Source organism: Bufo bufo, chromosome 3 (assembly GCF_905171765.1).
Source record: "Bufo bufo chromosome 3, aBufBuf1.1, whole genome shotgun sequence".
In the NCBI taxonomy this organism is placed as follows: Eukaryota; Metazoa; Chordata; class Amphibia; order Anura; family Bufonidae; genus Bufo; species Bufo bufo.
Window position 1 is genome coordinate 3,130,055 of NC_053391.1, and position 144,179 is coordinate 3,274,233.

At 47.2% G+C, this 144,179-nt stretch overlaps 2 protein-coding genes across 2 annotated transcripts in view; both read left to right on the top strand.

Annotated features, from left to right (window-relative positions):
* Positions 1–47,907: 47,907 nt before the first annotated feature.
* Positions 47,908–95,757, top strand: LOC120994308. The gene is made up of 6 exons (XM_040422773.1): positions 47,908–48,716; positions 63,140–63,205; positions 64,977–65,075; positions 68,792–68,941; positions 80,430–80,540; positions 94,633–95,757. Exons 1-6 carry the CDS (start codon positions 48,662–48,664, stop codon positions 94,758–94,760), a joined length of 609 nt encoding a protein of 202 aa, XP_040278707.1. The 5' UTR covers positions 47,908–48,661; the 3' UTR covers positions 94,761–95,757.
* A 39,889-nt stretch (positions 95,758–135,646) lies between these two features.
* The window catches only part of LOC120994309 (T-cell surface antigen CD2-like), a 165,447-nt gene continuing 156,914 nt past the window's right edge, over positions 135,647–144,179 (top strand). Inside the window, exon 1 of the mRNA XM_040422774.1 lies at positions 135,647–135,726. The gene's annotated coding sequence lies outside the window, so the exon portion shown is untranslated. The remainder of the gene's footprint in view (positions 135,727–144,179) is intronic.

Genomic DNA, 144,179 nt, shown 5'->3' on the forward strand with positions numbered 1-144,179 from the left:
GACTCCCACAGATCTAAGTTATACCCTATCCTGTGGATAGGGAATAACTTAATCTAACCAGAATATCCTTTTAAGGGTATCCAAAGAGAACATTTCAGGTGACCCACTATGCAGCATCTCCAGGGGCACGGGTCCATCCTCCAGCCCACTGTCTTTCCCACAATGAACAAGTCGTTCCAGCTTCCAGACCAGCAACATTCCCATGGTAAACAAGCCTCCCTGGTCTTACGTAGCCAATTGCAGGTCTTCTAAGCCTCACACACAGGATACCCATGCTCCACCCTTCTCCAGAAGCTTTCAGCTGCATTACTTGAGCCTGGTCACCAGGGCCTATAACCTAAAGGCTGAGCTGTACAGGCTCCTCTCCACCACATGTGGCTTCAGCCACGCACTGATGGAACCTCCTGATAACAGCTCTGCGTATAACTGTTCTCTGCTACAACAGCGACATCTAGTGTCCACAGCTATACTGCAGTCTAACCTCTTATATATAAAGGGAGTGCAGAATTATTAGGCAAGTTGTATTTTTGAGGATTAATTTTATTATTGAACAACAACCATGTTCTCAATGAACCCAAAAAACTCATTAATATCAAAGCTGAATATTTTTGGAAGTAGTTTTTAGTTTTAGCTATTTTAGGGGGATATCTGTGTGTGCAGGTGACTATTACTGTGCATAATTATTAGGCAACTTAACAAAAAACAAATATATACCCATTTCAATTATTTATTTTTACCAGTGAAACCAATATAACATCTCAACATTCACAAATATACATTTCTGACATTCAAAAACAAAACAAAAACAAATCAGTGACCAATATAGCCACCTTTCTTTGCAAGGACACTCAAAAGCCTGCCATCCATGGATTCTGTCAGTGTTTTGATCTGTTCACCATCAACATTGCGTGCAGCAGCAACCACAGCCTCCCAGACACTGTTCAGAGAGGTGTACTGTTTTCCCTCCTTGTAAATCTCACATTTGATGATGGACCACAGGTTCTCAATGGGGTTCAGATCAGGTGAACAAGGAGGCCATGTCATTAGATTTTCTTCTTTTATACCCTTTCTTGCCAGCCACGCTGTGGAGTACTTGGACGCGTGTGATGGAGCATTGTCCTGCATGAAAATCATGTTTTTCTTGAAGGATGCAGACTTCTTCCTGTACCACTGCTTGAAGAAGGTGTCTTCCAGAAACTGGCAGTAGGACTGGGAGTTGAGCTTGACTCCATCCTCAACCCGAAAAGGCCCCACAAGCTCATCTTTAATGATACCAGCCCAAACCAGTACTCCATCTCCACCTTGCTGGCGTCTGAGTCGGACTGGAGCTCTCTGCCCTTTACCAATCCAGCCACGGGCCCATCCATCTGGCCCATCAAGACTCACTCTCATTTCATCAGTCCATAAAACCTTAGAAAAATCAGTCTTGAGATATTTCTTGGCCCAGTCTTGACGTTTCAGCTTGTGTGTCTTGTTCAGTGGTGGTCGTCTTTCAGCCTTTCTTACCTTGGCCATGTCTCTGAGTATTGCACACCTTGTGCTTTTGGGCACTCCAGTGATGTTGCAGCTCTGAAATATGGCCAAACTGGTGGCAAGTGGCATCTTGGCAGCTGCACGCTTGACTTTTCTCAGTTCATGGGCAGTTATTTTGCGCCTTGGTTTTTCCACACGCTTCTTGCGACCCTGTTGACTATTTTGAATGAAACGCTTGATTGTTCGATGATCACGCTTCAGAAGCTTTGCAATTTTAAGAGTGCTGCATCCCTCTGCAAGATATCTCACTATTTTTGACTTTTCTGAGCCTGTCAAGTCCTTCTTTTGACCCATTTTGCCAAAGGAAAGGAAGTTGCCTAATAATTATGCACACCTGATATAGGGTGTTGATGTCATTAGACCACACCCCTTCTCATTACAGAGATGCACATCACCTAATATGCTTAATTGGTAGTAGGCTTTCGAGCCTATACAGCTTGGAGTAAGACAACATGCATAAAGAGGATGATGTGGTCAAAATACTCATTTGCCTAATAATTCTGCACGCAGTGTACATAGACACACATAGTAACAAGTTACTAAGGACCTGCCACCAGGGGGAGGGCGTAGAACATTTACCCCACGTCTACTGTGCTGGGTCTTCACTGAGCACAGACACAAGTACTGTCATCATCATACCCATCACAGCCATCATCATCATCCGCCATTTACACACCACCAAAAAATGCAATAAATAAGATGATTTGTGGTTTATTTCTTCATCATTTTTGATATCTCTGCTTGCTGTCAGTGAGTGAGAACACTCCTGTTTGCATTAAGAGGCAGTAAACCTGTACATAGCTTATCCTGCTCACAGCTGAGGGTTTGTTACAATTTTATCCAGTCTAAACAATGCTCTAGGTCAGGAGCTGAATAGCCTGGACTCCAGACTGATACATTGTAACAAACTAGAAGAGAGATATGTGTGGCGGCTGCTGTGCTCGGCTCACATGGACGCACTTGTAGCAGACCCTCAGCTGAGAGCAGGATTAGCTGCTAGGACTTTTCGGCTTCAGTCCCAGGAATCTCTGCTGCATTAACTCTGCTTTGTCTTCCAGCAGACGCTCACTCTTGGACTCTGGCGTTTTTCTGTAAGGGTCTGCTGTTTCTCCAGTACAACGTTCTGCTGATATCTCTGATCTACGACGTAATCAGGAGCAACAGCATCGGTGACCTGGAGAAGCCCTGAAGACGAGGACCCCTCTGAGGAGGAAGAAGAGGACAACTTGCACCACGATGGACACTTCTTCACCTTGGACCTGGTGTCATCTTCCCACCGTGTACAGATATGTTCAGGAAATCAGAGACGGTGAACGCTGGGACGCGATGCCATAGTTATACCAGGAAGGCGGCCATATTGGTTGTCACTTTACAATCTGCTGATGGTGATAATTTAAAGGGGACAATCACTATGGCCGCGCTTCCTGCAGTGACACACGATGACCGGGCTGCAGACTACAGTGCCTCCTCCATGGATGTGCTGTACGAGGACTTCATTCTTACAGCTACAGATAGGGGGCAGTATGGCCTCTCCACATCTACAAATTCTGGTGTCTAGGACCTGATCCATAATGCAGCAGCCCCTATATTAGTCTATGTGCCCCTCCAGGTGACTCCAATTCAGTTCAGCAACTGCAGTGTCCTACTCCGTATTCGTAGTGGGGCCTTGTAAGTTTAAGGGTATTTGCCGCATGTCATTCTATGCTGTCTATGTATATTGCTGTAATTCCTTATAACAGGCTGGTAACCACCACTTCACATCAGTCACCACTAGATGGTGCTGGTACGACCCCTATAAAAGGGACAGGCACAGGAAGGGAGGAAGTGTGTAGTGAAAGTGAGAAGTCAGTTCAGAGTGAGGAGAGTCAGAGGTAAGTCCACCATGTAGCTACCTCTTTAGCCCCATTGGCAGTGACCAGGCTGAGGAAGGCGGGAGGAGGAATCATCAGAAGCTACCCAGCACAGACCAGTGTATAGATGGGTATAGAGTGAGTCTAGTGGAGATAGCCGCATTTTCTAACTCATGGACTCCTCAGCACCTAGTGACCAGGAGAAGCCTCAAGTACCTGGACACACCACTACAACTAAGCTCAAAGTTGTGTTTTACCACATTCCTCTATGGACCGTGTGAAAAGATTTCTATTAGCAAGCAGTACAAAGAATGGAGCAGAAGTCGCATGCCTGCTGCTAGGGAGAATCGACCTGTAGGGTGCAAAAAGGAAGAAAGAGAGAGAAAGACATAGAGAAGAAGATGATATTATATCCAGTACCTGGCTGTTAGCAAGTGGACCAGTTAGGCCTTGTTCACACTTCAGTTATTTCATCAGTTATTTCCATCAGTTATTGTGAGCCAAAACCAGGTGTGGGTCAAAAACACAGAACAGGTGAAGATCTTTTCATTACGCCTGATCTCTGTGTAGCCTCCACTCCTGGTTTTGGCTCACAAAAACTGATGGAAATAACTGATCAAATAACTGAAGTGTGAACAAGGCCTTACCTGATAAGCACAGATAAAGGACTCTGATACCAGCAGAAGGAAGTATATGAGTATAATCAGCACATTGAAGCCTGTTAGTACCACATCTGAGCCTGTAGTGCCTCACCTGAGCCTGTTGGTACCAAATCTGAGCCTGTTAGTACCTCACCTGAGCCTGTTAGTACCACATCTGAGTCTGTAGTGCCTCACCTGAGCCTGTAGTACCTCACCTGAGCCTGTTAGTACCACATCTGAGCCTGTTAGTACCACATCTGAGCCTGTAGTGCCTCATCTGAACCTGTAGTACCTCACCTAAACCTGTTAGTACCACATCTGAGCTTGTTAGTACCACATCTGAGCCTGTAGTGCCTCACCTGAACCTGTTAGTACCACATCTGAGCCTGTTAGTACCACATCTGAGCCTGTAGTGCCTCACCTGAACCTGTTGGTACCACATCTGAGCCTGTTAGTACCACATCTGAGCCTGTAGTGCCTCACCTGAACCTGTTAGTACCACATCTGAGCCTGTTAGTACCACATCTGAGCTTGTAGTGCCTCACCTGAACCTGTTGGTACCACATCTGAGCCTGTTAGTACCTCACCTGAGCCTGTTGGTACCACATCTGAGTGATAGAGATGTGGATATCATTCATGATATTAACGTGAAGCCATTACAATACGGCGATGTCACCTAGATGTTTACATAGTTTACATACCAAAGTTTGTAAAATAATGCACAATGTGCAGATGCCAAGTGTTATCTCTTTTCTTGTTTTTGTATCTTAGCCAATGAAACATGAGCCTCAGTAGAGGAACGCCCTCTCTGATGATATAAAAACTGCTTAACTGACTGTAATAAATGAGAACTGCTTTGACCCTGCCTGGTGTCAGAATGGTTTCTTCCATGAATGTAAAATCATAGGATTAAGACAATTTGGAGCAGTAGAGAAAATAAATTTGGCTCTGATTGAGACCAGCTTTAACAGTTTGGCACCCAACGTGGGGCTCGAGAGGAAGTAACATCGGTAGCCGAAGGTCTGGGTTCCCGGAGCACGGTGGATGACACTTGAGGACAGGGACTGCAGCCCCGGAGACAAGGTAAGAAAACTAGTTTTCTTGCCTGCCTCTTGGTGTACCCCGCCGCGCTGTGGTAATCTTTCTGCTGGTCCATGTTACAGCATGTAGCGATGTAGCAGCCCTTGGCTGATGCTGAAATCTCGAGTCCCTAGAACCTTAATCTGAGAAGGAAGATTTGCTCTACTGTGGGTACTTTTTTTCTGTGTTTTCGTGTCAGGCACCTTCACGGTTAACAATTAAGCAGAGCAAGAGAATTCCCCTGGCGGGGGGGAGCTCAAGGACATGGGCTACAATAAATTTCTGCCTGCGGTGGCAGATGGATTAGTCCTGGGGAGTTCTGGGGGGTTGGGGGGGGGAAGGCTACAATAAATTTCTGCCTGAATTGGGGAATCTCTAGAGACCCTCCAGAGGTGGTGGCAGATGGATTAGTCCCGGCTGGCAGACCAGATGTGGGAGCCAAGGAAAATATTCTGCCAGGGATGAGCACTGCTTGTTGGTAAGAAACGGGAGGTGCCTGTTTTTTTCTTGTTTGTGTTCAAGTGAGTAAACTCATGGAACAGTCCCTGTCCCTGCCTGAGGGCGAGTATACTGCCCCTCAGTTGTTGATTGTGTGTCTCCCCTGGGAGGAAGGGCTGTCAAGAGTCGAGTCCGGTTGTGACTTGTCTGTCTGTCTGTGTACCATGGGAGGTACCGTGTCTATGTTTTCCGGTGAATATATTGCCCCGCAGATGGTGGCTGAGGTGTATGAAGAGAGACAGCGGGGGCAACAGCTGTGAGTGGAGTGACATCATGATATTGGAATGTTTGATGGTGAGTACAATGTCTGCAATGCTAAGAGATAATAACAAGGCAATGTGAGTGATGAACTGAGTATGTGTGTATGGCGCTCCAGAAAATGTTATTTGTTAATAAGTTCAAAGACTTGTGTGTGTTAATGTATGGGAAATGTTTCTTTATGTCTGTCTGTTTCTATGTCTGTTTCTATGTCTGTTACTTGTTATGTCTGTGTGGACCAGGAACCCGACCTTGTGTGTTGCCAAATAGAAAACTGACTAGTAAAGGAAAGTCACGCAGCCAAGTTTACTGTGAGCGAAATCACTCTACTGATGTGATGATGAGGCCAATTTAAGAGTTAAGTCGAGAATGAAAGACACAGGGAGGTGTGTGCTCTGGCTTTAGGCCAAAAAGGAGTTAAATTATTACAAAGTTTCTCACAGGAGTGAACACAGGACATTCAGCCTTGAATTTAGAACATTCTATTCTAGATATTATGAAAAACAATGCAAGCATCAGCATGAAAATAATTAAGTCTAAGAAATTAGGCTGGACAGAAATGTGTGATGAACAGACAAGTAATTATTTTTACATGCCACTGATACTACCCTCCAAGATGGCGCCGAGAGACCCCCAGCAGCCATCTTAACTGAGGTAACTTCCTCACCAGCGGACATCCTAACTAATCCAACTTCCGGGCTGGCGGCCATCTTAACTCCTGCAACTTCCGGCTGGCCAAGCAGCCATCTTAGTTACTGGTATTTTTCCTGATACTGCTACAAGCACGGAAAAAAATACACATAGATCTAAGTAGCACTACATAGAGTACTGAACTCAGTAAGTAAAGAATACACATATACCTATAATAACTTATTACTTGTAGTATTGTTTAATTAGATGAAATGCCTTAACTTCTATATTTTTTTTCCTTTACTAGGATTAAGTCGGCACTTAGAGGCAACTTCATTTTGATTCATAATAGTTTGTTGTGGTTGGTGCAGATGTCCAGGACTCCAGGTCAAGTGACGCGGCCCTGGGGGTCCTGCCCATCTGCTAGAATCACAAAAAGTGATGGAAATGGTCAACTGTGGTAAACTGAATCCAGAGTAGTGAGAAAAAGCTGGTAGGGAAATAAAGGGAACAGGCAGAAGTCTGGCTGTGAGTAGTGAGGAAAGTGGATAGAGGAGGTTGAGAGAGACAGTAGGGTTATCAATGTTATCATGATAATGTTAGACCACCTCTCCAACAGAGAAAGGAAAAAGTAAGTCTGCCACCCTATAATGGTCCTTGGGGATGGACCTGTAGAGTCTGCAGGACCCAGATGGGAGAGAGTGTTGTGCTGTGTGTGGTACTCCTCGTCCACACCACATGAGAGGATTGTATTCTTTGTTGACCATGCCTGGATCACTGTCCCCACAGACACCCATGTTTTTAGGGATGGTTGGGGAGGCAGTGAGGATGACACAAAGACAGGTGAAGGGGAAAAGTTAGACCAACGTTAGGAAACAGGCAATCCAGTATGGGCTGTGCCCTTAAACATTTTAGCAGATTCAAGTCCGGCCCCAATGATATCCCTCACTCTGGGTTATAAAGAAGTAGTCCCATTTTTGATTGATAATAGAGCAGCCAAGACAGTTGTGCACAGCAAACATGTCCTCCTCTGACTTAATCTCCATGGACAACGGTTCTTATGTAGGAGTGGATGGAAAAGTAGTACACTCCCCTTATAACAGAACACATGCATGTTAGATTTGGTTGCTGGTCAGTGATAACACCCCCTGTTGCTTCCTGGGTATAGACTTGCTTGCAAAAGTAAAGCTTCTCATACCAGGAGGATGGTACTGTGAAACTCACAGGTGCCCTCAATGACCAGGAACTTTGTTTGTTGGCCGTTAGTGATAAAACTCAATGGTCCATGTTTGTGTCAATACTTCCAGAAGATGAGAAGGAAGCCCCGCTTGCGGGAAGGTCGGGCCATCTGTGGGTTACTGGACCCACGGAGGTTGGCAAGCTCCCAGTTCCTCCTGTGGAAGTGGAGATGAAACCTGGCGCCCCAATTCCGAGGAAGATGCAGTATCTTTTGAGTATGGAACAGTCAGAGGCAATATCTCAAACAGTCCAAGACCTTTTTGAAAAGGGGGAGGGGGAGTTATCAAGAAGATTGTATCCCCTACTAACACTCTTTTGTACCCTGTGAAAAAGAAAAGTGAGAAGGGCAAACCCACCCAGTACCAGATGGTACGTGACCTACGTGCTGTCAATGATGACCTACGTGCTGGTACGTGACCTACATACTGTCAAGGATGACCAATGACGACCTACGTACGTGCTGTCAATGAAGCCACAGTTTGTAACAGCCTCATTGTGCCCAATATACACACGTGGTTGGCTCAGGTTCCCGCTACCTCTACCCACTTCACTGTGATTGATTTGCCAAATGTTTTCTTTTCAGCACCACTACATTCAGACAGTTGTTAGTTGTTTGCCTTCACACATGAGCGTAAACAGGATACCTGGGTGGTGCTGCCGCAGGGGGCCCAGAACTCGTCTGGTATTTATACTGCAGCCATGTCACAAGTTTTACCAGATTGGAACTTACTACATCCAGAGGTTGTGCTCCTGCAATATGTTGATGACTTATTGCTCTGCTGTCCCTCCAGGGACTTCTGTGTACAGGCTTTCCTGTCACTCTTGTCCTTTTTGGCTGATCATGGCTGCAAGGTGTCAAAAACAAAACTTCAGTTTTGCTGCATTACTGTTACCTTCCTGGGGTGAAACATCTCACCTCTGAATGTAAGAAGGTTGTGGAGGACACCCCTTTGCCCAGAAACATGAATGCACTGAGGACATTCTTGGGCCTTGTTTCTTATTGCACACCTTGGATACGCACGTTTGATGCAGCCTCTTTATGATTGTTTGTCCTTTAGTCCCTTCCACCTTACAGATGAGGTGGTAGATGCCTTTTATGCCCAAAGTCGGCAATTTTGTGCTCCCCCTGAACTGGGCCTATCAGATTATTACATTTAGATTGTATTGTACAGAAGTAAATGGCCATGCCTCAGCTGTCCTCATCCAACTGCATGGCCAGCGACAACGCCCTGTGGCATATTATTCAGCCAGACTTGACCCCGTGGCCAGAAGTGCCCCTTCTTGCATCAGAGCTGTAGCAGTTGTACAAGCCGTGTGTGATAAAAGCTTTGAAATAGTCCTGAACCACAAAGTGACAGTGCTTGCTCCTCATGATATGATATCTATCCTCATGAAAGTACACCCCAAAAATCTTTTTGTTGCCGCCATTTGAAGATGCAGTGCTCCATTTTGTTGCCTGACGATGTTACTGTCCAAAGGTGTAATATTTTGAATCCGGCCACCCTGTTGCGTCTGGAGCAAGGGGGGGAGGGAAGAGTTAAGGCACTTAAAAAACTTTTCAAGATCCAGAGGAAGAGGCTCATGACTGTTTGCAGATGATGTCAAAAGAGACAGTGGGATTTGACCATATGATAAATCAGCCATTAGATAATCCAGATCATGTGCTCAGGGCCGATCCTACACGGGGTGCAGTGGGTGCCCCGCACCCCAGCGCTGCGGCCCTGGTGACAAGTGGGGGCGGCCGCGGCCGGCGGCAGGGCAGAGCAGGAGATGAGCGCCTCCATTGCGGAAGCGCTCATCTCCATAGTCATCTGTATTGCCGTCCTCAGGACGGCAATACAGATGCCTGTGCTGCGGCAGAGGAGGGAGAGGTGTGTCCCCTCCTGTTCCTCTGATAGGCTGCCGGCTTAGTGCTGGCAGCCTATCAGAGGCCGGTGATGGCGCGATGACGTCATCGCGTCGCCTGAGCCGTATAGCGAGGGACACAGACGGAAGAGGCGGCCTGCATCGCATCGCATTGCTGGAGGTAAGTATAAGTGTATTATTTTTTTTTATTTTTTTATATAGGTACAATACTGGGCTGGCACATGATAAGGGGGGCTACTGGGCTGGCACATAAGGGGGGCTACTGGGCTGGCACATAAGGGGGGACTACTGGGCTGGGCTGGCACATGATAAGGGGGGCTACTGGGCTGGCACATAAGGGGGGACTACTGGGCTGGGCTGGCACATGATAAGGGGGGCTACTGGGCTGGCACATAAGGGGGGCTACTGGGCTGGCACATAAGGGGGGACTACTGGGCTGGGCTGGCACATGATAAGGGGGGCTACTGGGCTGGCACATGATAAGGGGGGACTACTGGGCTGGCACATGATAAGGGGGGACTACTGGGCTGGCACATGATAAGGGGGGCTACTGGCACATGATATGGGGGGCTACTGGCACATGATATGGGGGCACTCTGGCTACTGGCACATGATATGGGGGCACTCTGGCTACTGGCACATGATAATGGGGGGGATCTGGCTACTGGCACATGATATGGGGGGGGGCTCTGGCTACTGGCACATGATATGGGGGGCTACTGGCACATGATAAGGGGGGCTACTGGCACATGATAAGGGGGCTACTGGCACATGATAAGGAGGGCTACTGGCACATGATAAGGAGGGCTACTGGCACATAGGGGGGCTACTGGCACATAAGGGGGGCTACTGGCACATAAGGGGGGCTACTGGCACATGATATGGGGGGGCTCTGGCTACTGGCATATGATATGGGGGGCTCTGGCTACTGGCACATGATGGTGGGGGGGCTCTTATTTCTGGCACATGATTGGGGGCACTCTGGCTACTGGCACATGATATGGGGGGCTCTGGCTACTGACACATGATATGGGGGGGCTCTGGCTACTGACATGATATGGGGGGGCTCTGGCTACTGGCACATGATGGTGGGGGGGCTCTTATTACTGGCACATGATTGGGGGCATCTATGGGGCACATCTTACTGCAGATTATTGGGGGGCACTATAGGGGCATCTACTGAGGCTAAAAAAGAAGATATTTTATATGGGGGCTCTGTATAGGGGCATTTTATACTGGGACACATTATGGTGGGTACTATGGGGAAGGGGGGGGCACTATGGGGGTCATCTACGGGGGCACTGAGAAGGGGTATTTTATATTGGCACATTATGGGAACATTAGCTCAACTGGGGGCATTACAAATGTTTTGCATATTATAAGGAGAATTATTACTACTGGGGGGGCATTATGGTGGGCTTTATTACTCCCCATGGTATGACCCCCTAGTAGCAGCACCAGCCTCTCCCTGCTCTGCTATCCCTCTGCCCTTTCTCCAAATCCTTATTATGAAATCTTTCTCATTAGGTTAAAGCACAACATCAGCTCCGCCGAGCCCCCGGCCAAAGTGTTGAAGTGGCGTCCGAGATCCCCAAGGGCCAAGTCAAGTAACTGTAAGTTTTTATGGGGGTTCTACAAAAGAGCTATCATGGGGCAAAGTTCATATTCGTGTTTACACACGTGTTTTAAAATGAATGCTTTCTCCTATTATAAACAAGTAAATAATGACGCAATGCTGTGGGGCTGGTGTGCAACTTTTTCCAGGGCTGGTTTTTATCCCCAGTCCGGCCCTGGCCGAGCGAGCCGCCGGGACTTTTTTTTTTTTGACTTTTTTTTTTTTTAAACCGAGCAGCCGAGCCGCCGATTCGTGGGGCTGAAGTTGGGGGCTGAAGTTGTAAAGGGGAGGAGTTAGTAAGATAACCACGCCCATGTGGGGGCGCCAGAAATATTTCTGCACCCAGGCGCCTGTGACCCTAGGATCGGCCCTGCATGTGCTCTTTGTGGATGGATCGAGGTATGGCCAGGATGGCAGGTACTACACAGGTTGGGCAGTAGTGACTAAACATGACATTAAAAAGCATAGTCCTTACCACCACACATGTCTTCCCAAGAAGCAGAGCTAAGGGCTCTGGAGATAATTTGCAGATATGCAGAGGGAAAAACAGCCAACATTTACGCTGATTCCAGGTATAGTCTATGAATATGGGCCCATTTGGAAGTCAGAGACTTCCTGACTGCTTCAGGTAAACCCATCGGAAATGGGGAAGCAGTGAGATCTCTGATGGAAGCCGTCATGTCACTAACTTGAGTGGGGGTGATAAAAACAATGGTCACTGTAACACAGACTCAGAGGAGGCAAAGGGAAAAGCCAAGGCAGATCAGGCAGAAACAATGGCTGCCAAACTGCCTTAGTGGCCACGGCTCAGGTCCCTGAAATAACTCCTATCTCCCTGGAAGTTCTTAAGACCTTACAGAATAAGGCGGGGAAGGAGGAAAGGGACTGGTGGATGGAAAAAGGGGGACTTCAAATGAGGAAGGCCTAATACAGTTCCAAGGGGAACTCTGCCTTCCGAGGTCCCTCTACCCCACGATGGCACAGGCAAACCATGGGGTGACCCACCAGACAAAAACTGCTATGTGTGATTTAGTACATGGTATGCCCCAGGGTTCAGCACTGTAGGAGCCAGATATACTCAAGGATGTATGATTTGTGCCCAGAACAACGTGGGAAAGGTGGTTAAGGTACCCCAGAAACACACGTCTTGCCCTTTGTATCAACGCTTGCAGACTATATTCAACTACCCAAGTTGGGCATGTATGAGTATGTATTGGTGTGTGATGACTTGCTTTCAGGATGGCCAAAAGCATACCCGGTAGCTAAGACCACAGCAAAGAAGATTATGGCCGAAGTTGTATGCAGGTATGGGGTGTCACGGATGATGTTGCAGATAGCTGGAAGTTATGGATAAACATCCGACTGGCTTGATCCCAAACTAAGGAGCATAAAGGTGACCCCTATAAAACCCTAAGAGCTCACCCTGACTGCTAAGCACATACAAGGGTCTCAGAGGTAGATGATTGCATGCCCTCGTACCTAGACTGTGTGACACCTGAAAACCCTATAATAGTGAGGGGACACGACCACCGGCTCCCTGCACTTAATACGGAGGGAGTACGGGGGCACCTAGAATCAAGCCAGCAAGGAAACACAATACATGAAAGGACTTATCTGAACAAGCAGCAACAGAAGTCTCCAGCAGTGAACTCTTCAAATCCAGGAAGTAGTATAAACCGCAAAGTGAGGCAGTATGGGAGGGAATATAAAGGAAAGAGGATTAGTCTAAATAGGTGACACCTGGGAGAAGGAAATGAGATGACAAAGTGAAACCAAAACAAAGAACATCATGCAAGAGGTAGAAAAGGACGTCTGTCAGACCTTCTCACAGAAGTGGCGGTGATAGTACCCCTCCCTCTACGGGTGGACTCCGGACACTCAGAGCCCACCTTCTCAGGATGAGACCTATGGAAAGCCTTGATGAGACGAGTGGCCTTAATGTCCGCCACTGGGACCCACATCCTCTCAACCGGACCATAACCCTCCCAATGAACAAGGTATTGGAGAGAACCGCGGATAATGCGAGAATCCACAATCCTAGAGACCTGGAATTCAAGATTACCATCAACAAAAATCGGAGGGGGAGGCAAAGAGGAGGGTACAGTGGGTTGGACATAAGGTTTTAATAGGGACCTATGAAAAACATTATGGATCTTCCAAGTCTGAGGAAGATCAAGATGGAAGGCAACGGGATTGATGACGGACAAGATCTTGTAAGGCCCAATAAACTTAGGACCCAACTTCCAGTAGAGAACCTTCAGTTTGAAATTCTTTGTAGACAACCACACCAGATCACCCACATTCAGGTCCGGACCAGGCACACGTCTCTTATCCGCCACGCGCTTATATCTCTCACTCATCCTCTTCAGATTACCCTGAATCTTTTGCCAAATAAATGACAAAGACGAGGAAAAGCTCTCCTCATCAGGTAAACCAGAAGACCCCTCTCCAGAGAATTCCCCAAACTGCGGATGAAACCCATATGCACCAAAAAATGGTGACTTATCAGAGGACTCCTGGCGACGGTTATTTAAAGCAAACTCAGCAAGGGACAAAAAAGAATACCAATCCTCCTGATTCTCCCTCACAAAACAGCGCAGATATGTATCCAGATTCTGATTGACGAGTTCGGTCTGACCATTCGACTGCGGGTGAAAAGCAGAAGAAAATGACAACTGAATCCCCAAGCGAGAACAGAAGGCCTTCCAGAATCTGGAAGCAAATTACGTGCCCCTATCAGAAACGATGTCTGAAGGAATGCCATGCAATTTAACAATGTGATCAACAAACGCTTGCGCCAACGTCTTATCATTGGTAACCCAGGAAAGGGAATGAAATGCGCCATTTTGCTAAAACGGTCCACTACCACCAGAATCACAGTCTTCCCTGAGGAACGAGGTAGGTCCGTAATGAAGTCCATGGACAGATGCGTCCAAGGACGGGAAGGAATGGGTAACGGGAGGAGAGAACCCGATGGCCGTGAATGAGGGACCTTGGCACGAGCGCAGGTCTCGCAGGCTGCCACAAAACCCTCAACCGTCTTACGAAGAGCCGGCCACCAGAATCTCCGAGCAATGAGATCCACTGTGGCTCTACTCCCCGGGTGCCCAGCAAGGACAGTATCGTGGTGTTCCTTAAAAACCTTGTGTCGTAAAGCGAGAGGCACAAACAACCTCCCAGGAGGACAAAGATCAGGAGCCTCTGCCTGGGCTGCCTGAACCTCTGCCTCCAAATAGTGATGAATAGTTCCCGGCGAACATAGCTTGTTCGTGTTCGCCGCGGCGGGCGAACATATGTGATGTTCAATCTGCCCCCTATACATCATCATTGAGTAACCTTTGACCCTGTACCTCACAGTCAGCAGACACATTCCAGCCAATCAGCAGCAGACCCTCCCTCCCAGACCCTCCCACCTCTCGGACAGCATCCATTTTAGATTCATTCGGAATCTGCATTCTCAGTGAGAGGACGGACAGTGCTGCTGCTGCTGATTCAATAGGGAAAGCGTTAGCTAGGGCAGTGTTCTGTGTCCACAGACTCATCTGCTGTAAGGACAGCGTCCTGACAGCACCCCAAAAAGACCTTGTCAGGGCTGGTACATCAGTCTGCTTTATTTTTTATTTTTATATACATATATTGCAGTTGCCTGCACGTGTGAGAGAGGCTGCAGGCTCAGTCACAGACAGTACTGTGTGCACACCATTCATACAGGGGGTGACAGAAAATACCTCGCAGATAAAAAAAATTATATTTAATCTTTTTCTGTGATCTAATCAGGGCTGCCATCAGAAATTTTGGGGCCCCTTACACAGCTCAAGGCCTGGGCCCCCCCCTCCTACCCCGCCCCTTTAGAATCCGTCCTGACTCCGCCTACTGGCCCCCTCCACCCCCAATTTCATTATTTTTTTACAACTACAAAGACAGCAAAAAGTGATAATCAGTGATTTAAGTAAGGAATTATTTTTTGACCAAATAATATGAAGCCTGCTACCACGACAAGGTAGACCCTTTTAAGCAGGACCCTACACTAACACTAACTACACTACCTGTTCTAAGCTGCCCTAGCAATCTTCCCCTGGCACATTTAAGAAAAAACACCTTAAAAGCACAAGGTTTACTGTTACAGTGTTATGGTGGGGATCTGTGGACGACACACTGTTATGGGGGGAATCTGTGGACGACACACTGTTATGGGGGGAATCTGTGGACGACACACTGTTATGGGGGGAATCTGTGGACGACACACTGTTATGGGGGGAATCTGTGGACGACACACTGTTATGGGGGGAATCTGTGGACGACACACTGTTATGGGGGGAATCTGTGGACGACACACTGTTATGGGGGGAATCTGTGGACGACACACTGTTATGGGGGGAATCTGTGGACGACACACTGTTATGGGGGGAATCTGTGGACGACACACTGTTATGGGGGGAATCTGTGGACGACACACTGTTATGGGGGGAATCTGTGGACGACACACTGTTATGGGGGGAATCTGTGGACGACACACTGTTATGGGGGGAATCTGTGGACGACACACTGTTATGGGGGGAATCTGTGGACGACACACTGTTATGGGGGGAATCTGTGGACGACACTCAACCACTCTCAAACCCAACTGGTCAAACTTGTTAAATAGATCCCAAACACAATATGCACAATAACACCCCCCACCCCCTCCAACACTTAATTAACCCCTTCATGGCCTAAACATTTTTTTCAAAGCAGAACACACAGCTAAATGGGGCTGGGTGGCTGGCAAGGGAGGGGTTAATAACAATAAGTGATGGAGGATCATGGCCCTGTGGGATAATATAGAAAACAGCTTTGCATTTTACCCCCGAGCAAAGACTACACAACATAGAGCTGCCTAGCCAAGTAGACAACATAAGGATCAATATGAAAATAAATAATTTGGAGCCTTTGAAATAGCTCAGCTCAGTATGCCACATTTCTGGATTATCCCACAGGGCCATGATCCTCCATCACTTATTGTTATTAACCCCTCCCTTGCCAGCCCACCCAGCCCCAGCCATTTAGCTGTGTGTTCTGCTTTGAAAAAATACTGTATGCCACCATTAACAGTAAAATGATAACATTATTTATGGAAACAAGTAACTTAATGGACCTTAATGAATCATTGGGGTCCGTCCAACATGTGATGGAGTGGAGGCTGGAGCATGGAGCTGGCACTGACTCCTTCCTGGGCTGGCTAAGAGGGGCGAGGGCACTAGGGCAGGCTTCCACAAAAGTTCTTTCCAAGTTTCCAGTCCCAGAAGTTCCCGCCGCCGCTCCTGGCTGCAAGTCTGCAAGCCAGAATTGACTGTCTGGCAGTGGCTGGCAGGCAGGCGGCGTTAGGCAGCGGCCAGCGTCTGACGTCACCTGCGCAGCTGCGTTCCTCTGTGCAGCGGCTCAGAGAGTCAGAGCCTTTTAAAGGGGACTGCAGTCTGAAGGTATACGAGAATCAGCGGGGGGGAGAACGGGCAAGGAATAATCAATTGCCCCCTTCTAGCGACGCAATGAAGTCACTGACAAATGGCAAAAAAAAAAAATTTTTTTATTAAAATTGGAACTGGCCGGGCCCCCCTGGGGTCCGGGCCCCTTACTGGGGTATCGGCTGTACCCCCCTGATGGCGGCCCTGGATCTAATCCTATTTGCAAGCCCGTGTGTGTCAGGCCCACACAGACTGTACTGTGGCCACTGGCTAGTGGCTAGGCCTCCACTTATACCGTTACAGGGTGTCAGTCACAAATACCTGGCAGATAAAAAAAAATTATATTTAATATTTTTCTGTGATATAATCCCAGTTGCCTGCCAGTGTGTGTCAGGCCCACAGACTGCACTGTGCCCACTGCCCACCACTTATATAGGGTGGCACAGTAGCTTGCACGCATAGTAACACTTATCTAATAAAAAATGACAGGCAGAGGCAGGCCATGCCGCAGGGGCCGTCGTGGTCGTGGTGCTGTGATTTCCACTGGCCCTGGAATAATGCCCAGTGTTCAGAGGCCACGTACCCTTAACCCAAAAAATTTGGAGAAAATAGTTGACTGGCTAACACAGGACACCCAATCTTCTACAGCTTCCGCTAAGAACCTTGACGCACCATCCTCCTCCAGCTCAGCTTCGGGCACCTCTCAAGTTACCACTCGCCCGTCTGCCGCCACCACCAACACTAGCACCACAGCCGCTTCACTTGATCCCTCAGAGGAGTTATTTACACATCAGTTGGAAGAAATGAGTGATGCACAACCATTATTGCCAGAGGATGTAGATAACAGGGATATGGATATGTAGAGAGAATCTCTAAATCGCACATCCTCATACCTATGCTTCTGATATACAACTGTTTTCAATTATCAGCATTTCTTATGATAAAACATGGCTATACAGCGATGCTATCAATCATTTGCTGTGCACTATAAAGAGGCAATTAGTATACAGTTTGATCAAAGCGCATAGGCCCACTTACCGCGACAAGGATGCCTCTTGTTTAAGTGGGAACCTACTCTAACCATGGCGCAGAGCCGTGCGGCGACCGACACGCCTCCACACCGCTCCAGCAGGCAATGGGATCCAGCAGCCGCACAGCGTCCCCACTGTACAGTGAGGCCACATGGGCCCCGGGTCCCTTCACTCCACCAGCACGGCACAGAAGCAGAGACGGCCGCCGTCCAGCGCCGCATGTGAACTGGTGCAAATGGCTCACCTGTTCACAGCCTCTCAGGAACTCCAACTGAGATGTGGTAGGAATATATAAACCCTTTGCAGACTTCTGCTAATTAAAAAGCACCTGAGCCACATGGGGAGGAGTGCTGATTCAGGGGAGGGGGGAAAAAGAAGTTTATAGCATAAATTGTATGGATATGTGGAGAGAATCTCTAAATCGCACATCCTCATACCTATGCTTCTGATATACAACTGTTTTCAATTATCAGCATTTCTTATGATAAAACATGGCTATACAGCGATGCTATCAATCATTTGCTGTGCACTATAAAGAGGCAATTAGTATACAGTTTGATCAAAGCGCATAGGCCCACTTACCGTGACAAGGATGCCTCTTGTTTAAGTGGGAACCTACTCTAACCATGGCGCAGAGCCGTGCGGCGACCGACACGCCTCCACACCGCTCCAGCAGGCAATGGGATCCAGCAGCCGCACAGCGTCCCCACTGTACAGTGAGGCCACATGGGCCCCGGGTCCCATCACTCCACCAGCACGGCACAGAAGCAGAGACGGCCGCCGTCCAGCGCCGCATGTGAACTGGTGCAAATGGCTCACCTGTTCACAGCCTCTCAGGAACTCCAACTGAGATGTGGTAGGAATATATAAACCCTTTGCAGACTTCTGTGGAGGCGTGTCGGTCGCCGCACGGCTCTGCGCCATGGTTAGAGTAGGTTCCCACTTAAACAAGAGGCATCCTTGTCGCGGTAAGTGGGCCTATGCGCTTTGATCAAACTGTATACTAATTGCCTCTTTATAGTGCACAGCAAATGATTGATAGCATCGCTGTATAGCCATGTTTTATCATAAGAAATGCTGATAATTGAAAACAGTTGTATATCAGAAGCATAGGTATGAGGATGTGCGATTTAGAGATTCTCTCCACATATCCATACAATTTATGCTATAAACTTCTTTTTCCCCCCTCCCCTGAATCAGCACTCCTCCCCATGTGGCTCAGGTGCTTTTTAATTAGCAGAAGTCTGCAAAGGGTTTATATATTCCTACCACATCTCAGTTGGAGTTCCTGAGAGGCTGTGAACAGGTGAGCCATTTGCACCAGTTCACATGCGGCGCTGGACGGCGGCCGTCTCTGCTTCTGTGCCGTGCTGGTGGAGTGAAGGGACCCGGGGCCCATGTGGCCTCACTGTACAGTGGGGCCGCTGTGCGGCTGCTGGATCCCATTGCCTGCTGGAGCGGTGTGGAGGCGTGTCGGTCGCCGCACGGCTCTGCGCCATGGTTAGAGTAGGTTCCCACTTAAACAAGAGGCATCCTTGTCGCGGTAAGTGGGCCTATGCGCTTTGATCAAACTGTATACTAATTGCCTCTTTATAGTGCACAGCAAATGATTGATAGCATCGCTGTATAGCCATGTTTTATCATAAGAAATGCTGATAATTGAAAACAGTTGTATATCAGAAGCATAGGTATGAGGATGTGCGATTTAGAGATTCTCTCCACATATCGATAACAGGGATATGTCTCAGTCAGGCAGCATTACACACATGGACGTACGGTGTGATGATGATGATGATGTTGTACCCGCAGCTGCTTCCTTTGCTGAGTTGTCAGATACAAGTGAAGCTGTTGATGATGACGATGTGTCCGTGGATGTCACGTGGGTGCCCGCTCGAAGAGAAGAAGAACAGGGGGAAAGTTCAGATGGGGAGACAGAGAGGAGGAGGAGACGAGTTGGAAGCAGGGGGAGGTCGTCACAAGGAGCTAGTGGCACAGTCAGACAGCATGTATCGGCACCCGGGGTCAGCCAGACAGCACGCCAATCAACGCATGCTGCTGCCACCACCAGAATGCCGTCATTGCAGAGCTCAGCAGTGTGGCATTTTTTTTGTGTGTCTGCCTCTGACAACAGCGATGCCATTTGCAACCTGTGCCAAAAGAAACTGAGTCGTGGGAAATCCAACACCCACCTAGGTACAACTGCTTTGTGAAGGCACATGATCGCACATCACAAACGCCTATGGGATCAACACATGAGTACAAGCAGCACAGAAACTCAAAGCCACCATCCTCCTCCTGGTCCAGCATCTTCAGCCACGTCAACCACTGCTGTCCTCCTTGCCCCCTCTCAACCACCCGCCACTCCGCCTCTCACCTTCAGCAGTTCCATCTCATCTGCCCACAGTCAGGTGTCTGTAAAGGAAATGTTTGAGCGTAGGAAACCAATGTCCCAGAGTCACCCCCTTGCCTCGCGTCTGACAGCTGGCTTGTCGGAACTCTTAGCCCGCCAGCTTTTACCATACAAGCTGGTGGAGTCTGAGGCCTTCAAAAAATTTGTCGCTATTGGTGCAGCGTACTCAAGTTGTGTGTAGTAGGTGTTTCTGGGTGATGTAGTGCAATATACACTAACCTGGTACAGCTGACTCTCTGCAAGGGCAGGTATAGGTAGGAAAATGTTCGTGACGCCAGTGCCAAGTAAACGGTGGCACGCCGTTTGCGGATGCAGGAATAAATTGAGGAAACGTAGGATTAAAACAGAACTCCAACTTTAGTAGTTTTTCCAAGCAGAGACAATAAAGGAAATGCAGTTCCTTAGCATACAGTCGATTTTGCAATTCGGTCGATGCAGGCAATTCAGTTATAGCAGGGTAATTACAGAGTGTTAACCACAGGACTTGCAGCACAGGAGCTTGCACTCTAATTCTGTCTGATCCTGGAATGTAGCAATTCTTCACCAAGGCCCATTAACCTAGTTCTGGCTTTATATCCTTGATTATGGCTTAAATAAGTACCTCCTCTGTCTTTCTTAGTACCTCTGGCTCTTCTGATCTTTGCCTCTGTCTCTCTCAGCTTCTGGATGGTTCCTCAGGCTCTTAGTCTAAGGTATTCCTGCTTCTGCATATGGGAATTCAGGAGGGAATCTTCTCCTGAACAGCAGGCTTCAGGCCTGGACTTGTCTCAGACATTGTCTAATCTCCAACTGTAGATTACAGACACTAGACTCCGTCTGCCTTGCACTTCCCTGACTGGGCCTTATATAAACTAGGGCTCCCTAGCTCCCTCTATGGACTAGAAGTAGGAATGACACCCCTGCAGGCCTGTACTTGCAAGTGTCATTAACAGGGAAATACATGCATTACATTACATGACATTTTATAAAACTGACATATAACAACTTCCCATAATTAGGAGGGACGACAGCACACCAAGTGACACTTTGGTAGTAACGGGTATTACAACTCCCGTATACTACATACCCCACTGCTTTAAGCTGAGTACGACCTCGTACTCCATCATGGGTCGCCCAACTGGAATCTCTACCTGAAATAGAAAAAGAGACATGCAGGCATACATACATGTAATTCATCTGCATTTACATTTACATCAGGTCCAATTGGCAAAGGTGAAGGGTAGTGACAAGGGGCGTCGTTCTCTTCTCTCAGGATAGTGAATGGAACGGGGGCGCTGACCTGGCACAGCGTAACATTAGAACCAGGATAGTCCATGACAATGAATAAGTCCATGATAGAACAGTAGAAACGGTATAAAAGTTCTTGGAGGCTCAAATAACAAACATGAGTCCGTACCCAGGTTATTTCTTATTAAATCACAGAGGCTCTCATGCGGTGGAGTCCATCTCTGGGCACAATACTTTTAAAAGAGTAAGAATCTCAGAGGCTCAGGTTCTTTTGAGTCTGTCTCCGGGCACGGTTCCTTAGTATGAAGTTGCACAATAAAATGGACAGCAAAGACAAGTGCTGTAATACCCCTGATCAACCTGAAAAGGGGGTGAAGGGTAAAAGGTGCAACAAAGGAACAGGCACAACTTGGCGTGGGTAGCAAAAGCAGGCAGGAGGTCCTGGAAACAAGCCTGGCCTTGATAGCTTTGTTATTTCAGTGGTCAACACCTACCACTGAGCCGTGGACAAACTGGCAGCCGCAACAAAGGACCAGAAACATAGGACTCCTGTCCTGGAAGGGTTAACATATATTTCTTCAGTGAAATAAATCAAAGGCCTAGCAGGCTGACTACAGTGGCATATCATATCCACTTGGCTCCGCTGGCAGGTATCGTCTGTAGTATTCCTCTACAGGAGGATGTGCCCACATAACAGTATCAGGGGGCAGCTGTAGGGTAAAGGGGCCCCTAATAGGTATTGGCCCCATAGGCCTAGGGGTGAACCCTCTGATGGACCGTGCCGGCCCTGGCATGATCACTGCAGGGTGTGACGTGCTTGGCACCGCCGCAGCAAGCGGTCCGGTGCTCTGGGTGCAGCAGTTTACGGCAATCGCGGGTCCGGTCTGGGGCACTGACGGAGCGGTGGCAACAGAAGGTGGTCTACGGGTGGTGACAGGCACCCTTACCTCATCCTTCCTTGGCGGTGTCTGGATCCTGGCGGTGTATGTCTTGCGCAACTCCCGCAACTTCTCCTCCAGCCGGACGATCTGCTCACCGATACTTTCTGTGTCGGAGTCGCTGTCCTCTGCTGGCGCCGCCGGCGCAGGTACAGTCACCGATGACGCGGACTCGGCCTCTGCAGGTTCTGGCGATGCGTCTGGTCTCCGTCCCATCCGGATGTTCTGAAAGGTAGCACTAAGTCCTTTTAACTGCTCCAGCTCCGATATGGTCTTCTCCCGACGAGGTAGCTCGGGGGAAGGATAGGGGCTCACCCATTTCTCCAACACGGTTGGCTGCCAGAAGACGTTTGGCCCAATGAAGGAGCTCCGCTCCTGAAAGGCGTGATGGGCCGGCTCTGGAGAGCGTTCCGGTTCCCGCTCGCAGCCAGAGTAGTCTTCTCCTTCTTCTGCTTCCCAGTCCTCAGGAGCTCGCTTAGGACGGGTCACGGCAGTTGCATAGGGGCCTCGTAGGCTCTCGGCAGGGGTGTACTCCACTTCCTCTCCCTCGCGGAGGCTGTGCTGGTACGAAGGGAGGTAGTCTCTTTTGACAGACCTTCGGTTAACATAGAGGTCTCTGCCAATTAGATAGTCCTGAATAAACCCGTAGCCACGGGGTTCGTCAAACGATAGCACCACTCCCTTTCTCCTTTCCAGGCGGGGTTGGGTGTGCGTATGCTTCTCATGTATGGTCTTGGTTAGTTCCTCATAGATGATTTTGGTCTTTGTGTTCCGCTTGATAGCGGCCTCTCGGATCTCCGCCATCAGGGAGGACCATTTGAAAGATGGCTGGAAAAAGTCCCTCCACGAGCCATAGCAGGGCTCGGGTTCTTTCTCCCTTGGGCGGCAGGCGGGTTGCTCCGGTCCCGGAGCGTAGGCCGGTGGAGCCTCCTCTGGCTCTACACCGATGTCTGTCATCTTTTCAATTACAAGTGCGGACGCTGCAGCAACACTCTGCTCACAATCCAACATGCTCGATCCTTCTGAGGAGAGCGATAGGGTCGCATCAATTAGAGTAGCCAGCTCCTCCCATTGCACTGGGGAGCCCCCCCCCCAGGTATTCCAGTATATGGAAGGCGGTGTCCATGCTGGCAGACATGCAAATGTCCAGATAAGCCGTGGCGCCTGCCCTTGACCTTCTTCCCGCTTTTTCCTCAGAAAGGCGCCAATTTTTCCCGCCTTTTCGGGATGAAGGTGACGCAGCAGTAAATTCAGCAAGCTCAGCGGCCATCTTTAGGTACAAACACTGTCTATTCACTGACAGCAAGCAGGATTGTAAAAAGTCCACAAAACCACACTCCAATGCGGCGACTTTCTTACTCTGTATAGAGCAATATTGCACAGCGCTTTTTAGAGGTTTTTGGTACACTTTGGGTACGATTTTCAGTCCACAAAGTCCACTTGAATAAAACAGGAAAATTGTCACTTTGGTCACAGGGCAACGGTATAAGGCACAAAGTTCACGCTTCTTGCACTAGAAAGCGTGCGTATCCTGTTCGTGACGCCAAAAGAGAGGTGCAGCGTACTCAAGTTGTGTGTAGTAGGTGTTTCTGAGTGATGTAGTGCAATATACACTAACCTGGTACAGCTGACTCTCTGCAAGGGCAGGTATAGGTAGGAAAATGTTTGTGACGCCAGTGCCAAGTAAACGGTGGCACGCCGTTTGCGGATGCAGGAATAAATTGAGGAAACGTAGGATTAAAACAGAACTCCAACTTTAGTAGTTTTTCCAAGCAGAGACAATAAAGGAAATGCAGTTCCTCAGCATACAGTCGATTTTGCAATTCGGTCGATGCAGGCAATTCAGTACAGCAGGGTAATTACAGAGTGTTAACCACAGGACTTGCAGCACAGGAGCTTGCACTCTAATTCTGTCTGATCCTGGAATGTAGCAATTTTTCACCAAGGCCCATTAACCTAAGTCTGGCTTTATATCCTTGATTATGGCTTAAATAAGTACCTCCTCTGTCTTTCTCAGTACCTCTGGCTCTTCTGATCTTTGCCTCTGTCTCTCTCAGCTTCTGAATGGTTCCTCAGGCTCTTAGTCTAAGATATTCCTGCTTCTGCATATGGGAATTCAGGAGGGAATCTTCTCCTGGACAGCAGGCTTCAGGCCTGGACTTGTCTCAGACATTGTCTAATCTCCAACTGTAGATTACAGATACTAGACTCCGTCTCCTTTGCACTTCCCTGACTGGGCCTTATATAAACTAGGGCTCCCTAGCGCCCTCTAATGCCTAGAAGCTGGAATGACACCCCTGGCAAGCCTGTACATGCAAGTGTCATTAACAGGGAAATACATGCATTACATTACATTTTATAAAACTGACATATAACAACTTCCCATAATTAAGGAGGGACGACAGCACACCAAATGACACTTTGGTAGTGACGGGTGGAAGGTACCCGGACGATTTTTTTTTTCAAAAAAGGCAATCCCAAACCTCTACTCAGTGATTGAAAAGGAAATCATGAAAGCAGAGAGCCACACCGGACCAGCACTCCTGTCTGCCCTGAATGCACAGGTGGATCAGTGGCTGACCCCGCACCAACTGGAGATCGGCAAAGTGGTGTGTGACAATGGAAGCAATTTGTTGGCGGCATTGAATTTGGGCAAGTTGTCACATGTGCCGTGCATGGCACATGTGTTGAATCTCATCGTACAACGCTTTGTATCTAAGTACCCAGGCTTACAGGACGTCCTCAAGCAGGCCAGGATGGTGTGTGGCCATTTCCGGAGTTCCTACAGGGCCATGGCGCAATTTTCAGACATTCAGCGCCGAAACAAGATGTCCTTTTGAGGAGGTGACAAACCTAGTCAGTCGCACCGAAGACACCATCAGCAACCTCATCCCATTTGTTTTCTTCCTGGAGCGTGCCCTGCGAAGAGTGCTGGATCAGGCTGTAGATGAGCGTGAAGAGGAAGAGGAAGAGTTGTGGTCACCATCACCACCAGAAACAGCCTTGTCATCATCGCTTGCCGGACCTGCGGCAACGCTGCAAGAGGATTATGAGGAAGAGGAGTCAGAGGAGGAATGTGGCTTTGAGGAGGAGGAAGACCAACCACAGCAGGCATCCCAGGGTGCTCGTTGTTGTCACCTATCTGGGACCCGTGGTGTTGTACGTGGCTGGGGTGAAGAACAGACCATCAATGACATCAGTGAGGACGAGGAACAGGAAATGAGTAGCTCGGCATCCAACCTTGTGCAAATGGGGTCTTTCATGCTGTCATGTCTGTTGAGGGACCCTCGTATAAAAAGGCTGAAGGAGAACGACCTGTACTGGGTGGCCACGCTACTAGACCCCCGGTATAAGCAGAAAGTGGCGGAAATGTTACCAACTTACCGGAAGTCGGAAAGGATGCAGCAGTTCAAAACAAAACTAAAAAGTATGCTTTACACAGCGTATAAGGGGGATGTCACAGCACAACGGGAATCTAACAGGGGAAGAGGTGAAAGCAATCCTCCTCCTACCACGGCGGCAAGGACAGGACGCTTTACAGACGTGTTGTGGATGGAGGACATGCAGAGCTTTTTAAGTCCTATGCATCGCCACAGCCCTTCGGGGTCCACCCTCAGAGAACGACTCGACCGACAGGTAGCAGACTACCTCGCCTTAACTGCAGATATCGACACTCTGAGGAGCGATGAACCCCTTGACTACTGGGTGCAGGGCCGCTGATAGGCCAGTACAGCTGGCCCAGTTGTACCGGGCCCGGCTGGCAGGGGGGCCCGGGCAGCCTCGACATAACTAATTAACCACCTCCGGACCGCTGTACGCAGATTCGCGTTCCGGAGGTGGCAGCCCTGCGCTCAGCGACGCATATACGCGTCATCTCGCGTGAGCCGGGATTTCCTGTGAACGCGCGCACACAGGCGCGCGCGCTCACAGGAACGGAAGGTAAGAGAGTGGATCTCCAGCCTGCCAGCGGCGATCGTTCGCTGGCAGGCTGGAGATGTGTTTTTTTTAACCCCTAACAGGTATATTAGACGCTGTTTTGATAACAGCGTCTAATATACCTGTTACCTGGTCCTCTGGTGGTCCCCTTTGTTTGGATCGACCACCAGAGGACACAGGTAGCTCAGTAAAGTCCCACCAAGCACCACTACACTACACTACACCCCCCCCCCCCCCCGTCACTTATTAACCCCTTATTAGCCCCTGATCACCCCTGATCACCCCATATAGACTCCCTGATCACCCCCCCTGTCATTGATTACCCCCCTGTCATTGATCACCCCCCTGTAAAGCTCCATTCAGATGTCCGCATGATTTTTACGGATCCACTGATAGATGGATCGGATCCGCAAAACGCATCCGGACGTCTGAATGAAGCCTTACAGGGGCGTGATCAATGACTGTGGTGATCACCCCATATAGACTCCCTGATCACCCCCCTGTCATTGATCACCCCCCTGTCATTGATCAACCCCCTGTAAAGCTCCATTCAGACGTCCGCATGATTTTTACGGATCCACTGATAGATGGATCGGATCCGCAAAACGCATCCGGACGTCTGAATGAAGCCTTACAGGGCTTACAGAAGGCGGCGTCTGGGGAGGGGCCAAGGGCGGGGCCAGGGGTGTGGCTGAAGGAGGGATCAGGGGGTGGAGCTGAAGGGGGCCCCGTCATGTATGCTGTACGGGGCCCCATGATTTCTATCAGCGGCCCTGACTGGGTGTGCAGGCTTGACCTGTGGCCTGAGCTATCCCAATTTGCGATAGAACTTCTGGCTTGCCCCGCTTCAAGTGTCCTATCAGGAAGGACCTTCAGCGCAGCAGGAGGCATTGTCACTGACAAAAGAAGTCGCCTCGGTCAAAAAAGTGTTGATTACCTCACCTTTATTAAGATGAATGAGGCATGGATCCCGAAGGGACTGACAGTGGGGGATACGTTTGACTAACAAAAGGCCTGATGACCTCAAAATGGTCCCCACGCTGCTGTATTTAATGTCTGCATACCGGATGACTTTCGTGAATTCTCCGCCACCAACTAGAGTTCAAGCCGCAATGTTTTAGTCACCTTTCTGCCTGGAAAACATACATTTTTCCGGCCGCTGCTACAACAGCGGCTGCAACAATACCATTATTTTTCAGGCATGTGTACATGCCTAATTTTTCTGGCCTCTGGTCCTGCACTGTGGCTGCAAAAACAAAACAAAAAAAAAGGCACATACAAGTGTCAATTCCCCTTCGTGATCGTTACCTTGCTGTGGTGAAGGGGCTTGCGTATCACAATGAAGCGATCATCACCTCTGAGTGTGTTGGCAATGTTGCCACACCCAGAGGCGTACATAGAAATCACTGGGCCCCATAGCAAAAATCTGAATTGGGCCCCTTAACCCCGCCCACTACCCACCATGGCCCCTCCCACTTCCTGACCTGGCTCCTCCCGTGCCACACCCCCATTAAATAAATTTATACAGTACATGACCTACAGAAACTGGTAGGGTCCATTCACACGTCCGCAAAATGGATCCGCATCCGTTCCGCAATTTTGCGGAACGGGTGCAGACCCATTCATTTTCAATGGGGCCGGAATGTGCTGTCCGCATCCACATTTGCGGATCCGCACTTCCGCATCCGTGCTTCCGTTTCCGCAAAAAAATAGAACATGTCCTATTCTTGTCCGCAATTGCGGACAAGAACAGGCATATTCTATTAGTGCCGGCAATGTATGGTCCGCAAAATGCGGAACGCACATTGTCGCTTTCCGTGTTTTGCGGATCCGTGGCTCCGTGGATCCGCAAAACACATTGCGGACGTGTGAATGGAGCCTTAGGGGTTTCCTGGGGGTGACCTGTCACATGGGATATCTGCTGCAGCCTGCAGGTCTCCTTATTTGGGGTGCCCTGTTAAAGGGAATCTGTCACTAGCAATTTACCCCAATTTTTTTTTTCATGAATCCATGTTTAACAGAGTACCTTTTTTCCATCTGTCTTGTTCTTTTGATTGTCCGTCTTGTCATTTCTTCAAAAAAACGATTTTTATGATATGTAAATGACGCTGTAAGGAGCCCAGAGGGGCGTTCTTCTTTCTCCACGGTGCCCAGGAACGCCCCTCTGAAGTGCCGTGCCCAGCTAAATTTGAAAACTAATAACGCCTCCAAGACAAGTTCATCTAAATCGCCTCCCAGAGGCGCGGCTAAATGCTCAACACCCCCCCTCCTCAGCGCCGCGCTCTGCTGCAAACACCCCGATCCTCCTCTCGCCGGTATCCCAAATCCCGTGCAAAACGTCTTGGAGGCGTTATTAGTTTTCAAATTTAGCCGGGCACGGCACTTCAGAGGGGCGTTCCTGGGCACCGTGGAGAAAGAAGAACGCCCCTCTGGGCTCCTTACAGCGTCATTTACATATCATAAAAATCGTTTTTTTGAAGAAATGACAAGACGGACAATCAAAAGAACAAGACAGATGGAAAAAAGGTACTCTGTTAAACATGGATTCATGAAAAAAAAAATGGGTAAATTGCTAGTGACAGATTCCCTTTAATCGGGACATCTGCTAGATTTTTGGGACCTGTCACATGGGACATCAGCCATGATGGTTGGGGGCCGGGGCACTATTTCTGGGGTTCCATGAGTCAGTAGTGGTAAATATCTCTGTGTACATTGTGCTATAATATATTTGGAATTCGGACTAGTCGGCCGGGCCAGGCACTGCTGCAGGGACGAACGAACGGTACTTCACTTGACTGAGTCTGAGACGAGTGACTTACTTCAAGACTCAAGTTCAGGCCAGCCAGGGACACAACCGGTGCACTGCTCAGTGCTCACTCACAGTACTACTCACTGCTTCAGAGTTCAGAATCTTCCTCCGGACTCCCTCTCTCTCCTCAGCTCAGGGCAGGCACTGACTCGTCTCTGGTGAAGGGCGACGGCGAAGTTCGAGCCGGTTCTCCCGCCCGCCCACTTGCGCCACTGGCCAATCAGCAGCTGCCTCAACAGAGTTGCCTTGTGCTGATTGGCCAACGGCACGAGCGCCACATGCAGGCTGGTGTTTGATCCTGATTCCGGCAGACGGTCAGGAGGAGGTCAGGTCAGGGGGGGGGTGTGGCGAGGCGATTGCGGAAGATGAGTTCATGTTGGGGCTGGGCCCTGGGGAGAAAAGCAGCCGCATAGCCGGCTGCAGCAGGTCATGAGTGGGCGGGGCCAAATAGTGTGGGCGGGGCCTTCTCTGCGCTACGGGCCCCCCAGTACCGCGGGCCCCATAGCAGTGGCGTGGTCTGCCTCTATGGGCGGTACGCCACTGGCCACACCCCAGATGATAAGGCCGTTGCTTCATTATGATCAGACCAAAAGCGATCGGCTGAAAATTTTTCATAGAAAAAACTAAAAAATATATATATATTTTTTTTAAGTTGTATGGGTGGGATTTTAATACATAAAATAAAAAAATCATAATAAAGTCTCTTAATAGTTTATTAGAAATAATGCAGACAATTTAAAAAATCCCCATCAATTCCAATACAAAGCTCAGAACTAAATTATTGCAGGATGTTGTAATGGTTCGTTAATTCGACAATGGTTAATCAATTCGACACACGTCCCCGGATAGGGGACGTAACAGGGATTAAACTGATAGGAATAGTACTAGTTAAGACACCACTCATATAGGGTGTCACAGCACATTGCTCCGTGCACGCGCAGAGCCCCAACTTGGGAGTAAGAGGACCGAGCTGCTTTTTCCATCTCCCGGTTCCTAAAATCTATTCAGTTTGGTGTATCAGAGTTTGGTCTGTCACTGTGAAGGCAGTCGAAGGTACCCGGCCGAATTTTTTTTTCACAAAAGGCAATCCCACCCTGATATGGGACGTAACAGGGATTAAACTGATGAGAATAGTACTACAGAAAATACCACTCATATCGGGTGGGGCAGTAAATTGCACGGCGCAGACGCAGTGACCGTGGATTCAAACAAAGGGGAGGGAGCCAGCGTTTTTTTAACCATCTCCCCCTTCGAAAACTCAATTCAATTCACCTTTCGGGGACCCTTGGTGTTGTACGTGGCTGGGTGGAGGAAGAAACCTTCACTGACATCAACGGGACATGGCTAGCTTGGTGTCCAACCTTGTGCAAATGGGAAGTTTGCGGTTGGGCAAATGGACTGTTTGCGGTTGTTTGCGGTGCATTAAAAGGGGATTTTGGTCTGTCAATGTCTGTGAAGCGGGCGTAACCCTTACACTACCTGATCGATACAACATCATACCTGATCGTATACACACACTGGATGTTTTAAACCACGTTGTTCAAAAAAAATTTAGGAATGTTAGGTGATTTATGCGTCAACTACATAATTTTCCATTTGAGTTTTGCCATGGATCCCCCTCCGGCATGCCACAGTCCAGGTGTTAGTCCCCTTGAAACAACTTTTCCATCACTACTGTGGCCAGAAAGAGTCCCTGTGGGTTTTAAAATTCGCCTGCCTATTGAAGTCTATGGCGGTTCGCCCGGTTCGCCCGTTCGCGAACATTTGCGGAAATTCGCGTTCGCCGTTCGCGAACGGAAAATTTTATGTTTGCAACATCTCTATATACTGATAGCTAGTTCTTTAAAATCTAGGAAAGCAGCACTTGGATGCTGGGCGGCTAACATCCTTAGTTGGCTCTTTAGATTGTCTGTATTGACGCCTTCAATAAACTGCTCTTTCAGGGTTTTGTCCTGATTCTCTGCCTCACGGGGGTCTACTTGTACCACAGCTCTAAGGGCTTCCTGTAAAGATAATGCAAAGTCTCTGAGTGACTCACCCGATTGCTGTTTTTTACTGAAGAACCTCATCTTGACTTCTGACACGGTCCTGGGTTCAAAGGTGGTGCAGAGACGTTCAAATATCTGCCCCAGTGTCCTCCTCTCTGGGCTTGGCCCGGACTTCACTTCTCTGAGAGCAGCTCCTTCCAAGAAGAATCTCCATCTGCTGTTCTGGAGATACAGGGTACAACCTGAACACAGCAAGCAATTTTTCTTTAACCCCTTCCCGACTGCAATCCGTTTATATACGTGATATTTGCACATGCCCCGTGCAGCTATCACGTCTATAAACGTCAAACCAGCTCTTTAATCCAAGCGCTGCAAAACGCTTGGATTAAAGCTTCTGCCCGAGCCCTGGTGCTGTCATGGACAGCATACAGTCTAGTAATGCCGGCAAGTCTAGTAATACAGTCTAGTAATGCAGTCTAGCATACAGTCTAGTAATGCCGGCAAGGGACCAATCAGAGTGGCCCCTTGCCGACAATCGATCCGATTGGTTAGTCTGTGCAGACTAACCAATCGGATCGCGGCAGCGAAAAAATGCCTGTTTCAGGCTCTGATCTGCGCTCTGCAGATCAGAGCCTGAAATCAGGTAGTGTCCTCGTAATACCCCCCCCCCCCATCTGTGCCCCCGATCTGTGGCTGTGCCCCCCATCTGTGCCCCTCCAAGCCCCCCTTGTGTCCGCCTGCAGCTCATCTGTTCCTGCGCTCATCTCCTAGAGGCAGCTGCCCTGATGCGGTCCCCCCCCTCCCCGCCCCATGCATTCATTCTCACCCGCCCCTCCTGCCCCAGCCTCCCTCAATGTTGGCGGCCGTACCCCCCGATCCCCTCCCCCTTTCCAGCGCTGCCCCTGGTCCCCTGCTGTGATGGCAGCGCCCAATGGCAGTGCCCGATGGTTGCCATGGCAACCGGACGCTTTGCAAAAGCGTCCGCTGTTGCCACCTACAGGGCATTACAGGGCATCTAATAGTATTATACTTTGCAATGCAAGAGCATTGCAAAGTATAGTACAGCCATCAGCCCCACTGGATCTTCATGATCCAAGAGGGACTTGATAAAAAAAGAAAGTGAAAAAAATAAAAATGAAAAATAAAAAAATAACAAAAAATTTAAATTAAAAAAAGAAATTGCCTTTTCCTATAAAAAAATGAAAAAAAAAATAAAAAATACACATATTAGGTGTCACCACGTCCGTAACGACCGTCTCTATAAATATATCACATGATAGACCCCGTCCGATAAACACCATAAAAATTTTTTTTAAAAGTGCCAAAAAAGCTATTTTTGTCACCTTACATCACAAAAAGTGCAACAGCAAGCAATCAAAAAGGCTTATGACCCCCAAAATAGTACCAATCAAACCATCACCTCATCCTGCAAAAAATGATACCCTATTTAAGACAATTGCCCAAAAAATAAAAAAGCTATGGCTCTCAGACTATAGAGACACTAAAACATCATTTTTTTGGTTTCAGAAATGCTATTATTGTGTAAAACTTAAATAAATAAGAAAAAGTATACATATTAGGTATTGCCACGTCCGTAACGATCTGTTCTATAAAACTATCACATGACCTAACTCCTCAGATGAACGCTGTAAAAATAAATAAATTAAAACTGTTCCAAAACAGCCAATTTTTGGGTCACCTTGCCCCATAAAGTGTAATAATGAATGATCAAAAAATCCTATGTACCCAAAAATGGTACCAATAAAAACCTCAACACTTTCTGCAAAAAACGAGCCCCTGCACAAGACGATCAGCAGAAAAATAAAAAACATATGGCGTTCAGAAAACCAATCCAGCAAAATCTGCCTTCCAAAAACCGTATGGCATTCCTTTCCTTCTGCGCCCTGCCATGTGCCCGGCGGTTTATGACCACATGTAAACTACAGAATCGGAGCCATAAATATTGAGTTTGGTTTGGCTTTTAATCCGTGCTTTGTAACCGGAAAAAAATTCTTAAAATGGAAAATCGGCCAAAAAAGTGAAATTTTGAAATTGTATTTCTATTTTCCATTAATTCTTGTGGAACACCTAAAGGGTTAACGACGTTTGTAAAATCAGTTTTGAGTAACTTGAGGGGTGTAGTTTCTACAATGGGGTCATTTATGGGGGTATCCACTATGTAAGCCTCACAAAGGGACTTCAGACCTGAACTGGTCCTTAAAAAGTGGGTTTTGGCAATTTTCTTAAAAATGTAAAGAATTGCTTCTAAACTTCTAAGCGTCTAACGTCCTAAAAAAATAAAATGACATTTCCAAAATAATGCCAACATAAAGTAGACATATGGGGAATGTTAAGTAATAAATATTTTATGAGGTATCACTTTCTGTTTTAGAAGCAGAGAAATAGAAATTTGGAAAATTGAGAATTTTTCAAAATTTTTGGTAAATTTGGGATTTTTTCATAAATAAAGGTGAAATATATTGACTCAAATATATGACTATCATGAAGTACAATGTGTCAGGAGAAAACAATCTCAGAACGGCGTGGATAAGTAAAAGTGTTCCAAAGCTATTACCACATAAAGTGACGCATGTCAGATTTGTAAATTTTGACCTGGACACTGGGGCATCAATGACCCTTGGTCATGAAAGGGTTAAAGTCCCTTAAAGTGTGAACTTCTCCAGAATAACGTGGGAACCAGGGGGCCCCAAAAATAATAAGGCATAGTCAAAGGCATTAAACTTGGTGCTGCAGCAGTTGGCATTGCGCTAGGACCGGCTGCGGCTGCCGCAGGGGGTCCGCGGGGGTCAGCCTGCACGTTATCCTCCTGCACAGACATACTGACAATGGGTAGATTACAGTCAGATAGGTTAATTGTGGTTTCCAATACTTTTTATTTAACGTTGCTATGGGCGACCGCTACCTTGCGGTGTATGGCCCTTTAAATGTTGATGCCGGCTAAATACAGTACTCAGGCAGCGCTTGTTTGGGTTTTCGATAGCGCTCCTGGCTAGCGGTGCTTCACTCTCAGGTGGCGATAGTAACTTACAGTCTGCGGTAGTTACTTGGGGCAGACAAGCAATGCGATCCGCTCCGGCAGCTTGCCGGTGTAAATCTCGCGATACCTTTGGGGATACCCGCACGTCACACCGTCCTCCCGTGCGCGGCGTCTCCCTTTGATGTGGCCACAAGCGGAGGAGGCGGCGCTGCGCTGACGTACAGGTCCCACCTCTCAGAACCCACACAGCGCAGGTAGGATGGCTTTAACCGGACAATTTTGCATAAAGGGGCGGCACACTGGTTTCCCGCTCTGCAGGGGGTGTCGCCAAATTGCACACAGTGATGGCGCAGTGTTATTTTTCAAATCGGAGCTCCGGCGGCCATATTAGTTGAACAGTAACAGTCTATTCACTGACAGCAAGCAGTTATAGTGACACACAAATGTTGAATTTTTCCACTTTTGACACAGCGATTTTGATGCTGGGGAGTAGTATAGCACCTCCATATACTTTGCAATCAGTTTGAACAGTTCAGGACCCCAAAACAGCGCACAATAAGCAAAAGTCTCTCAAGCAAATAAAGGGGCTTATTCACATGCGACAGTCTCTCAAATATGGCGTAAGGGTTAATATCCTGTTCGTGACGCCAATAAAAAAAGTTATGCAGCCAGCCAGTAACGGGGTTCCGAAGGTACACTCGGTGGTCTCCCATCAGCCGCAGACCTGCTGCTTAGCTTCGGGAGCGAGGATCTGTGTTTGGCCTCGTTCCCAGGGCGGCTTTGCTAGCTGGGTGGCTCCCTGCTCCTAGGTCTGCCTTGAGCGCCGAGCTAATCACTCGGTGCTCGACTGGTCGGTCTGTCAGTCATGTGATGCTGGCCACGTCACATGACCCTCACTCCCCACTATAAATACAGGCAGCCTGCTGGCCACAGGTTGCCTGTTAGTTTTAGGTATCTGGTGATTGTTTTGTTCCTGCATACTTACCTGATCCTGTGTTCCCTGACGATTCTCTGCCTGCTCCTCCTGTACTGCGCATCTCTCCTGGTATCCTGACCCCGGCTCCCACCTGACGATTCTTTGCGGACTCCTGTTGTACTTCGTTTCTCTCCTGGTATTTGACCTCGGCTTCTCCTGACTATTCTCTGCTCATTCCTTAGTACTGCGTAGCTCTCTAGGTATTGACCCGGTCCGTTCACGTTCCGTTATTTGTCTTGTCTGTCCTCCTAGCACGTATCCTAAGTTAGGGACTGCCGTCCAGTTGTCCCCTGTCATCAGGACTCGTGAGGCAAGTAGGCAGGGCCAGGGGTGAGGGTGGAGCGCAGTGGTCACTATCCTTCCCCCTGTGTGTAGCGTACGTGACCGTCACAGATTACCAGGCCGTAACCTAACCACTGTATCATGAATCCTCTGCTGACCCTGACTGACCATGTCTCTAACCTGACGCAGAGGGTGCAGGAGCTAGGGGAGAAACTCTGTTCTTTTCAGCTAGGACAAGGTACTTCCATCCCTTAGGCCTCCAGTCCACATTTAGAGCCCCAGATTAAGCTTCCTGAGACCTTTTCTGGAGATCGGAAGAAGTTTCTTTCCTTTAAAGAAAATTGTAAACTTTTTTTCCGTTTGCCCCGTATCCTCTGGCCCCCGAGAGTCAACGCGTGGGCATTGTCATTTCCCGGTTACAGGGTGATCCCCAGGACTGGGCATTTTCTTTACCTGCTGACCAGTTGTTTATCTTCTGTGGAGGTTTTTTTTCAGGCCCTGGGTACCCTCTATGATGAACCAGACAGGACACTGGTAGCCGAGACGGCTCTAAAAGTTCTGGTTCAGGGCGATCTACCAGCGGAGGAGTATTGCACCCAATTCAGAAGGTGGTGTGTCCCCTCAGGATGGAATGAACCAGCCCTGAAGAGTCAGTTCAGGTCAGGTCTGTCTCTTCTAGTGAGTTATCAGCTTCCAGAGACTCTAGAGGAGATGATGACCCTTGTAGTCCCCCCAACATTATAAGGAAGGTAACAAGTAACATTACTGATGTAAAAAACTGTGTTTACAAAAAGGGACGTAATTAATAGTCAAAACCAGTGATTGGGGTTCTCAGAAATGTTGGCTCTGGGTGTATAGGTGTCAGCTGACACTTGGAAGGTAGAAAAAATGATGAATAGAAATATAGTTGTTGCCACACAACATCTCTCCCCATCTTCCAAGAAAAGCAGTGAAGGCAAAACCCTCATTGAGCCCTTTTGGACTAAGACTATCAAGTCGATAGATCCACCTTGTTTCTCCTTTCAGAAGGATAGCATCAAGGTCACACAGGGCAATGAGCAGATCCCTTTAAATGATATAGCTGAGGCACTGCAGTTGACACTGGGCCAGAACAGTAGCTGCAAGTAACATCTAAATATTAGAGATGTGTATGTGATCTAGAAGCATAACACATACCCATTATGGCATCTGTAGGGTTAAGTGTCAATCCATTTATGCACATTTACTTATTAGTATACCATTAGCCTCACTTATCGCAGTACATCTACAGGGTATAAACCATATGATGGTTCTGTGCCCAGCTCTAAGTGTTGGCGCAGCCGCTGATCGCGTAGTACTTCCCGCCTGGAGTCAGAGTCTGTGCGCATGCGCAGTTCACCAATAGTGTTTGCGCAACTATTGGGAGGGCAGGACGTCACTGATGACGTTCTTAATACGCGACTTGGATGGCGACGGCGCGGCAGTGATGATGAATCAGGCAGACGGTGCGGATTGGCGCTTCACTCCTCCTTAGGGGGTGGGGTCTCAGACGCAACCTGCTGACAGGTACCTTGTCCTATATGTTATAGGGTGCAGAGCCTGTCAATCATAACATGACGTATTTAAACATCCAGTTAGATGGGGTTACTCATTGCTGCCCATTTCCCCTGAAGAAGCCAGAAATCCGGTGAAACATGTCGGGGGGCAGACTTAGATTTTAACTCAGCGAATCACTCCACTGCAAGTTAGCTAGTAGTAGTCCGGCTGGCCTACTTATCAATGCTAGGTTCACCTTAGCAGTTAGACACAGTATCAAAACCGTGACCGTTCCCACCGCAGTGTTCGCTATCAATAGGATAGACTTTAGTTTGATAGCACATGGGATGATTAATGTGCTGTGTTCACAGTGGGTTGACGGCTCCGCGCTCCCACAATTCAGTCTAGTCGATAGTGGCTCTGCAAAGGGCATGATGGCCGTAAAGTGACAGGGGTGAGAGATAGTGCACTCTCCCTCTTCATCCACTGACCAATCTTTGATATAACAGTGTGGTGACTGCATTTTTAACTTTTCTTCTATTTTTGGTTTAAAATTAAAATAAAGGTATCAAGTACAGGTTAGCTATTCTAGCTTTAGCTTTTTAATTCAAGTAATAATTAAAGTGAAGTATTAATTTTCACCTGGGGCAAGATAGGTTCAACGCCTGTATAGGCATCTGTAAATAAACCCTCTGAGACCTTTCATGGACCACATCCCTCCCCTCTAAGACCTCTCATTGACCACATGTCTCCCCTCTAAGACCTTTCATGGAACACATCCCTCCCCTCTAAGACCTCTCATAGACCACATGTCCCCCCTCTAAGACCTCTCATAGACCACATGTCTCCCCTCTAAGACCTCTCATAGACCACATCCCTCCCCTCTAAGACCTCTCATTGACCACATGTCTCCCCTCTAAGACCTCTCATAGACCACATCCCTCCCCTCTAAGACCTCTCATAGACCACATGTCTCCCCTCTAAGACCTCTCATAGACCACATCCCTCCCCTCTAAGACCTCTCATAGACCACATGTCTCCCCTCTAAGACCTCTCATAGACCACATGTCTCCCCTCTAAGACCTCTCATAGACCACATGTCACCCCTCTGAGACCTTTCATGGAACACATCCCTCCCCTCTAAGACCTCTCATAGACCACATCCCTCCCCTCTAAGACCTCTCATAGACCACATGTCTCCCCTCTAAGACCTCTCATAGACCACATCCCTCCCCTCTAAGACCTCTCATAGACCACATGTCTCCCCTCTGAGACCTTTCATGGAACACATCCCTACCCTCTAAGACCTCTCATAGACCACATGTCTCCCCTCTAAGACCTCTCATAGACCACATGTCCCCCCTCTGAGACCTTTCAAGGAACACATCCCTACCCTCTGAGACCTGTCATGGAACACATTCCTACCCTCTAAGACCTCTCATAGACCACATGTCTCCCCTCTAAGACCTCTCATAGACCACATGTCTCCCCTCTAAGACCTCTCATAGACCACATGTCCCCCCTCTGAGACCTTTCATGGAACACATCCCTACCCTCTAAGACCTCTCATAGACCACATGTCTCCCCTCTAAGACCTCTCATAGACCACATGTCCCCCCTCTGAGACCTTTCAAGGAACACATCCCTACCCTCTGAGACCTGTCATGGAACACATTCCTACCCTCTAAGACCTCTCATAGACCACATGTCTCCCCTCTAAGACCTCTCATAGACCACATCCCTCCCCTCTGAAACCTTTCATGGAACACATCCCTACCCTCTGAGACCTGTCATGGAACACATCCTTACCCTCTAAGACCTCTCATAGACCACATGTCTCCCCTCTAAGACCTCTCATAGACCACATGTCTCCCCTCTGAGACCTTTCATGGAACACATCCCTACCCTCTGAGACCTGTCATAAACCATGTCACTCCCCTTAAGACCTCTTATAGACCACGTTCCTTCCCCTCTAACACTTCTCATACACCATGTCCTTCCTCTCCGGAACTCCTCCTTGGACCATGGCCATTCTCTTCAGGACTCCTAATAAATCATATCCCGTCCCTTTTTAAGCCGTGTACCAGGGTGGGCTCGCCAGGATACAGCGAAGTCCCGAACGAGGAAAGCATCTCCAACACCAATTTTGCCAAGACAGTATTTTACTTAAAAGTGGCAATGAGTACAACCACAAATGCTGGTAACACACAATAAAATTTACATACACCCAGCCCGAAGGCTGAGACCCTTGTGCTGCACAGCGCGGCGCCCTCCGGTGGATGCTGTAGGTAGGAGCAGTAATTTACCTGCTGGCGGGTTTAACTAAAACAGCCATACCTTACATGTTATTACCCTAAAATCAGGAACAACTGTTTGGGTGCGTGGTGCGGGCTAGCCTCCGGTACAGCACAACCGCTTACAATCTTATTATACTCTATAGAATTCCCCCTCCAAAAACTGGTCATGTAGCACGAGCCTTAGTCTGTCCTCTGAGTAAACGCCAGCCTGGCTTGAGTTTGTGGTGCAGCTTATCAGCTCTCCGGTGTGAACTGAACATAGGCTTCTCCAACAAGCGTGCAGTACCGCAGTGTATGTAGCTTTGCTGCTCAGCTCTCATCAGCGTTCCTGGCAGCAATCCTCCTTCCTATGGACAGGATCAGGGTCTTGGACACGATCAGCTTCACTTGGCTGTTGGATGTTGATGGATTCTCTCCTCACACAGTTCCTCAGTGTCTCTCTCATCTTCGCTCTAAGATGGAGATTCCTTCACTTCCTCTCCAGGCTTTGTAATGCCACCCCCAAGAGTTCTCAACATCACGTGAATCCAGAAATACAGTCCTTTTTAGCTGTGCTTAGGAAACAGTGGCATTTTGTGGCCAAATAGCTAAATATTAGTCTAAGTCATTTAGGTTCATTTAAACAAATGCAATGTTCACACATCTCATCTCACATCTTCAGGACTCCTCATAGACACATCCCCCCCCCCCCAGGACTCCTCATAGACACATCCCCCCCCAGGACTCCTCATAGACACATCCCCTCCCCCCCAGGACTCCTCATAGACACCCCCCCCAGAACTCCTCATAGACACATCCCTCCCCCCCTAGGACTCCTCATAGACACATCCCTCCCCCCCAGGACTCCTCATAGACACATCCCCCCAGGACTCCTCATAGACACATCCCCTCCCCCCCAGGACTCCTCATAGACACCCCCCCAGGACTCCTCATAGACACCCCCCCAGGACTCCTCATAGACACATCCCCTCCCCCCCAGGACTCCTCATAGACACCCCCCCAGGACTCCTCATAGACACCCCCCCAGGACTCCTCATAGACACATCCCTCCCCCCAGGACTCCTCATAGACACATCCCCCCCCCCCCCAGGACTCCTCATAGACACATCCCTCCCCCCCCCCCAGGACTCCTCATAGACACATCCCCCCCCCCAGGACTCCTCATAGACACATCCCTCCCCCCCCAGGACTCCTCATAGACACATCCCTCCCCCCCCCAGGACTCCTCATAGACACATCCCCCCCCCCCAGGACTCCTCATAGACACATCCCTCCCCCCCCAGGACTCCTCATAGACACATCCCCCCCCCAGGACTCCTCATAGACACATCCCTCCCCCCGCCCCAGGACTCCTCATAGACACATCCCTCCACCCCAGGACTCCTCATAGATACATCCCCCCCCAGGATCCCTCAAAGACACATCCCTCCACCCCCCCAGGACTCCTCATAGACACATCCCTCCCCCCCAGGACTCCTCATAGACACATCCCTCCCCCCCCCCCCAGGACTCCTCATAGACACATCCCCCCCCCAGGACTCCTCATAGACACACCCCCCCCCAGGACTCCTCATAGACACATCCTTACCCCCCCAGGACTCCTCATAGACACATCCCCCCCCCAGGACTCCTCATAGACACATCCCTCCCCCCGCCCCAGGACTCCTCATAGACACATCCCTCCACCCCAGGACTCCTCATAGATACATCCCCCCCCCAGGACCCCTCAAAGACACATCCCTCCACCCCCCCAGGACTCCTCATAGACACACCCCCCCCCCCCAGGACTCCTCATAGACACATCCCTCCCCCCCCCCCCAGGACTCCTCATAGACACATCCCCCCCCCAGGACTCCTCATAGACACATCCCCCCCCAGGACTCCTCATAGACACATCCTTACCCCCCCAGGACTCCTCATAGACACATCCTTACCCCCCCCAGGACTCCTCATAGACACATCCCTCCCCCCAGGACTCCTCATAGACACATCCCCCCCCCCCCCCCCCAGGACTCCTCATAGACACATCCCTTCCCCCAGGACTCCTCATAGACACATCCCTTCCCCCAGGACTCCTCATAGACACATCCCTCCCCCCCCTAGGACTCCTCATAGACACGTCCCTCCACCCCAGGACTCCTCATGAGCACAGCTCAAGTCCCACCACTCAGGAGTCCTAATAGATAGATCACTGCTTTCACTGCAATCACCATTGTGTTCAGCCATAGAGCTCTGCACTAAGTATGGCACATGGAGGACTCTAGACCATACGGTAGACAAAGAAATAAACCCTTCTCTGCAGCTTGATACTACCACACCCTCGACCAATCTGATATCTTATCTTTACAAGTTAATTTATGCAAGATTGATGTCCACCTAGTCTGCCCCAGCATGAGAAGATCATCCACCGACCACCCACATCCTGCAGACCCCTGTGTGATGAAGATAGACTGATATAAAGATTCCAGTGCATGAAGAGTTAAAGGGAAGTGAGAGTTTTCTGCTGTGCACGGTCCTCTGATTCGTCTTCCTTGCTTTCCTTTCACTTCTCTGTCTCAAAAACCCAAGCTTCCTTTATGAGTCAAGATGTTTAAACAAACAGGTTAAATGCACAGAGGAGGAGAAGACCCTAAAACTTCATGTGTCATATCATTACTGATCATATACTGCTCCATCACCTCTCCTCGTACTGATCCTCTGCTCCATCACCTCTCACCATCTCATATTGATCTTCTATTGATCCAGTACAGGATAAGTAATGTATGTACACAGTGACTGCACCAGCAGAATAGTGAGTGCAGCTCTGGAGTATAATACAGGATGTAACTGAGGATCAGTACAGGATAAGTAATGTATGTACACAGTGACTGCACCAGCAGAATAGTGAGTGCAGCTCTGGAGTACAATACTGGATGTAACTCCGGATCAGTACAGGATAAGTAATGTATGTAGACAGTGACTGCACCAGCAGAATAGTGAGTGCAGCTCTGGAGTATAATACAGGATGTAACTCAGGATCAGTACAGGATAAGTAATGTATGTACACAGTGACTGCACCAGCAGAATAGTGAGTGCAGCTCTGGAGTATAATACAGGATGTAACTCAGGATCAGTACAGGATAAGTAATGTATGTACACAGTGACTCCACCAGCAGAATAGTGAGTGCAGCTCTGGAGTATAATACAGGATGTAACTCAGGATCAGTACAGGATAAGTAATGTATGTACACAGTGACTCCACCAGCAGAATAGTGAGTGCAGCTCTGGAGTATAATACAGGATGTAACTCAGGATCAGTACAGGATAAGTAATGTATGTACACAGTGACATCACCAGCAGAATAGTGAGTGCAGCTCTGGAGTATAATACAGGATGTAACTCAGGATCAGTACAGGATAAGTAATGTATGTACACAGTGACTGCACCAGCAGAATAGTGAGTGCAGCTCTGGAGTATAATACAGGATGTAACTCAGGATCAGTACAGGATAAGTAATGTATGTACACAGTGACTCCACCAGCAGAATAGTGAGTGCAGCTCTGGAGTATAATACAGGATGTAACTCAGGATCAGTACAGGATAAGTAATGTATGTACACAGTGACTCCACCAGCAGAATAGTGAGTGCAGCTCTGGAGTATAATACAGGATGTAACTCAGGATCAGTACAGGATAAGTAATGTATGTACACAGTGACATCACCAGCAGAATAGTGAGTGCAGCTCTGGAGTATAATACAGGATGTAACTCAGGATCAGTACAGGATAAGTAATGTATGTACACAGTGACTGCACCAGCAGAATAGTGAGTGCAGCTCTGGAGTATAATACAGGATGTAACTCAGGATCAGTACAGGATAAGTAATGGATGTACACAGTGACTGCACCAGCAGAATAGTGAGTGCAGCTCTGGAGTATAATGCAGGGTGTAACTCAGGATCAGTACAGGATAAGTAATGTATGTACACAGTGACTGCACCAGCAGAATAGTGAGTGCAGCTCTGGAGTATAATACAGGATGTAACTCAGGATCAGTAGAGGATAAGTAATGTATGTACACAGTGACTGCACCAGCAGAATAGTGAGTGCAGCTCTGGAGTATAATACAGGATGTAACTCAGAATCAGTACAGGATAAGTAATGTATGTACACAGTGACTGCACCAGCAGAATAGTGAGTGCAGCTCTGGAGTATAATACAGGATGTAACTCAGGATTAGTACAGGATAAGTAATGTATGTACACAGTGACTGCACCAGCAGAATAGTGAGTGCAGCTCTGGAGTATAATACAGGATGTAACTCAGGATCAGGACAGGATAAGTAATGTATGTACACAGTGACTGCACCAGCAGAATAGCGAGTGCAGCTCTGGAGTATAATACAGGATGTAACTCAGGATCAGTACAGGATAAGTAATGTATGTACACAGTGACTCCACCAGCAGAATAGTGAGTGCAGCTCTGGAGTATAATACAGGATGTAACTCAGGATCAGTACAGGATAAGTAATGTATGTACACAGTGACTGCACCAGCAGAATAGTGAGTGCAGCTCTGGAGTATGATGCAGGATGTAACTGAGGATCAGTACAGGATAAGTAATGTATGTACACAGTGTCTGCACCAGCAGAATAGTGAGTGCAGCTCTGGAGTATAATACAGGATGTAACTCAGGATCAGTACAGGATAAGTAATGTATGTACACAGTGACTGCACCAGCAGAATAGTGAGTGCAGCTCTGGAGTATAATACAGGATGTAACTCAGGATTAGTACAGGATAAGTAATGTATGTATACAGTGACTCCACCAGCAGAATAGTGAGTGCAGCTCTGGAGTATAATACAGGATGTAACTCAGGATCAGTACAGGATAAGTAATGTATGTACACAGTGACTGCACCAGCAGAATAGTGAGTGCAGCTCTGGAGTATGATGCAGGATGTAACTGAGGATCAGTACAGGATAAGTAATGTAATGTATGTATAAAGTGACATTATACAGTGTATAACATCCAGCCTCCGGCCATGCAGTCTGCCATTACCACAGTGTATAACATCCAGCCTCTAGCCCTGCAGTCTACCATTACCACAGTGTATAGCATCCAGCCTCTCGCCATCCAGTCTTCCATTACCACAGTGTATAACGTCCAGCCTCTAGCCCTGCAGTCTACCATTACCACAGTGTATAACATCCAGCCTCTAGCCGTGCAGTCTACCATTACCACAGTGTATAACATCCAGCCTCTAGCCATGCAGTCTACCATTACCACAGTGTATAACATCCAGCCTCTCGCCATCCAGTCTACCATTACCACAGTGTATAACATCCAGCCTCTAGCCATGCAGTCTACCATTACCACAGGTGTATAACATCCAGCCTCTAGCCGTGCAGTCTACCATTACCACAGTGTATAACATCCAGCCTCTACCCATGCAGTCTACCATTACCACAGTGTATACCATCCAGCCTCTAGACATGCATTTTGCCATTACCACAGGTGTATAACATCCAGCCTATAGCTATGCAGTCTACCATTACCACAGTGTATAGCATCCAGCCTCTACCCATGCAGTCTACCATTACCACAGTGTATAACATCCAGCCTCTACCCATGCAGTCTACCATTACCACAGTGTATAACATCCAGCCTCTAGCCCTGCAGTCTACCATTACCACAGTGTATAACATCCAGCCTCTAGCCATGCAGTCTACCATTACCACAGTGTATAACATCCAGCCTCTAGCCGTGTAGTCTACCATTACCACAGTGTATAACATCCAGCCTCTAGCCGTGTAGTCTACCATTACCACAGTGTATAACATCCAGCCTCTAGCTGTGCAGTCTACCATTACCACAGTGTATAACATCCAGCCTCTAGCTGTGCAGTCTACCATTACCACAGGTGTATAACATCCAGCCTCTAGCCATGCAGTCTACCATTACCACAGGTGTATAACATCCAGCCTCTAGCCCTGCAGTCTACCATTACCACAGTGTATAACATCCAGCCTCTAGCCCTGCAGTCTACCATTACCACAGTGTATAACATCCAGCCTCTAGCCATGCAGTCTACCATTACCACAGTGTATAACATCCAGCCTCTAGCTGTGCAGTCTACCATTACCACAGTGTATAACATCCAGCCTCTAGCCGTGTAGTCTACCATTACCACAGTGTATAACATCCAGCCTCTAGCTGTGCAGTCTACCATTACCACAGTGTATAACATCCAGCCTCTAGCCGTGCAGTCTACCATTACCACAGTGTATAACATCCAGCCTCTAGCCATGCAGTCTACCATTACCACAGGTGTATAACATCCAGCCTCTAGCCATGCAGTCTACCATTACCACAGTGTATAACAACCAGCCTCTAGCCATGCAGTCTACCATTACCACAGTGTATAACATCCAGCCTCTAGCCGTGCAGTCTACCATTACCACAGTGTATAACATCTAGTCCCCGGCCATGCAGTCTACCATTACCACAGTGTATAACATCCAGCCTCTAGCCGTGCAGTCTACCATTACCACAGTGTATAACATCCAGCCTCTAGCCATGCAGTCTACCATTACCACAGTGTATAACATCCAGTCCCCAGCCATGCAGTCTACCATTACCACAGTGTATAACATCCAGTCCCCGACCATGCAATCCCCTTTACAGACACTAGTGACAGAGTGGCTCATTGTAAGCAGTTCCCCGAATCCCAGCGTGGTCCTGTAATAGGAGCCACCGCTGCCACAAGTCACTTCCTGTAATGTCTTCCCTCCTAGATATCCCTCTATCACCTTTGAGCAGTATTATTGTATAGTGGAAGTGACCACAGAAGGTCAGCCATGAAGTGGAGACCACTTAAAGTTACAGAGCAGAGTTCTTGAGTGCTGAGGAGCAAGTGCATAAATGTCTAGACCAGACCTCCTTTGCCATTAAAGGGTTACTATCATCAGAAACATGCTTAGTAAACTGGTTAACATTAGCCATATTCTAATGTCCGCTGAATCTAACAGTAGTAGCCTCTTTTTTCTCGGTGCCTCTATTTTAGGCCACATGCACATGACCGTGGTGTGTTTTGTGGTCCGCAAATCGCGGATCCGCAAAACACGGATGGCGTCCGTCCGCGTTCCGCAATTTGCGGAACGGCACGGACAGCTTTCAATTTAAATGCCTATTCTTGTCCACAAAGCGTGGACAAGAATAGGACATGCTATATTTTCTTTGCGGGCCACAGAACGGAGCAACGGATGCGGACAGCACACAGAGTGCTGTCCGCATCTTTTGCAGCCCCATTGAAGTGAATGGGTCCGCATCCGAGCCGCCAAAACGGCGGTTCGGATGCGGAACCAAACAACGGCCGTGTGCATGAGGCCTTAGAGAAAGTTTAACTTTTATTTTATGCAAATGAGCCTCGAGGAGCAATGGGGGTGTTGCCCGTTCTCTCTACCACCTGCTACGCCCTGCTCATCTCGATTGACATCTTGTCTCTCCCTGACTCCGGAGAACATCTCATGCATTAAGGAAGTCCACAGTCTGCAAGCATCATTCCTTTACTACGCCTGCACCGCACACTGAACGGCACGACGCAGGAGTGAGACGTTCACCAAAGTCTGGGCCAAGCAGGATGTCAATCAAGCAGGGCGTGGCAGGAGGAGGGAGAACGGAGCCTCTAGGAGTAAGGGCAACACCCCCATTGCTCCTAGAGGCTCATTTGCATAAAATAAGTGTTCAATTTTCTCTAAAATGAAGGTATTAAGAAAAAGAGGCTTCCACTGTTTCAGCACATGTTTAATGTCAGCCAGCATGTTCCTGACGACAAAAACCCTTTAACATCGGCACAAAACCTGTGACGGGAGCTTCATGGCATCGGTGTCCAGGCCAGCCTTCCATCACCAAGGACAATGCCAGACATGGGATGGAGTGTGTAAAGCACGGCCCCACTGGACTCTGGAGCCGTGGAGACATCTTCTGTCCAGTGACCAATCTCACTTCTCTATCTGTCTTCTGATGAATGCCAGGAGAACGTTACCTGCCTGCATTGTGCCCTCTGTACAGTCTGGTGGAGGAGACGTGATGGTATGGGGGGGGGGGGGGTCTTCAGGGTGTACAGTTTGGTGGATGGTGACAACTTTGTGGGAACAGTTTGGGGAACGCCCTTTTCTGCTCCTCTGTGACTGTGCCCCGATGCACAAGCTCCATGAAGTCAAGGTTGGGGGAGAAGAACTTGACTTAAACCCCATGCAACATAGAAACAAAGCCTGCAAGACCGGCCCTCTCCTCCAACATCAGTGTCTGATCTCATAAATACTCTTCTGGATGAAGGGGCAAAATTTCCCACAGACACCCTTCATATCTTGCAAAAAGCCTTTCCAGAAGAGCAAGGGGGGGGGGGGAGACCAGCTTCATATCAATGCCTATAGATGTAAAATAGGAGGTCAGAAAAGCTCCTGGAGGTGGCCATACCTTTGGCCAAATAATCATCAAGATAAACAGCTAGAAATTTTCCAACAAACTTTTGAATTACTGCTGAGTTATACCGTTATACCGTATGCTGCACCCAGTCCAACAAATGCTCCAGCCCAGGAAGATGAGTTTCTAATATACAGACAGGTAACAGCATTGTAGAAGAATGAAAAGTGCTGCAGTTTTCTGGTGGCTGTCACTTTGGCCAGTACAAATAAAGCCCCAATTCCCTGCCCTTAGTCCTTTTATCATGGATAGACCAGGGTTATGCTAATCTACATGGGTTCCTTGACTACAGATGTAGTAGCTTCCACCCTTGAGACAGAGGGTAACGGACTGTTCTTGAGTGGTATAATCTGATGGCAAGGGCCATGGCAGACTCCAAAGATCGCAGTACAATCAGCCAGTCTCAAGGTCAAAAATAATACATAGGAAAGGGTTAAGAGAGTGGCCAAATGATAGCCGGCTCAGCACAAACAGGAATACAGTAGTTCCACAGAACACTATAACTGGCACTGGTGGCACCCTAACTGGTCACCCTAGAAGCCCTCTGATCGGTCAGCTGGCCGAGATACCTGATCGTCTGGTCATTCAGATTAGTTGAATGGTGATTGGTCAGGTGGTCGTACTCTCCACCAGCACCACTGAGAAAACCAGAGTGGTGGCGACATTTAGGCCAGACATCCTAGGAGTGCCGGGAAGAAATTAGAAGTGGATGGGAGCCCATCACATGGACCTCTCCAATGACTTCTTGAGATCTCATGAGGTTCTGGCCACACACGTGCTGCTATTTTCATGTCTCTGTTGATGGCTCCAGCCCAGGAGACTTTCTGTAATGTGGTAGAGCATCGGATTCACATCTCAATCCAGTATTAGTCAGAGACTAATTGCAGAAGCACAGTGTGTGTATATAGAAGGTGTGCAATATATACTTCTGAGGTTTTGCAGCCACGGCCATAATTCCTCATTTCTAAATTAGGCATATTTTTGTAACTTATGGTAATTTTTGTCTTTTCATGCTTCACATGTCACCTGCTGTACGTTATTTTTATCCACACATAGAACATCTGCACAGAGGACAGGCTCTGAGGTGGAGATGTGGTGACGGCTCATTGTGAGATCTGGAGCCTCAGCACTTCATTATCATGATGACTATTTGTCGGCTGGTGTGCCTCATCCTGACCCTCCAACTGGTGGGAGGTAAGATGGATGGATGAGTAGATGGATGGGTGGATGGATGGACAGGTGTGTTAAAGGACAAGTGGATGGAAGATGACATACAGCATTACATGTCGATGGTGAAGAAGGGTAAAGTTATGTGTAGCAGGTTTGGTTACTGGTGGATATGAATAGGTTTGTGAAGGAGGGTGGTGATGTTCTCCACCAATAATAACTACATATATGATGAGTATTTGCACCTCAACACAGGGAATCCTGAAGGCTCAAAGGCCTGGGATCCTTACAACTGAACCGACCTCCACATAAAAGTCCAAATAAGTTGTTGAAAACCAATCTTTACTACTATGACCTTGACGTTGTTGATTTCATTGTAATAGAAGTTATATTGAGGGTCCAAGTCATAGATACAGGAGCAAAGAGAAGAGCAAGTTTAAGATATGGACTGAAGTGATGTAAGCAATAATTGACTTCCATTGTACTGATGCATAGTCAAGTGATAGTGGACATGCAGAAAGAGATGATGGACATGTAATGGGAATGAATAGAGGACATGTAGTGGGAAGAGATAATGGGCATATATTAGGAATAGATGGTAGACATGCAGGTGGGAAGGGATGATGGACTTTAGTGGGATGGGATGGTGTATATCTAGTGAGAAAAGTTGGTGGACATGTAGTGGGAAAAGGTATTGGACATGTAGTGGATATAGATGATGCACATGTAACATGAAGTGATGATGGACATGTACAGAGAAGAGATGGTGGACATGTACCGAGAAGAGATGGTGGACATGTACCGAGAAGAGATGGTGGACATGTACCGAGAAGAGATGGTGGACATGTACCGAGAAGAGATGGTGGACATGTACCGAGAAGAGATGGTGGACATGTACTGAGAAGAGATGGTGGACGTGTACCGAGAAGAGATAGTGGACATGTAACATGAAGGGATGATGGACATGTACAGAGAAGAGATGGTGGACATGTACCAAGAAGAGATGGTGGACATGTACTGTAGCAGAAATAGATGATAGATGTAGCAGGATGAGATTATGTAGAAGGAAGAGATGGTGGACATGTAATGGGAAGGAATGGTGGATTTACTTTCTGTTACAATAAGGCTCCAGTTGTGAGATATTCTCTTCACCTCATTATAATGGCGCCCCATGGTGTTTAATCCATGTAGTAATGTGCACGTCCACTTACTGAGGAGGTCTCACATGCTCAGTTCCTGCCACAGCCCTATCTACTGCAGCTGTGACAGTTACAGGGAGAGAGCTGCAGCAGAACAGATAGGCCCCTGAACTGTTAGTGAGGCCATACATATTAGTCTAAATTTGAACTAAAAGGACGATTTCTACCAAAATGAACGTTCGTCAAGTGAAATTTAACCACTGACGATCGTTTTAGCCGACCATTGAAAGAGTATTATTGTTTGAAAAGATGTCGGCCATGTTTTATATTTTCATTTCAGGACAAAAAAACGTTCTGATCAAAGAAGGATAATTCGCAAATGAAAGATCTTTCTTTAAAGAACATTTCCAGAAAGATCTCCCCTGGTGTCATTGAACATGTGTGGGCAGTGTGCACAACTGTACCGTCCAATGTGGACTGAATGTGTCTGACCGTGTCTGCAAAAAGATTGACCACCAGATGATTGTTCAACCATCAACCGACATCTGTCTAATGTGTGTGGCCTCCTTTAGCCTGAAGAGAAGCTAGCAGAGCATTTGGAACAATGAATGGGGAGATCTTTGGTTTCATGTGAGGTACAGAGCTGGTTCTAGCTTTGTTAGAGCAGATTGCCATGTACTTTACGATGCCCGATCTTCATTCTATACATCAGTTATGGTAGAACCCCTTTAACTTAGATGTAATCAAGACATAAATCATTGGGCTTTGTTCTTTCTTTGCTTCTGAGGCAGCTACACCCAGTGAGCCAAGACCCAATCACTGATGGAAGGGGTCTCATTGAGTTCAGAAGATGTCTCCAGCTGTGGTGCAGACTCATGTTACATGAGAAATCCTCATGAAAGGCAGAATGTAACCTAAAACAATGATCCAAGACTGATAATATACTGTCATACATGTAATAAATAGTTAGAAGCCTTCTCCTACCTGTGTATCCGCAGTCTGAGGGTTACTCCTGTACCAGGTGCAAGACAAGATTAATCCTCCTCTCATGAATGAATAGCTATTAGCTATCATAAATGTGGTGGTTATTTGGGGCACATAGGGTGGTCATACTGTGGAGATATGGTGAAATATGATGTACATATGGTGGAGCTATGGTGAAATCTGATGTACAGTACATATGGTGGAGTTATAGTGGTCATACTGTGGAGATATGGTGAAATATGATGTACATATGGTGGAGCTATGGTGGTCATACTGTGGAGATATGGTGAAATATGATTTACATATGGTGGAGCTATGGTGAAATCTGATGTACAGTACATATGGTGGAGTTATGGTGGTCATACTGTGGAGATATGGTGAAATATGATGTACATATGGTGGAGCTATGGTGGTCATACTGTGGAGATATGGTGAAATATGATGTACATATGGTGGAGCTATGGTGGTAATACTGTGGAGATATGGTGAAATATGATGTACATATGGTGGAGCTATGGTGGTCATACTGTGGAGATATGGTGAAATATGATGTACATATGGTGGAGCTATGGTGGTAATACTGTGGAGATATGGTGAAATATGATGTACATATGGTGGAGCTATGGTGGTCATACTGTGGAGATATGGTGAAATATGATGTACATATGGTGGAGCTATGGTGGTCATACTGTGGAGCTATGGTGAAATATGATGTACATATACGGTATGGTGGTAATACTGTGGAGATATGGTGAAATATGATGTACATATGGTGGAGCTATGGTGGACATATGGTGAAATATGATGTTATGATATTGGGGAGTTAGGATGGAAACATGATAAAGATATGTTGGAGATATTGTAGACATAAGGTGGAGCTCTTTTGGAGACATTGTGGATATATTGTAGAGATGTGGTACAGATATTGTGGAGAGATGCTGGAGGATGGAAATATAATTTAGATCAGGGATGCCCAACCTGCAGCCCCCCAGCTGTTGCAAAACTACAACTCCCAGCATGCCCGGGCAGCCTACAGCTTTTAGCCTACAGCAGAGCATGGTGGTAGTTGTAGTTTTACAACAACTGGAGGGCTGCAGGTTGGGTATCCTTGATTTAGATGAACTGAAAGAATCTGGCTCTTGTTGACGAGTTAAAAATCTTCAGTGCTTTATTAGTGCGCGTTCACACATGGAAAACACTCCAATAAAAACCTCTTAAGAATTTTGACCGGCTTAGGGCCCATTCAGATGGCCGTATGTGTTTTGCGGTCCAAAAATTGCAGATCCACAAAACATAGATACCGGCCTGTGTGCGTTCCACATTTTGTGGAACACCCATGCCCAGTCCTATAATAGAAATGCCTGTTCTTTTCTGCAATTGTGGACAAGAATAGGACATGCCGTATCTTTTTTGCAGGGCTGCGGAATGGAAGTGCAGATGCGGACATCACATGGAAATGAATGGGGCCACATCCGTTCAGCAAAATTGTGGAACGGATGTGGACACATAAATACGTGAATGGGCCCTAAATCATAGCATGTTCACAATTTGTATCTCATCCACTACAGACGGATTCTTTCTGTTTGTTTCCTTGCTTCTCCATCTATCTCCTGGCATCGGCATGAAAGACGGAGTTAACTGCCTGAGCTCACCACGTATGATTGTCTGATTATATAAGTGAGATGTGTTGGCGATATGATGGAAATATTATCTATGGTGGAGATAATGTAGACATATGGTGGTAATATGATCCAGATACAATGGAGCTCTGGTGGAAATATTGTGGGAAAATGGTGGAGGTAGGATGGAAACATGATAGAAATATGGTAGAAACATGATATTATTATGGTGTAAATATGGTGGGGATATACACTAACAAAAAGTTCGGGATATTTGGATTTCGGGTGAAATTTATGGAAAACCTAAAAAAGTTCTGACTACAGTGATATTATATCATGAAAGTCGGGCATTTAAATAGAAGCAGCGATGGTGATTTCCTGATCTCAGACAATTTACTGACAAAAAAGCCGACCCCAGTGCTGGGTACACCGCCACAAAACGTCCGTGTCTCAGGAACTTGTCCTGTGGCCTTGAGCATCAATTCCAGCCTGACTATGACGTCTCCTGCTGTTCACAAGTCATCTCACTGTCTGCTGAGACATGGCATCCCACTCTTCTTGAAGTGCAGCCCTCAGGTCATCGAGGTTCTGGGGTACAGAGTTACGAGCCTCTACACGGCGACTCAGCTGATCCCATAGGTTTTCAATGGGATTCAGGTCTGGAGAAAGTGCAGGCCGCTCCATGTGAGGTCCCCCAGTCTCCAGCAGCCATTCCCTAATGATAGACCTCGATGAGCTGGCGCATTGTCCTCCATGAAGATGACATTAGGCCTGTGCAGAGGCACAATGAATGGATTACTGATGTTCTTCAGGTAGTCTGGGCTTGTCACTGGACCATTCACACAGGGTAGGGCAGTTCTGTATGGACTAGACACACCTGCCCACACTGTGACACCACCACCACCACAGGCTCGTCTGGTGACAACAGTGGCTGAAGCAGAGCACTCTCCTTCACATCTCCAACATCGTTGGCGGCCATCATTTCAGCTCAGCGTGAATCGACTTTCATCAGTAAACAGCACTGAGGCCACCGGTCCTTGTCAGTGTAGATGCTCCCCGGTCCATGCAAGACATGACGCCTGTGCCTGGTGATGTGGTCAGGTAGCCTTGCAGGTTGTCTAGCACGCAGACCACGGTGATGTAAACAGTTTTCAATGGTCTGACATGACACTTTGATGCCTCTCACCTCCCTTATTGTGCCTGGAGTTGTGTGGCATTCATCATCCGGTTTCGTAGGGCATTGTTCACAATGAAACGGTCATCAGTGTGGGATGTGGCCGAAGGATGTCCACTTCTCTGCCTTTCGTGACTCTTCCAGTCTCTGTATCTCTGATACAACCTGCTGAGGACACTCACACTCTAAGTTCAGGGGCCACTTCCTTCTGAGAACATCCTGCTTGAAGCCTCGCAATGGCTAGGTAATTTTCATCAATTGTTAGGTGTCATCTTAGTCTCAAAATGTCAATGACCGTTATATGGTAAAGATACAGTGAAGATAGATGAAGATGTGGTGGAGGAAAGCTGGAGATACTGATCAGCTTCAGGCAGAGGCAGTTAAGGCTATTACCATCATGGAGGGCATTAAAGGAGGGCAGAGATGAGGCTGCAGAGAGCCTGGATATTGGTGTAGAACACTGTGCCTGTATAGTGGTGTAGAACACTGTGCCTGTATAGTGGTGTAGAACACTGTGCCTGTATAGTGGTGTAGAACACTGTGCCTGTATAGTGGTGTAGAACACTGTGCCTGTATAGTGGTGTAGAACACTGTGCCTGTATAGTGGTGTAGAATACTGTGCCTGTATAGCGGTGTAGAACACTGTGCCTGTATAGTGGTGTAGAACCCTGTGCCTGTATAGCGGTGTAGAACACTGTGCCTGTATAGTGGTGTAGAACACTGTGCCTGTATAGCGGTGTAGAACACTGTGCCTTTATAGCGGTGTAGAACACTGTGCCTGTATAGCGGTGTAGAACACTGTGCCTGTATAGTGGTGTAGAACACTGTGCCTGTATAGCGGTGTAGAACACTGTGCCTGTATAGTGGTGTAGAACACTGTGCCTGTATAGTGGTGTAGAACACTGTGCCTGTATAGTGGTGTAGAACACTGTGCCTGTATAGCGGTGTAGAACACTGTGCCTGTATAGTGGTGTAGAACACTGTGCCTGTATAGCGGTGTAGAACACTGTGCCTGTATAGTGGTGTAGAACACTGTGCCTGTATAGTGGTGTAGAACACTGTGCCTGTATAGTGGTGTAGAACACTGTGCCTGTATAGTGGTGTAGAACACTGTGCCTGTATAGTGGTGTAGAGCACTGTGCCTGGATATTGGTGTAGAACACTGTGCCTGTATAGTGGTGTAGAACACTGTGCCTGTATAGCGGTGTAGAGCACTGTGCCTGTATAGTGGTGTAGAGCACTGTGCCTGTATAGCGGTGTAGAACACTGTGCCTGTATAGCGGTGTAGAACACTGTGCCTGTATAGTGGTGTAGAGCACTGTGCCTGTATAGTGGTGTAGAACACTGTGCCTGTATATCGGTGTAGAACACTGTGCCTGTATAGTGGTGTAGAACACTGTGCCTGTATATTGGTGTAGAGCACTGTGCCTGGATATTGGTGTAGAACACTGTGCCTGTATAGTGGTGTAGTACACTGTGCCTGTATAGTGGTGTAGAGCACTCTGCCTGTATAGCGGTGTAGAACACTGTGCCTGTATAGCGGTGTAGAACACTGTGCCTGTATAGCGGTGTAGAACACTGTGCCTGTATAGCGGTGTACAGCACTGTGCCTGTATAGTGGTGTAGAACACTGTGCCTGTATAGCGGTATAGAACACTGTGCCTTGCAGTAACACGCATAGAGAGTCTACTGTGGTAGTGAAACAATACTGTGAGTCCGTATGACCTGCAGATGACGGGCATCACTCATTTTGTCAATTACGGGGCTAAAACTGACCAAATAACTCAAGTGTGAACTCAGCCTTACAGGTCGATGTTAGTGCCAGGTATAAAGAACCGTGCAGAGGCTCAAGATCCTACTATATAGTGAAAGAGCGCACCCCTTTTACACCGTCGCCAGCTGATTCCACACAGATGTCTAAAGAACCTGTTCTATTAAACGCTGATACAAGTAGAGCCCCCGACAGAGTGGAGAGGGGGTCAGCAGTAAGTTTGTGATGACGTCACTGATTATTTTGCCCTTCCTCTGATCCGTCAGAACAATACACTACAAAAAAACGGATCCTGTCGGTGGAGCATCCGCCTTCACTCAGCATTTGGTCAGTAATCCATCAGTATTGCTAAAGCCGAAAAACAGGAGTGGATCCAAAACAGCGATGACACGTGAATCGAATATTTGCATGTCTTCTGTGTTTTGTACCCACTCCTGCTTTTGGCTTCCAAATAACACGCCAATTCTGATGCAAAATAGGGACCGTGTCATACAGGCCTTACAGCTGCTACATAGACAGGATCCGTTGTGTTTCTCATTTTTCCGTCCTTCTGACAGATCAGAAGAAGGGTAAATAAATGGTGATGTCAACAAGGCCAAACAGGGACACTAGTGGCCCCGTCACAGAGTGGGGAGGGTGGCAACCGCAAGAGGAGTCAAAACAGTGGCCAAGTTACAGTATGTGGAGGCTGGCAACTGCATGAGGAGTCAACACAGAGAGGATCGGCAATGGCGCACATAGGCGGCAGCCATCTGACTACCTAGGACGTCTCTATAGTAGTTGAGTTTATCTTCACTTTCAGCATTTTGGAGCAGTATCGAGAGTCTAACATGCATACTGCCACGGTGTGTCAGGGTTGTCTGCCTGGTCTTCCTCAATGCCCTCTAGCTTCTCCTGCTCTTCTCCTGTCATTTGTGCAGAAAACCCACCCATTTCTGTATACAGAGCTTGTGCTTGAATGTCCTCCTTTTCCTCCAGTTCAGTCCCCACAGGGCACAGGTAGCCGTGATATATAGGCGCCACGTCTCCTGGCCAGCCAGATTTATCAGCATCTGTTCCAGGAGGTGAAGGAGTGGAATGATGTAGTTCATCCTGTAATCCTGGCAACTGACAAATAAAGTGGCCTCCTCATAGGGCCTGAGCAAACGGCAGGTGTCACACATGAACTGCCCCTGGCTAATGTTGAAGTTAAACAGGGAAGTGCTCCTGTCTGTCTGCATCATCAAGAAGTCGTTCCAACATGTGGAGGGTAGAGTTCCAACGGGTGGAAACGTTGCATATCAGGTGATGTTGGGGAACGCTATTCTGCCTTTGCAGCTCAAGGAGGGCCTGTTTTGCAGGGTAACAGTGGCTGAAGTGCATACACAGTTTCCTGGCCATTTTCAGGATGTCTTGCAGTTGGGTGTAAGACTTCAGGAACCACTTTACAGCCATATCAAAGACGTGAGCTATGCAGGGCGCATGGGTCAGCCCTCCTTGATGCAGTGCTGACACAATGTTCTGATTTTCAGTTGGCAAAGAGAGCCAGGATTCAATTTCCTCTTGAAGGACACAGAGCAGTTCCTCCCCAGTGTAACTCTGTTCACCCAGGCAAACCAGGTGCAGAACAACGTGACACCATGCTCTGCATAGGTGGTATACTGGAGGAGCACTCTGAATTCTGCCTGCAGTGGAGACTGAGGACAAGGTGGAGAATCAGGAGGGCGGAGGAGGATATTGGCGCAGGACTCACAGCTTGAGAACGTGGAGGCGGCAGTGTCGTCACCTGGCCAGGTTGCTGGTGTGGCTGGGCAGGAACCACATTCACCAAGTGGGCCATAAAGGACATATATGTTCCTTGACTATAGTTACAGTACCACACGTTGGCGTTGCCATGAACTTTGGCAGACACAGACAGGCTCAAGGACTGGCCCACCATCTGTTCAACATAAGTGTGCAGGGCCAGTACTGCCTTTTTGGAGAAGTAATAATGGCTTGGGACTCTCCACCTTGGCTGGGCACAAGCCATCATTTCTCTAAAGGTGCAGAGTCCACCATATGGAAGGGGAGGGACTACAGTACCAGAAACTTGGCCAGGAGCACGTTCAGCTGCTGCACCGTTGGATGAGTGCACGCATACTGTTGTCTTTTTACAATCGCCTCGGTGATCGACTGCTGACAAAACGAGTGCCGAGGAGTAGGAGGAGCAGGAGCATCAGGACCAGTAGATGATGCGAAGGAAACACTGCTTCCTTCTGCTGAGGTGGTGGAGCCTTGACTGTTGGAGAATAGCTGCACGCCACTGGGTGATGCAGTGGTTGCTGCGTCAGGCTGTACAACAACATTAGCGCCACAGTTTTCCAAGGCCACTTTATGGTGACACTGCATGTGTTGACGCAGGGCCGTGGGGCCAACACTGGCACTCTGGCCACGCTTCAGCTTCTGCCCATAGATTCAATAAATGGCCATGCTGACGTTCTCTGGCGGCTTGATGAAAAATTCCCACAAGAGTATTGCATTTTCCCCCCACCACTCTATGCTAATTGCCTGTTGCAGTTGCCTCCGTGAAACCGTGCACCGCTAGTTGTTTCCGGACAGGTAGGCTCCTGCGTAGCGGGTGGTCTACTCCGGGCTCTCGACCTCCCACTGCTGCCACCCTGCTAACTCACAGCCACGCTGAAACCCTGCTGGCTCAGCCGCTGCCTCATGCACAAGCAGCCACCCTCTTCTCCTGATGATGAAGCCCACTATTCACCCGGCTCCCACATCATCATCCACTACTGTCTGCACGTCACTGATGTCACCCTCACAAGTCTCAGGGCCACATTTCTGACCGCTAGAAAAAAAATAAACAGCTCCCATGCGACTCTCATCATCGCTACTTGCCCACCTACCGGAGGAAGCAGCGGATCTCTCCTCCACATCTTGGCTGGGCAGAAGCTGCTGACTGTCCTCTAAAAGCTTATCCTCGCCAAAAAGCAGAGCACAGGCAGCAGCATACAATACTTCCCGAGCCGAAGGAACAGATAATGACAGAGGCAGGTTCAGGAAAGGTGAGGGCATAGAGCTTGTTCCCGGGCCATGCCAACTAAGGGCTCTTTCACACTTGCGTTGTCCGGATCCGGCGTGTACTCCACTTGCCGGAATTACACGCCGGATCCGGAAAAACGCAAGTGAACTGAAAGCATTTGAAGACGCATCCGTCTTCAAAATGCGTTCAGTGTTACTATGGCAGCCAGGACGCTATTAAAGTCCTGGTTGCCATAGTAGTAGCGGGGAGCGGGGAAGCGGTATACTTACAGTCCGTGCGGCTCCCGGGGCGCTCCAGAATGACGTCAGAGCGCCCCATGCGCATGGATGACGTGATCCATGTGATCACGTCATCCATGCGCCTGGGGTGCCCTGACGTCACTCTGGAGCGCCCCGGGAGCCGCACGGACTGTAAGTATACTGCTCCCCCGCTCCCCACTACACTTTACCATGGCTGCCAGGACTTTAGCGTCCCGGCAGCCATGGTAACCATTCAGAAAATGCTAAACGTCGGATCCGGCAATGCGCCGAAACGACGTTTAGCTTAAGGCCGGACCCGGATCAATGCCTTTCAATGGGCATTCATTCCGGATCCGGGCTTGCGGCAAGTGTTCCGGATTTTTGGCCGGAGCAAAAAGCGCAGCATGCTGCGGTATTTTCTCCGGCCAAAAAACGTTCCGTTCAGGAACTGAAGACATCCTGATGCATCCTGAACGGATTTCTCTCCATTCAGAATGCATTAGGATAATCCTGATCAGGATTCTTCCGGCATAGAGCCCCGACGACGGAACTCTATGCCGGAAGACAAGAACGCAAGTGTGAAAGGGCCCTTAGCGTGGTGTCAGAGGAACCCACCGACTCCTGGCTGGAGGTGTCTGATTTCACTTGAGGTGATGGTGAAGACCGAGTCAACCATTCAAAGACAGTTGGGTTGCTGGTCAAAACACAACCTCTGGATGACTCTGGCAGCTGCCAGCTCCAAAAACATTTTGACCACTGCCTGTTCCCTTAGAAGGGCCTGTCACCTGTCTGTCGGACATATCGTACTGTAACAGTGACTGTAAGGGTAAAAGAGCAGCATTGTCCGGCCGCAATTTCACCACAATTACACAATTAGGGATAAACAGATATACTTATGTATAATAAAACGCGAGTACCCTAAAAACTGTAGTATCAGGCCGCAATTTCACCCCAATAACAGAATCAAGGATTAATGGAATTCCTTATGTATAAAAGAATGCACACAACCTAAAATCTAGTATTAGAACACTTTTTAAACCCAAATTGTGCAGCAAGGAGTAATAGAATAGCTCCTATTAGCCAAGCTTTACACTGTTCAAATGGCCCCTGCTCTCTATAGTGTGGATAATGCCTCCCTATTATATTGCAGTGAGCGGGTCCAGAGAGTCAGGGTCTGCAGTAACCAGGGAGCTTCTTTACTGGAGGGATTTAGGTGCAAAACAATACAGGCGAGGAATAGGGATGGCTTCTCCAATCTTCTCCCGGGCAGAAGAAGGTTCTGTGCTGAGGAAAGGCCTGAGCTAGCTGTCCCTCTCTCTGTTCAGAAGTCTGGTACCCTGGTCTGTTGCAGCATATCCCCGTTTCAGCATTTTATTCTGGTCACTCAGTAGTCTGGCAGAGTCTCCCCTCCAAGCACTGGTCCCTAACTGCAGAACACTAGGCGCTCTGACTCCTCTCCTTATATACAGTTTCTAGCTAGACTAGAACCTTCTACTGAGAGGGGTGGAGTGGAGAATCTCAGCACAAACAGATACAATGTTACAACTTCTCATCTCTCATAGACTTACATTAGAGCTTCAATGGTACTCAATGGCAACGACAACAGTTGTTCCAGACAAAAACAGGTTTCCAGACATAACAGCAGAGCGAAACCAGACATTTAAAAGGTCAGGAATCTCAGGATTTCTGCTTTTAGTGGGAAACAACATCTGGCTTTTTCCCTCCAAAACATGGCCTTATTTAAACTCTATGGCAGCTGTGGAAAATTACCAGCTTCTCATTCAAAGTCCTAACAGTCTCTCACTATTCATTAACTGTTTCCACAGAGCCATGTAAATACAGTGATAAGGAACAGGATATATATCACAACATATAAAATGCAGTTACACAGTATTAACCAGTGCACATAAATCTTTTCAAGTAAAATAAAGTAAGAAGTTTATAACTTTGCATAGGGGAAATAGACAAATGTCCACAAATGTCCAAATGTCAAAGTATCCCCTTCTTCAGGGTGGAGAGAGACTATGGACTCTTTACTGTAAGAGCAGTAAGACTATGGGCTCTTTACTGTAAGAGCAGTGAGACTATGGACTCTTTACTATGAGAGCAGTGAGACTATGGACTCTTTACTGTAAGAGCAGTAAGACGATGGACTCTTTACTGTAAGAGCGGTGATACTATGGACTCTTTACTGTAAGAGCAGTAAGACTATGGGCTCTTTACTGTAAGAGCAGTGAGACTATGGACTCTTTACTGTAAGAGCAGTGAGACTATGGACTCTGTACTGTAAGAGCAGGGAGACTATGGACTCTGTACTGTAAGAGCAGGGAGACTATGGACTCTTTACTGTAAGAGCAGTGAGACTATGGACTCTATACTGTAAGAGAAGTGAGACTATGGACTCTGTACTGTAAGAGCAGGGAGACTATGGACTCTATACTGTAAGAGCGGTGATAATATGGACTCTTTACTGTAAGAGCAGTGAGACTATGGACTCTTTACTGTAAGAGCAGTGAGACTATGGACTCTTTACTGTAAGAGCAGTGATACTATGGACTCTTTACTGTAAGAGCAGTAAGACTATGGACTCTGTACTGTAAGAGCAGTGAGACTATGGACTCTTTACTGTAAGAGCAGTGAGACTATGGACTCTTTACTGTAAGAGCAGTGAGACTATGGACTCTGTACTGTAAGAGCAGTTAGACTATGGACTCTTTACGGTAAGAGCAGTGAGACTATGGACTCTATACTGTAAGAGCAGTGAGACTATGGACTCTTTACTGTAAGAGCAGTGAGACTATGGACTCTATACTGTAAGAGCAGTGAGACTATGGACTATATACTGTAAGAGCAGTGAGACTATGGACTCTTTACTGTAAGAGCAGTGAGACTATGGACTCTTTACTGTAAGAGCAGTGAGACTGTGGACTCTTTACTGTAAGAGCAGTGAGACTATGGACTCTTTACTGTAAGAGCAGTGAGACTATGGACTCTTTACTGTAAGAGCAGTGAGACTGTGGACTCTTTACTGTAAGAGCAGTGAGACTATGGACTCTTTACTGTAAGAGCAGTGAGACTATGGACTCTTTACTGTAAGAGCAGTGAGACTATGGACTCTTTACTGTAAGAGCAGTGAGACTATGGACTCTTTACTGTAAGAGCAGTGAGACTATGGACTCCTTACTGTAAGAGCAGTGAGACTATGGACTCTTTACGGTAAGAGCAGTGAGACTATGGACTCTTTACTGTAAGAGCAGTGAGACTATGGACTCTTTACTGTAAGAGCAGTGAGACTATGGACTCTTTACTGTAAGAGCAGTGAGACTATGTACTCTATACTGTAAGAGCAGTGAGACTATGGACTCCTTACTGTAAGAGCAGTGAGACTATGGACTCTTTACGGTAACAGCAGTGAGACTATGGACTCTTTACTGTAAGAGCAGTGAGACTATGGACTCTATACGGTAAGAGCAGTGAGACTATGGACTCTTTACTGTAAGAGCAGTGAGACTATGGACTCTTTACTGTAAGAGCAGTGAGACTATGGACTCTATACTGTAAGAGCAGTGAGACTATGGACTCTTTACTGTAAGAGCAGTGAGACTATGGACTCTTTACTGTAAGAGCAGTGAGACTATATACTCTATACTGTAAGAGCAGTGAGACTATGGACTCTATACTGTAAGAGCAGTGAGACTATGGACTCTATACTGTAAGAGCAGTGAGACTATGGACTCTTTACTGTAAGAGCAGTGAGACTATGGACTCTTTACTGTAAGAGCAGTGAGACTATGGACTCTATACTGTAAGAGCAGTGAGACTATGGACTCTATACTGTAAGAGCAGTGAGACTGTGGACTCTTTACTGTAAGAGCAGTGAGACTATGGACTCTATACTGTAAGAGCAGTGAGACTATGGACTCTTTACGGTAACAGCAGTGAGACTATGGACTCTTTACTGTAAGAGCAGTGAGACTATGGACTCTTTACTGTAAGAGCAGTGAGACTATGGACTCTTTACGGTAAGAGCAGTGAGACTATGAACTCTCTGCCTGAGGAGGTTGTGATGGTGAATTCACTATAAGAGTTCAGGAGGGGCCTGGAGGTATTTCTGGAGTGTAATAATATTACAGGTTAGTTACTACATTGCTGGAGAAGGAGCACAAAGTTATTCTGATCAGATTAGGGGTAATTAAGGACGTGTGTCTTTTATCAGCCTATGATGGGAATTTGGTGACGATGAGATGAGGTGGAGGAGCCATGAAGATAAGGCAATAATGGATGTGACTGATGTGATGGTTAATGTTAACCCTATAATGCACAAAAGGGAACAGATCATCTCTATTTAGTGTCACGTGGTTCATCTCCATCTTTACTGTGATGGGATCGGTAGACATGAAGGGGGTGAAACAATGGAGATGAGATCCAGCAGGACGAGGACGGGAAGATTGGGGGTCCCATCCTGATCTCTTTTCTGCTGACCAAATAATAATGCTGATTCTTCTCCTGTACAGGAATCACCTCGTCTCCGGGGCACGTGTCTGACACCAATGTCACCGAGGACACGACCACTGAGAGCAGTGAGTATCCAGAACGTCTGTCAAGGTATTTGTATGAGACATTAAAATCTATGAGGAAATGTCACCTCCGAGGGCATGACCAGAATCCCCACGTAGCGCAGGATGATGTGAGTCTCCGAGATGAGTGTCCGACTGCCTTCTGTGGACAAACATTCCTGGTCGAGGACACCTGAAATTATTACATTTAAATCAATGTGCCAATACCCAACACCGCAGAAATAATACTGCCATAGGCTGAAATAGTACTGCCATACAGTGCTGAAATAGTACTGCCATACTGTGCTGAAATAGTACTGCCATACAGTGCTGAAATAATACTGCCATACAGTGCTGAAATAATACTACCATACTGTGCTAAAATAGTACTGCCATACAGTGCTGAAATAATACTACCATACAGTGCTGAAATAGTACTGCCATACAGTGCTCAAATAGTACTGCCATACTGTGCTGAAATAGTACTCCCATACAGTGCTGAAATAGTACTGCCATACTGTGCTGAAATAGTACTGCACAGAGCCCAAAATACCAATATATAGTATTAAAATAATGCCTCTATACAATATATAAATACTACTACTACTACTACTACTACTACTACTCCTACAGTGCTAAAAATAACACTGATATAAAATGCATAAATAATACATCTACATGGTTTCCAAATAGTATTATTCTACTGCTCCTACTACTACATTGCTAAAATAATACTGATAAGCAGTACATAAATGCGACTACTTTCACATCTGCGGTTTCCTTTCCGTTTTTGAGATTAATGGTCAGAGGATCTAATACCGGAGGAAAAAGCTTAAGTCACTATTCATTGTCAGTGGGGACAAAACTGAACGAACCGGAGCGGAGTCACCAGAGTGTTTTCTGTTCCGGTTTGTTGCCTTCCCACGCCGGGCACAAAACCGCTACGAGCAGCAGCAGGAAAACTAACCTCTGGCACCAAAATCCATGTACGTCAATGGTGCCGGATCCGTTTTCTTCAGACGGATCCAGCACGTTCATTTTTGATATAATACATCCGGATCCGTTCTGTACAGATGCAGCCAGATCTCAAAACCGGACAGCAATAACGCAGATGTAAAAGTAGCCTAATACCGCTATACAGCGTCTAAATACTACTATTCTACTACCACTACACTGATAAAATAATACAGCTATAGAGTATATCAATAATACCACCATATCGTATCTGAGTACTGCTCCGAAAACTGTGCTGAAATAATACTGCTATATATAGTATATTAATACCACTATATAATATATAAATACTACTACACTACCACTACACTCCTTAAATACTGCTATACAGTATATAAATTATACTACTAGACAGTACTTAATACTACTATAATATCTACATACAACTATAAATAATACTGCTATACTGTACAGTGGTCCCTCAAGTTCTAATAATTGGTCTCCTGAGGGATCACAGCACATATATTATACCGCACCGCTATACAGTAACTAGTACTGCTATTCTAGTACTACTGCGCTTTACAGAACCCAAACATATGACTCTACGGTATTCATATAGCACAGTGGCTAATACTCCAGCATCTTATCGGGCTGGGCCCGTCCTCCAGGACTGGGAATGTTCGGCCAGGTCATGTAATGGCTGCAGGCCTCAGGTGTGATGTGGACACGATCTCCGACCATATCTATAGAGACCACCGCGTACACTAAGAGCGGGCAGTATGGGGGCACAGCTCTGGGGGTTCGTATTTCTGGTGATAACAGCCTTCAACCTTTGCTTCAGGTGAAATCATGTGGAGGAAATCAGTAACCGAGACACCGGCCAACAGCGAGACGATCACAGCGAGAACCCAGGAACCACAAGAGCAGCAGGGCCAATGCGGTGAGTAACCTCGAGTAACATGGACCCCCAGGGCTGGACCATGAATATAATAGGCAAAGCCATGGGGTTCTGTATCTGAGATATACACTCGGGGATCAGGGTGCACAGCTCACCAACCTGCCCATGAGCTCACAGCGGGGGTGACATGGCTCCGCTCAGTGCCCAACCTGCCCATGAAATCTCCGCGGGGGTGACATGGCTCCGCTCAGTGCCCAACCTGCCCATGAGATCACCACAGAGGTGACATGGCTCCGTTTAGTGCCCAACCTGCCCATGAGCTCACAGCGGGGGTGACATGGCTCCGATCAGTGCCCAACCTGCCCATGAGCTCACCGCGGGGGTGACATGGCTCCGCTCAGTGCCCAACCTGCCCATGAGATCACGGCGGGGGTGACATGGCTCCGCTCAGTGCCCAACCTGCCCATGAGATCACCGCGGGGGTGACAAGGCTCCGCTAACTGCCGGACCTGCCCATGAGATCACCGCGGGGGTGACATGGCTCCGCTCAGTGCCCAACCTGCCCATGAGCTCACCACGGGGGTGACATGGCTCCGCTCAGTGCCCAACCTGCCCATGAGCTCACCGCGGGGGTGACATGGCTCCGCTCAGTGCCCAACCTGCCCATGAGATCACCGCGGGGGTGACATGGCTCCGCTCAGTGCCCAACCTGCCCATGAGATCACCGCGGGGGTGACAAGGCTCCGCTAACTGCCGGACCTGCCCATGAGATCACGGCGGGGGTGACATGGCTCCGCTCAGTGCCCAACCTGCCCATGAGATCACCGCGGGGGTGACATGGCTCCGCTAACTGCCGGACCTGCCCATGAGATCTCCGCAGGGGTGACATGGCTCCGCTAACTGCCGGACCTGCCCATGAGATCACCGCGGGGGTGACAAGCCTCCGCTAACTGCCGGACCTGCCCATGGCTCTCTGCAGGGGTGACATGGCTCCGCTAACTGCCGGACCTGCCCATGAGATCTCCGCAGGGGTGACATGGCTCCGCTCAGTGCCCAACCTGCCCATGAGCTCACTGCGGGGGTGACATGGCTCCGCTCAGTGCCCAACCTGCCCATGAGATCACCGCGGGGGTGACAAGGCTCCGCTAACTGCCGTACCTGTCTATATGGTCACGGATTTCTCCGCCAGTGATGAATCCATGGAGCCTCCATATCCTCCAGGTGAATCCAAACCATGAGACAAGAAGACGCAGAGCCCTCACGTGTCTTCTTAGACAGGTAGTCCACATGTGGGTTTTCAGGTATCAGTTCAGGGTTTATTCACAGCAAATTAAACATCAGCGATTTCCAGCAGCAGAAAAAAAAAGTCCATGAGACAAAACCATCAATCCGCTTTATTCAGCAGAAAATGTCCAAAACACTTACAGTCAGTGCACACCCCAGTGCTGACACCTGGTGGCCGTCTCTCTCAATGACACCTCCATAGCGCTGTCCATGTAATACATCTAAAACCGCAGCCATTTCACTTCTGGATATTGAATGTGATCTTCTTACAAAAGGTTTTCACATAATGACCGACATCACACATCCAAAGGGTTAATGCACTAACACCTCCTTTTGTAAAAGCTTTGTTTGTACTGTCGACTATCACTTGAAATTGTCCGTAAAAGGGTTTTCCAAGACTGAAATACTGAGGACCTATCCGCTGCTCACCGAGCACAGCGCCGCACATTGTATGGTGGCTGTGCTTGGTATTGCACTCAGACATTCACTTCTATAGGGCTGAGCCGCTCCTCGGCCACGTGACTGATGAACGTGACGTCACTGGCCTAGGAGAAGATGAGAGAAGGCCGCGGCACTCAGTGCCTTCTTAAGAATCTAATGGGGGGGGGGGGATTAAAGTGAATATCCGCACATGGCTGAGGCTTCGATTACGTGACGGCCCTTGTTCGGGTGAGAGAGAGAACCCATGCAGGACGCCCAGAAGTCCCACACTCTGTACGTACTGGACGACCTCCATGGCGCCACCACCTGTCATCCTGAACTGGATCATTGTAAAATAAGTGCCCCCCCAACTACCGACACCCCCGATAATTGCAATATTCCCAAATATCCAATACATTAAAAGATCGCGTCCACGTACATCACAAGCCGGGTGGAAGATTTTTCGCTACTGTCGCATCTTGTCACATATCGCATTGAAACACCATCGTGGATCATTACAAAAAAAAGTCATGCAGCTTTTCTGCAACACATGCCGCCATGTACCTGTCCCCGCGTAGCGGACCCTAAAGGAAGGCGTTCAGGGTCACTGGGAGCCCTTTGGGCATTGGGGTCCTGAGCTTTTGACAAGTTTGCCCCGTCCCCCCAAATGATGCCCGTTAAGCATTGGCCTGTCTGTCGGGGATCCCAACCTCTAACCACGCAACCAAACAAAAACCCTCATAGTACCACAACACAGTGCCATATCAGGACCTACATAATAGCAACTCGATTCATCCCTGATGTCGGGGAGAAGGTCAGGCCCTGATGTTGGGGAGAAGGTCAGGCCCTGATGTCGGGGAGAAGGTCAGGCCCTGATGTCGGGGAGAAGGTCAGGCCCTGATGTCGGGGAGAAGGTCAGGCCCTGATGTTGGGGAGAAGGTGTCAGGGAGAAGGTGTCGGGGAGAAGGTCAGGCCCTGATGTCGGGGAGAAGGTCAGGCCCTGATGTCGGGGAGAAGGTGTCGGGGAGAAGGTCAGGCCCTGATGTCGGGGAAAAGGTCAGGCCCTGATGTCGGGGAGAAGGTCAGGCCCTGATGACGGGGAGAAGGTCAGGCCCTGATGACGGGGAGAAGGTCAGGCCCTGATGACGGGGAGAAGGTCAGGCCCTGATGACGGGGAGAAGGTCAGGCCCTGATGTCGGGGAGAAGGTCAGGCCCTGATGTCGGGGAGAAGGTCAGGCCCTGATGTCGGGTAGAAGGTCAGGCCCTGATGTCGGGGAGAAGGTCAGGCTCTGATGTCGGGGAGAAGGTCAGGCCCTGATGTCGGGAAGACGGTCAGGCCCTGATGTCGGGAAGACGGTCACGCACTGATGTCGTGGAGACGGTCAGGCCCTGATGTCGGGAAGAAGGTCAGGCCCTGATGTCGGGAAGATGGTCACGCACTGATGTCGGGGAGAAGGTCAGGCCCTGATGTCGGGGAGAAGGTCAGGCTCTGATGTCGGGGAGAAGGTCAGGCCCTGATGTCGGGAAGATGGTCACGCACTGATGTCGGGGAGAAGGTCACGCACTGATGTCGGGGAGAAGGTCACGCACTGATGTCGGGGAGAAGGTCAGGCCCTGATGTCGGGGAGAAGGTCAGGCCCTGATGTCGGGGAGAAGGTCAGGCCCTGATGTCGGGGAGAAGGTCAGGCCCTGATGTCGGGGAGAAGGTCAGGCCCTGATGTCGGGGAGAAGGTCAGGCCCTGATGTCGGGGAGAAGGTCAGGCCCTGATGTCGGGGAGAAGGTCAGGCCCTGATGTCGGGGAGAAGGTCAGGCCCTGATGTCGGGAAGAAGGTCAGGCCCTGATGTCGGGGAGAAGGTCAGGCCCTGATGTCGGGGAGATGGTCCGGCACTGATGTCGGGGAGAAGGTTTGGCTCATGATGCAAGATGATTCCAGAGGAGCTGAGCTCCGGACTCTGGTATCCAGGGAGTGGTGTTTAGCAGTATATAGGATTCCATTAGCGCTATGCACTGCCCCCACTTCCTCCATGGCCGCTGACTGCTCCTGTATTTCAGCCTGGTGGTGTAATGAGTTCTACGGCATCATCGCACTCGCCTCCGCAGGAACTGTTCTCCTCGTCATCATTATCCTGAGCATCGTCAGCTGCTGCATGTGGAAGAGGACAAAGTGTACGAAACAAGAAGGGGAGAGGGGCAATAACACAGGTGAGGGGCAATAACACAGGTGACGGGCAATAACACAGATGAGGGGTAATAACACAGATGAGGGGTAATAACACAGGTGAGGGGGCAATAACACAGATGAGGGGTAATAACACAGGTGAGGGGCAATAACACAGATGAGAGGAGTAATAATAGAGGCCAGAGGGGCAATAACACAGGTGAGGGGTAATAATACAGATGAAGGGTAATAATAAAGGCCAGAGGGGTAATAACACAGGTGAGGGGCAATAACACAGGTGAGGGGCAATAACACAGGTGAGGGGCAATAACACAGGTGAGGGGTAATAATACAGGTGAGGGGTAATAATACAGGTAAGAGGAGTAATAATAAAGGCCAGAGGGGTAATAAAACAGGTGAGAAGCAATAACACAGGTGAGGGGCAATAACACAGGTGAGAGGAGTAATAATAAATGCCAGAGGAGTAATAACACAGGTGAGGGGTGTAATAGCACAGGTGAGGGGCAATAACACAGGTGAGGGGCAATAACACAGGTGAGGGGTGTAATAACAAGTGAGATGTAATAATACAGGTGAGAGGTGTAATAAGAGATGCCAGAGGGGTAATAACATAGGTGAGGGGTGTAATAACAAGTAAGATGTAATAATCCAGGGGAGAGGAGTAATAATAGAGGCCAAAGGTATAATAACACAGGTGAGAGGTGTAATTACAAGTGAGATGTAACAATACAGGAATAACAAGTAATAATAGAGGCCAGAGGGGGGTAATAACACAGGTGAGGGGTATAATAACAAGTAAGTTGTAATAATACAGGTGAGAGGAGTAATAATAGAGAGCAGAAGGGTAATAACATAGGTAAGGGGTGTAATAAGAGGTGAGATATAATACAGGTTAGGCTACTTTCACAATTGCGTTCGGAGCTGATCCGTCTGCATTATATTTCAGAAAAAATTCTAAGTCTGAAAGTTAGTCAGACGGATCCGTCCAGACTTTACGTTTGAAATTGAGCCATATTGTGTCAACTTCAACCGGATCCGTCCCCATTGACTTACATTGTAAGTCTGGAAGGATCTGCTTGCCTCCGCACGGCCAGGCGGACACCCGAACGCTGCAATCTGCGTTCAGGGGTCCGCCTGCTGAGCGGAGCGGAGGCCAAACTGTGCCAGACTGAGGCATTCTGAGCGGATCCGCGTCCACTGAGAATGCATTGGGGCAGTACGGATCCGTTCGGGGCCGCTTGTGAGAGCCTTCAAACGGAAATCATAAGTGGAACCCCGAACGCTAGTGTGAAAGTAGCCTAAGAGGTGTAATAATACAGTTAAGATATAATACATTTGTGGTCAGGACCTAAACGAGTGGAAGATGCCCAACCACCACCCCCCTACCTAATTGGCCTGAGGTGTGCCTTGGCCTCACTAGGTCGGTATGCCTGAAAAAGGGGGCATACCCTGAATGTGATGGTTGAATGACTGAATGAAGAATGGGAATGGGTGGGCAGGGGACGTCCGAATGCCGACGTGCTGCCTGGGAGAGCCAGACTGCTTAAGACAGGTACCGGCCCCTCCCACAAATCCAGGCTGCCTGCGGCCAGCCTTAACACTTGTGGTCAGGACCTAAACGAGTGGAAGATGCCCAACCACCACCCCCCTACCTAATTGGCCTGAGGTGTGCCTTGGCCTCACTAGGTCGGTATGCCTGAAAAAGGGGGCAAAACCCACCAGTGAGGGAAGGATAGGCCTGAGGTGCTAGGTGCTACTCTGCCAATGTACTGAATGCTTGGACCAGCTCCGCTTGTGGCTCCGGGATATACCGTACAAAGCACCCCGAGCGCCAGCGCCCCAAGTGTTTAATGATATGCACAGGGACTCCATGCTTGGACGCTGCGGATGCCGCACCGATGCGGAAAGAATGCCCCGAGAATTGAGCCGGATTCAATCCTACACTGGTCAACAGGATGCGAATATGTTTGATGAACTGGCTGGATGTCAGTGGACCAACAGGGAATGGAAGTAATGGGTCGGTGGGGCTGTGAAGACTAAGGGCCAGCAAGAGGTTGTCCAAGACTGTCACTGGACACCATGCTTTTGTGGTCTGGAAGAACTTAACTACATGGCCGGGACCTACCTGCCTTGTTTTGTTGTGAGGCAACTGCAAATGAGTTACTGCCCATCCTGACTAAATCTCCCTTGCGGAGAGCCACCGCCCCTTGTCTGGCCTGTGTCACTTCACCTGGTCTTAAAAACCCGTAAAACGCCAAGTACATCGCCGCCTTGATCACCAGGCTGGGAAGGACTCTGAATGGTGAGAATGTGAGAACTTCCGACAGGCTACGAAACGTGTCCCCCTTAATAGGTCGACGGACCGACTTGACCGTGACCTGGCTCTTTTGAATGCCTCTGAGGATGGCCTTGATCGGGTGAGCTGAAAATATAGAGGGTCTGTCTGGCTCTTGAAGTGCCAAAAAATGCTGCACCCCAGCCAAATATAGCCTAATGGTGTTGTAGGATAAAGCCAATACCGAATGACAATAAGGCACGAAAGCCACCATATACTTGACCTGACCTGTGTCACCTCTAGGATATGCCAACTTAAAGTTCGAAAAAACCACCCACGCTCGGCGGTACGACCGCAACGTACTGGCCGACAAAGACTTGGTAATGAGTGAACTGGCGACCACCATCAGAGAGTCTAATCCAAGACCAGCAGCCGCCAGTCCGGTACCGGGGTGACCACTGAGTCTGCTTCTGGGTTCTGTAAGAAAAAGCGAGAAAAATCAAAACGAGATAAAGCATCAGCTGCAACGTTGCTGACCCCGTCCAAAAACCGGGCATGAAAATGAAACCCCCGTTCCAGAGCTATCCAGGTCAATCTACGCATGAAAGACATGATAAGTAACGATTTAGATCTGCCCTTGTAATGATCTCTGCGGTCGCCATGTTGTCAGTGTGGAAAACCACCGTGTGACCCGACCACCTATGCCCCCAGACTATAGCAGCTGCTACGATAGGATAGATCTCGAACAATGCCGACATCTGAGAAAACCCCGGCAACTGTAGCACGTGTGTGGGCCATGAGCCGGCGAACCAATGTGAGCCAGATATGGCCGCGAAACCTACCGAGGCAGCCGCGTCTGAAAATACGTGTGGAGAATCAGAAGTGGCCCTCGGAATAAACATGGAAATGCCGTTCCACCCGCTGAGAAATCTGTCCCACATGAACAGATCTGCTCGGGCGTTCGCATTAAGATGCACTGATGCGTCCAAATCACTGGTCTGTTGTAATAAGACTAGCAATCTTGAAATGAATGCTCTACCCTGAGGAATGATCCTCATGGCAAAGTATAACATGCCCAACAGACTGCAATTCTCTCTTGCAAACCTGAGACATGAGCAAGGAACGGACAACTGATTTGATTCTGTCGAGTCTGTCTTGTGGCAGACTGGCTGACATGGCGCGTGAATCCAGAGAGATCCCCAAGAACGTGACAACCTGCGCAGGCCCTTCTGTTTTGTGTTCGGCCACTGGAATGTTTAACTCCTTGAAGACCTGCAAGAGAACCTGCAAGTCAACAGGTGCCTGTGAGGGTTCTTCGATCAACAGAAAATCATCCAGGTAGTGAATGACATTCTGGCAACCCTGTTCCAACAAAATCCATTCCAGTGCCTGCGCTAACCTGTCAACAGACTGGGGCTGCTCTAGGAACCAAACGTCAACTTGGTGGGGAATAGTACGCATCTCTCCATTTGATGCCATGCCACTGCCAGAGAGATGGGCTAATGGGCAGCAGTTTGAACGCATTAGAGACATCTGCTTTGGACAGCCAAGCCCCCATGCCTGTCTGAAGAATGACCTGGATAGCCTGGTCTACGGAAGTATACTTCAAGGAAAATTCCTCGGACGGAATCAACGAGTTGAGACTAGGAACGTGGGAAGAATGTGGAGCAGACAAATCATAAATCAAACGAAATTTATTGGAATATTTCCCTACACCACCCCCACCGGGCTCACCCTCCAAGTGCAGAAAGGAGGGGACTGGAAAGGACCAATGATGAAACCCTTGTCCAGCTCAACTGCCAAGAGTGAATCCACCAGACCAGCATGTTTAGAAGCCGACTGCAAGTTGGGGCATTCATGAGTCTGCTGGGGCAAGGTGATGAGCCCAGTGTGAAATCCCCGTGAAAACCCTTCCACCAGGAATGTACGGAACGGCTGAACCGGATGAAGCCGCAGCAGCTGGTCTAGTGCCTCCACATTCACCCGGCTCAGTCACGCCGGCTTCAATGTGCAGACCGTGACCGGATGTGCCCTAAAACATGTGGCACAGACATGCAGGAGCCTGCACTGGCTGAAGTTGCAGATGGCGTAGACCACTGCAAACAACACAACAAACACCACAAAACAACAACAACAAAAAAAAAACGGAGAAAGAAAAAGAGAAGAGAAAAAAAAAAAAACAACCTGTTAACCCTACGACCTGCTGCCCGTAAGCTGACAAACAAGATGACGGAATCTAAGCCCCTCCCCTCCCCCCCCCCCCCCCCCCAGCAGCGTGAAACGATTGAATGAAAAGCCTTCGAGGCTGACAGGGAGTATGATAGTCGTTTGCACCGACGTATGAAGCGAGCCCGAGTTTGTGCGAATCTGTGACGTGGCAGATTAATTAAAAACGAATACCGCGGGCTAAAGAACCTACAGACGTGGTAGGTGATGTATGTAAGTATAGGATTTGTGGAAAACAGACCGTATGACGTATGACACTAGTCTACGAGATGAAACGGGGTGTGTATGTCGTGCGAGCGTGTAGCTGTATTGGCGGATGTACCTATGCTAGAGGTGTATGGATGAAGCTTGGTGGATAAAGGTTTTTTTTTTTTTTTTTTCTTTATTTGAACAACCCACTTTTTTTTTTTTTTTTTTTTACTTTATTTAACAATCCACTTGTACCCTTTTTTTTTTATTTTTTTATTTTTTTTGTCAAACTGCCTGATGTGCGAACTATGTGTCTAAGGTATGTATGTAGTGTATGTGATGAGTGTCAAACATGTGCACAACCATCAACCTTGTAAGTAATCAACTCAGTAATGGCACCAGGACCCAGCTGCCAGAGTTTAACCTGCTGAGCCCAGATGACTCGCAGCCCCTGTATGAACTTAGATACAGGTTATGCTGAGACAGGCAATGAGCTCCAACTATGTGACAATGCTGCCCCCAGGTGCCAAAACTTGAATTGCATGTGCCTGAACGCAGTGAGGAGAAGCGATCCTCCGGCACACTTCCCCCTCTCTACACACCCTCCTACCCTCCTCCACGTTGCCACGCTCCCCAAACAAAGCAGTTATCATGGAAAACAACCTGAACAGCTTGCAGACTGAAGGGAAAGGTACACCCGGCTTCTCTGAGATCCGACTCGTGCAGGACGCTTGCTGATGACGTCACACCCGGAAGTAGCAGACGTCCGAATGCCGACGTGCTGCCTGGGAGAGCCAGACTGCTTGAGACAGGTACCGGCCCCTCCCACAAATCCAGGCTGCGGCCAGCCTTAACACATGAGAAGTATAATAACACAGGTGAGAGCAATAATAACATTGGTGAGTGTTGTAATAATACAGTTGAGATATAATAACAGGTGAGAGGAGTAATAATACACGTGAGAAATATAATAACATAGGTAAGGGGTGTAATAACACAGCTGAGACATGTAATAATATAGATGAGAGGAAATAATAACAGGTTAGAGGAGTAATAACACAGGTGAGACATACAGTACAGACCAAAAGTTTGGATACACCTTCTCATTCAAAGAGTTTTCTTTATTTTCATGACTATGAAGGCATCAAAACTATGAATTAACACAAGTGGAATTATATACATAACAAACAAGTGTGAAACAACTGAAAATATGTCATATTCTAGGTTCTTCAAAGTAGCCACCTTTTGCTTTGATTACTGCTTTGCACACTCTTGGCATTCTCTTGATGAGCTTCAAGAGGTAGTCCCCTGAAATGGTCTTCCAACAGTCTTGAAGGAGTTCCCAGAAATGCTTAGCACTTGTTGGCCCTTTTGCCTTTACTCTGCGGTCCAGCTCACCCCAAACCATCTCGATTGGGTTCAGGTCCGGTGACTGTGGAGGCCTGGTCATCTGGCGCAGCACCCCATCACTCTCCTTCATGGTCAAGTAGCTCTTACACAGCCTGGAGGTGTGTTTGGGGTCACAATCCTGTTAAAAAATAAATGATGGTCCAACTAAACGCAAACCAGATGGAATAGCATGCCGCTGCAAGATGCTGTGGTAGCCATGCTGGTTCAGTATGCCTTCAATTTTGAATAAATCCCCAACAGTGTCACCAGCAAAGCACCCCCACACCATCACACCTCCTCCTCCATGCTTCACGGTGGGAACCAGGCATGTAGAGTCCATCCGTTCACCTTTTCTGCGTCGCACAAAGACACGGTGGTTGGAACCAAACATCTCACATTTGGACTCATCAGACCAAAGCACCGATTTCCACTGGTCTAATGTCCATTCCTTGTGTTCTTTAGCCTAAACAAGTCTCTTCTGCTTGTTGCCTGTCCTTAGCAGTGTTTTCCCAGCAGATCTTCTACCATGAAGGCCTGATTCACACAGTCTCCTCTTAACAGTTGTTCTAGAGATGTGTCTGCTGCTAGAACTCTGGGTGGCATTGACCTGGTCTCTAATCTGAGCTGCTGGTAACCTGCGATTTCTGAGGCTGGTGACTCGGATGAACTTATCCTCCGCAGCAGAGGTGACTCTTGGTCTTCCTTTCCTGGGGCGGTCCGCATGTGAGCCAGTTTCTTTGTAGCGCTTGATGGTTTTTGTGACTGCACTTGGGAACACTTTCAAAGTTTTCCCAATTTTTCGGCTGACTGACCTTCATTTCTTAAAGTAATGATGGCCACTCGTTTTTCTTTACTTAGCTGCTTTTTTCTTGCCATAATACAAATTCTAACAGTCTATTCAGTAGGACTATCAGCTGTGTATCCACCTGACTTCTCCTCAACGCCACTGATGGTCCCAACCCCATTTATAAGGCAAGAAATCCCACTTATTAAACCTGACAGGGCACACCTGTGAAGTGAAAACCATTTCAGGGGACTACCTCTTGAAGCTCATGAAGAGAATGCCAAGAGTGTGCAAAGCAGTAATCAAAGCAAAAGGTGGCTACTTTGAAGAACCTAGAATATGACATATTTTCAGTTGTTTCACACTTGTTTGTTATGTATATAATTCCACATGTGTTAATTCATAGTTTTGATGCCTTCATAGTCATGAAAATAAAGAAAACTCTTTGAATGAGAAGGTGTGTCCAAACTTTTGGTCTGTACTGTAAAATACAGGTGAGAGGAGTAATAATACAGGTGAGATATAATTAAACAGCTGAGATGTGTAATAATATAGGTGAGAGATGTAATAATACAGGTGAGATATAATTACAGGTGAGAGGAGTAATAATACAAGTGAGAGCTATAATAATATTGGTGAGAGGTGTAATAGTACAGGTGAGATATAATACAGGTGAGAGGTGTAATAATACAGGTGAGAGGAGTAATAATACAGGTGAGAGGAGTAATAATACAGGTGAGATATAATACAGGTGATATATAATAAGAGGTGAGAGGAGTAATAACACAGGAGAGATATAATAACAGATGAGAGGAGTAATAATACAGGTCAGACCTATAATAATATTGGTGAGAGGTGTAATAGTACAGGTGAGAAATAATACAGGTGGGAGGTGTAATAATACAGGTGAGAGATGTAATAATACAGGTGAGATATAATACAGGTGATATATAATAACAGGTGAGAGGAGTAATAACACAGGAAAGATATAATAACAGATGAGAGGAGTAATAATACAGGTGAGAGGGATAATAACATTGGTGAGGGGTGTAATAATACAGGGGAGATATAATAACAGGGGAGATATAATAACAGGTGAGAGGAGTAATAACATGGAAGAGATATAATAACACAGGTGAGAGGTGTAATAAATCAGGTAAGAGGGATAATAACATAGGTGAGGAGTGCAATAATACAAGTGTGATATAATACAAGTAAGATATAATACAGGTGAGGCATAATAACACAGGTGAGAGGTGTAATAATACAGGTGAGAGGTGTAATAACACAGGTGAGAGGTGTAATAATACAGGTGAGATATAATACAGGTGAGAGGTGTAATAATACAGGTGAGATATAATACAGGTGAGAGGTGTGATAATACAGGTGAGATATAATACAGGTGAGCGGTGTAATAATACAGGTGAGATATAATACAGGTGAGAGGTTTAATAATACAGGTGTAATAATACAGGTGAGATATAATACAGGTGAGAGGTGTGATAATACAGGTGAGCGGTGTAATAATACAGGTGAGATATAATACAGGTGAGAGGTGTAATAATACAGGTGTAATAATACAGGTGAGATATAATACAGGTGAGCGGTGTAATAATACAGGTGAGATATAATACAGGTGAGAGGTGTAATAATACAGGTGTAATAATACAGGTGAGATATAATACAGGTGAGAGGTGTGATAATACAGGTGAGCGGTGTAATAATACAGGTGAGATATAATACAGGTGAGAGGTGTAATAATACAGGTGAGATATAATACAGGTGAGAGGTGTAATAATACAGGTGTAATAATACAGGTGAGATATAATACAGGTGAGCGGTGTAATAATACAGGTGAGATATAATACAGGTGAGAGGTGTAATAATACAGGTGTAATAATACAGGTGAGATATAATACAGGTGAGAGGTGTGATAATACAGGTGAGCGGTGTAATAATACAGGTGAGATATAATACAGGTGAGAGGTGTAATAATACAGGTGAGAGGTGTGATAATACAGGTGAGCGGTGTAATAATACAGGTGAGATATAATACAGGTGAGAGGTGTAATAATACAGGTGAGATATAATACAGGTGAGAGGTGTAATAATACAGGTGAGATATAATACAGGTGAGCGGTGTAATAATACAGGTGAGATATAATACAGGTGAGAGGTGTAATAATACAGGTGTAATAATACAGGTGAGATATAATACAGGTGAGAGGTGTGATAATACAGGTGAGCGGTGTAATAATACAGGTGAGATATAATACAGGTGAGAGGTGTAATAATACAGGTGAGATATAATACAGGTGAGAGGTGTAATAATACAGGTGTAATAATACAGGTGAGATATAATACAGGTGAGCGGTGTAATAATACAGGTGAGATATAATACAGGTGAGAGGTGTAATAATACAGGTGTAATAATACAGGTGAGATATAATACAGGTGAGAGGTGTGATAATACAGGTGAGCGGTGTAATAATACAGGTGAGATATAATACAGGTGAGAGGTGTAATAATACAGGTGAGAGGTGTGATAATACAGGTGAGCGGTGTAATAATACAGGTGAGATATAATACAGGTGAGAGGTGTAATAATACAGGTGAGATATAATACAGGTGAGAGGTGTAATAATACAGGTGAGATATAATACAGGTGAGCGGTGTAATAATACAGGTAAGATAGAATACAGGTGAGAGGTGTAATAATACAGGTGTAATAATACAGGTGAGCGGTGTAATAATACAGGTGAGATATAATACAGGTGAGAGGTGCAATAATACAGGTGTAATAATACAGGTGAGATATAATACAGGGAGTGCAGAATTATTAGGCAAGTTGTATTTTTGAGGATTAATTTTATTATTGAACAACAACCATGTTCTCAATGAACCCAAAAAACTCATTAATATCAAAGCTGAATATTTTTGGAAGTAGTTTTTAGTTTGTTTTTAGTTTTAGCTATTTTAGGGGGATATCTGTGTGTGCAGGTGACTATTACTGTGCATAATTATTAGGCAACTTAACAAAAAACAAATATATACCCATTTCAATTATTTATTTTTACCAGTGAAACCAATATAACGTCTCAACATTCACAAATATACATTTCTGACATTCAAAAACAAAACAAAAACAAATCAGTGACCAATATAGCCACCTTTCTTTGCAAGGACACTCAAAAGCCTGCCATCCATGGATTCTGTCAGTGTTTTGATCTGTTCACCATCAACATTGCGTGCAGCAGCAACCACAGCCTCCCAGACACTGTTCAGAGAGGTGTACTGTTTTCCCTCCTTGTAAATCTCACATTTGATGATGGACCACAGGTTCTCAATGGGGTTCAGATCAGGTGAACAAGGAGGCTATGTCATTAGATTTTCTTCTTTTATACCCTTTCTTGCCAGCCACGCTGTGGAGTACTTGGACGCGTGTGATGGAGCATTGTCCTGCATGAAAATCATGTTTTTCTTGAAGGATGCAGACTTCTTCCTGTACCACTGCTTGAAGAAGGTGTCTTCCAGAAACTGGCAGTAGGACTGGGAGTTGAGCTTGACTCCATCCTCAACCCGAAAAGGCCCCACAAGCTCATCTTTGATGATACCAGCCCAAACCAGTACTCCACCTCCACCTTGCTGGCGTCTGAGTCGGACTGGAGCTCTCTGCCCTTTACCAATCCAGCCACGGGCCCATCCATCTGGCCCATCAAGACTCACTCTCATTTCATCAGTCCATAAAACCTTAGAAAAATCAGTCTTGAGATATTTCTTGGCCCAGTCTTGACGTTTCAGCTTGTGTGTCTTGTTCAGTGGTGGTCGTCTTTCAGCCTTTCTTACCTTGGCCATGTCTCTGAGTATTGCACACCTTGATTTTCCACACGCTTCTTGCGACCCTGTTGACTATTTTGAATAAAACGCTTGATTGTTCGATGATCACGCTTCAGAAGCTTTGCAATTTTAAGAGTGCTGCATCCCTCTGCAAGATATCTCACTATTTTTGACTTTTCTGAGCCTGTCAAGTCCTTCTTTTGACCCATTTTGCCAAAGGAAAGGAAGTTGCCTAATAATTATGCACACCTGATATAGGGTGTTGATGTCATTAGACCACACCCCTTCTCATTACAGAGATGCACATCACCTAATATGCCTAATTGGTAGTAGGCTTTCGAGCCTATACAGCTTGGAGTAAGACAACATGCATAAAGAGGATGATGTGGTCAAAATACTCATTTGCCTAATAATTCTGCACGCAGTGTACAGGTGAGAGGTGCAATAATACAGGTGAGATATAATACAGGTGAGAGGTGTAATAATACAGGTGAGATATTATACAGGTGAGAGGTGTAATAACACAGGTGAGAGGTGTGATAATACAGGTGAGATATAATACAGGTGAGAGGTGTGATAATACAGGTGAGATATAATACAGGTGAGAGGTGTGATAATACAGGTGAGATATAATACAGGTGAGAGGTGTGATAATACAGGTGAGATATAACACAGGTGACAGGTGTAATAATACAGGTGAGATATAATACAGGTGAGAGGTGTGATAATACAGGCTATTTTCATGTCATAGAAGGTTCTTGGCTCTCACCGCCCCGGTCTGATATCTGTGCTGTTTTCTCTTCTTCTTCAGACATGAAGGACATGGAGCTCGACACGTTGGTCCACCGAGCTGCTCCAGACTCCAGCAGATCCTTCCCGGTGCAGGAGGAGCCTCCAGCCATGAAAGACGAGGGGGTCTCTGGTGAGTTCTCCTCGTCTTCAGTCATTCAACAAGACTCAGCCACTAACCCGAGCACAGCAGGGACTGGGGTCAAAAAGGGGCGCAGATAAGGGGGCACAGATAAAGGGGTGTAGATATGGGGGCACAGATAAAGGGGTGGAGATAAGGGGGCACAGATAAAGGGGTGGAGATAAGGGGGCACAGATAAAGGGGTGGAGATAAGGGGGCACAGATAAAGGGGTGTAGATAAGGGGGCACAGATAAAGGGGTGAAGATAAGGGGGCACAGATAAAGGGGTGAAGATAAGGGGGCACAGATAAAGGGGTGTAGAAAAGTAGGTGCAGATAAGGGGTGTAAATAAAGGGGCGCAGATAAAGTGGAGAAGATAAAGGGGTGTAAATAAGGGGGCGCATATAAAGGGGTGTAGATAAGGGGGCACAGATAAAGGGGTGTAGATAAGGGGGGCACAGATAAAGGGGTGTAGATAAGGGGGCACAGATAAAGGGGTGTAGATAAGGGGGCACAGATAAAGGGGTGTAGATAAGGGGGCACAGATAAAGGGGTGTAGATAAGGGGGCACAGATAAAGGGGTGTAGATAAGGGGGCACAGATAAAGGGGTGTAGATAAGGGGGCACAGATAAAGGGGTGTAGATAAGGGGGCACAGATAAAGGGGTGTAGATAAGGGGGCGCATATAAAGGGGTGTAGATAAGGGGGCACAGATAAAGGGGTGTAGATAAGGGGGCACAGATAAAGGGGTGTAGATAAGGGGGCACAGATAAAGGGGTGGAGATAAGGGGGCACAGATAAAGGGGTGGAGATAAGGGGGGCACAGATAAAGGGGTGTAGATAAGGGGGGCACAGATAAAGGGGTGGAGATAAGGGGGCACAGATAAAGGGGTGGAGATAAGGGGGGCACAGATAAAGGGGTGGAGATAAGGGGGGCACAGATAAAGGGGTGGAGATAAGGGGGCACAGATAAAGGGGTGGAGATAAGGGGGGCACAGATAAAGGGGTGGAGATAAGGGGGGCACAGATAAAGGGGTGTAAATAAGGGGGCACAGATAAAGGGGTGGAGATAAGGGGGCACAGATAAAGGGGTGGAGATAAGGGGGCACAGATAAAGGGGTGGAGATAAGGGGGGCACAGATAAAGGGGTGTAAATAAGGGGGCACAGATAAAGGGGTGGAGATAAGGGGGCACAGATAAAGGGGTGGAGATAAGGGGGCACAGATAAAGGGGTGGAGATAAGGGGGCACAGATAAAGGGGTGGAGATAAGGGGGGCACAGATAAAGGGGTGGAGATAAGGGGGGCACAGATAAAGGGGTGGAGATAAGGGGGCACAGATAAAGGGGTGGAGATAAGGGGGGCACAGATAAAGGGGTGGAGATAAGGGGGGCACAGATAAAGGGGTGTAAATAAGGGGGCACAGATAAAGGGGTGGAGATAAGGGGGCACAGATAAAGGGGTGGAGATAAGGGGGCACAGATAAAGGGGTGGAGATAAGGGGGGCACAGATAAAGGGGTGTAAATAAGGGGGCACAGATAAAGGGGTGGAGATAAGGGGGCACAGATAAAGGGGTGGAGATAAGGGGGCACAGATAAAGGGGTGGAGATAAGGGGGCACAGATAAAGGGGTGTAGATAAGGGGGCACAGATAAAGGGGTGTAGAAAAGTAGGTGCAGATAAGGGGTGTAAATAAGGGGGCACAGATAAAGGGGGGGAGATAATGTGGTGTAGTTAAAGGGGAGTAAAAGGGCTTATAAGGGGGGCGCGGATAATAGAATAAATGGGGAATAGAATAAATGGGGAATAGATAAAGGAGCACAGATAAAGGGGAATGAATAAAGGGAGTAGATAAAGGGGAGCACATGATGGGATACAGATAAAGGGGCACAGATAAAGGGGCACAGATAACGGTGAACAAAAAAAGGGCCACAGATAAAGGGACGCAAATAAAGGGGTGGAGATAAACAGGAATAAATAAAGGGGTGCAGATAGAGGGAAGTAAAAAGGGGGCATAGATAAGGGGCACAGATAAAGGGGAATAAATAAAGGGGCACCCCCCGCAGATAAACGGGGTGCAGATAAAGAGTCATAGATAAAGGGGTGGAAATCAGGGGGCACAGAAGTGTTATAAAGTGGCACACGGCAGTAGATGGGGGGGGTCAGGATGAATCTCTTTCCATACTTCCTCTATATACACCCAGGTGTCTCCACAGGGGCATATACATATAATTTGTAGGACTTCCCGTCTGCTCGGCTGTTCTCATTTACACACAGTCCTTAAAGGGGTATTCCGGATACCAAAAATATAACTTATGTTTTGGACTAATTCATCATCATTAATGATATAACGTGAATTTCCCATATTTACCGTTCAGTGGTTTTCTTCCTCTGCCGCCCACTGTGTTTCCTCCCCTTGTAGTTCTGAGCCTTTCTCAGGCCGAGCGTGCTCAGTGTGTTTCTATCAATTCTCTAGCTAAATGTTTTGTGAAACAAAGGGCGTGTCAGTGTGCTGCTCAGGGGGCGTGTCAGTGTGCTGCTCAGGGGGCGTGTCAGTGTGCTGCTCAGGGGGCGTGTCAGTGTGCTGCTGAGGGGGCATGTCAGTGTGCTGATGAGGGGGCGTGTCAGTGTGCTGCTCAGGGGGCGTGTCAGTGTGCTGCTGAGGGGGCATGTCAGTGTGCTGATGAGGGGGCGTGTCAGTGTGCTGCTCAGGGGGCGTGTCAGTGTGCTGCTGAGGGGGCATGTCAGTGTGCTGATGAGGGGGCGTGTCAGTGTGCTGCTGAGAGGGCGTGTCAGTGTGCTGATGAGGGGGCGTGTCAGTGTGCTGCTGATTACCGAGAAGAGGGGACGTGGCCAAACTGTATGGCAGCCAATCAGTAAACAGCAGCACTCTCAGCAGGAAAGTTAGGGATTGTGGGGATTGTAGTCTTTGAAGTTTTGTGAGGGAAAATCAGGTGATTTTCCTATTTCATGACGTAAAGTCATGATTTTATTAAAGACACGGAGGCGAGTATTGCTATTCTCCTTCTTTACTTCTGACCAATAGCAGCAAAGAAAACATAAAAATATTGAAACATGTCATCAGCCCCTCCCCATAGTCCCCCTATAACAGGCCACACCGCCTGCAAAACCTCCTCTTTCTTTGTAAGTCCAAACCGAAAAGTCCAACAGAACCGCCAACCAGGAACCGGAACAGCCTGGAACCAAAAGCGCCATCCATCTGGAAGCGAACTGGAACAACAGGAACCACTCTGAAGAATCTCCTGAAGCCGTCCACATCACACGATCGGCTGGAACCAAACTGCCGACCCTCCGAACCAAGATGTAGACCACAGGATACCGCCTATTAGGCCGATCTCAACCTGAAAAAAGGTGAAAAACAGAACCATGATAGAAGCAAATTGTGACATGTATTCACAAAACAAATGGTTGCGATAAACCTACTCAGGAAGAAACTCATAGAGTTAAAGCAATATGCAAATAATATACAGTCAAAATCATGTCTATTTTAAAAACCCCAACAATAGGGAGGGAAAACATAGGGTGGGCAATACTCGCCTCCGTGTCTTTAATAAAATCATGACTTTACGTCATGAAATAGGAAAATCACCTGATTTTATTACAAGACCCGGAGGCTCGTATTGCTAGTTCAAAGTTAAGACAAATTCTCAATAATTGCTGAGAAAACGTGAGGACCTGGCCGAAAATAAAATTCCCTAAACGTGGATACTCTGGACCAGTCTGCCAACTTCAAAATGTCTTCCAGTCTGGCACCAGAAACCGCCAACGAGGTAGCAGATGCCCCCCTAGCGGAATGTGCCGAAAATATAGAAGTGTCCACGCCTGCCAGCTCCATGATCCACTTCATCCACCTAGCCAGCGTGGGAGTGGTCACTGGGGCAAAAGGACGAATGGTAGAAAGGAAAAGCTGGGGACACTCTCGTGACCGATGAAGAGAAGTACGCGCCTCATATTCCTTGAGGCACGCTACGGGACAAAGAGAAGGCGATGCCGGGAAAGCAGGATAAGCGACTGATCGTATGTGGGTCTTAGTCCTCCTAGAGATGTCAAAGGAGACCCCTTCCGGGGTGTACGAGCGTGCATCATAGTCCAAAGCCCGGACGTCTGAAACCCGCTTGCAGGAAATAAGACAAAAAAGAGTGACTAGCTTCACCGACAGTTGCCGCAGGGAAAGGTCCGTATTCTGAGGCCAAGAAGATAAAAAGGAAAGGACACAAGATACATCCCAAGTGGCAGAAAATCTAGGCCTAGGAGGACGAGACATCCGAGAACCGCGCAGGAGACGACATACTAAAGGATGTTGCCCCGCAGGAGTGCCATCAAAACCTTGATGGGAGGCAGAAATAGCCGACCTGAACAGGCTGATTGTGCGATAAGCCTTGCCCTGGTCAAACAAAGAAGATAGGAAATGTAAGATCTCCGTTACAGGTGCCGATACGGGATCCAAGTTCCTAGCCACGCACCAGCGAGCCCAAGATCCCCAGGCTGATCTGTAAGATCTTCTGGTGCCTGGGGCCCATGCATTTTCCAAAAGGACTCTAGCTGTTCCCGAAACACCTGGGACCTCCCAGGGTCCCCTGAAATCCGACACGCCAACAGGCGCAGGGATCCGTCCAGGAGAAGAGGGTGAAATTGGTGATTCGGTCCTCGGAGGAGAGTCTGAGATGTCGGGAGCAGGTACGGGATCTCTATCAACATCTCCAGAAGGTGGGGAAACCATGACTGGGAGTTCCAAAACGGAACCAGTAGCACCAGATCCGCCGAATACCGTCGTACTTGAATCAGGGTCCTGGGAATCAGCTGGAATGGAGGAAATGCGTAGAGCAGATCTCTGGACCAATCCTGCAGGAACGCGTCCACCGCTTCGGCTTCCGGGTCCGGGCGCCAGCTGTAAAAGCGGTCTAGTTGTGAGTTCAGACGGGAAGCAAAGAGGTTGATGCAGAAAGGGCCCCAAATTGACATTAATGAACGGAAAACCGTTGGATCTAACTGCCAGTCGCTGGAATCGGAAAGATACCGAGAACTCCAGTCCGCATGAATGTTCTGGACCCCTGGAAGATATTCCGCTAAAACAACCAACTCCTTGTCTAGGCAATAGTCCCAGAAATCCTTCGCCAACCGAGCCAAGATGGTGGAACGGGTTCCGCCCATGCCGTTGATGTACCTCACCGCTGACACATTGTCCATGCGTAATTGGATGCAGGATCTGGCCGTGTCCCTCGTGGAGCTCTTGATCGCGAAAGATCCCGCCAACAATTCCAGCGCGTTGATATGGAATCCTGCCTCGGCCTCTGACCAACCGCCTCCAGTTGTAATCCCTTCGCAATGAGCTCCCCAGCCTGACAGGCTGGCATCCGAATCCACCACGAAATCCGGACGATGGCCGAAGATAGCCTTGCCATTCCAAGCCTGCAGATTGTGGATCCACCAGGAAGGCTCCTCCTTGGTCTCCTCATCCAGTGAGATCCAATCCGCGTAGGAAACTCCCGCCCGTAGGTGGGAAATCTTCAGGCGCTGAAGGGCCTGATAGTGAAGCGGAGCCGGAAAAACCGCCTGGATAGAAGAGGCCAGCAGACCGATGATCCTGGCTAGTTGGCGTAAAGGAATCTGGGCAGATGACCTGGCTTTGCACAATTCCTTCCGTATTGACCGAACCTTGGCCGGAGGTAGGCTGAGTGTTCCCGCCGTGGAATCCACCAGAAAACCCAAGAACTCCAACTCGCGAGACGGGATGAGGCAAGATTTCTCCTGATTGATGAGGAAACCCAGATCCGCCAGAAGATCCATGGTCCAATGCAGATGATTCAGCAGTACCGACCGATCCTGGGCCATGATCAGGATGTCGTCCAGATATACAATGAGACGAACTCCTCGACTGCGTAACCATGCCATAGCCGGGCGCATCAGCTTGGTGAAGCACCAGGGAGCTGAAGAGAGGCCGAATGGGAGGCATGTGAACCGCCAAATCCTGTCCTGCCAAGAAAAACAGAGAAGATCCCTGGACGCGTCCTCTACTGGGACAGTAAGATAAGCGTCCTTCAAGTCCAACTTGACCATCCAATCGCCCATCTGTAGAAGGTCCCGAAGGAGATGGATGCCCTCCATCTTGAAATGGCGGTATCTGACAAACGCGTTGAGGGCGCGTAAATTGATTATGGGGCGAAGTTGGCCCCCCTTCTTTGCCACTAGAAATATATTGCTGATCACCCTGTAAGGGGACACAGGAGCTGGTTCTATGGCCCCTTTGCGGACAAGATCCGACAGTTCTGAGTCGACCAGTATGCGGCTTTCCGCTGACAGCACCACAGGATGTGGATGTGGGATGGACAGCGGGGTGGACGTCAGCTCGATGTGGAAACCCCTTACCGTGGATAGGACCCATTGGTCTGAGGTGATACGGGACCAAGCTGGAGAAAAAAGACGTAACCTGTCCCCTACACAAACACTTAAAGAATTGGAATGAGTTGGTAGACTCACCATAGGGGCGTCTGGAATTAGGATTTCCTCTGTATCCTCTTGGACGCCAGGAACCTCCTCGTGAGGGGAAAAAAGATGACGGCTCCCGTCTGTGCTCCTGGAAGGTTGATCTCTGCGAAAAGGAGCCTCGGCCCGAACCTCGGGACTGAAACTGGGCACGGCCGGACAGGCGGCCCCTAAAGCTGCCGGCCCTGGTAGAGACCCTACCGTGAAAGACTCTTTTCATGGAGCTCTGGGCCTTGTCAAGGGCAGTGAAAGCCCCAACGAACCTCCCAAGATCCTTAATAAAAGGTTCTCCAAATAATAGGCCCTGGGCCTCTTTACCGGCCTCCGTAAGAGCTAGGTTTGATAGCTTGGGTTCGATTTTGAAAAGAATTGCTTTCCGCCTTTCTATAGCCAGGGACGTATTCACGTTTCCTGCTATGCAACTGGCACGTTGTACCCATTCGCGCAATTCCATAGGGTCAACCTGTTTGTTCTCTGCCTTTGCTACCTCCGCCAGGTCAAATAGTTTGGCTAGCGGCCCAAATATGTCCAGGAGCTTGTCCTGACAGGACCTTAACGCCGACTCCAGACCCCTACGCGGGTTCCAGCCGGTTTTTGCGAGGAACTGCGTCATTTTGGGGTCAACAGCAGGAGTCTCGCATACCCTGTTAGGGATGACGGGTCTGGGGCATTCCGCCCTAAGCTTATTGCGAGCCTCTTTGGAAAGAGGACAGCGCACTCTAGCCTCCAAATATTTGGAGACGTGCTCCAATGGTAACCACTCAGCCGAGCGGGGGTGGTGGAGCGAGTCTGGGTCGAACAAAGGTTCCCCAGAGGGGTCCGTTAATGATGCAGGCATACCTTCTGCAACGGACGTTAGGGAGCTACACCCGGGTAGGGGGGTATCATCTATGACCCCTGATGGGTCCTCCTCTGCCTCATCAAAGGCATCATCCATGGCCTCCTCATCGGATCCGATATCAGAGTCGGAATCCACATCCTGTAGTGCTCTAGCACTTTTCCAATTGCGCGTGCGTTCTGCCTGACGCGTACAGGCTCTCTTGCGCGGACCAAGCGCGCCAACATTGGTGGAAACATCATCACCTTTACTACGTTTTCTGGAGGCAGATGGCCCTGGCCCGGTGGGTGAGGACACCATGACGGGCTGTGGGGTATGGGAGGTAGCAGGATGGGCAGCAAGGGCCTGAGCAATTGTTTGGGAAATGACCGAAGTCATAGATCCCATGGCTGCAGCTATGGCGCTTGACAATGACGCCTGAATATCAAAGGACTGATTACCAGGGGTCAGAGTATGACCATCCTCCCCCGAAGGGGTTAATTCAGCTTGAGGAAATTCCTCCTCTGCAGGGCCCTGGCCACTGTGCACATTGTTTGGCATATTGAGCTTATTGATGGTAAGATATGCAGCAATGGTGTTTGACAGTGAGCTGTGAAAACTGTATCACTAAACAGCTCTGTTATATACTGCGATCGGGGAGTAGAGGGTTAATAGTAGATGTGGAATAAGTACTGGTGATGGGGATTTGCCCCAGGCCAGTAAGAAAGGGGATAAAAGAAGAAACCTGAAGAGGTAGCAGGCAGCCGTACTGAGGTAAGAAGCGGCGGGAAAATGGTCCGTCCGGCAAGAGGAACAGAGAAGGTCACAGTAAGGCTAAGATAAGATAAGGGAGCAAGCGCTCCACATACAGAGGGGGGGGGGGGGCGCCGAGTTAACTCCTTGGTAACCGAACAGGCTATAAAAAACCTAGTAAGAACACAGGGACAAGAAAACCTGTGTAATATACACTCTGTAACAGCCCCAGAAAGGGGGGAAAAGATAAAATACAGATAAAATGAACATTAAAACACTAGATATGTGGGTCACAAATACAGCTCAATAAATCACACTACTTATCTGCGGTCAGCAGCAAAGAAAGAGGAGGTTTTGCAGGCGGTGTGGCCTGTTATAGAGAGACTATGGGGAGGGGCTGATGACATGTTTCAATATTTTTATGTTTTCTTTGCTGCTATTGGTCAGAAGTAAAGAAGGAGAATAGCAATACGAAGCCTCCGGGTCTTGTAATAAAATCAGGCGCCATGATACTCTCAGTGTGTTCCAGGCTCAGACAGGAGCAAACACATGGATTGCAAGGTGAATGGAAGCTCTGGTTCTATGTACAGGTATAGGTTCTGGTTATATGTACAGGTATGGGCTCTGGTTATATGTACAGGTATGGGCTCTGGTTATATGTACAGGTATGGGCTCTGGTTCTATGTACAGGTATGGGCTCTGGTTATATGTACAGGTATGGGCTCTGGTTATATGTACAGGTATGGGCTCTGGTTATATGTACAGGTATGGGCTCTGGTTCTATGTACAGGTATGGGCTCTGGTTATATGTACAGGTACGGGTTCTGGATATATGTACAGGTATGGGCTCTGGTTATATGTACAGGTATGGGCTCTGGTTATATGTACAGGTATGGGCTCTGGTTATATGTACAGGTACGGGTTCTGGATATATGTACAGGTATGGGCTCTGGTTCTATGTACAGGTATGGGCTCTGGTTATATGTACAGGTATGGGCTCTGGTTCTATGTACAGGTACGGGCTCTGGTTATCTGTACAGGTCTGGGCTCTGGTTATATGTACAGGTATGGGCTCTGGTTATATGTACAGGTACGGGTTCTGGATATATGTACAGGTATGGGCTCTGGTTATATGTACAGGTATGGGCTCTGGTTATATGTACAGGTATGGGCTCTGGTTATATGTACAGGTATGGGCTCTGGTTATATGTATAGGTATGGGCTCTGGTTATATGTACAGGTATAGGCTCTGGTTATATGTACAGGTATAGGCTCTGGTTATATGTACAGGTACGGGCTCTGGTTATATGTACAGGTATGGGCTCTGGTTCTATGTACAGGTATGGGCTCTGGTTATATGTACAGGTATGGGCTCTGGTTATATGTACAGGTATGGGCTCTGGTTATATGTACAGGTATGGGCTCTGGTTATATGTACAGGTATGGGCTCTGGTTATATGTACAGGTATGGGCTCTGGTTATATGTACAGGTATAGGTTCTGGTTATATATACAGGTATGGGCTCTGGTTATATGTACAGGTACGGGTTCTGGATATATGTACAGGTATGGGCTCTGGTTCTATGTACAGGTATGGGCTCTGGTTATATGTACAGGTATGGGCTCTGGTTATATGTACAGGTATGGGCTCTGGTTATATGTACAGGTATGGGCTCTGGTTATATGTACAGGTATGGGCTCTGGTTATATGTACAGGTACGGGTTCTGGATATATGTACAGGTATGGGCTCTGGCTATATGTACAGGTATGGGCTCTGGATATATGTACAGGTATGGGCTCTGGTTATATGTACAGGTATGGGCTCTGGTTATATGTACAGGTATGGGCTCTGGTTATATGTACAGGTATAGGTTCTGGTTATATATACAGGTATGGGCTCTGGTTATATGTACAGGTACGGGCTCTGGTTATATGTACAGGTATGGGCTCTGGTTATATGTACAGGTATGGGTTCTGGTTAGATGTACAGGTATGGGTTCTGGTTCTATGTACAGGTATGGGCTCTGGTTATATGTACAGGTATGGGCTCTGGTTCTATGTACAGGTATGAGCTCTGGTTATATGTACAGGTATGGGCTCTGGTTATATGTACAGGTATGGGCTCTGGTTATATGTACAGGTATGGGCTCTGGTTATATGTACAGGTATGGGCTCTGGTTATATGTACAGGTATGAGCTCTGGTTATATGTACAGGTATGGGCTCTGGTTATATGTACAGGTATGAGCTCTGGTTATATGTACAGGTATGGGCTCTGGTTATATGTACAGGTATGGGCTCTGGTTAGATGTACAGGTATGGGCTCTGGTTATATGTACAGGTATGGGCTCTGGTTATATGTACAGGTATAGGCTCTGGTTATATGTACAGGTATGGGCTCTGGTTATATGTACAGGTATGGGCTCTGGTTATATGTACAGGTATGAGCTCTGGTTATATGTACAGGTATATATTCTGGTTATATGTATAGGTATGGGCTCTGGTTATATGTATAGGTATGGGCTCTGGTTATATGTACAGGTACGGGTTCTGGTTATATGTACAGGTATGGGCTCTGGTTATATGTACAGGTATGGGCTCTGGATATATGTACAGGTATGGGCTCTGGTTATATGTACAGGTACGGGCTCTGGTTATATGTACAGGTATGGGTTCTGGCTATATGTACAGGTATGGGCTCTGGTTATATGTACAGGTATGGGCTCTGGATATATGTACAGGTATGGGCTCTGGTTATATGTACAGGTACGGGCTCTGGTTATATGTACAGGTATGGGTTCTGGTTATATGTACAGGTATGGGCTCTGGTTATATATACAGGTATGGGCTCTGGATATATGTACAGGTATGGGCTCTGGTTATATGTACAGGTATGGGTTCTGGTTATATGTACAGGTATGGGCTCTGGATATATGTACAGGTATGGGCTCTGGTTATATGTACAGGTATGGGTTCTGGTTAGATGTACAGGTATGGGTTCTGGTTCTATGTACAGGTATGGGCTCTGGTTATATGTACAGGTATGGGCTCTGGTTATATGTATAGGTATGGGTTCTGGTTCTATGTACAGGTATGGGCTCTGGTTATATGTACAGGTATGGGCTCTGGATATATGTACAGGTATGGGCTCTGGTTCTATGTACAGGTATGGGTTCTGGTTAGATGTACAGGTATGGGTTCTGGTTCTATGTACAGGTATGGGCTCTGGTTATATGTACAGGTATGGGCTCTGGTTATATGTACAGGTATGGGCTCTGGTTATATGTACAGGTATGGGTTCTGGTTATATGTGTAGATATGCATGATATGAGGATGCACCTGGTCATTAATTAGGCGCACCTCCGGTGGTCTGTGTGCCTGGTGTGACACCGCAGGGTCTCACCTGCCCTCAGTCCCTCTATTACTGGTTGTCACTGAGAAGCCAGTGGTATCAGCGCAGGCGCTTCAACCTTATTGCAGCCATTATTTGGACCATAGCAAAGAAATCCCAGCGGGCGCTAAATCTTCAATTCATGTATCCTTTATTTCATCTTTGTAACAATGGACGCGTTTCGGCCCGTCCAGCCTTCGTCAGGTTAATACAATAGTTCAACATCTTAAATAGCAGTAAAATCAATCACCTGTGGTGACGTCAGACGCCCACAAAACGTGTGCGGTACCCAAATCGGTGCCATCCAATGATCTCACACAGCATAACCTCACTATGAACAATGTAACAATGAGACAATGCTGATAGCGCTCAGCGCTCAGCGGCTCATCTCTGATAATTGTCATTTACAATCTGATATAACGGCAACATCATTACATCTGTATCATCTCAATCCTCTGGGCTGGAACGTGCCGCGAGTGCGGACCGATCGGCTTCTCTCCGGAACAATTATGTCTTGGTGTCTCCCCCTCTCCTGGAGTCTCAGCCGGGAAATCCTAGGCTGGTGCTTATGAAAGGAAGTAACAAATTTAGGAATAGCTTTCTTTAAAGGAGATGGACGTGCACTCGTGTAACGCAACCCGCGGTTCTTATCTGTCTCCTTCCTATGCAGATCTGTATGCAGATGACCCTCCTCATCCTTGGTGATCAATGTGTCCAAAAACTCACCTCAGTCTGATCATAGGTGATTGTAAATTTTATCTCAGCAAATACTCCATTCAGCAGATCTAAGAAGGCCGCGAGGGGCTCGAGAGTGTTTTTTGGACACGTTGATCACCAAGGATGAGGAGGGTCATCTGCAGATCTGTATAGGAAGGAGACAGAAACCGCGGGTTGCGTTCCACGAGTGCACGTCCATCTCCTTTAAAGAAAGCTATTCCTAAATCACAGGTGCAAAGGGTGAAAAGAATGGCAGGAACAGAGGATAGATGAGATGTTGCAGAGATTTAGGAGGTTGCCCACCTCCGATATTATCAGAGGCCACCACTTCAGTACGAACAGAGAAGAGGATGGGAGATTCACGCATTGCATTTACCCATAAATATCATCCTTGTAATGGAGCATTCGATGGCGTTATACGCAAACATTGCCCATTGTCGGGTAAGGCGTACCCACAAATTGCGGAATTTAGGAATGCACCCTTAATGTGCAACAAGCGTAGTGCCACTTACCGAGACCAACTGGTCCGTGCAGATCTTGGCGCTATGAGAACCACGTCCGTACAGAGGACAGCTGGTCGTGGGCAGAGCGGCACTTTCCCTTGTCTGCACTGTGTCCGTGTTCTCATCTCATTAAAGGCGATTTCTTCCATCATCCCCACACAGGAAAAGCCTTTAAAATGAAGAGCTTTTTTACCTGTTATTCTGCAAATGTTGTGTATTAAGTGTCCTTGTGGTTTGTTGTACATGAGAGAAACCATACAAGCGGTAAAAGATGGTATCAGCAAGCATAAATCGGATATTCGCACGGGCAATTTGTTACTTCCTTTCATAAGCACCAGCCTAGGATTTCCCGGCTGAGACTCCAGGAGAGGGGGAGACACCACGACAATTGTCTCGGAGAGAAGCCGATCGGTCCGCACTCGGGGCACGTTCCAGCCCAGAGGATTGAGATGATACAGGTGTAAATGATGTGGCCGTTATATCAGATTGTAAATGACAATTATCAGAGATGAGCCGCCGCGCGCTGAGCGCTATCAGCATTGTCTCATTGTTACATTGTTACATTGTTCATAGTGAGGTTATGCTGTGTGAGATCATTGGATGGCACCGATTTGGGTACCGCACACTTTTTGTGGGCGTCTGACGTCACCACAGGTGATTGATTTTACTGCTATTTAAGATGTTGAACTATTGTATTAACCTGACGAAGGCTGGACGGGCCGAAACGCGTCCATTGTTACAAAGATGAAATAAAGGATACATGAATTGAAGATTTAGCGCCCGCTGGGATTTCTTTGCTACATTGTGGATTTCTTCCTTCCCGCGTGGGCGTTCCAAGAGGTATTAATTGGACCGTCGCCTGCATCCTCGGCCATCCTCAGGTCAATGCAGCCTCCACGCTCAGGCCCCTTAAGGCCCCATTAATGATGTCCTATGTCGATGCACACAACACTCGGTACTACTGTAACATTTTTCCCCTTAACATTCTGGACAAGCCTTTCCCTTAGGCGACCCGGTCTCTGCTGCTGCAGCAGGCCTCTCATGGCTGCACCCCCAGCAGGGGAAATAAGCTCCACATGTACCCAACTCCACCAACATGGCACCGCTCTGCGCTTTCTATGAGGCTTCTCCCGCTCCTTCCATCTCACAAAGGGGCAGCACTTTGTGCAGCACCATCTAGTGGCCGCATCTTGCCACTGCAATCCACTAAAGTTAATGTGTTGACTGGGGCCAGCAGCGCCTCCTCCTGGCATACCATGAAGAACTGCCCCCATTACTCCAGGTGAGTGGCGACCTGTAAGGGTGGGTGAGGATGAACCATACATAGATTCCTGGAAACCTTTCCCATGATGCCTCTGGATGCGGTCCCGCTGCACATGGCCTAAAGGATCCCCAATACAAGATTTTATTTTCTCTTCACAGACGTAGAAAACTGTGCAGTGAACCCAGAATCGCCAAAGACGGAGACCCCACAAGACTCGGAGAACCAGAGCACTGATGGACCGGCGTTCCCGCTCCCCCCTCCGGAAAACATCCCAATGTTACCCTGAATACGTCCAGAAGAAGACCCCCTTCTCTTCTGTCCCGGCTTTAACCTTCCTCTGCTTTCTATGGATATTTCCACCATGGCTTCATGGTCTTTGTATTGTGTACGATGATGACAACCGTCCGCACCTCAAACCTCACCGCAACGATCTCAGGAAACAAAACGGAAAGCAGGTCCATAGCAGGTGACCGGGGAGAGGGGAGGACCCCGAGACTTCTGCTTCTGACCTGACTTTTTCCACAAAACATGACATTTTGTGACTGGGGGTCCCAACGTGTATTACAAGTCACCCCGAGGCTCCATGTATAGCGCCAACATCGAGGACGTGCAGCCACCGCTCCAATGAGAAAGGTGCAAATCTGTGGCCGAAACGTGAACAAAAGCAAATGAGCTCCTGGGGGCGCTAAGACATACGCAAACATGTAATATTCATATTATTATACTGGTAAAAACCTTCAGGTGAATGTTCTGATCAGGGGTGTGAGCTCACCACAAGACCATGGCATACAGATACACTAAGCAGGGTGTCAGGAGACTTAGCTCTGGTCAGGGTGTCAGGAGACTTACCTCTGGTCAGGGTGTCAGGAGACTTACCTCTGGTCAGGGTGTCAGGAGACTTACCTCTGGTCAGGGTGTCAGGAGACTTACCTCTGGTCAGGGTGTCAGGAGACTTACCTCTGGTCAGGGTGTCAGGAGACTTACCTCTGGTCAGGGTGTCAAGCAGGGAGGCTGATATAACGCCACAGATTATGCCATTCATTACCATGGACTCCCCTCTGGGGTGCAGACCGGTCACGTCCATGTTCTCCGGGGTAAGTCACATGTGTAAGTGATCAAGACGGAAGAATCACTTAAGTTTTTCGATGTTATGTCTTTCAGAGTTCTGGACTTTGCTGCTTCATGTCTTAACTTTTCACTTGGCTTCATGGCGCCGCTTATCTCACATATCTCCTGATCTTTATGATTATCCTGATTCTGATAAATAAAGTGACAAAAGGGGAGTAGAGTGATATCACAATATACTGCCACCATACTGCACAACACCGCACAGGTCAACACACGTCCTGGACATCTGCAAGAACAAAACATCTGACATCCTTCTCCTAAAGGGTCTCCCAGAGATCTGCTGCGACATAATAACACATTCCTGCACATGGGAGCAGTCTTATAGTAGACACACTGAGCAAAACTATAAACACAACACTTCCGGTTTTGCTCCCATTTTGCATGAGCTGAACTCAAAGAACTGAAACATTTTCTGCAGACACAAAAGACCCGTTACTCTCCAATACTGTTCACAAATCTGTCTGAATCTGTGTCAGTGAGCGCTTCTCCTCTGCCGAGATAATCCACCCCACCTCACAGGTGTGGCAGATCAAGGTGCTGAATAGACAGCATGAATATTGCACAGGTGTGCCTTAGGCTGCGCACAATAAAAGACCACTCTGAAATGTGCACAGTTTTGCCTTACTGGGAAGGTGGGGGGGTCAGAAAACCAGTCAGTAGTGATGGATGAGCATCGGCCGGGACGGTTCGCGAATGCGCGTTCGCGATCAAATGTTCGCGAACCGCGCGTTCGCGGTGAGCTCCGTTGACTTTGATGGCAGGCGAACCTGAAAAACCTTCAGGTCATATTTGCAGCCACCAAATACTTACTAGAAGTGCACAAAAAGTCCCGCAACCTAGACAGTGATATACCAGAGGGGGATCATTGGCAAAAATTCCCACAAAAAATAGGTATTTTAATCAGGGGCCATTTTTATGTGTCTTAAAGGGAAACTCTCAAAAATGTGCCCTGCTGGAGCCTAGAAACATTTTATTTTATGCCACGAGAGTACAGGCCCCAAAAATTCGTCATTCACCTGACAGAAAAGAACTTGTGATTATGTGGCTTGAGGTACATTAGGCGGTCACTGGATATAAATTTTACTGTCGGCCAGTACAGACCACAAACATTAGGCATTCACTGGACAGAAAAGGCTTTTTATGCCGCTGTATATACATAAGACAAGGACCATTCTTTGTTCTGGGTGGTGGCGGATATGTGTGGGCTGGCATGAGGAAATTCAATTACAGGTGGTCGTCACAGGTGTTGATATCCTCCGAGATCCATTCTTCATTCATTTTTCAAAATGTGAGGTAGTCCACACTGTCGTGAGCAAGGCGAGTGCGCTTATCGGTCACGATCCCCCTTCCCCGCTGCACTGAACGTCCTTTCCGACAGGACACTCAACGACGGGCAAGCCAAGAGTTCCATGGCAAATTGTGCCAGCTCTGGCCACAGGTCAAGCCTGCCCACCCAGTAGTCCAGGGGTTCCTCGCTTCTCAGAGCGTCCACATCGGCCGTTAACCCGATGTAGTCGGACACCTGTCGGTCTAGGCGTTCCCTGAGGCTGGATCCGGAGGGCGGCTGTCGATGGGTTTTCTGCAAGAATGATCTCATATCCGAAGTGACCAACACATCTTCAAACCGCCCTCTTCTTGCAGGCGCGGTAGGATTGGTACCCGCAACTGTTTCTCTGTGGGTGGAAATTCCTCTGCCAGCGCCCGCAACAGCAGAATGCAGCATCTCTCGCAGCAAGGCCTGGAAATGCTGCATTCTGACAGCCCTCTGTGATGCTGGTAACATGTCCGCCATTTTGTGTTTGTACCGATGTCTAAGTACGTTGCCATCCAGTACTGGTCCTTGATCCTTATGCTTTTTATACGGGGGTCCCTCTTCAAACACTGGAGCATCAAGGCCCCCATTTACACTAAATTGGAAGCGGTGGAGTGTCCTGGCTCCTGCTCATCGCCAAGGAGAATGTCGTCCTCGATCTCCTCCCCCAGCCACGGACAACACCAGGGATCCCCGAAAAGTTTAACGTCCCCCTCAAACCCTGCTCTTCTTGCTTCTCCTCCTCCTCCCAGCCACCATCCTCCTCTGACTCCTCTTCAGACTCCTGCTGACTTGTCTCAGATGGAGTAGAACCCCCCTGGGAATTCATCCAGCATTGCAACTTCATCATCTTCCTGCTCCTCGTCTTGAACAATGACACAACGCAATGCACGCTCCAGAAAGAAGGTGTAAGGTACGATGTCACTGATGGCGCCCTGGCTGCGACTGACCAGTTTGGTGATCTCATCAAATGGCCACAGAAGTCGGCATGTGTCGCGCATGAGCAGCCACTGGCGCGGTGAAAAGAAACCAAGCTCCGCAGAACCTGTCCTGCCGCAGAGTTCGTGCAGGTAGTCGTTAACGGCACGTTTCTGCTGGAGCAGCCTATCGAGCATATACAAGGTGGAGTTCCAGCGCGTCGGGCAGTCACAAATCAGACGTCTGATGAGCAGGTGGTGTCGCCGATGAATGTCAGCAAGGCGAGCCATGGCCGTGTAAGATCTTCTAAAAAGGCCGGAGATTTTCCTGGCCTGCAGCAAGACGTCCTGAACCCTGGGGTATTTGGCAACGAATCGCTGCACGACTAAGTTCAGGACGTGTGCCATGCACGGCACGTGTGTCATTTTGCCCTGTTTTAGCGCGCTCAGCAGATTGGCACCGTTGTCGCACACAACTTTACCAACTGTCAAATTGAGCGGGGTTAGCCACTAATCGGCCTGTGACCGCAGAGCTGACAGCAGTGCAGGACCGGTGTGGGTCTTGGCTTCCAGGCACAACAGCCGCAGCACAGCATGGCAGCGTCTCACCTGGCACGTCGAATAGGTTCTGGGGAGCTTGGGGGGTGCAGCGGAAGAGGCGGTAGCAGCGGAAAAGGAGGAGTCAGCGGAGGAGGAGGAGGAGAAGAAGAGACAGGCCTGCATGCAATCCGTGGCGGTAACACCACATCCACACGGGTGCCACGGGTTACATGCTTGACGGACGTCAGAAGGTTCACCCAGTGGGCAGTAAAAGTTATGTACCTTCCCTGCCCGTGTTTGCTAGACCACATTTCTGTGTATCTTGGCACCAACACTGTGTGCCAGAGATATATTCACTTGCTGCTGAACGTGGCCATACAGCTCTGGGAGAAATATTTATTTCTGGGGACTTTCCATTGCGGTGTTCCAATGGCCACAAATTTTCTAAACTCCTCCGAGTCCACCAGTTTATATGGCAGTAGTTGGCGGGCTAGCAGTTCCGACAAGCCAGCGGTCAGCCGTTGGGCAAGAGGGTTATCCGGCGTCATCATCTTTTTTCGCTCGAACATTTGGGCCACGGAAGCCTGCCTTCTGCCAGATGAACGTGGAGTGGAGGACAAATGAGAGGAGAAGAGGCAGGACATGGAGCGCCGGGAGTGTGACTTTGTGGGTTCTGACGACGTTGCTCCCACTGGGCTCGGTGATGGGAGGCCAGGTGCCTTCTTAAGGCGGTCGTCCCTAGGCGAGTGTTGGGCTTATGCGTTGACAGCACAGGCCAGATGTGACCGTGCATGGTGGATGGCTCGCTCCTGATACATTTGCAGTCTGCTTTTTGCCTCCTGTGCACTGCGAGTTCTGCCTGCTTCTCCTCCCTATCTGCTGCTCCGTCTCTCCCTCTGAACTCCACTCCTCTTCCTCTCTTCTGGGCACCCACGTGACGTCCATCGACACGTCATCATCGTCACCTTCACCACCACTGACATTAGAGATCTCAGAGTAGGCAGCAACAGCGGGGATCACCCTCCTTGAGCTGATCTGGGTACTGTCGTCAGACCGCTGGGTGGCGGCCGTTGCTATCTCCTCTTCCTGATCCAATGCCAAGAATGGCTGCGCATCGGTAAGGTCTGGGAATGGATGTGAATATAATTCCTCTGACTCGAGCGGAGGGGCTATGGTGGTGGTGGTGTCTTTGGGGGTGCACACAGCAGAGAGTGAGGAGGGTGCAGATACAGAGGATGAGGAGGGTGCTGATACAGAGGATGAGGAGGGTGCAGAAGCGGAAGGCTGAGTGAGCCACTCAACCAAGTCTGGTGCGTCCTTTGAAGTAATCGCACGCACCTTCTCCAACTTCCCACTTAGGCTCCGGCCTGGTGCACCTGCCCGACCCCTACCACCCCTGCGGAACGGCCTCTTCCTCTGCCTGTCATTTTCTAAATTATCCTGTGCCTAAGTCCCTAGTGTAGAGCAGTATTTGTGGAAGCCGGTATATCGCACTCCTTAATTTGTATTTTGTGGAAGCTCAATTTTTTTTTTTTGCCACAACAGTTATATCACAACACCCTGTTAATTTGGGGAAACAGGTATATCGCAGCTCTCAATCAGTATTTTGTGGAAGAAGGTATATCATACCCCTCAATCAGATTTTTTGGGGGCCAACAGGTATATCACCCCATTGCAATTAGTTGTTCCAATAACGTTTGTCCCTCTATATAGCTGCGGTATCGCAGCAGAACCGCACACAACTGCTGCACAATACAAATGCACTATAATGTACTTTCTATGTTAGAAAGTATATTATAAGTATATTATACTCCTGAGTATGTCACACCTATACCGGTCCTAAAAAGGACTTTTGTGGCCCTATTAGCCAGCGTTTGGTGTCCCTATCAGTCTGTCCCTGCTCCACACAGCAACCTCTCCCTACACTGGCAAAACACTGAATGTAAAATGGCGGCCAGATCGGGTTTATTTATAAGGTAGGGGGTATGTCCATGTGCTGAAACGTCTCCATTTGCTGTCCTGTACCACCTGATGGATGGGTCATGGGTCAAAGTTCAGCGCATTGCAAAAGAATATGGCACCTGCCAGTATCTGGTGTGGCCACCATTTTCCTCACAGTGCAACACATCTCCGTGGCATAGAGTTGATCGGGTTGCTGATTGTGGCCTGTGGGATGTTGGTCCGCTCCTCTTCTGTGCGAAGTTGCAGAATATCGGCAGGATCTGGAACACGCTGTCGTATACACCGATCCAGAGCGTCCCAAACATGTCCGGTGAGTATGCTGCCATGTCCGGTGAGTATGCTGCCATGCCCGGTGAGTATGCTGCCATGCCCGGTGAGTATGCTGCCATGCCCGGTGAGTATGCTGCCATGTCCGGTGAGTATGCTGCCATGTCCGGTGAGTATGCTGCCATGTCCGGTGAGTATGCTGCCATGTCCGGTGAGTATGCTGCCATGTCCGGTGAGTATGCTGCCATGTCCGGTGAGTATGCTGCCATGTCCGGTGAGTATGCTGCCATGTCCGGTGAGTATGCTGCCATGTCCGGTGAGTGTGCTGCCATGTCCGGTGAGTATGCTGCCATGCAAGAACTGGGATGTTTTCAGCTTCCAGGAATGGTGTCCAGATCCTTGTAATATGGGGCCGTGCATTATCAGGCTGCACCATGAGGCGATGGTCGTGGATGAGCGGCACAACAATGGGCCTCAGGACCTCCTCACGGGATCTCTGTGCATTCAAAATGCCATCAATAAAATGCCCCTGTGTTCGTTGTCCATAACATACCCCTGCCCATACCATAACCCCACCGCCACCATGGGCCACTCCATCCACCATGTTGATGTCAGCAAACCGCTCACCCCCACGACGCCACACGCGCTGTCTGCCATCTGCCCTGAACAGTGAAAACCGTGACTCGTCCGTGAACAGAACGCCTCTCCAACGTGCCAGACGCCATCGAATGTGAGCATTTGCCCACTTAAGAGGGTTACGACGATGAACTGCAGTCAGGTCCAGACCCCGACGAGGACGACGAGCAGATGAGCTTCCCCGAGACGGTGTCTGACAGTTTGTGCAGAAATTCTTTGGTTATGCAAACCGATTGTTGATGCAGCTGTCCGGGCGGCTGGTCTCAGACGATCATGGAGGTGAACATGCTGGATGTGGAGGTCCTGGGCTGGGGTGGTTACACGTGGTCTGCGGTTGTGAGGCCGGTTGGATGTACTGCCAAATTCTCTGAAACGCCTTTGGAGACGGCTTATGGTAGAGAAATGAACATTCATTGCACGGGCAACAGCTCTGGTAGACATTCCTGCAGTCAGCATGCCAACTGCACGCTCCCTCAAACACTGCGACATCTGTGGCATTGTGCTGTGTGATCAAAGTGCACATTTCAGAGTGGCCTTTTATTGTGGGCAGTCTAAGGCTACTTTCACACTAGCGTTCGGGTGTCCGCTCGTGCGCACCGTTTGAAGGGGCTCACGAGCGGCCCCGAACGCATCCGTCTGGCCCCAATGCATTCTCAGTGGAGGCGGATCCGCTCAGAATGCATCCGCCTGCCAGCGCTCAGCCTCCGCTCCGCTCAGCGAGCCGACACCTGAACGCTGCTTGCAGCGTTCGGGTGTCCGCCTGGCCGTGCGGAGGCGAGCGGATCCGTCCAGACTTACAATGTAAGTCAATGGGGGCGGATCCGCTTGAAGATGACACCATATGGCTCAATCTTCAAGCGGATCCGTTCCCCATTGACTTACAATGTAAAGTCTGAACGGATCCGCTCAGACAACTTTCACACTTAGAAAATTTTCTACGTTTTAATGCAGACGGATCCGCTCCGAACGCTAGTGTGAAAGTAGCCTAAGGCACCCTGTGCAATATTCCTGCTGTCTAATCAGCACCTTGATATGCCACACCTGTGAGGTGGGATGTATTATCTCGGCAAAGGAGAAGCGCTCACTACCACAGATTCAGACAGATTGGTGGACAATATCTGAGAGTAACGGGTCTTTTGTGTCTGTAGAAAATGTGTCAGCACTTTGAGTTCAGCTCATGCAAAATGAGAGCAAAAGTGTTGTATTCATAGTTTTGCTCAGTGTAGTTATATCCTATATACATAGGAGCAGTATTATAGTAGTTATATCCTATATACATAGGAGCAGTATTATAGTAGTTATATTCTTGTACATAGGAGGCAGTATTATAGCAGTTATATTCTTGTACATAGGAGCAGTATTATAGTAGTTATATTCTTGTACATAGGAGCAGTATTATAGTAGTTATATTCTTGTACATAGGAGCAGTATTATAGTAGTTATATTCTTGTACATAGGAGCAGTATTATAGTAGTTATATTCTTGTACATAGGAGCAGTATTATAGTAGTTATATTCTTGTACATAGGAGCAGTATTATAGTAGTTATATTCTTGTACATAGGAGGCAGTATTATAGTAGTTATATTCTTGTACATAGGAGCAGTATTATAGTAGTTATATTCTTGTACATAGGAGGCAGTATTATAGTAGTTATATTCTTGTACATAGGAGGCAGTATTATAGTAGTTATATTCTTGTACATAGGAGCAGTATTATAGTAGTTATATCCTATATACATAGGAGCAGTATTATAGTAGTTATATTCTTGTACATAGGAGCAGTATTATAGTAGTTATATTCTTGTACATAGGAGCAGTATTATAGTAGTTATATTCTTGTACATAGGAGGCAGTATTATGGTAGTTATATTCTTGTACATAGGAGCAGTATTATAGTAGTGATATTCTTGTACATAGGAGCAGTATTATAGTAGTTATATTCTTGTACATAGGAGCAGTATTATAGTAGTTATAGTCTTGTACATAGGAGCAGTATTATAGTAGTTGTATTCTTATACATAGGAGCAGTATTATAGTAGTTATATTCTTGTACATAGGAGCAGTATTATAGTAGTTATATTCTTGTACATAGGAGGCAGTATTATAGTAGTTATATTCTTGTACATAGGAGGCAGTATTATAGTAGTTATATTCTTGTACATAGGAGCAGTATTATAGTAGTTATATTCTTGTACATAGGAGCAGTATTATAGTAGTTATATTCTTGCACATAGGAGCAGTATTATAGTAGTTATATTCTTGAAAATAGGAGCAGTATTATAGTAGTTATATCCTTGTACATAGGAGGCAGTATTATAGTAGTTATATTCTTGTACATAGCAGTATTATAGTAGTTATATTCTTGTAGATAGGAGCAGTATTATAGTAGTTATATTCTTGTAGATAGGAGCAGTATTATAGTAGTTATATTCTTGTACATAGGAGCAGTATTATAGTAGTTATATTCTTATACATAGGAGGCAGTATTATAGTAGTTATATTCTTGTACATAGGAGCAGTGTTATAGTAGTTATATTCCTGTACATAGGAGGCAGTATTATAGTAGTTATATTCTTGTACATAGGAGGCAGTATTATAGTAGTTATATTCTTGTACATAGGAGCAGTGTTATAGTAGTTATATTCCTGTACATAGAAGGCAGTATTATAGTAGTTATATTCTTGTACATAGGAGCAGTATTATAGCAGTTATATTCTTGTACATAGGAGGCAGTATTATAGTAGTTATATTCTTGTACATAGGAGCAGTATTATAGTAGTTATATTCTTGTACATAGGAGCAGTATTATAGTAGTTATATCCTATATACATAGGAGCAGTATTATAGTAGTTATATTCTTGTATATAGGAGGCAGTATTATAGTAGGTAAATTCTTGTACATAGGAGCAGTATTATAGTAGTTATATTCTTGTACATAGGAGCAGTATTATAGTAGTTATATTCTGGTACATAGGAGCAGTATTATAGTAGTTATATTCTTGTACATAGGGGGCAGTATTATAGTAGTTATATTCTTGTACATAGGAGCAGTATTATAGTAGTTATATTCTTGTACATAGGAGCAGTATTATAGTAGTTATATTCTTGTACATAGGAGGCAGTATAATAGTAGTTATATTCTTGTACATCGGAGCAGTATTATAGTAGTTATATTCTTGTACATAGGAGCAGTATTATAGTAGTTATATTCTTGTACATAGGAGCAGTATTATAGTAGTTATATTCTTGTACATAGGAGGCAGTATTATGGTAGTTATAGTCTTGTACATAGGAGCAGTATTATAGTAGTTATATTCTTGTACATAGGAGGCAGTATTATAGTAGATATATTCTTGTACATAGGAGCAGTATTATAGTACTTATATTCTTGTACATAGGAGCAGTATTATAGTACTTATATTCTTGTACATAGGAGGCAGTATTATAGTAGTTATATTCCTGTACATAGGAGCAGTATTATAGTAGTTATATTCCTGTACATAGGAGCAGTATTATAGTAGTTATATTCTTGTACATAGGAGGCAGTATTATAGTAGTTATATTCTTGTACATAGGAGCAGTATTATAGTAGTTATATTCTTGTACATAGGAGCAGTAATATAGTAGTTATATTCTTGTACATAGAAGCAGTATTATAGTAGTTATATTCTTGTACATAGGAGGCAGTATTATAGTAGTTATATTCTTGTACATAGGAGGCAGTATTATAGTAGTTATATTCTTGTACATAGGAGGCAGTATTATAGTAGTTATATTCTTGTACATAGGAGCAGTATTATAGTAGTTATATTCTTGTACATAGGAGCAGTATTATAGTAGTTATATTCTTGTACATAGGAGGCAGTATTATAGTAGTTATATTCTTGTACATAGGAGGCAGTATTATAGTAGTTATATTCTTGTACATAGGAGGCAGTATTATAGTAGTTATATTCCTGTACATAGGAGCAGTATTATAGTAGTTATATTCTTGTACATAGGAGCAGTATTATAGTAGTTATATTCTTGTACATAGGAGCAGTATTATAGTAGTTATATTCCTGTACATAGGAGCAGTATTATAGCAGTTATATTCTTGTACATAGGAGGCAGTATTATAGCAGTTATATTCTTGTACATAGGAGCAGTATTATAGCAGTTATATTCTTGTACATAGGAGGCAGTATTATAGTAGTTATATTCTTGTACATAGGAGGCAGTATTATAGTAGTTATATTCTTGTACATAGGAGCAGTATTATAGTAGTTATATTCTTGTACATAGGAGCAGTATTATAGCAGTTATATTCTTGTACATAGGTGCAGTATTATAGCAGTTATATTCTTGTACATAGGAGCAGTATTATAGTAGTTATATTCTTGTACATAGGAGGCAGTATTATAGTAGTTATATTCTTGTACATAGGAGGCAATTTTTATTAGTATAAACAAGCAAAAATACAATAATACATTTCAAAATAAGAATGAACAAACAATTATTAAACTGAAATCATACATATCATCAAAATAATAAATTTATAATAACTTTAACTTAAGAGTCCATTGCAAATAAATGGGAGAAAAGATGAATAAATAAACATAATTTCAGGACACATGAACCAAAAATTACTCCAAATATACATTCCTCCATAATTTTTCATTCTCGCCCTTTCTCCTAATTTCTATAGATCTGATCCACCTTAGCTCCGACAGGATGAGGTTTACGGCTTTCTCATGATTGAAGGGCTCACTGTGGATGGACACTCTTGTTCTTGTATGCCAGTGATAGTATTTAACGATGGTAATAATCAGATGCATGGTCCCCCGGTCAATGTCAGCTACCTGTGATGTCACACCATATACAATGTCTGGGTAGGTCAGAGACTGCAGTCTTGGGATTTTTAGCTTGCTGGTTATCTCCTGCCATATCTGTCGCCCTCCCCAGCACTCGGTTATAAAATGTTCCATAGTCTCCTCCTGCTGACAGCCCAAGGGACACATGCGATCTAGAACACTCAGGAACTTTAAATTGCCTCTGACAAAAAGCTTCCCATGGAATGACAGCCAGGCAATGTCAAACAACTTTGCAGGAAGCCTTGGTCCGTTGAGGAACCTAAGACTTTTCTGCAAGGTGGCTGTTGTGCAGTCTCTCAGTGCTGGCTGCAAGTTATAGAAGGTCCTACAGATCCTTATATAGAGATCCTTCCTGGTCTTAGTCTCCAGATACACCTTGTCTATTCCCCATTTCTTCACACACTTTAGACCATATTCCAGGTACTGGGGGAGGAAGCCACGAGTAAACCGACCCCTCTTGAGACTGCCGCCTCGCACCCAAGACTCTGCAAAAGGCAATATCCAGTCCCTGACACTGTTCACCCACAGGGAGCTGCTGTTTGAGTCCAGGCAACCAAAATTAACTTTCAGAAACATGGAGTCAAAGAACACCCTTGGATTTAACATATCCAGCCCACCCTCTCTCCTCTGTAGGTAGGTGATCCCTCTTTTTATTGGGTTCAACCTGTTCCCCCACAAAAGTTGGAAGAACAGGCTAAAGAGCCTAGCCGAGAAAGGTTCTGGCAAAGGAAAGACAACAGAGACGTACAAGAAGACGGGGACCAGGTAAGTCTTCAACATAGTAACCCTTTCTCTATAGGTCAGCCTCCAGTTCTTCCATCGCTGAACCTTTGCATTTCCGGAATCCAACTTTTCTTCCCAATTTAGTTTGGCATTATCTTCCCTCTCAAATTTGACCCCAAGGATTTTAATATAGGTGGAGGCCTTTGCAAATTGTGGCAGATCAAAGTCTGGATCAGTACTTAAAGTCCAGAGAGCTTGACTCTTCTCAAGGTTGACTAGAGACCCTGAGGCCTCCGAGTAGCTTCTGATGGCTGCAGACAACATCTCCACCTCTCGAGGCTCAGATATCACCACAGTCACATCATCCGCATAGGCAACAACTTTCAAAGGCAAGCAGTGGGGGACCAGCACCCCCTGAAAATCACACTCCTGTAGTGACCTCAGGAACGGGTCCAAGGCAAACACATACAGCAGTGGACTCAAAGGGCAACCCTGTCTCACCCCTGCCTCTACTTCAAAAGTGTCCCCTTGCCAACCATTGATTAGAGGAAAGCTCTTCGCCTCACAATATAAAGTTTTCAGCCAATCTACAAATTGTCCTGGAATACCGTACTTTGACAAAGTGGCCCATAGATACTCGTGATCCACTCTGTCAAAGGCTTTAGCCAGGTCCAGACCAACAACATATCTCCCACACCTCAGAGCTTTACATCTCTCAAACATCTCCCTTATCGAGATGACTGCTCCAGAGATGTTCCGCCCTTTTACTGTGCCAAACTGACAGCCTGCCAACAGTGCCCGGGACAAACAGACTAACCTAGAGAACAAGATTTTTGCCAGAATCTTCCTGTCGACATTCAAGAGGGCAATCGGCCTCCAGTTCTTGATGTCACTAGGCTCCTTACCTTTAGACAGCAGAATTAGCGAGGACACCCTCATGGACGGAGGCATCAGGTGATTTTCTAGACAATTTTTGTACACGTCCACGAGGATTAGGGCTAAGTGGTCTCTGAACTTCTTATAGAATTCTGCTGTTATACCATCTGGACCTGGTGCCTTCTTCAGATGTAACTGATCAATGGCCACTTTAACTTCCTCCACCGTTAATTCTGCTGTCAAAGGAGAAAAGTCCACATCATTAGTATCAGGGCCTGGAGTTGCCTCCAAGAATTGCGTCATCTTCTCTTTATCCAAAACCTTCTTCTGAAATAAGTCAGCATAGTAAGATCTCACCACCCCCAGGATACCCTCCCGAGATTCCTGCAAAACACCCTGGGAGTCAGTGAGACCTGCCACCGATTTATTAGCCACACGTTCCCTGCAATTCTCAAAGGGATCAGGAGCCCCTAAGGTCCCATAATCCCGTTCCAGAAACAGGGAGGTGTACCTGCTGTACTGATACTGCCTTATCTCAGATTTCAGTCGGTCGATCTTTTGTTTTTCATCCCCACCTGCCGAATACAGTGACTCCAATTCTTTCCGCAGCCTGAGATACTGGCTATACTTACTCTTCCCTCTTTTAACTGACAGTCTCTGTAAGAGGGATCTGATCTCCACCTTGACATCCTCCCACCAGTCGGCCACATTGTTATAAAAGTCCACTCTCTGTAGCTGAACCTGGGAAAGAGAGTGGACACAATCCTGGACATAGACATCATCCAGGAGGCTGGAATTAAGCCTCCATAGCCCTCTACCAATATCAGAGCGTCTAGTGGCTCCCAAGCAAAAAAACAAAGCCAGGTGGTCAGAGTAGGGGACGACCTTCTCACTTATCCCACTAACAGTCTCTGTGGGGTTCACAAACGCCATGTCGATTCTACTGCTTCTGTCAGCACAAGAATATGTGAAGTTTGGCTTTCTGCCACCCCATGTGAAGACATCACTTAGGCCAGCCTGCGATATTATGTTACTTAAGACTCTGGAGTCTCTGACCACCGCTCTGCCCGAGGACCGGTCACCTGATGACAAAGTGACATTAAAGTCCCCCGCCATTACCACAGGTATAGAGGTAAAAAGATACTGCTTCACATCATTAAACAGCTGGATTCTCTCAGCCACTGTCTGTGGGCCGTAGATGTTAATAAAGCGGAGCCGTCTACCATGGATGGTCACTTCCAGCACCAGGCACCTTCCCATAGCTACCTCCGTTAACCTGTGCACAGTCACGTCATTGGTGTTAAACAATATGGCCACCCCGGCATAAGGCTCCACAGCCAGCGACCAGTAAGAAGGACCGGACCGCCATTCACTCTCAGCCTCACGTAGATGCCCCAAGGTGTTCAAACGTGTCTCCTGCAGAAAGATGACATCTGCATCCAGGTATCTGAGGTGATCGTATACCGCGTGTCTGGTCCTTCTTACTTTGATGCTGTTCACATTGCTCGAAGCAACTTTTAGAAAAAACCCAGCCATCACAAGACAACAGAGAAAGAGCAGATAAGTGACTCCCATCATCATAGGTCAGGATCAGAGGCTTCCTGCCTACCACCGGTCTCCATATCTGACTCTACAGGGGCTTCTACAGGAGGGGGCTTCTTCTTTGTTGGGGGGTCCCCTGTGTCTGCCTCACACTCATTATCTATTCTCTGTTGCTCTTCCTCATAATCCCCATCAGACTCTGATAAAGCCTCATATCTATTTGATAGGACCATGACGCCTGCACCGGTACTGACTTTTTTCCTGGTGTTTTGGCCCAGGTTATGTTCCTCCTCAGACTTACGGGAAGACTTATCTTTTTTCCTCCTTTTGTTCCTCTTGGCCTCTTCATATACAGAAGGTGATACAGAGGCGGCTGCCTGAGACTGGTCCTGAGTGACCACCTCCATGGTGCCCTGTGTGTTCTCTGAAGGCTGAGGTTCGGGTGTTGTCTCACCTGACCCCTGTTGTACCTCGTGCCTCGCCAGTATGGTCCCTGACATCAAAGCCTCCTCCTCTATAGCGTCTGCGACCTCCACTAACTCCTCATCTGGAAGCTCCCTGCATACGTTATGCCAGGCATCTGGGCAATCCTTATGTGAGTGGCCTATCTGTCCGCAGAGATTGCATCTAACGTTCTTACACGTGGCACTCAGATGGCCGAGCTCACCACACAGGTTGCACTTGACCACTGTGCACACATTTGCCACATGACCGACCTTGCCACACTTGAAGCACTTTCTAGGTTGCCCAGGATAGAAACAGACGCCCTTCTCTCTACCGATGAAGAAGGAGTTAGGGAGATGTAAGGAGATGTTATTGTGCTGGCGCAGCTTCACCAGCACCTTCCACCCTCCAGTCCAGACACCATCATTGTAACGGACCGTTTCAGCAGACAAGGGGTTAAAATCCGTTTAGGCGATATGCCCCTTTCTGAGAGACAGGCACAGCTACTGCAGAACACCAACTCCCGAACTGGATACAAAGTAGCACTCAACTGGAACCTCACGAATAGCTGCTAGCAGACGAACAGGAAAAGCATACAATCCTGGCAATCGGTCTTCTAACAGCATACAGTGAATCCCCCCAATAACGAGACAAGGCTCCGTTTTGAGGGTCAAGCAGTGGTCTGACTGTACTTCACGTACAGCCTCTTTTATTCATAACCCACAAACATAGTACTGCCCACAGGGGTTTGAAATACAACCAATCAGTATATTACAAGACATACAATGTAACTACAGCAACCAATCGTTCACGCCCCCAGAGGACCAGAATGAAGACTGTAACATAGGACAACATATCCCCACAATGCATCATGGTTTCCTCCTCTCTGTCCAGACAACCTGAAGAGCAATCCAATTATCTCTGAGGACAAAAGGAGATCGCCAATACACATGTGAGGACAACAGAACAGACATCACCATTTTAAACACACAATGGGACAATAGAAACACACCCAGCATATTCCCTCCCCTTATCCTGAGAGGAGACTCAATTATACATACAGTTAAACATACTTTCTACCCAACTTTCATAACTCTAAAACCATACATCACATTCACATAAAAATTACATATTTGCAATCAATCCATTCAGGGGAACAACATATTAAAAAATGGCATGAATCAGACCAGGGGTCCAAAAGTTAGTAAAATATCTTTTGGGCCCTGGCTGGCACATGGCTATCTGGCTCAAACCAGTTTTACAGAGCCCTCTTTCCTGGAGACAATGGGAAAATAATCAAATTATATCCAGGGATAGAGGCAGACTCCATTGAGCACATGGTTGCAAAAAGACATAAAATACAATAAAATACACAAGGTTACATTTACTACATAAAATAAAGACATGCAACATATCCCCAGATAGCTTAGGTCTGAGCGCATATTATTGAATGGCGCTCAGACCACACACATACAGTTCAATTGCCATGGAGCTTAAGTTTTGCATGGGCTGATGATAGGGCCCATAATCCTGGGGCAAGAGGCCAGCAGCCAGTCCTCTCCAAAGCCCAGTGGCGAGGTTGGTTTCGCCACAATCATCGTCCCTGTTCTTAGTGAGGTCGGACACGAGGTCACAGTGCCTCCGGAGCCACACCACAATGTCCTGGGGAGGAACAGATTCATTCCAGAAAATAACATTCACAATAACAGTGTCTGGCTTGGAAATGGGAATGAAAATGAACTTATTCCAGCCCTCGGTGTCTCTAACCCTGGCAAAGTTTGCCCAGAACCTGTCCAGACTAGACATAAGCTTAAAGCTGACATCATAGCCCTGCCTGTCTGGTAGATTTATCACCGCCAGGATGTCCTCTGGAGCAAACCCCATCTGGTGGCACAGGAGTTCCCTCACCACAAACCTCCTATCGGGGAGGTCTTCTTTGGTGCCTCGGTGTTTAAACCTCACCACGTTCCTCCTTTTAAACGCCTGGCCTGAATAGCCTGCACTGGAGGTGAAGGATGGAGCGCCGCGGCTCCAGGCATTTCTGGGAGGATCCTGACGGGGCTCACTACCCTGAGTATTGGGGCGAGTGTCTCCACTAGAGGGGCCTGACGGGGGGGCACTACCCTGAATATTGGGGTGCGCGTCTGCACTAGAGGGGACAGTCTCATCCGATGTGGGTTGTGTTAAGGGGGGGAAATTACAGACATCATTCTGTACACCTTCCTGACCGCCATCCACCTCTATATCCCACACAGACTGTACAGTATCCCCAGCCCCCGACCCCTCAGGTACAATATCAATGTCCCCGGTCTGTGCGCCAGTAACAGAGCTCTCCTGCGTCTCCGCATCACCCTGACCCATGGATACATGTCCACTGTCCTGCTGTTGGGCTGGCTCTGCTGGGACATGTGGTGCCACATATCCAGGATGTTGCTCAGGGACAGCTGAAGGTTCTTGCGGCTGCACTTGCCCACCTCCCTTCTGGAAAGAGAAACTTGCAGGCTTCAGTATTAGTTGTGTCACTCGCCGGGGCTCATCTGGGGACACGGACCCTGATTGTGCTCTAGAGGAGCGGGATCCAGAGTCACTGTTCTGTCTCTGCTGTGAGAAGCGTTCCTGGTTCCCGTAGGACTCGGCCAGGGGCCCCATCCTCTCCAGGACACAGTCCATCTCCTTCACCACCTGTGCCAGCTCTATGCTCAGTGAGTGCAGCTTGGTATCATACAATGTGTTACTATCGGGGTGTGCAGTTTTCAGGTTATATACACCGTCTATCTGCATCTGCAGCAGTTGTTTGTGGTGCTTTAACTCCCCCATTCTCCTTACCAGAGCCGGGATCTCCTCCGCCATCTGCAGCTCAGGTGCTCGCGTGGTCTCCTTCACCTGCTGTCCTGGTCGGGGCAGGGGTCCAGGCTGTTTGGATTCACCGGTCTCCTGCAGCTTTGCCTTTCCAGCTTTACTGCTAGTACTTGCAGTTGCATCTGCTGAGGCCTGTTCACACTTTGCAGTGTTTGTAGACATGGCATTCCTGGTTACCTGTAGAGGCATTGCTGCAGATCTGGTGCGGCCTTGGCAGGCCATGCTGGAAGCCACAACTTGCTGTTTCAGGTTTTCTTGCAATGTTTGTTTCTCCAGTGACGTCCGTCTCTGTCTGTGTGCAGGAGAGGGGAGCTGCTCACCTGCTGCACGGCCTGTGCTCATCACCTCTGCACCTTGCTGGCTGGACTTGGGATCCGCTTGCATCTTCACTGCACTCACTTTCTTCTCTTCTTCTTTCTTCAGAACAACAATATTTCCTTCATTCTGCTGCTGACTGGAAACTTTGGGATTAGTATCCACTTTAGGAATGGTTTGGGAGTTTTCTCCCAGTGTAGGCCTGGAAGCCTGGGCCTTGCTGAGGGAAGTTCCCCGCCCAGGCTGGCCACACCCTGGGCTCTGGACAGACATCCACAGGCTCAGGAGAGCTACTCACACACGTCCTCACAGCTAGGAGGCAGTATTATAGTAGTTATATTCTTGTACATAGGAGCAGTATTATAGTAGTTATATTCCTGTACATAGGAGGCAGTATTATAGTAGTTATATTCTTGTACATAGGAGCAGTATTATAGTAGTTATATTCTTGTACATAGGAGCAGTATTATAGTAGTTATATTCTTGTACATAGGAGCAGTATTATAGTAGTTATATTCTTGTACATAGGAGCAGTATTATAGTAGTTATATTCTTGTACATAGAAGCAGTATTATAGTAGTTATATTCCTGTACATAGGAGGCAGTATTATAGTAGTTATATTCCTGTACATAGGAGCAGTATTATAGTAGTTATATTCTTGTAGATAGGAGCAGTATTATAGTAGTTATATTCTTGTACATAGGAGCAGTATTATAGTAGTTATATTCTTGTACATAGGAGCAGTATTATAGCAGTTATATTCTTGTACATAGGAGCAGTATTATAGTAGTTATATTCCTGTACATAGGAGCAGTATTATAGTAGTTATATTCTTGTACATAGGAGCAGTATTATAGTAGTTATATTCTTGTACATAGGAGCAGTATTATAGTAGTTATATTCTTGTACATAGGAGCAGTATTATAGTAGTTATATTCTTGTACATAGAAGCAGTATTATAGTAGTTATATTCTTGTACATAGGAGCAGTATTATAGTAGTTATATTCTTGTACATAGGAGCAGTATTATAGTAGTTATATTCTTGTACATAGGAGCAGTATTATAGTAGTTATAATCTTGTACATAGGAGGCAGTATAATAGTAGTTATATTCTTGTACATCGGAGCAGTATTATAGTAGTTATATTCTTGTACATAGGAGCAGTATTATAGTAGTTATATTCTTGTACATAGGAGCAGTATTATAGTAGTTATATTCTTGTACATAGGAGCAGTATTATAGTAGTTATATTCTTGTACATAGAAGCAGTATTATAGTAGTTATATTCTTGTACATAGGAGCAGTATTATAGTAGTTATATTCTTGTACATAGGAGCAGTATTATAGTAGTTATATTCTTGTACATAGGAGGCAGTATTATAGTAGTTATATTCTTGTACATAGGAGCAGTATTATAGTAGTTATATTCTTGTACATAGGAGCAGTATTATAGTAGTTATATTCTTGTACATAGGAGCAGTATTATAGTAGTTATATTCTTGTACATAGGAGCAGTATTATAGTAGTTATATTCTTGTCCATAGGAGCAGTATTATAGTAGTTATATTCTTGTACATCGGAGGCAGTATTATAGCAGTTATATTCTTGTACATAGGAGCAGTATTATAGTAGTTATATTCTTGTACATCGGAGGCAGTATTATAGTAGTTATATTCTTGTACATAGGAGCAGTATTATAGTAGTTATATTCTTGTACATCGGAGGCAGTATTATAGCAGTTATATTATTGTACACAGGAGCAGTATTATAGTAGTTATATTCTTGTACATAGGAGGCAGTATTATAGTAGTTATATTCTTGTACATAGGAGAAGTATTATAGTAGTTATATTCTTGTATATAGTAAGCAGTATTATAGTAGTTATATTCTTGTACATAGGAGCAGTATTATAGTAGTTATATTCTTGTATATAGTAAGCAGTATTATAGTAGTTATATTCTTGTATATAGGAGGCAGTATTATAGTAGTTATATTCTTGTACATAGGAGCAGTATTATAGTAGTTATATTCTTGTACATCGGAGGCAGTATTATAGTAGTTATATTCTTGTACATAGGAGCAGTATTATAGTAGTTATATTATTGTACAGTACATAGGAGGTAGTATTATAGCAGTTATATTTTTGTACAGTACATAGGAGGTAGTATTATAGCAGTTATATTCTTGTACAGTACATAGGAGGTAGTATTATAGCAGTTATATTCCTGTACATAGGAGCAGTATTATAGTATTTATATTCCTGTACATAGGAGCAGTATTATAGTAGTTATATTCTTGTACAGTACATAGGAGGTAGTATTATAGCAGTTAAATTCTTGTACAGTACATAGGAGGTAGTATTATAGCAGTTATATTCTTGTACAGTACATAGGAGGTAGTATTATAGCAGTTATATTCTTGTACAGTACATAGGAGATAGTATTATAGTAGTTATATTCTTGTACATAGGAGCAGTATTATAGTAGTTATAGTCTTGTACATAGGAGCAGTATTATAGTAGTTATATAGCTGTACATAGGAGGCAGTATTATAGTAGTTATATTCTTGTACATAGGAGCAGTATTATAGTAGTTATATAGCTGTACATAGGAGGCAGTATTATAGTAGTTATATTCTTGTACATAGGAGATAGTATTATAGTAGTTATATTCTTGTACATAGGAGCAGTATTATAGTAGTTATAGTCTTGTACATAGGAGGTAGTATTATAGCAGTTATATTCTTGTACATAGGAAGTAGTATTATAGCAGTTATATTCTTGTACATAGGAGCAGTATTATAGTAGTTATATTCTTGTACATAGGAGCAGTATTATAGTAGTTATATTCTTATATATAGGAGCAGTATTATAGTAGTTATATTCTTGTACATAGGAGCAGTATTATAGTAGTTATATTCTTGTACATAGGAGGCAGTATTATAGTAGATATATTCTTGTACATAGGAGCAGTATTATAGCAGTTATATTCTTGTACATAGGAGCAGTATTATAGCAGTTATATTCTTGTACATAGGAGCAGTATTATAGTAGTTATATTCTTGTACATAGGAGCAGTATTATAGTAGTTATATTCCTGTACATAGGAGGCAGTATTATAGTAGTTATATTCTTGTACATAGGAGGCAGTATTATAGCAGTTATATTATTGTACAGTACATAGGAGCAGTATTATAGTAGTTATATTCTGGTACATAGGAGCAGTATTATAGTAGTTATATTCTTGTACATAGGAGCAGTATTATAGTATTTATATTCCTGTACATAGGAGCAGTATTATAGTACTTATATTCTTGTACATAGGAGGCAGTATTATAGTAGTTATATTCTTGTACATAGGAGGCAGTATTATAGTAGTTATATTCTTGTACATAGGAGGCAGTATTATAGTAGTTATATTCTTGTACATAGCCGGCAGTATTATAGTAGTTATATTCTTATACATAGGAGGCAGTATTATAGTAGTTATATTCTTGTACATAGGAGCAGTATTATGGTAGTTATAGTCTTGTACATAGGAGCAGTATTATAGTAGTTATATTCTTGTACATAGGAGCAGTAATATAGTAGTTATATTCCTGTACATAGGAGCAGTATTATAGCAGTTATATTCTTGTACAGTACATAGGAGGTAGTATTATAGCAGTTATATTCTTGTACAGTACATAGGAGGTAGTATTATAGCAGTTATATTCTTGTACAGTACATAGGAGATAGTATTATAGCAGTCACTCAAATGAACCTGGGTAAATTTATGACGTATTTGAAAGTCTTCAGTATTATTCATAGGTTATTTATAATTAGTCTTAGACCACATATCACCATTTTTCATATTTGCCTCTGTATGTCATAATTGAAAACTTCACTGTTATTCAGTATTGTTTATAATCAAGGATCATTAGGATAATTCCCTTACAACCTCTACGTGAGACGCTGTGTGATGCTGTTTGTACATTGTTGCCGGTAGATCAGCTACAATGGATCTACTGAGTATGATCTCTCTGATGGGATCCTGTACTTCACTGTCTCAGAAGCTTGTTACTTTGCAGAGCACCTCTAGCTGACCTAAAAACTACTCAGGTGCTGCACCCCGACATGTTTTTCCGGTCACTGGCATTTTCAGGGGTTCGGGCAACAAAGTATATAAAAGGTCACTCAGAAACTACTGCCTGAACCCCTGACACCCATGTCTATTAGCCAGGAGGATACACCACTGGCTGCGGGGCCTTCTAATCTCTGTGTCTGCGACCCGAGGTCTGAGTCTGAGGCATCTACTCCTACTTCATATGCCTTCCATGAAGAGTGTCCTGCAGTTTGAGGACATCTTCGGTGTTACCCCTACACTAACCCCGACTCAGACCAGCGTTACTACATCCATGGCAGTTACCGTCTTCTTTGCCACCAGTCCACTATACAGTCTCCGCTGTCACAGTGCCACTTAACACCCGCAGCTCCCATAAACAGCCCTCTGAGGGCGTATGGGTCACACGGCGGTATCTCTGTATCAGTTGTGACATCACCACATTGCAGTTAAGGTCCCAGGACACGTAATCCACCGTGGTGGATACACTACACAACCTCTGGTGTCAGCACAATATGGCGTGTCTTACAGAAATACATATAAGGTAGCGTGTCACATATGGACAGTAACTTTCCGGTGCCACATGGGCAGCTCACAGTATCTCCATCACAGGGTTAACACCCATCACTGTGATAATATATACTTCTTCTAACAGGAGGAGCTGCGACGCGCAGATCTCTGTTCTAGTCATTTCCCTCTTACTAGGAATCTTCGATGATTCATCAGAGGTGAGGATGGCAGGAAGCCCGTGTGTGACCGAGGCCTCCACAGCTGACGCTTCTCGTCTTAGGCTTCTCCACAGCTGACGCTTCTCGTCTTAGGCTTCTCCACAGCTGACGCTTCTCGTCTTAGGCTTCTCCACAGCTGACGCTTCTCGTCTTAGGCTTCTCCACAGCTGACGCTTCTCGTCTTAGGCTTCTCCACAGCTGACGCTTCTCGTCTTAGGCTTCTCCACAGCTGACGCTTCTCGTCTTAGGCTTCTCCACAGCTGACGCTTCTCGTCTTAGGCTTCTCCACAGCTGACGCTTCTCGTCTTAGGCTTCTCCACAGCTGACGCTTCTCGTCTTAGGCTTCTCCACAGCTGACGCTACTCGTCTTAGGCTTCTCCACAGCTGACGCTTCTCGTCTTAGGCTTCTCCACAGCTGACGCTTCTTGTCTTAGGCTTCTCCACAGCTGACGCTACTCGTCTTAGGCTTCTCCACAGCTGACGCTTCTCGTCTTAGGCTTCTCCACAGCTGACGCTTCTCGTCTTAGGCTTCTCCACAGCTGACGCTTCTCGCCTTAGGCTTCTCCACAGCTGACGCTTCTCGTCTTAGGCTTCTCCACAGCTGACGCTTCTCGTCTTAGGCTTCTCCACAGCTGACGCTTCTCGTCTTAGGCTTCTCCACAGCTGACGCTTCTCGTCTTAGGCTTCTCCACAGCTGACGCTTCTCGTCTTAGGCTTCTCCACAGCTGACGCTTCTCATCTTAGGCTTCTCCACAGCTGACGCTTCTCGTCTTAGGCTTCTCCACAGCTGACGCTTCTCGTCTTAGGCTTCTCCACAGCTGACGCTTCTCGTCTTAGGCTTCTCCACAGCTGACGCTTCTCGTCTTAGGCTTCTCCACAGCTGACGCTTCTCGTCTTAGGCTTCTCCACAGCTGACGCTTCTCGTCTTAGGCTTCTCCACAGCTGACGCTTCTCGTCTTAGGCTTCTCAACAGCTGACGCTTCTCGTCTTAGGCTTCTCAACAGCTGACGCTTCTCGTCTTAGGCTTCTCAACTGCTGACGCTTCTCGTCTTAGGCTTCTCCACAGCTGACGCTTCTCGTCTTAGGCCGTGTTCCCTCCTTTAGGTTTTTTTTATGCAGTTTTTGATGCAGCCTGTCTTGCATTTACCATCAGCATAAAAAACCTGAAAGTGAGAAGCCCAAAAACCTATAAACCCATATACTCATATACCTTTAAACCCGTAGACCCAGCATTGAGGGATAAGGGAGAGGGCAGCTCCTGTGTGACGTGCCACCCCCAGGGCCAATCTTGTCCCAGGTTTATAGGAATGCCGAGTGGAGCGGCCCCTGACAGTCTCTGTTTGTGTCACGGTGCTCCTACCTGGATACCGTCGCTCCCCAGGGTTAAGCAATAAAAGGGAGAGTTGTAGGAGATGGAGAATAAGTTGAGTCCAGACGCTTATAAAGTTTCATGCAGACAATATTCAGGCTTTCTCTTTGTTCCAGCAGGCTTTGGCATAAACTGGCAGGCACACTGGATAACTCTGCTTTATCTCTCTGCTGTGCTAAACTTGGCTTTAGTCTGGTAGCTAGACTCTGTACTGGATCTGGTACCATTGTAGTGGGGTGCCTTTGGCTGTTGACCCCCTCACAATACTCTGTCGGTTAATCTGTATGGAGTCAGGGTGCTCTATGAGCTACTTCCCTTTTGAGACTTCTGCTGCAGGAGGTGGAACTTTCCCCTCGCTGCAACTTTTTTCATGTGTTTTCAGCTCCACTATTGAGTCTAAACTGGAACTGGAACCTCTCCCTTTGGAAAGAAGCAGGACTGGCCCACTTGTGCCCAAAGGGGGGAGAATGGAATGGTAAGTTCCATTCTGTCTTGAGATCTCTCTCTCTCTCTCTCTCTCTCTGTCAAATACACACCGCCACCTGCTGGTGAACCAGGCATATTACATGTACAAAACAGTTGCATAACAATTATATCAATGCACAATGTGAAGGACCTGGAAATAAATACACAGATGACATTCATGTTAACCATGAGAGACAGTAGTGGAGTGCAGACATAGTAATACCACTCCGGGGTATTACAATTGTGCCGTCCGACAGCAATTCTCTTTATGTTAAGCCATACCTCTAACCCCACCTAATCCCCTTGGTGCCCCACAAATAGTAGTGATGCCCCTATAGTGGCCCCTCACAGGAAGACCCTGTTCACAGCCCCTGTTTCCCATATGCAAATTCATCAACTCCTCACCTTAAAGGGTTAATGTGCACTGTTTAATACTGTGTAACTGCATTTTATGTGTGTTGTTCATTTACACTGTATGCATACCTCCCAACCGTCCTGGATCCAGCAGGACAGTCCCAGATTGCAGTGGCTGTCCCGCTGTCCCGGTACGGGGGAGGTATGTCCCACTTTCTGGCAGCTCTCTTCCATAGGAAGCAGGGACAGTTGCCGGTATTATGATGAAGCAGAGACCCGGCATCGGCTCCCTGCTTCATCATTCCTGCCGGCTCTCCACACTTCTTGTCTGTGCGGGAGGCGGGGCTGGCCGACAGTCAGCCTCGGCTCCGCCTCCCTCACAGACTAGAGCAGCCGATGTCCTGCTGCTGCTAGGAACAAGGTAAGGCCTCTTTCACACTTGCGTTGTCCGGATCCGGCGTGTACTCCACTTGCCGGAATTACACGCCGGATCCGGAAAAACGCAAGTGTACTGAAAGCATTTGAAGACGGATCCGTCTTCAAAATGCTTTTAGTGTTACTATGGCAGCCAGGACGATATTAAAGTCCTGGCTGCCATAGTAGTAGTGGGGAGCGGGGGAGCGGTATACTTACAGTCCGCGCGGCTCCCGGGGCGCTCCAGAATGACGTCAGAGCGCCCCATGCGCATGGATGACGTGCCATGCGATCACGTGATCCATGCGCTTGGGGCGCCCTGACGTCACTCTGAAGCGCCCCGGGAGCCGCACGGACGGTAAGTATACTGCTCCCCCGCTCCCCACTACACTTTACCATGGCTGCCAGAACTTTAGCGTCCCGGCAGCCATGGTAACCATTCAGAAAAAGCTAAACGTCGGATCCAGCAATGCGCCGAAACGACGTTTAGCTTAAGGCCGGATCCGGATCAATGCCTTTCAATGGGCATTAATTCCGGATTGTCACGGCCACGGTTTTGGCCGTGACTCCTTGGGAGCCGCATACAGTTGCCCGCGGTTTGGGTTGTTGTTTCAACCGCAACTTGAGGCTTGATGTTGTTTGCCTTAAGTGCGGTTGCCGTGGACAACAGGTATGTGTGCGGTCCCTTTGGAGTTTGTGTGCGTGTATGTATGCACTGTTGTTTGTCTGTGTGCACTCTGTGTATTGTGTGGTGTGCACTGACACCTTTCCTGCACTGTGGTTGCCCGTGGCAACGTTTGGTGTTGTGTACATGTGGTGGCAGTGTCCCGGCCTTTGGGCTGACTCCCAGGACACGGTGGCCACCCATGTCGTTGCCTGCGGCAACAACCACAGTGTGTGTGTGTTGTTTGGACACTGTTCCTTTAAGTTGGTGTTTTCCCTTTCCTGTGGTGCTGGAAGGGTTAACTCCCTTCCCAGTGTGTGTGATGTCACTGGGTGTGTCTGACCGTTGGGTGTGGCCTCTTAGCCCTATATAGCCTTAGTGTTTGGCATGGCTCAGTAGGTTGCTTCAGCCATGCTTAGCTGGAGCAGCCTCCTGTGTTTACCATCTTCCAGTAAGGGCCACCCTTCCGGTCATAAATCCTTTACCCTGATGTTAAGTTCTAATACCGTGATGTGTTGTTGATGTCTTGTGCCTTTGGTTTTTGTGCAGCTATGGATGTCCTGGTCTCTGTGTGTCTTCATGTGTGTGCTGTTTACCTTTGTTTGTGTGGACAGCCTTTCCCTAGCACGGGTTCCAGTCAGCAAGGCTGAGACAGGTTTGTGTGGAACTGTTTGGTTCACCTGTCTTATCCATAGTCCTGTTTATGTACCCCCTTCTTCATGCTGCTTGGCCAGTGAGACTCCTGCTCCTCCGTGCCTAGGAGGAGTGGGTTGTCTTACCCTGCTCCTTAGCCCAGGGACCGGTCGGAGGGTAAGTCAGGGATCCGAGGTTCCTGCGCATGGGTCCTCCTACCATCAAGGTCGGCCCATGCAGGTAGGAGACAGGGTCAGCGTTAGGGACGCAACAGGAGGTGACCTGCTCCCTGATTCTGTGTTCCTGGCGAGTAGCGACTGGACATCTTCCGTCACCGCACGGCTGAGGATTTCCCCCATCCTCAGCCGTGACACGGATCCGGCCTTGCGGCAAGTGTTCAGGATTTTTGGCCGGAGCAAAAAGCGCAGCATGCTGCGGTATTTTCTCCGGCCAAAAAACGTTCCGTTCCGGAACTGAAGACATCCTGATGCATCCTGAACGGATTTCACTCCATTCAGAATGCATTAGGATAAAACTGGTCAGGATACTTCCGGCATAGAGCCCCGACGACGGAACTCTATGCCGGAACAGAACAACGCAAGTGTGAAAGAGCCCTAATTATGTGGTGTTTATTTTTTTTTTACTTTCTGTGAGGGGCACATAGCTGGGCATATTACAGGGGGCACATAACTGGGCATATTACTGGGGGCACATAACAGGGCATATTACTGGGGGCACATAACTGGGCATATTACTGGGGGCACATAACTGGGCATATTACTGGGAGCACATAACTGGGCATATTACTCGGGGCACATAACTTGGCATGTTACTGGGGGCACAGCTAGGAATATTACTGGGGGCACAGTTGGGCATAATACTGGGGGCACAGCTGGGCATATTACTGGGGCACATAACTGGGCATATTACTAGGTGCACATAACTGGACATATTACTGGGGGCACAGCTGGACATATTACTGGGTTGCACAGCTAGGCATATTACTGGGGGCACAGCTGGGCATATTACTGGGGGCACATAACTGGGAATATTACTGGGGGCACAGCTGGGCATATTACTGGGTTGCACAGCTAGGCATATTACTGGGGGCACATAACTGGGCATATTACTGGGGGCACAGCTGGGCATATTACTGGGGGCACAACTAGGCATATTACTGGGGGCACAGCTGGGCATATTACTAGGGGCACAGCTGGGCATATTACTGGGGGCACAGCTGGGCATATTACTGGGGGCACAGCTGGGCATATTACTGGGGACACAGCTGGGCATATTACTGGGGGCACAGTTGGGCATATTACTGGGGGCACAGCTGGGCATATTACTGGGGGCACAGCCAGGCATAATTTTGTGAGGGGGCACAATGTGGGCAAAAATACTGTTTGGTGGCATGAAGGAGGAATAATTACTATGTGGGGGCATTAAGAGGACTAGTTGGGATTAGGTGCATAGTTATGTTTTGGGCGGAGTTAAAGGCGTGGCCTAGTGCAGAAAAAAATTGCCGATGTCTCCCTCTTTGTTCATTTAGAAATCTGGGAGGTATGTGCATGGCATGGTGGAAAGGGCAAGGGTGACCCGAAGAAGACCTGTGACCAAGGAACCACCTGGACTATTGAGCTACAGACCCTGGATCACCAGCCTTTGTCCAGGGAGGCAGTCTATTGAGAGAGAGAGGGGGACAGCTAGTCTGCAGCGCTGTACAGACATTGGCATCACACGGTCCCCCATAGGGCTCACAATCTAAGGTCCCTATCAGTCTGTCTTTGTGGGAGGAAACCAGAGAACTCAGAGAAAACCCAAGCAAACACAGGGAGCACATAAAAACTCCATGCAGATGATGTCTTAGGTCATATTTGAACCCAGGACCCCAGCGCTGCAAGGCACCAGTGCTAACCACTGAGCCACCGTGCTGAAGGCACCAGGGCTAACCACTGAGCCACCGTGCTGAAGGCGGCCTGGTCTGAGGAATCCCATTACATCACGTGGACAGCCGCGTGTATGTGCATCACTTACCTAGAGAGGGATTTGGGGGGTACTATTTCTCCTTACGGAGAGCGCCTTAATCGGCGTGAGGAGACTTATAGGCCATACATGCTCCTCTGGAATTCTGGGAAGAAGGGATGCAAATCAGCTCTTAACAAGCTCCCCCTGTGATGCCACCAGGCCTTGAGACATGACTCGGATATTAGATAAGCCAGCACCTCATCTGCAGACAGCTGTTTCGGGGTAACTGCCCCTCATCTGTGCAGAGCAGACACTACTGGCTTAACTGGGTGAGAGGCCTAAATCAGGATTCGGGGGTGGGGGGGTACTATCTCTCCTTACGGATAGCGCCTTAATCCACGAGAGGATGCTTATAGGCAATCGCCCCCAAACAGCTGTCTGCAGATGAGATGCTGGCTTACTTATCCCAGCCATGTCTCGAGGCCTAGTTAAAGTGTCGAACATTTAAGCATAGCTGCCTTACATCTGGTGGCATCAAAGTCAGAGCTTGCCAAGAGCTCATTTGCATCCCCTCTTACCTGGAGAAGAGATGGCACCAGGTGCACTATGAGAAGAAGGCAGCCTGGTCTGAGGAATCTCATTACACCATATTACATCAACTCTTCTACATCCAACCCTGACACATTGGCAGTGCCACTGACTCTGCAATATTACCACACCAATTGTGCTTCAACTCTACTTCATCGCAGTACGTCCCAACACAGCACTGGTAACGCGACTCTACCTCTTCTGTATCAGTTCTTCTGCTCTGCTACCCCAGAGCCACCAGTCAGTACACCTCAAGACTTGTTCATCCCGACCAGTGGCTTAGTGGATCCACCTCACCAGTGGAAACATAACCTGGTTTATTCCCCAGACTATAGACCATGAAGATTATACCCTGTGTCTATAGGCCATGAAGATTTTATTACAAGACCCGGAGGCGAGTATTGCAATTCTCCTTCTTTACTCTGACCAATAGCAGCAAAGAAAAATATTGAAACGTGATCAGCCCCTCCCCATAGTCCCAGTATAACAGGCCACACCGCCTGCAAAACCTCCTCTTTCTTTGCTGCTGACCGCAGAGATAAGTAGTGGGATTTACTGTTTTATGTCATAGTGACTTACATATACACTCACCTAAAGAATTATTGGGAACACCTGTTCTATTTCTCATTAATGCAATTATCTAGTCAACCAATCACATGGCAGTTTCTTCGATGCATTTAGGGGGGGCTCCTGGTCAAGACAATCTCCTGAACTCCAAACTGAATGTCAGAATGGGAAAGAAAGGTGATTTAAGCCATTTTGAGCGTGGCATGGTTGTTGGTGCCAGATGGGCCGGTCTGAGTATTTCACAATCTGCTCAGTTACTGGGATTTTCACGCACAACCATTTCTAGGGTTTACAAAGAATGGTGTGAAAAGGGAAAAACATCCAGTATGCGGCCGTCCTGTGGGCGAAAATGCCTTGTGGATGCTGGAGGTCAGAGGAGAATGGGCCGACTGATTCCAGCTGATAGAAGAGCAACGTTGGCTGAAATAACCACTCGTTACAACCGAGGTCTGCAGCAAAGCCTTTGTGAAGCCACAACACGCACAACCTTGAGGCGGATGGGCTACAACAGCAGAAGACCCCACCGGGTACCACTCATCTTCACTACAAATAGGAAAAAGAGGCTACAATTTGCACGAGCTCACCAAAACTGGACTGTTGAAGACTGGAAAAATGTTGCCTGGTCTGATGAGTCTCGATTTCTGTTCAGACATTCAAATGGTAGAGTCCGAATTTGGGGTAAACAGAATGAGAACATGTCTCCATCCTCTGATGGCTACTTCCAGCAGAATAATGCACCATGTCACAAAGCTCCAATCATTTCACATTGGTTTCTTGAACATGACAATGAGTTCACTGCACTAAAATGGCCCCACAGTCACCAGATCTCAACCCAATAGAGCATCTTTGGGATGTGGTGGAACGGGAGCTTCGTGCCCTGGATGTGCATCCCTCAAATCTCCTTCAACTGCAAGATGCTATCCTGTCAATATGGGCCAACATTTCTAAAGAATCAGCACCTTGTGGAATCAATGCCACGTAGAATTAAGGCAGTTAAGAAGGCAAAAGGGGGTCCAACACCGTATTAGTATGGGGGCACTAATAATTCTTTAGGTGAGTGTATATATATATTGTTTGGTTTATCTTTGCTTTGCATTTTTCCCCCCTTTGGGGCAATTTGGGGGTGTATATATATATATATATATATATATATATATATTCTGTACCTTCATTGTGCTTTATTAGTTTTTACTTGTTTCTCCTCGCCTGTTTGGCTACTAGGAGCTTTATCTGCGACCTTAATCTTAGAGCGCTTCTTCACCACCTGGTTTTTTCACTTATTCCCCTCACTGTGCCCTCTTCTGTTTCCCCCCTTATCGGGCGGCTCTTTTTCCCGCCGCTGCTTACCTCCGTGCGGCTGCGGCTGCTCTCTCTCTCATCCTTGCCGGCGCGCCCGAGGTCTCGCGAGATCTCGGGCACTTCCGCTTCCGCCGTGCGTCATCGCTGATCGGAGCTCCTGCTGCCTCGGTCCGTCCCTGGGTGTCCTTTTCAGGTTTTCTGTCGGCGTCTTCTTCTATTACTGGCCTGGGGAAAATCCCCATCGCCAGCTTATCTCCCCTCAACCTTAGTGTGTTTCCCATATTACAGTAACCATACAGCAGGTTGCCAGTTATAAACAAAAACTTGCACAAAGTCATCATGCCTAAGAATGTGCATAGTGGCCAGGGCCCTGCAGAGGAGGACTTTCCTCTAGCGGAATTAACCCCTTCGGGGGAGGATGGGCATACCCCGATCCCTTGTGATCAGGCCACTGATTTTCAGGCGTCACTATCCAGCCCCATAGCTGCAGCCATGGGATCTATGACTTCGGTCATATCCCAAACTATTGCTCAGGCCCTTGCTGCCCATCCGGCTACCTCCCAAACCTCGCAGCCCGCCATGGTGTCCTCACCCACCGGGCCAGGGACTTCTGCCTCCAGAAAAAGAAATAAAGGTGATGATGTTTCCACCAATGTTGGCGCGCTTGGTCCGCGCAAGAGAGCCTGTACGCGTCAGGCAGAATGCACGCGCAATTGGAAAAGTGCTAGAGCACTACAGGATTTGGATTCCGACTCTGAGGTCGGATCCAAGGAGGAGGCTATGGATGACGCCTTTGAGGAGGCAGAGGAGGACCCTTCTGGGGTCATGGATGATAACCCCCTACCCGGGTGTAGCTCCCTAATGTCCGCTGCAGAAGGTATGCCTGCATCTTTAACGGACCCCTCTGGGGAATCCTTGTTCGACCCAGACTCGCTCCACCACCCCCGCTCGGCTGAGTGGTTACTGTTGGAGCACGTTTCCAAATATTTGGAGGCTAGAGTGCGCTGTCCTCTTTCCAAAGAGGCTCGCAATAAGCTTAGGACGGAATGCCCCAGACGTGTCATCCCTAACAGGGTATGCGAGACTCCTGCTGTCAACCCCAAAATGACACATTTCCTCGCCAAATCCGGTTTGAACCCGCGTAGGGGTCTGGAGTCGGCGTTAAGGTCTTGTCAGGATAAGCTCCTTGACATCTTTGGGCCGCTAGCTAAACTATTTGACCTGGCGGAGGTGGCAAAAGCCGAAAATAAGCAGGTTGATCCTGTAGAGTTACGCGAATGGGTACAACGAGCCATTTGCATAGCGGGGAACGTAAATACGTCCTTAGCTATAGAGAGGCGAAAGGCCATTCTTTTCAAGATCGAGCCCAAATTATCAAACCTAGCTCTTACGGAGGCTGGTAAGGAGGCCCAGGGCCTTTTATTTGGAGAACCTTTCATCAAGGACCTAGGGAGGTTTGTGGGGGCTTTCACCGCCCTAGACAAAGCCCAAAGCTCAATGAAGAGAGATTTCCACGGTAGGGTCTCTACCAGGGCCGGCAGTTTTAGGGGCCGCCTGTCCGGTCGTGCCCAGTTTCAGTCCCGTGTTTCGGGCCGAGGCTCCTTCTCTCAGAGATCTACCTTCCAGGAGCATAGACGGGAGCCGTCATCTTTCTTCCCTTCACGAGGAAGTTCCTGGCGTCCAAGAGGATACAGAGGAAATCCTAATTCCAGACGTCCCTACGGTGAGTCTACCAACTCATTTCAGTTCTTTAAATGCTTGTGTAGGGGGCAGACTACGTCTTTTTTCTCCAGCCTGGTCCCGTATCACCTCAGACCAATGGGTCCTTTCCACGGTCAGGGGTTTCCACATCGAGCTGACGTCCTCCCCACTGTCCATCCCACCTCCACACCCTGTGATGCTGTCAGCGGAAAGCCGCATACTGGTCGACTCAGAACTGTCGGATCTTGTCCGCAAAGGAGCCATAGAACCGGCTCTGATGTCCCCTTGCGTGATAATCAGCAATATTTTTCTAGTGGCAAAGAAGGGGGGCCAACTTCGGACTGTTATCAATTTACGCGCCCTCAACGCGTTTGTCAGATACCGCCATTTCAAGATGGAGGGCATCCATCCCCTTCGAGACCTTCTACAGATGGGCGATTGGATGGTCAAGTTGGACTTGAAGGACGCTTATCTTACTGTCCCAGTAGAGGACGCGTCCAGGAACCTTCTCTGTTTCTCTTGGCAGGACAGGATTTGGCAGTTCACGTGCCTCCCATTCGGCCAATCTTCAGCTCCCTGGTGTTTCACCAAGCTGATGCGCCCGGCTATGGCATGGCTACGCAGTCGGGGAGTTCGCCTCATCGTATATCTGGACGACATTCTGATCATGGCCCAGAATCGGTCGGTACTGCTGAATCATCTTCGCTGGACCATGGATCTTCTGTCGGATCTGGGTTTCCTCATCAATCAGGAGAAATCCTGCCTCACCCCGTCTCGCGAGATGGAGTTCTTGGGGTTTCTGGTGGATTCCACGGCAGGGACACTCAGCCTACCTCCGGCCAAGGTTCGGTCAATACGGAAGGAGTTGTGCAAAGCCAGGTCATCTTCCCAGATCCCTTTGCGCCAACTAGCCAGGATCATAGGTCTGCTGGCCTCATCTATCCAGGCGGTTTTCCCGGCCCCGCTCCACTATCGGGCTCTTCAGCGCCTGAAAATTTCACACCTACGGGCGGGAGTTTCCTATGCGGATTGGATCTCTCTGGACGAGGAGAGCAAGGAGGAGCTATCCTGGTGGATCCACAATTTGCAAGCTTGGAACGGCAAGGCTATCTTCGGCCATCGTCCGGATTTCGTGGTGGATTCGGATGCCAGCCTGTCGGGCTGGGGAACTCACTGCGAGGGGATCACAACTGGAGGCGGTTGGTCAGAGGCCGAGGCAGGATTCCATATCAATGCACTGGAACTGTTGGCTGGATCATTCGCGATCAAGAGCTTCACGAGAGACATGGCCAGATCCTGCATCCAACTACGCATGGACAATGTGTCAGCAGTGAGGTACATCCTCTTCTCTTAGACGGATCCCTGCGTCTGCTGGCATGTCGGATTTCAGGGGACCCTGGGAGGTCCCAGGAGTTTCGGGAACAGCTAGAGTCCTTTTGGAAAATGCATGGGCCCCAGGCACCAGAAGATCTTACAGATCAGCCTGGGGATCTTGGGCTCGCTGGTGCGTGGCTAGGGACTTGGATCCCGTATCGGCACCTGTGACGGAGATCTTACATTTCCTATCTTCTTTATTTGACCAGGGCAAGGCTTATCGCACAATCAGCCTGTTCAGATCGGCTATTTCTGCCTCTCATCAAGGCTTTGATGGCACTCCTGCGGGGCAACATCCTTTAGTATGTCGTCTCCTGTGGGGTTCGCGGATGTCTCGTCCTCCTAGGCCTAGATTTTCGGCCACTTGGGATGTGTCTTGTGTCCTTTCCTTTTTATCTTCTTGGCCTCAGAATGCGGACCTTTCCCTACGGCAACTGTCGGCGAAGCTCGTCACTCTTTTTTGTCTGATTTCCTGCAAGCGGGTTTCAGACGTCCGGGCTTTGGACTATGATGCCCGCTCGTACACCCCGGAGGGGGTCTCCTTTGACATCTCTAGGAGGACTAAGACCCACATACGTTCGGTCGCTTATCCTGCTTTCCCGGCCTCGCCTTCACTTTGTCCCGTGGCGTGCCTTAAGGAATATGAAGCTCGCACTTCGCTTCATCGGTCGCGAGAGTTTCCTCAGCTCTTCCTTTCTACCATTCGTCCTTTTGCCCCAGTGACCACTCCCACGCTGGCTAGGTGGATGAAGTGGATCATGGAATTGGCGGGCGTGGACACTTCTATTTTTTCGGCGCATTCCGCTAGGGGGGCATCTGCTACCTCTTTGGCGGTTTCTGGCGCCAGACTGGAAGACATTTTGAAATTGGCGGACTGGTCCAGAGTATCCACGTTTAGGGAATTTTATTTTCGGCCAGGTCCTCACGTTTTCTCATCAATTATTGAGAATTTATCTTAACTTTGAACTTGCAATACGAGCCTCCGGGTCTTGTAATAAAATCTGATGATTTTCCTATTTCATGACGTAAAGTCATGATTTTATTAAAGACACGGAGGCGAGTATTGCCCACCCTATAGATTTTTTCCCTCCCTATGTGGGTTTTAAACTATGAATGATTTTGATTGTGTGTCATTTGCATATTGCTTTAACTCTATGAGTTTTTCCTGAGTAGGTTTGTCGCAACCATTTGTTTGTGGATAAAATGTCCCAATTTGCTTCTATCATTGTTCTGTTTTTCGCCTTTTTTCAGGTTGAGACCAGCCTACTAGGCGGTATCCTTTGGTCTACGTCTTGGATCGGAGGGTCGGCAGTTCGGTTCCAGCCGATCGTGTGATGTGGACAGCTTCAGGAGATTCTTCATCGTTGTTCCAGTTGTTCCAGTTCGCTTCCGGATGGATGGCGGTTTTGTTTCCAGGCTGTTCCAGTTTCCTGGTTGGCGATTTAGTTGGACTTTTCAGTTTGGACTTACAAAAAAAGAGGAGGTTTTGCAGGCGGTGTGGCCTATTATAGGGGGACTATGGGGAGGGGCTGATCACATGTTTCAATATTTTTCTTTGCTGCTATTGGTCAGAGAAAAGAAGGAGAATAGCAATACTCGCCTCCGTGTCTTTAATAAAATCATGACTTTACGTCATGAAATAGGAAAATCATCTGATTATACCTGGTGTCTATAGGCCATGAAGATTATACCCAGTGTCTATAGGCCATAAAGATTATACCCGGTGTCTATAGGCCATAAAGATAATACCCGGTGTCTATAGGCCATGAAGATAATACTTGGTGTCTATAGGCCATAAAGATAATACCCGGTGTCTATAGGCCATAAAGATAATACCCGGTGTCTATAGGCCATGAAGATAATACTTGGTGTCTATAGGCCATAAAGATAATACTTGGTGTCTATAGGCCATAAAGATAACACCCGGTGTCTATAGGCCATAAAGATAATACCCGGTGTCTATAGGCCATGAAGATAATACTTGGTGTCTATAGGCCATGAAGATAATACCCGGTGTCTATAGGCCATGAAGATAATACCCGGTGTCTATAGGCCATAAAGATTATACCCTGTGTCTATAGGCCATAAAGATTATACCCTGTGTCTATAGGCCATAAAGATTATACCCTGTGTCTATAGGCCATAAAGATTATACCCAGTGTCTATAGGCCATAAAGATTATGCCCGGTGTCTATAGGCCATAAAGATTATACCCGGTGTCTATAGGCCATAAAGATAATACCCGGTGTCTATAGGCCATGAAGATAATACCCGGTGTCTATAGGCCATGAAGATAATACCCGGTGTCTATAGGCCATGAAGATAATACCCGGTGTCTATAGGCCATGAAGATAATACCCCGTGTCTATAGGCCATAAAGATAATACCTGGTGTCTATAGGCCATGAAGATAATACTTGGTGTCTATAGGCCATGAAGATAATACTTGGTGTCTATAGGCCATGAAGATAATACCCGGTGTCTATAGGCCATGAAGATAATACCCTGTGTCTATAGGCCATGAAGATAATACCCTGTGTCTATAGGCCATAAAGATTATACCCTGTGTCTATAGGCCATAAAGATTATACCCGGTGTCTATAGGCCATAAAGATTATACCCGGTGTCTATAGGCCATAAAGATTATACCCGGTGTCTATAGGCCATAAAGATAATACCCGGTGTCTATAGGCCATGAAGATAATACCCGGTGTCTATAGGCCATGAAGATAATACCCGGTGTCTATAGGCCATGAAGATAATACCCTGTGTCTATAGGCCATAAAGATAATACCTGGTGTCTATAGGCCATGAAGATAATACTTGGTGTCTATAGGCCATGAAGATAATACTTGGTGTCTATAGGCCATGAAGATAATACCCGGTGTCTATAGGCCATGAAGATAATACCCGGTGTCTATAGGCCATAAAGATTATACCCTGTGTCTATAGGCCATAAAGATTATACCCGGTGTCTATAGGCCATAAAGATTATACCCGGTGTCTATACGCCATAAAGATTATACCCGGTGTCTATAGGCCATAAAGATAATACCCGGTGTCTATAGGCCATGAAGATAATACCCGGTGTCTATAGGCCATGAAGATAATACCCGGTGTCTATAGGCCATGAAGATAATACCCTGTGTCTATAGGCCATAAAGATAATACCTGGTGTTTATGGGTCAGGAAGATTATACCTAGTGTCTATAGGCCATGAAGATTATACCCGGTGTCTATAGGCCATGAAGATAATACCCGGTGTCTATAGGCCATGAAGATAATACCTGGTGTCTATAGGCCATAAAGATAATACCCAGTGTCTATAGGCCATGAAGATTATACCCGGTGTCTATAGGCCATGAAGATAATACCCGGTGTCTATAGGCCATGAAGATTATACCTGGTGTCTATAGGCCATGAAGATAATACCCGGTGTCTATAGGCCATGAAGATAATACCTGGTGTCTATAGGCCATAAAGATTATACCCTGTGTCTATAGGCCATAAAGATTATACCCGGTGTCTATAGGCCATAAAGATTATACCCGGTGTCTATAGGCCATGAAGATTATACCCTGTGTCTATAGGCCATGAAGATAATACCCGGTGTCTATAGGCCATGAAGATTATACCCTGTGTCTATAGGCCATGAAGATAATACCCGGTGTCTATAGGCCATGAAGATTATAGTCTATAGAAACATGTATTCCAGCTCACCATATGTTGCCGATGCACGGAACAGACCGGACGAGTCTTTCAAACAGGTACGTAAAACAAACAGGGTTCCAGCATCCGAAGTTTTGATTGTTGGTTCGTCTTTATTTCATTTACGGTTAAAAATACATCTTGTAGACAACACCACCCTCCACCGTCAGGTTAACATGTTTCGAACTCAAGCGTTCTTACTCATAACTTATTGTTCGAAACATGTTAACCCGACGGTGGAGGGTGGTGTTGTCTACAAGATGTATGTTTAACCGTAAATGAAATAAAGACGAACCAACAATCAAAACTTCGGATGCTGGAACCCTGTTTGTTTTGCGTACATGAAGATTATACAGGGTGTCTATAGGCCATGAAGATTTTATCCGCTTTATTTATATGGCACCAACATATTCTGCAGCGCTTTACAGTCAGAGAGTTCTGTACAAAGAGTCATAAACAGCACAGTAACAGAGAAGTCAGCAATTAAGAGGAATGAGGGCCCTGCTGGTAAGAGCTTACCACCTATGTCACCTGTATCATTCGCTCTACAATAATCTCTAGACATCATTCAAGGAATGCTTGAAGTCCCTGAACCCCATGGTTGTTGACCCCATTGCGGTGCCTAATGACTTCTATGTATGGTTATGTCCAGCTATAACAGCTATGGGCATCATCTATGTGCCACTTCTATAATTCACTCAACAACAATTGTTTAATCATTCACAGAATTCCCTGAAGCTGGTAACATGAAGGAACGTATCATGGACCTCATGGTAGTTGACCCCACTGTGTGCCACTGAAGCCTTCATTTACTGACCCAGGGCTGTATTATTTCCTCTGTCTGCCTTCACCCCATTGTGTATTCAGCAGAACATTGTCGTGATGTCTGATTGTTCCATCTTCTATGACATGTCGTTGTGCTTTCTGAGACAGCTGCAGTTCAGTAACCACAGGCAGGAAGTCACCCAGTTTCTACAAGTGTCGGCTATATGACTGAGTGAGTCCTGAATGACTCTTATACTGCGTCGGCTGACTAATGGTGGTCACACACGGCTGCTGGCATCATGGTGGGACATTAGCCAATTTAAAAAGTGAAGGACTGTTGACCTTGCTGGAAGATCTACAACATACATGTAGAATGGCATCTTCTCATTTTCTGATCATCTAAGGTGCTTGTCACGAGCCCCCCCAATACATTCAGGTTATCAGCCCGTCACTGAACCAGGCAGAACTATCAGGCCATGTTTGTCTGCTTTGATTTAACACTCTCCCCCATTAATATTACACACCAGATAATGTTGTCCTCTGGATAGGGTTGTCGTCCACTTTTTTTCTCTATTCATATGAAAACATCAGATAAATGAGTTGAACATCTTCTCATATTGTAGAAATTCCAATTCGCCACCATCCCAGACCTTGATCGAGACGTGTCCTTTTTATGCACACTGATATCACAAATTTTATGTGAATAGGCCTCTATTTATTCACAGGGCCCTACATTCTATAAAATTGGCCCTGCTGTGGACTCCTTCCTGTGTTTCAATGCTTAGTACTATGCCTGAGACCCTGGGGCATGCAGCTAATGGGGACACTGGTGGCCGGTCCTGAGAGCTCAGGTATATGTGGGTGGTGAGGACTGGACCTGAGACCCGGGGTGCATGCAATCACTGGGGACACTGATGACCACTCCTGAGATCTCAGGTATATGTGGGTGGTGAGGACTGGACCTGAGCCCTGGGGCATGCAGCTAATAGGGACACTGCTGACCGGTCCTGAGATCTCAGGTATATGTGGGTGGTGAGGACTGGACCTGAGACCCGGGGTGCATGCAATCACTGGGTCACTGATGACCGGTCCTGAGATCTCAGGTATATGTGGGTGGTGAGGACTGGATCTGAGACCCTGGGGCATGCAGCTAACAGGGACACTGATGACCACTCCTGAGATCTCAGGTATATGTGGTTGGTGAGGACTGGACCTGAGAACCGGGGTGCATGCAATCACTGGGTCACTGATGACCACTCCTGAGATCTCAGGTATATGTGGGTGGTGAGGACTGGACCTGAGACCCTGGTGCATGCAATCACTGGGTCAGTGATGGCCGGTCCTGAGATCTCAGGTATATGTGGGTGGTGAGGACTGGACCTGAGACCTGGGGTGCATGCAATCACTGGGGACACTGATGACCACTCCTGAGATCTCAGGTATATGTGGGTGGTGAGGACTGGACCTGAGCCCTGGGGCATGCAGCTAATAGGGTCACTGATGACCGGTCCTGAGATCTCAGGTATATGTGGGTGGTGAGGACTGGATCTGAGACCCTGGGGCATGCAGCTAACAGGGACACTGATGACCACTCCTGAGATCTCAGGTATATGTGGTTGGTGAGGACTGGACCTGAGAACCGGGGTGCATGCAATCACTGGGTCACTGATGACCACTCCTGAGATCTCAGGTATATGTGGGTGGTGAGGACTGGACCTGAGACCCTGGTGCATGCAATCACTGGGTCAGTGATGGCCGGTCCTGAGATCTCAGGTATATGTGGGTGGTGAGGACTGGACCTGAGACCTGGGGTGCATGCAATCACTGGGGACACTGATGACCACTCCTGAGATCTCAGGTATATGTTGGTGGTGAGGACTGGACCTGAGACCCCGGGTATAAGCACTCAATAGGGACACTGATGTCTGGTCTTGACAGAATTGACACCTCAGGTGTGGACCTGAGACCTCATTGTTCTGCAGGTTTCTGCCATGACACTGTAACATTCACATAACATTGAATGAAAGCTCCAGTTCAGAGAAGAATTCTCCTCCTCTTCCTTCCCAGCCATAGCCACAGTTCGCTCTACTTTGAAATCTACCACTCGCAGAAGATCATGGAGGCACAAGGTTCAATACGACTCTACTCCTGGACCAGACTCGGATTCATACTGTTTCTCCCAGGTAAATTACACATCTTACACAGGGATACAGATTGTTGATCGGGGGGCTGTGAATTTCTTTTTTACTTACTGTAATATATATATAGATATAACATTTACTTATAGAAAAAGGAAAACGTTCAGGAGGAGAATATGAGAAGACTCTGTGTATAAGAAAAACTGTTGAATATGGAGGTCCATTATAGGGTGATGTGAGTAGGCACCATCATAGTGATATCACAGATGAGGGTCATGTGAGATACAGGGTGATGTAGGCACCATCATAGTAATAGCATAGATGAGGGTCATGTGAGATACAAGGTTATGTAGGCACCATTATAATGATATCATAGATAAAGGTCATGTGGGATACAGGGTGATGTGGACACCATCATAGTGATATCATAGATGAAGGTGATGGAAGATATGGGTGATGTAGGCACCATCATAGTAATAGCATAGATGAGGGTCCTTTGAGATACAGGGTAATGTGGACACCATCGTAGTGGTCTCATAGATGAGGGCCATGTGAAATACAGGGTGATGTAGGCACCATCATAGTAATATCATAGATGAGGGCCATGTGAAATACAGGGTGATGTAGGCACCATCGTAGTAATATCATATATGAGGGTCATGAGTCTGAAGCATGAAGGTCCTTATGTTCTGCATTTATTTGTTAGATTTCCATTTCACCTCCATGGTGAACCATATACCTTCACTAAAGTCCAAGTAGAGAAGGGTTGGGTGTGCTCACCTGCTGGTGTGTGGTCATGGAAGCACGGATTGCCATCAGGAACCGGACGGAAACGTTTTCAATATAGAACAAAAGAAGGATAATCCAGCTTTATCTCAAACGTGGCAGCTTTATTAATCATCGGAGTGCATTAAAATCCATACAGACAAATTGATTATATATTGGTTCCCCATCCAGTGATTCCCATCTTCCATTCATTGCTAAAATTGCATAAGGGAGGTTCTCCACCACAAATGCGTCCGATTGCCTCAGGAATCGGTTCTTTCACTGAGAGACTATCAGCCGGGGTAGACAGTATATTGCAACCCATGGTCTAAACTATTCCTGGTTTCTTGCTAGATACTAAGACTGTATTAAATTTTTTGGTGGAGTTTACCTGGAGGCCGGAATATAGTTGGATCACGGCGGATGTCACTTCGCTTTACACAGTGATACCTCATAATTTAGCAATCACTGCCCTAAGATGGTTTCTCAGTGTTTATTCCGACTACTCTGCAGCCTATTGGGATTACATTTGTGGAGTGGTATTATTCTTGTTGCAACACAATGTATTTACATTTAACCAACAGATATATCTCCAACGCACTGGAGTGTCAATGGGTGCGACATTTTCCCTATCAATGGCAAATGTACTGTATATGTGGCCTGGTGGGAGCACCAATACTTATTTTCTGATGGCAATGTGTGGGGCTCCTCGATCCGGTGGTACGGCCGTTACATCGACGACCTACTCTTTGTGTGGTCGGGCGATGCGGCGGCCTTACCGTGGTTTGGGCATTACCTTAATTGCAATGTTTGCAACCTGAATTTTGTTTTAAATCACAGTAACTACAGTATCCCCTTCCTTGATCTTGTACTTGTGGGTAAAACGGAGAGTTCCACGGTTGATACATGCACTTACCGGAAGGAAACATCAGGTAACACTACCCTCCTTGCCACGTCTTGCCATACTCGACACGTTGTATAAATTCCCCTTTGGGTATATTTTTTATGTGTTCTTCGCAATTGTTCCGATGATGCGACATGTGGCAGGGAAATGGATAATGTTGCAAGTAGACTAGCAAATAGGGGGTACCAAGAATATTCTTTGAATATGGCCAAGGAGGCAGCCCTTACAAAAACCAGAAAAACTCATAGATCGAGTTATTCTTCTGCCCCGGCTTTTGTGACAGGCTATAGCCTGGAGTGTTCAAAAATTGTAAAAAAAACATATCTCCATTTTAGAATAAGATGAACAGTGGAAGGACATAGTACGTTCTGGCATTAAGTGTATAGCACGCCGAGCACCAACAATAGCTCAAACAGTCAGTCCCTCACTTTTTCTGGACCTACTTGGTTAACATATAGAGGAAATTTCTAATGTGGACATAAGATTTGTACATGTTGTAAAGTCATGTCAACAGGCAGCCACATTTTTTCACATGCTAATCAAAGATCGTACAATTTAAAACAATGCATCAATTGCAATACAACGTTTGTTGTATATTGCATTACATGTTCGCTCTGCCGCCTCCGATATGTTGAATGTACTACCAACAGGTTAAAAACAAGGATCTGTAGACACATGTTCGGACATTCCCTATGTTAGAACTAGAAATGTCTCTGCAGTCAGTGCACATTATGCGGCAATACATGGAGGCGACATCGCGGGCGTGCAAGTTCAGGGATTAGAGAGGGTTAATTCCCCCTTGCGGGGTGGAGATTACAGAAGAAAGCTTCTAATTAGGGAATCATACTGGATCTTTTGCATGGAATCTAGTCTGCCAAAAGGTCTAAATCGAAGACATGACTTGATTCTTCACTATGGACCTAGCATATATCGATTTGTTTCATTTGTTTGCTACTATTTTTAGCTATTTTTATAAGATTGAAGGTTTTGATGACCAGAGGAGGGTGCGATCAGGGTAATTGCAGCCACCTGATGATGCCTGCAGCTATCCACCATGTATAAAAATGATTAAGGATCAGCATTAAGGGGATCCGAAACGCGTTGACATGAACTGTCTGTATGGATTTGAATGCACTACGTTGATTAATAAAGCTGCCACGTTTGAGATGAAGCTGGATTACCCTTCTTTTGTTATTTACCTTGACGAAGCTTGGGATTTGAGGTCCCTCGTTCTCTGCCGTGCTGGAGTTCACGGAGGTTGGACACTCACCTTTCTGATAGTTTGTACAGTGGTAAAGAATGGTGTGAGATAAAGATGAAGCCAGGTTTAATGCCACAAGTTCACAATACTTTACTGCTGCCGTTCTAGATGGTTGCACATTAAGCACAGTCTTCTCACTTGGCATATGCAAGTTCTCGCAGAGAAATTTGATGGTTCTCTCTGGATTCCTCTTTATATAATCTCAGAATCTTCTCAAATCTGACCAAGTGGTGCAATTTCTCTCTCTCAAGAATTCTGCTTCTCTCTGCTCACAAATATGGCACTACAATGCCCAGCTATATGTCAGGGGCAGATGCTTAGCAGGTGTCTCTTATATACGACAGGGTATATGAGACATCTAATCCCCACAAAGTAAAGTCCAAAACAAGCACAGACTGCGTAGCGCCCAGTGACTGACAGAGTACAGGTAATCACTGATTGTAGAGTGTCCAGTGACTGACAGAGTACAGGTAATCACTGATTATATAGTGTCCAGTGACTGACAGAGTACAGGTAATCACTGATTGTATAGTGTCCAGTGACTGACAGAGTACAGGTAATCACTGATTATATAGTGTCCAGTGACTGACAGAGTACAGGTAATCACTGACTGTATTATCACCAGTGACTGACAGAGTACAGGTAATCACTGACTGTATTATCACCAGTGACTGACAGAGTACAGGTAATCACTGACTGTATTATCACCAGTGACTGACAGAGTACAGGTAATCACTGACTGTATTATCACCAGTGACTGACAGAGTACAGGTAATCACTGATTGTATTATCACCAGTGACTGACAGAGTACAGGTAATCACTGATTGTAGAGTGTCCAGTGACGGACAGAGTACAGGTAATCACTGATTGTAGAGTGTCCAGTGACTGACAGAGTACAGGTAATCACTGACTGTAGAGTTTCCAGTGACTGACAGAGTACAGGTAATCACTGATTGTAGAGTGTCCAGTGACTGACAGAGTACAGGTAATCACTGATTGTATTATCACCAGTGACTGACAGAGTACAGGTAATCACTGATTGTAGAGTGTCCAGTGACTGACAGAGTACAGGTAATCACTGATTATATAGTGTCCAGTGACTGACAGAGTACAGGTAATCACTGACTGTATTATCACCAGTGACTGACAGAGTACAGGTAATTACTGACTGTATTATCACCAGTGACTGACAGAGTACAGGTAATCACTGATTGTATTATCACCAGTGACTGACAGAGTACAGGTAATCACTGACTGTATTATCACCAGTGACTGACAGAGTACAGGTAATCACTGACTGTATTATCACCAGTGACTGACAGAGTACAGGTAATCACTGATTGTATTATCACCAGTGACTGACAGAGTACAGGTAATCACTGATTGTATTATCACCAGTGACTGACAGAGTACAGGTAATCACTGATTGTAGAGTGTCCAGTAAATGACAGGCAGGGCCATCTTTAACAAGGGGCAAAAGGGGCAGCTGCCCCGGGCCCAGTTGCTCCTGGGGGGCCCAAGGCAGCTGCTTCTTGAGCCTTGCTAGCCACTGCCCCGGGTGTCAGGCTGTCAGCTACACAGGGGGTGCTGTCATGCCATGCCTACCGGCACTCCAGGCAGCGTACTGTGAGAGCTGTGATTCTCTAGGACCTTAGATGACATTATCACCATGTGACCAGTAACCTAGCAATATTACTGGTCACATGACTATGAGGTCAACAAGGTCCTACCAGGAGTGTTGCTGTAGAAGTTTGCCTTAACTGTGGAGCTTTTTTTGTGAAGATTACATCATAAAAAGGTGACAGGGGCTCTTATGCTAATATATTGTAAACTACCGTATAGTGGGGTGCTGTATAGTGTGGGGTGCTGTATAGTGTGGGGGCCTGTAGAGTGTGGGGGGCTGTATACTGTATACTGTGGGTGCTGTATATTGTGGAGTGCTATACTGCTGTACTGTATAGTGTGGGGGGCTGTATACTGTATACTGTGGGTGCTGTATATTGTGGAGTGCTATACTGCTGTACTGTATACTGTGGGGGCTGTATACTGTGGGGGGCTGTATACTGTGGGTGCTGTATATTGTGGAGTGCTATACTGCTGTACTGTATTAGTGTGGGGTGCTGTATCGTGTATAGTTTGGGGTGCTGTATACGGTGAGGTTCTATACTGCTCTACTGTATACTGTGAGGTGTTGTATACTTTGGGCTGCTATACTGCTCTACTATATACTGTGGGGTACTGTATAGTGTGGGGTGCTATACTGCATACTGTGTGGTGCTGTATACTATAGGGTGCTATACTGCATACTTTAGGTTGCTGTATACTATAGGGTGCTATACTGCATACTCTGGGGTGCACTGTAACGCTAGGGTGAGCTGAGCCCCGGTCTCCTTCCTGCAGAGCGGTGCCCACTTCCTGCCCAGAGCACTGATCCTGAGCTGCTGGAGTCTTCAGAACTGGAAGTATTTACAGTCATTCACTGTACTCTACCAGATGTGTGGATTTTTTGTGTGTGTGTTGTGGTGGAGGGCGTGACTGCCTGCTAAGGTGTGGGAAGGCGGGATCCAGGGGGTCCAAGTAAATTTTTGCCCAGGGTCCAATCAATATTAAAGACGGCCCTGAGTACAGGTAATCACTGATTGTAGAGTGCCCAGTGACTGACAGAGTACAGGTAATCACTGATTGTAGAGTGTCCAGTGACTGACAGAGAATAGGTAATCACTGATTGTAGAGTGCCTAGTGACTGACAGAGTACAGGTAATCACTGATTGTAGAGTGCCCAGTGACTGACAGAGAATAGGTAAGCACTGACTGTAGAGTGTCCAGTGACTGACAGAGTACAGGTAATCACTGACTGTAGAGTGTCCAGTGACTGACAGAGAATAGGTAAGCACTGACTGTAGAGTGCCCAGTGACTGACAGAGTACAGGTAATCACTGATTGTAGAGTTTCCAGTGACTGACAGAGTACAGGTAATCACTGATTGTAGAGTGTCCAGTGACTGACAGAGTACAGGTAATCACTGATTATATAGTGTCCAGTGACTGACAGAGTACAGGTAATCACTGATTGTATAGTGTCCAGTGACTGACAGAGTACAGGTAATCACTGATTGTAGAGTTTCCAGTGACTGACAGAGTACAGGTAATCACTGATTATATAGTGTCCAGTGACTGACAGAGTACAGGTAATCACTGACTGTAGAGTGTCCAGTGACGGACAGAGTACAGGTAATCACTGATTGTAGAGTGTCCAGTGACTGACAGAGTACAGGTAATCACTGATTATATAGTGTCCAGTGACTGACAGAGTACAGGTAATCACTGATTGTATAGTGTCCAGTGACTGACAGAGTACAGGTAATCACTGATTGTAGAGTTTCCAGTGACTGACAGAGTACAGGTAATCACTGATTATATAGTGTCCAGTGACTGACAGAGTACAGGTAATCACTGATTGTAGAGTGTCCAGTGACGGACAGAGTACAGGTAATCACTGACTGTATTATCACCAGTGACTGACAGAGTACAGGTAATCACTGATTATATAGTGCCCAGTGACTGACAGAGTACAGGTAATCACTGATTGTATTATCACCAGTGACTGACAGAGTACAGGTAATCACTGATTATATAGTGTCCAGTGACTGACAGAGTACAGGTAATCACTGATTGTAGAGTGTCCAGTGACGGACAGAGTACAGGTAATCACTGACTGTATTATCACCAGTGACTGACAGAGTACAGGTAATCACTGATTATATAGTGCCCAGTGACTGACAGAGTACAGGTAATCACTGATTGTATTATCACCAGTGACTGACAGAGTACAGGTAATCACTGATTGTAGAGTGTCCAGTGACTGACAGAGTACAGGTAATCACTGACTGTATTATCACCAGTGACTGACAGAGTACAGGTAATCACTGATTATATAGTGCCCAGTGACTGACAGAGTACAGGTAATCACTGATTGTATTATCACCAGTGACTGACAGAGTACAGGTAATCACTGATTGTAGAGTGTCCAGTGACTGACAGAGTACAGGTAATCACTGATTGTAGAGTGTCCAGTGACGGACAGAGTACAGGTAATCACTGACTGTATTATCACCAGTGACTGACAGAGTACAGGTAATCACTGATTATATAGTGCCCAGTGACTGACAGAGTACAGGTAATCACTGATTGTATTATCACCAGTGACTGACAGAGTACAGGTAATCACTGATTGTAGAGTGTCCAGTGACTGACAGAGTACAGGTAATCACTGACTGTATTATCACCAGTGACTGACAGAGTACAGGTAATCACTGATTATATAGTGCCCAGTGACTGACAGAGTACAGGTAATCACTGATTGTATTATCACCAGTGACTGACAGAGTACAGGTAATCACTGATTGTAGAGTGTCCAGTGACTGACAGAGTACAGGTAATCACTGATTATATAGTGTCCAGTGACGGACAGAGTACAGGTAATCACTGACTGTAGAGTGTCCAGTGACGGACAGAGTACAGGTAATCACTGATTGTAGAGTGTCCAGTGACTGACAGAGTACAGGTAATCACTGATTATATAGTGTCCAGTGACTGACAGAGTACAGGTAATCACTGATTGTATAGTGTCCAGTGACTGACAGAGTACAGGTAATCACTGATTGTAGAGTTTCCAGTGACTGACAGAGTACAGGTAATCACTGATTATATAGTGTCCAGTGACTGACAGAGTACAGGTAATCACTGATTGTAGAGTGTCCAGTGACGGACAGAGTACAGGTAATCACTGACTGTATTATCACCAGTGACTGACAGAGTACAGGTAATCACTGATTATATAGTGCCCAGTGACTGACAGAGTACAGGTAATCACTGATTGTATTATCACCAGTGACTGACAGAGTACAGGTAATCACTGATTATATAGTGTCCAGTGACTGACAGAGTACAGGTAATCACTGATTGTAGAGTGTCCAGTGACGGACAGAGTACAGGTAATCACTGACTGTATTATCACCAGTGACTGACAGAGTACAGGTAATCACTGATTATATAGTGCCCAGTGACTGACAGAGTACAGGTAATCACTGATTGTATTATCACCAGTGACTGACAGAGTACAGGTAATCACTGATTGTAGAGTGTCCAGTGACTGACAGAGTACAGGTAATCACTGATTGTAGAGTGTCCAGTGACTGACAGAGTACAGGTAATCACTGACTGTATTATCACCAGTGACTGACAGAGTACAGGTAATCACTGATTATATAGTGCCCAGTGACTGACAGAGTACAGGTAATCACTGATTGTATTATCACCAGTGACTGACAGAGTACAGGTAATCACTGATTGTAGAGTGTCCAGTGACTGACAGAGTACAGGTAATCACTGATTATATAGTGTCCAGTGACGGACAGAGTACAGGTAATCACTGACTGTAGAGTGTCCAGTGACGGACAGAGTACAGGTAATCACTGACTGTATTATCACCAGTGACTGACAGAGTACAGGTAATCACTGATTGTATAGTGTCCAGTGACTGACAGAGTACAGGTAATCACTGATTGT

What these genes read in the sequence shown, in the direction of transcription:
- LOC120994308 (XM_040422773.1), top strand. Translation starts at nt 48,662, where the DNA reads ATGATGACTATTTGTCGGCTGGTGTGCCTCATCCTGACCCTCCAACTG. An exon ending in AGAGCAGCAGGGCCAATGCG is followed by an intron (nt 65,076 to 68,791) that starts GTGAGTAACCTC and finishes CCTGTATTTCAG; the next exon opens with CCTGGTGGTGTAATGAGTTC. An exon ending in GAAAGACGAGGGGGTCTCTG is followed by an intron (nt 80,541 to 94,632) that starts GTGAGTTCTCCT and finishes TTCTCTTCACAG; the next exon opens with ACGTAGAAAACTGTGCAGTG.